The 122,659-nt window shown below is 46.7% G+C and overlaps 1 protein-coding gene across 3 annotated transcripts; it reads right to left on the reverse strand.

The window, feature by feature from the left end:
- Positions 1 to 32,286: 32,286 nt before the first annotated feature.
- CCDC12 (coiled-coil domain containing 12) lies at positions 32,287 to 121,203 on the reverse strand. Of its 3 annotated transcripts, none has more exons than XM_043509777.1 (8): positions 120,984 to 121,182; positions 69,059 to 69,129; positions 47,123 to 47,202; positions 40,452 to 40,513; positions 40,294 to 40,328; positions 38,671 to 38,747; positions 36,866 to 36,949; positions 32,287 to 36,132 (listed from the first exon to the last, which is right to left on the reverse strand). In XM_043509777.1, exons 1-7 carry the CDS (start codon positions 121,134 to 121,136, stop codon positions 36,870 to 36,872), a joined length of 558 nt encoding a protein of 185 aa, XP_043365712.1. In that variant the 5' UTR covers positions 121,137 to 121,182; the 3' UTR covers positions 32,287 to 36,132; positions 36,866 to 36,869. The 3 variants fall into 3 exon arrangements, with proteins under 3 accessions (XP_043365712.1, XP_043365713.1, XP_038247821.1); XM_043509778.1 differs by having other exon boundaries at positions 32,287 to 36,137; positions 120,984 to 121,181; XM_038391893.2 differs by having other exon boundaries at positions 32,287 to 36,949; positions 120,984 to 121,203.
- Between the last annotated feature and the right edge of the window lie 1,456 nt (positions 121,204 to 122,659).

The following is a 122,659-nucleotide window of genomic DNA, read 5'->3' on the forward strand; positions in this document are numbered from 1 at the left end:
CTTTAGCCTGGTGAAGGGACATAGGTAAAGTCAACTTATGTACTGTATGTTGTGTGCAGGTCAGGGAACAATTGGGTTGTAATGGGATCCCCGATACAGTTGTATTTGACAGACCATAAGGCAGAGATTGTGCTACGAATGACCAAGACATGTCATGACATAAATCAGTGCATCATGATCACACTATGTCACTGCATGCCTTAAGGACAATATTGTGTTAGACCAAAAGATATTTTGGGATTGTTTTAATGCTGTTATAAGCCCTACAGAATTGTCATTCCCTGTTTACTCTGTCCATCCACTTCTGCCCCAATGCCAGTTTGTTAACCACACAGCTACAATGAAAGTTGGATCTGCTATGTGATACCTAAGAAATCCAACATGACAGAATCAAGTTTAAAAACGTTGTAAAAAGCTCCTGTTATCAGAAATAGAAAAGCAGTACTTGTGGCACCTTAGAGACTAACAAATTTATTAGAGCATAAGCTTTCATGAGCTACAGCTCACTTCATCGGATGCATCCGATGAAGTGAGCTGTAGCTCATGAAAGCTTATGCTCTAATAAATTTGTTAGTCTCTAAGGTGCCACAAGTTCTGCTTTTCTTTTTGCGAATACAGACTAACACGGCTGCTACTCTGAAACCTGTTATCAGAAATGTATTTCAATGAGTATTTTCTGCTCTAAATACAAAGGAGACTGGGACAACCATGCCGACTGGATACTTTGAAAGCCAGCTCTGCTTGGCTAGAAGGACCCAGTTGGAAAGTGCTAAAGATCCTGAGTAAGTAAAACTTGTGTGAGTAAAAGGAGAATAAGCCTTGGGGGTAAACCAGTGAAATGTGTCATCGGCTCAGCAAGAGGAAAGGAAATAAACAGAGCACGTATCTGCTGCAATATGACAAGTGGAACTGGAGAAAGAGGGTGAGGAGGGGGGACCTAGTTTGGTGTGAAACCATGAGGATCAGGCATGCCAGCTGGGGCCAGGCTGCTACCAGACAAACACAGGCTTTTCAGCGTGTAGCACCAGCCCTGTGCGTATTCAATGAGGAGAGATGTAGGAAAGAGATCTTTGTTGCCACATCTCCTATTGCTGATGAAACACCTACAGGCTGGGAGAGAAAACGATGCAGCCAGCAACCACTGATTGCAAAATGGCCTCCATAGACCTCCAGCTGCCTGGCTCTAGAAAATATAAAGACCAGCATCAGAAAGGCATGCTGGGGAAAAACAGGTTATAAGAAGACAGCCCTACACAGGGCAGAATGAGTAGGGACCAGAAGTCACTACGGGTACATAGATACTGGAGCTGGAAGGGGTACACTGGAGCTGCAGCAGTGTAGCCTCCATGCTGCGAGTGCCAGGAGAAGCCAGCAGCTCTATGATTTCATCCAAGACCTTAGGTACTTACTCAAGCAGCTAGCCCCTGGCACTGTTGTGGCTACATGTTATTTTTAATGCATTAGCTTGCTCAGGGTATGTCTACTTGTGCTAGAAGTTATTCCTTCCAGTTCCAGGGGAGAGATACCCAATGTTAGATGCTCATGGGGAAGGTGCTGAAACTCTCACTGAAATGTACGACTTGGAATAGAGAAAAAAATCTAGCAACGACATACACCTTGATTTGGATAAGCCTCAAACTCTGAAGAATGACCTACAAGTGTCTCAAGCACAATCCTTCAAAAATGTTATTAGCTGCAAGTCTTAAAAGAAACTCAGCAGCCACTTCATTAAATCCCTCTTTCTTCAAGGCTTGTCACTTTATTTTTCTTTAAAAATAGAGGGTACTAAAATATGAAGCTCTGATTGAGAGAGCGATTGCAAGCAAGGTGGGCTGTGTTGCTGGGTCTTATATTTCAGCTTCCAGACCTGGGATGTGAGAAAACATTTTTTCACAACTCCTCTAGCTCAGGAGTTTAATTTTCTTCTTTTCTACTTGCAGCCAGAATTTATGTAGCGATTTATGCTCAGCTCAGACACCAATTTGGGAATAGAAAAAAACGGAGGTGACGATGGGAGATCTGAGTAATAAAGGAACACTCCTTAAATGTGTGAACAGCACTTTTGTAAAGTGAATTTAGTGCTGGTGAAACCATGGCTGGTTTGGAAAGCCCTGCAAAATGAAGCCCTCTATTTATCCACAGAACAGATAGCAGAGGTGCAAGCTTCCCATTACTGCTCCATCAACGTGCGCTAACTCTGAGCTGCAGAGATTACCTCCGAGTTACATGGGCAGTCTCCATAGCCCATGTCACAGTACAGGGCAACCACACCTGTGTTTCTCCTCAGTGGTTCAACAAGGGCATCCACTCTCAGGCTTCCAGGACCCTCGCAGCTGCATTTCTTGGGTGGAGACCCCCATCTCGTCTCTCCCACTCCTGACTGGGATATTTCCAGCCGAAGAGTTCTCTGCCTACACTGTTATTCTAGCAAAAGACAGTCTGCCTAAACAGGCCAGTTTGCTTTCTCTTCAGAGAGTAACAACAGTGTGACAGCCACCGTTATAAGTTACCGCACAGCACTTCCTGTGCCAGCAGACTTATTCTTAAAGTAGAAAGTATTGCAGAGAAAACGTATTAAGAACAATACAAGAACCTACACACATGCTAATAAGCTCGCCAGAGATCACCACAACCTTAACTTTGGCTCTGGCAGAAGAAGTCCTTTAAAACCCTATCCAAGGCATTTGCTGGTGGTTTCAAATTCATCATAGCTTCACTTCAGAACCAGCCCACTGATGAAAAGTTTAGTCCATCCTTTATACAATTCAGGGGCCTTTGATCTGGTTGATTCCAGGAGCAGGTAATTAGACAATGGGTCAGTCCTCAGGGCACAGCTTCAAAGGGCCTCCTAGGAAACCCACTTCACTTATATTGTGTTGGACCCAGGCTATTAGAGGAAACAATGTGTGTGAGGTAATACCTTTTATTGGGCCTACTTCTGCTGCTGAAGGAGACCAGCTTTCGAGCTACACAGTGTGCTTCCTAATATTTACATTAGTCAAATTCCTAGAAAAGTTACATAAAATCCTACAATCATACATAAACAATTGCATTTTCAATACAAAGAACCCCAAAGGTATTAAAATGTAATTCAGTAAGGTTTAACTTAATTTAATACAATTTATCTTAATTCCATAAGGTTTGTCCAGGATACTGGCCATCCATCACAGCCCATTCATCCATTGACCTGAGACTGCCAACAGAGGTTGTGGTTCCTGTGGTGTGGACCCTCATCCATTGAGAACTTGATCAAGACTAGTAGGTAAGTCTCCAAACAACTCTAAAGATAGCAATGAAGACTCCTGGTCATCCAGTTTAACCCCTGTAGAAGGAGTCCAGCAATGAGGAAGGGGAGCCTTATAAATGTGTGCAACATAGCTGGCCAATAATTTTCAGCTTTTGAAAAATTTATTAAAGAAAGAAAATCAGGAAAAAGCTTTTTGCCAATTTTTGCCCTGTTTTTTGACCAGCTGTCAAGCCGATTGAAATTTAGAAATGCCAAATTTTGGCCCCACCCAAGGCCACACCCTCTCTTTTACAGCCTCCCTTAACCTGATGATGCCTCCCGCCATGACTGGCAGCTGTACACATACGTCGGTGTGTGGCCAGGATTCCTGGGCTGGTGGTTAGAAGTAGGTTATGAGCATCTCGTCACAGGGCGTTGTAGCAAGGACTTGAAATAGAATCCCATTTCCTCTTTACAGCTATCCAATGGAGTCACCATGTACAATCTTATTTATATTATAGCAGCATGTATGTTATCCCTGCAAATAACTGACTATCTTCGCCACTTCAATTTCTGATGTGACACCAGATCTGCGTGTCAATGGCTTAAGAAAAACAAAAAACCAAATGGACAAAATAAAAGAGCTAATATCTGCATGCTAAATTATTATCTTCCAGCATTATTATCAGCACTGCTGAAGTGTTAAGATGTCAGATATCTCCATTTTCAACTTGCAGCGAAGGGAAGGAAATAAATGAAAGCTTGTTTGCAGAAATTAACTGGACCAGTGACGCTGAATGTTAACCTGCAGGAGAGGGTGTATGTATTGCAGTCAGAACTACTGAATGCCATGAAAAGGAAGGCAACTGACTGATCTGGGCCTGACCTGTCCTTCAGTGTTCCTTTTTGAGAGGGCTAGATCCAGTCACCTTTACTCAGGATCAGATCAATGGAACGGCTAGAGGAGTAAGCACTTAGGGCAGTATGAGTGACAGAATTAGGGCTACCGTAATTAAAGCTTATTGAATAATAGAAACCAACAATAATTCACAAAGAAATATGGTGAGTCTGTTCTGCTGTTATTCCTGGATTCATATCACTCATCATTCATGAGTGCTCGGGTCACCAGCTGTCTACAGTAGAACCTCAAAGATCCAAACACCAGAGTTACCGACTTACCAGTCAATCGGACACCCTGTGGAACCGGAAGTAATCAATCAGGCAGCAGCCGGAGACACCCCCCCCCCAAAAAAGCAAATACTGTATTGTCTCAGGGCTTCAGCCACAGGGCGGGGGGGTTGGGGCTGCACCGCAGGAGGAGGTGTCAGGGCTCTGGGCAGGGGCTTGAGGCTTCTGATTCTCTGGAGCGCTGGGGCTCAGGGCTTCAGCCCCGTGGCTCCGTTCCTGACTTTAGCCTCGCGGGGGTCACCTGGGCTCATAGCTTCAGCTATGAGGGGATCGCTGGTTTCAGCCCCAGTGCTCCCCCCATAACTAAGGTCCTGAGCCCCAGTGTTCCCCACAAGGCAGAAACCGGGAGCAGAGCCGTGGGGCTAAGCCATAAGCCCAGGTGCTCCCCTCAGGTCTAAAACCCTGAGCCCTAGTGCTCCCTTGGGGTAGAAGCCCTGAGCCCTGATGCCCTGAGGATCAGAAGGCCCGACACACACACACACCCTCGCCCAGAGCCCTTCAAAGGTCTCATTATTCAGAATTACTGAACATTTCAGATACAAACAGTCTCCATTCCCAAGGTGTTCATAACTCTGAGGTTCTACTGTATTTGCAAAAGTATCGCGAATTTAGATAGACGATTGAAAACTTATATCAGAAAGTGAATTGTTTGCTGCTGTTGTTATATGTTAAAAGTTTCAGTCATCCAGTCAAGGAAAGGAAACAATACCATGTGACTTAGAAAACTAATCACATGCCACAAGACTGAATAATCCAGATGAGCTGTTTGCGAGACCCATCAGCTGTAATTTGTTTGCACCAAGTTTTCGCCAAATATGTATTGCTGGCATATATTTGTAGATATCAGGATCAACATGTCACCTATTTACTAAAGGAAGAAACAGCTGAATTTTGCAGTTATCTGCAGTGAGTAGTTCGCACAGCTCTTATTGCTGCAGTCACTTGGATTCCAACTATTTTGGGGAGTAATTTGATTGGCTCTCACAAGATACGCCTGTTTAGGACGCCTACACATTAAGGACAAGTGCTGCTGGAGATCGCAGCTTGGGAATCTTAGCTGATTTCAGCTGCCATGCTGTAACAAGGACCGAGGCAGTCTCTCACAGGTAGGCAAAATCCAAACCATTTAGGTTGTTAGAGGTTAAAGCCAACCCCTTGAATTGGGCCTGACAGTGAACTGGCAGCCAGTGTAGATCACGAGGGTAATGCATTCCCTGCAAGGATTACCACTAAGTAGGTAGGCAGGTATGTTCTGCACCAGCTGATGCTCCAGAGTGTTGTGCAGGTGAAGCCCTATGCCGAGTGCATTCCAGCAATCCAGCCTCAAAAGTGACAAAGGCATGGAGAGCTGTGTCAAGATTCAGATCCCAAAGGAGCCGTCGGAGCCTCTTCAGCAAATGCAGATGGGAAAAAAGCTATCTCCACTCTTGCGAGCTGGCATCCGGTATCAGCTATAGATCCAGTGAGCACGTAGATAAACAAAGGCTGGGAACATTCTCTAATTCAAAGAGGCGGACATAACCTCTCTGTTCTCCCCCTCACCTACCAGCAACACCTCAGGCTTATCCAGATGGAGCCTCAGCCAGTCCAGTCCTCAGCTAGGCAGCAGGGAACCGGACCCAATGAAACAGACACACAGAGCTGCGGTCTCAGTCCAGTCTCTAATGGACAAATGCCCAACTCACGCTTGCAACTGGCATCCTGTTTGGCAAAAAGACAAAGACCTGAATGGGCTGTGGCGTCTGTATTAGCCTTTCATCCCTACAAGCCATCCTTCCATGTGATGGTGGAGGAAGGTAGATAGGACCACATGAGGAAAAACTTGCCCAGCTAGTCTGTGCTACGCCTGTCCCGTGGCTTCAGTCTCTGGAACTGTCCATCTAGAACTAAAACTCACCGTGGAAAAATAACAATTTAAAGAATGACTTGTTTACAGTCTGCAGATCACCATGATTTACCCACTTCCCTCTTTCCAGCCTTTGGAGAAACAGCTTCATACTGTCTGTCGGATAGCACACCGTTAAATAAAAGCCCCGGTGAGAGGTTAATGGCAGGTGCCAAATGCTCACTGCAAACAGATGTGGAGTTTCAATGTGCATTCGCCTTAATTGCAAGCGAGAGAGCTGGACGCATTCCAGAGCCACCAGCACCAAGGGTGGTAATAGCAGCAGGTTGAAGACGGACTCTGTCTACAGAGACAATGAATCCTTGGGCCAGTGGAACCTGGCAGCTCCTGAGAGGGGGATGAAAAATAGCTATTTAAGCACACAAAAAACCAGCGGTTAAAAGCAACTGTTTTATGTTCCTAGCCGTGCTTCCCAGAGTTCTTTTCAAGCCTTTCTCTGGCATTTTTCTTTACCTGGTAACTGGAAGCCGCTCTTTTCTCTTCTTCTGGCTCCTAGGAAAGCGCTCTGAGAGGTTTCAAAGCAGCCCTGGGTTCATCTGGCATTTGGGATACTTTGCGATTGCACCTGCACTTAGTTTGCCCCCAATTCAACTCTTGTGTCATTCATGCAGTTCATCCCCCAGGCCCTGGCCTCTCTTAGGATCCGACCACATTCAAGCGGGATGTGTTTTTCCAGCTCAGGTAGATATATGCGCACTAGCGTCGAGCAAGCAAGCGCGCTAAAAACAGAAGCGTAGCTGTCGTGTCACGGGCAGTGGGACAGCCTAGTCTCCCCAAGTACAATCCCGCGCCAGAACCGAGGTACTTGGGCAGCTACCCCATCGCACCATCCACACCGCATGGCTACACTTCTATTTTTAGCACACTAGTTTGGTCAAAGCTACACACCTTTGTCTACCCACGCTGGACATTTCACCTCCAGCTCAAATGTAGACATATCCGTAGTAAGAATTTGCACCAGTGTCCATGGGCAAAATAACCCCATGCTCTGAGTATCCCTAAACACCTCTGGGACTCAATGTCAGGGGATGGATCACTCAGTAAATTGCTCTGTTCTGTTCATTCTTTCTGAAGCATCTGGCACCAGTCATTGTCAGAAGCCAGCATATTGGGCTAGATGGACCATTGGTCTGACCCGGGATGGCTGATCTTCTGCCCCCCTCCCCACCACACACACACTGCTGTGCTGTGTTCTTTATACCAACTCATAAACTCAGCTACATTTCACTAGTATTAGAGGTATAGAGGGCCTGACCCAATACTCATGCAGGTCAACTGATTTCCATGGATATCTGATTGTCAGAGGCTGGCTGGCCCTTTAAGAGGAACTGGGCTCAGCCACACCTGTGACATAGAATTTAACTCCCCCAGCTGATTCCAATCTGGACTCAAATACAATTAGTGATCCTCCCCAGGTCCCAGCTGACATTAAAGACCCCACACTTAGATGCTGCCACCAGTCGGCACAGCCCATACCTCCAACACACCTGGGATAGGTGAGGTCAGATGTTGCCTTCAAAAGTCTGCCCTGCCGCTTTTCTGGGGTCTCTTCCACACTCCAGGCCAAAGACTGAAGATTGGTGCCCAGTGGGAAAATGAAATCAAAGAGATGAGCGAGTGGGACTGAGTGGAAGAATGTGCTGGGTCTCTGACACACGTTGGGGCAGGGGTATCGCTGCTCATCGAATGGTCGAACCCCAAAGAGCAGAGCTGGTGACAGACAAGGCATGGCACCGACCTCACCTGTGGAAGGGAGGGGCAGAGCACGAGAAGACAGCAAGGAATGAACAGAAGAGGGAAAGGAAAAGCAGACACCTCACGTGTTTCCCTGTCATTTCAGGGACCTGAGGCACCGGTACACCTTGGTCCCTTTTGTCCTCTGCCGGCAGCATGTAATAGTCTAGTCTCCTGCAGGTCTCATTTGGGTCATTAGGTTTAGTATGCAGGTGCTGGGAACCCTTCTGCCCTTGAACTCTATGGGTCTGACATGGGTGGGGTGACCAAATGCATCCCTGTGTTTACAAGGTGTGTATGGTGTCATGATCTTTGTACCAAATATGTCTTGCAAAGTCTCATTTGAAAATGAATACCTCGCGGGTCAATAATATCATGGTGAAATGCATGTCACAACATTGGGAATAAAGATATGAAATCTCCTGTGTGTGATGTTAGAGGCAGATATTCAAACTCATGTAGCACCAATTAAGGCACAAGCAAGTCTTAAACAAAGGAATGTGTGGTTACCATAGTTTGCATAAGTTGTCAACTGAGTCCTCAGACAGTGAAAGAGAAAAGGAAGTTGTTTTAGACACAACAAATCCTGCATCTTGGCAGGGGGTGAGACTAGATGACCCTTGTGGTCCCTCCTAACCCTATGGTTCTAGGGTTCTAGAAAAGGATACCAAAACATCTGCAGCTCAGCATACACAGGTGAAAGAAAACAGCATGAAGCATCTTTCCCCACTAGACCAGGTCTCCTTCTGGTCAGCTGGATAGAACTTTATGAGGCAGGCTGAACTAAAAGTGAGGGACAAATACCCCAAGGCTTCTATCTCCCTCTTTGCACCTAAGATGACAAAAAGAAATAGCCGTTGGACTTTGCGGGAGGGGTCCTGACCTAAAGATGTTGGTAAGTAATACTGTCAGAAGGACGTGGTAAGGAATTTACCTTGAATCAAGTATAGTTTGTTAAGTGAGACACTCGCAAGCGTTTCGTCTTTATTTTTCTTATAACTATTTCTGACTTTTATGCCTCATTGCTTGTACTCACGCAAAATCTCTCTCTTTGCAGTTAAATGAACTTGTTATTCAAACTCATCCAGTGTGTTTAAGTTAAACTGTCTGGATAACTCCATTTAAGGTGGCAAGCTGTTGTGTATTGTTCCCTCAGAGGGATAACAGACATCGTATCTCTGGACTATCCAAGAGAGGGCTGGACAGTACAGAACCTACATTTGCCAGGAGGATGGAGGGGAAATCGGGTAATGGGAGTGTGCTGGGGTCACTCTGCTGTAGGAACCCAGGCTGGTGACAGACAGAACGTGCCTGGCAAGCATCAGTTACACACAGACACTTAGGGACACCTGCATGCTGGTGGCTGTTTGTGAGTGATCCAGATTGGGAGCCACAGCAGCCATTGCAGGGCCCCCCCAGGTTACAGGGAAGGTGGTGATTCAGCCACTCACTGATCTGGATAACGCCCTGGTATGTCACGGGGGGGGACCCCAATCTCCTCTGCAACATTTTGGGGTGTCTTTACAAGCCAGGCTCTGCCCCAGGAGGGAAGAGCAAGGGGAGTGCCCTCTTTCTGGGCCAGGCCTGGCAAAAGCAGGCTGAAGAGAACTGCAGAGAGCAGGTTTGGCTCCTGTGGGAAGCCTGCGGATATGGACTATAAGAAGCAGGAAGGTCCCTGGAAGAAGCTGCCAGAGTCCCAGGGGATGGGAGGCAGTGGGGAAACCTGCTAGGAAGAAGGGCCCTGGGAAGCCATGCTCAGCCTAAGGAACAATGAAGGAACTCTACCGGGCTCAGGAGTAGAACCAAAGAGCCAGGAGCTTCAGCGTAGCTGGAGAAGGACAGAAGCATGGTCAGTTTCACTGTTTTGGTGGGTTGTTTCATTTCATTACCCTGGAAGGGGACTGAACTGAAAAATGAGGTGGCCAGAGGGCTAGGCAACAGAAGAGGGAGATGGGCCATGGCAGAGCCAAAGAGGCGATTAAGCAGGGGGGGACGACGCTAGAGACGAAGACCCCTCTGACGCCAGGGGGTGCCACAGCAATGAGTGGAACCGCTTACACTGACCAAAGCCACAGACTGGGGAGGCTGAAGCGTAAGTATCTGTGGTAATTATATGGCCCCCATCACTGAGTGGCTCCCACTCTTCAATACTCACAACCCCCCTGTGAGGTAGGGCACTGCTATTTGTCAGCTTCACAATAACCGCATTTTTAACACCCCCTCTGTGGTCCACTCCAGGAATGCCCCTGAGGTCTCAGGCCTCCAGCCTGCAGCACTCTGTGGGCAGGGACCTGCGTCCCTCTTCAGAAGAGTTCTGCACAGCTGTCAATGTTACAGTCACAGGCCAGGGCCCGAGCTAATCGGGAACTTCTAGTAAAGGCAGAAGCAACTATGGGAGCATTTCAGGCAGCTCCCACCCCGGCAGCAAAGCTCTTCGTCTCCTCCAGAGCAGTCCCAGACTCACAGAGACGGGAGGCGGAAATACGCAGCAGTATTGTCAGCGCCAAGCATTCAAAATCTTGAATCAGCCCCCTCCCCCCCCGAATCTTGAGATTGGCTTAAAATCATGAGATTTTAAAAATAAATGTTGGGGTTCTTTTTATTTGTCTTCTGCATTCTAAGCCATTAAATATAATAGTAGTACTACCCTAGCTCTTATGTAGCTCTTGTCATCGTTTACCATTTTTGTTGTTCTCTGGACTCTCTCCAATTTGTCGACATCTTTCTTAAAGCATGGCACACAGAATTGGACACAGTTCTCCAGCGGGGGCCTCACCTGTGCTGAGCCGAGTGGGATGATCACCTCCCGTGTCTTACCTATAAAACTCCTGTTAATACACCTAAGAATATCAGTCTTTTTTGCAGCCGCATCACATTGTTGGCTCGTATTCAATTTGTGACCCGCTGTAACCCCCAGCTCCTTTTCTGCACAGCTCCTGCATGGGGCAATGCTTTAAAGCACCTGTCACGTTCCCTCCTGCTTGCACTGAACATGCTGCTCTGTCTAACGCTTTAGGAGTAAAGCCATCTGGTGCTGTAGCCTCTTCCAGGCGTGCACAACATTTACTGATGACAAAGGCCAACATTTTCAAACTCAAGTGCCTCAAGTGAGGCACCCAAATCCACATTTAGACATCTAAAATGGCCTCCGTTTAGGGGGACGAACATGCCTGGCTTTCACCGAAGGTCATGCGCTAGGGAGCAGTCGTGTACCATGGCCTTTACTAGGAGCAGAGCTCCTGTTTGTGCTGGGACCCAGCCCATCTGGCTCTGCCCAGCCGTCAGAGCTGAGCTCAGCACTGGCTTAAACCACAAAACCCAGGGTTGGCTTCTTCACTCTGGACACTCAAAACAGTGCTGTTTGCTTCTGAAGTTAGACCTTCGAGGTCTCAAGAGACACATGTGGCCTGGGGCCTGTAACAGGAGCCACTGGAATCTGCAGATAATGACCCCATTATTATTATTTTCATTCCCATAGCACCAAGAGGCTCCTGCCAAGACCAGGGCCCCACTGCGCTAGGTGCTGGAAATGTAGTGAGAGTTGGTTCCTGCCGCAAACAACTTACCTCCTCAATAGAAGAGAGAAAGGCAGTATTATTATCCCCACTTTACAGATGGAGAACTGAGACACTGAGAGGTTAAGTAATGTGCCCAAGGCCATACAAAAAGCCTGCTGCAAAACTGGGAATCCCGGGTTCTATTCCCAAGTCCCAGGCCAGAGACGTCACCATAATCATATTTCCTGCAGCCCCTTGGCAGCTAACCTTGATCCCTGTCATATGACTGCAACCAGGAAACAAAATTCACACTCTCACCAGCACTCACACCCTCATTCCAGCTCCCAGAGAGGCAGTTAGCAATGAGAGGTCAAGATTTGTGATCACCCCTGCAAGTGACACTCTAGCCCATTTTCAGAGCCACGTCGCACAGAGAGAGAAACAACCCTGCTCAACATGGAGGACGCTTAAGAAAAGCAATCAGACTGCACCTGACTTTTATAGCCTCATGCGCGCAGAACCCATCGTAAAACACTTTGCAAAATTAAAGTGCCCGAAGCAGCAGATCACCTGCGGAGTGAGTGGCTGGAAAAAGAACAAAGAGCCCCAGAGTGCTCTCTGAGTGGGCTGGTTTGGGTCTGAATATATGCTCAGTTACTGCCCCTGACAGCACCAGCTGGTGCTCTGAAATCCGGGAGCAGACAGCCTTCTGGCTGAGAGGCACTCGCTCTCAGATGGGAATGAAATGCAACCAAGCTTTTAGCAGCACTAGCAGAAGGTTTACAAACATTTCATCTTTTGGCCTGGCCCCGACAGTCTCCTCCCTCCAAACCCATCCCACCCCAGACCTCCCGGGCATCTTTTACAGCTGCTCAGATCCTGACGCCGAGCTGTGCTGTCTGCCACTCACAAACGGTCTGTGCAGGTAGAGAGAGACAATAGAGGCATCGATTATAAAGCCAGAAGGGACCAATGTGATCATCTAGTCTGATCTCCTGCATAACCCAGGCCATAGGAGTTCTCTAACTTCATTCCTCTTGCAGCGAGGGTTGCCAGGCGCCCGGTCAAAAAGGGCCCCTGGCCACGCTGGTCAGCCGTTAAGGTCCTGCCCGCTTTAGCTCCGTGCAGCTCCCAGAAGACGCCGGCATGTGCCTGCAGACCCTAGGCGCAGGGCTGATCAGGGAAGCTCCACACGCTGCCCCTGCCCCGAGCACCAGCCTTGCAGCATCCATCGGCCAGGGAACCACAGCCAATGGGAGCTGCGGGGGTGGTGCCTATGGGTGTGAGCAGTTCACAGAGCCTCCTGGCTGTGCCTCCCCCTAGGAGCCAGACATGCCGGCCGCTTCTGACAGTTGCACAGAGCCAGGGCATCCAGGGAGCCTGCCTTAGCCCCGCTGCACTACCGACCGGGAACTGCCTGAGGTGAGCACCGCACGGCAAGAGCCCGAACCCCCTCCCGCACCCCAACTCCCTGCCCCAACACTGAACCCCCCTCCTAAAGCCCACACTCCAACCCCTGCCCCAGCCCTGAGCCTGCTCCCGCACTCCAAACCCCTCAGCGCCAGCCCAGAGCCCCCGTCCTGCACCTCAAACCCCTCATCCCCGGCCCCACCCCAGAGCTTGCACCACCAGCCAAAGCCCTCACCCCCTCCTGCCCCCCAACCTCCTGCCAGAGCCATGAGTCTCCTCCCAGAGCCCGCACCCCCAACCTCATGCCCCAGCCTGGAGCCTCCTCCCACATACTGAATCTCTTATTTCTGGCCCCACCCCAGAGCCCTCAACCCCTCCCATACCCCAATGCCCTTCCCCAGCCCAGTGGAAGTAAGTAAGGGTGGGGAAGAGCTAGCGACGGACGGAGGGGGAGATGGAGTGAGTGGGGGTGGGGCCTCAGAGAAGGGGCAGGGCAGGGGCGGGGCAAGGATGTTCGGTTTTGTGCGATTAGAAAGTTGGCAACCCTAGTTGCAGCTAGAGCATAGCTTTTAGAAAACAATAAGGGGCAGGCTTTCAAAGGCACAAACAGCTATTAGGTGCCTAACTTTCAATGACGGTCAATGGGAGTAGGGTGCCTTCTTCTCCTTTGGGCCTTGAAGATCTCTTTTGCCAGCCTCATCTATGCTGCAGTTACATGCCAATCAAGTGTGGCTGGGGTGTCTTTTCCATTAGGCTGTGCCAAATTCCCATCCTTGTCGCCTTGTGATGGAGAAGCCTCGGGGAGTCATCCCCAGCCAGCTAGTGAGCATGGACAGAATCAGCCTCTTATTAAAGAGCCAGATAAGGAGTCACCCCCACGCCCCTGCTAACCCTGGCAGTATGACTGTAGGATGCACAGAAATACATTCCCCAGGCCTCGCTGATAGAAGAACTCTAAACCGATAAACAGTGCGAATGGCCCCGCTCCAGCCCAAGTCCCCAGCGAGGCCCCCATCGCACTGGCAAGGGGCTGATGCACCACCACCACCCCATGACCCTGGTTAACTAAGTGCCAGCTTTGGCCTTGGGATCTATGGATCTAGTCGTTGTGGGAAGCAGTTCTAGAGATACAGCTTCCCTCAGGCAGCTCAGCCACCCAGAAGTCAGGGAAAGGGGCAGACAGCGCAGGAGTTACTCCTCTCCTCTTTGCCCGCACTGGGCAGAGATCCTGGCAGGAGGCTGTGGGTGAGCTCAATCAATCAGTAGACTGTGGTGCATCCGTCTGTGGGCCCTGCTAATTCAGCAAAGGAGCTGGGTGGGGGAAGGTCTCTCTGAGCTTTGCCCCTCTTATCCTTTCCGTTCACTAGCATCTGACTGAGGAGCCAGCCAATTCAGCGGGGTGGCTGTGGAGAGCCGGTGTTTCCCCACCACCACCACCCCCCCATGCTGGCTAACTAAGTGCCAGTTCTGGCCAAGGCCGTAGGCAACTGACAGACTCACAGCTGGAAACCAAACCAGCTCCCCAGTATGTTAGTTTTGTTGGAAATAGGTATTCATATTATAAGGACGTATTTAGTTACTGCTTGCACTCATCTCACCTGTAGTGTCTGGATTCCACGCTATAAGGAAATATTTAAGTTTTGCCCCATAACGTTGACCATGTTTGCTCTGACCGTGTGAACCCAGGCACGGGAATCATCCCCTTGACTCCGTCCACCGCCTATCCTGGAGGACTATCAAAAATTAAGTGGGCCATTATCAGACACAACCTTTGTTAATTCCCCCCCATCCACCCATGGAGAAGTACAGGCAGAAGGCCTTATCCCATTGGCTTGAATGCTGGAAGAGGGATATACAAATAGTTGACATGAAGGTTTTTCATCCCTTTCCTGTCTGAACTCTCACAGGGCCAGCGACATTAAAGTAAAGCAGAGATCCCCATGAGTTACCCCGGGGTTCTCCCTGAAAGACATTTTGAATTGACAGATCACTACAACTCTGTGACTCTTAGGATTTAGATTGCAACTCATTTGTGTGCGTGTTTGCTGGCTTTAACCTGTAAAGGCGTCTATTACTTCTTTTTCCTCCTTAATAACCCTTTAAATAGGTTCTTACAGGCAGGGCTGAATTTGTAATGAAAAAATTGCCGGGGCTCAAGCAATATTTTTACTTTCATAACTGAGGAGGCAAACCCAGGTGGTTGCCAACTTTCTAATTGCAGAAAACCAAACACCCTTGCCCCTTCCCGAGGCCCCGTCACCCGCTCACTCCATCCCCCCTCCCTCTGTTGCTCTGGACAGTCCCGATAATATCAGGACATCTGATCAGCCCCTGCAGCCACGCTGATTCACACAAGCTGCAGATCTGGCCCGATGGTTTTACACTGATGTAAATCAGATCAGAATCTAAGCAAATGTCTGTAAAAAGTAGTTTGATTGGAAAGAACCGAACATTAAACTACCACTAATTGAGCCTCCCTCTCTCTAGACCTAGCCCCAAAACATCTTTTTTCTCTTAAGTATCCGCGAATTCGACCTATCTATACTCTCCTAGATTTTTCTAAAAGAACTCCTTCTAGGCATCAATTCTTCAGAAATCCTTCTGCCATTTGAACTGTCTGGGGCGCATTGTGCAGCTCTTTTTAATATGGTGCCGCCCTCCTTGGATCAGGTATTTGCTTGGCGATATCCTTTACTATAGGATAAATCATTCCAACAGCTCTGTGCATGGTGTTAATTCAAAACTACGGAATTCAGAAGGCAGTGGAGCTTTTGCTCAGGATGGGAACAAGGGAAGGACTGAGGTTTTGCCTATACAAGAAGATATACCAGTAGAAGGTAAGGTGTGACTTTATACCTGTCAAGGTTCCCTCCCCACTCTGAACTCTGGGGTACAGATGTGGGGACCTGCATGAAAGACCCCCTAATCTTATTTCTACCAGCTTAGGTTAAAAACTTCCCCAAGGCACAAATCCTTTCCTTGTCCTTGGATGGTATTGCTGCCACCACCAAGTGAGTTAGACAAAGATTCAGGAAAAGGAGCACTTGGAGTTCCTATTTCCCCAAAATATCCTCCCAAGCTCCTTTACCCTCTTTCCTGGGAAAGCTTGAGAATAATATACCAACCAATAGGTTAACCAAGTGAGCACAGACCAGACCCTTGGGTTTTTAGGACACTAAAAACCAATCAGGTTCTTAAAAGAAGAACTTTACTATAAAGAAAAAAGTAAAAGAAGTACCTCTGTAAAATCAGGATGGAAGGTAATTTTACAGGGTAATAAGATTTAAAACACAGAGGATTCCCCTCTAGGCTTAACTTCAAAGTTACAAAAAGCAGGAATAAACCTCCCTCTTAACATAGGGAAAATTCACAAGCTAAAACAAAAGATAATCTAACGCATTTCCTTGCTATTACTTACAATTTTTATAATCTTAGATGCTTATTTCAGGTAGGGTTTTAGGAGATGTTTTTATCCTGCCCTGGTCCCTCTCCGTTCGATAGAGAACAACAAAGAGAGTGCAAACAGAAACCTCCCCCCACAGATTTGAAAGGATCTTCTTCCCTTATTGGTCCTTTTGGTCAGGTGCCAACCAGGTTATTTGAGCTTCTTAACCCCTTACAGGTAAAGGAGGGATTTTATGCTACCCTTAGCTGTATGTTTATGACAATACCTCTATAGTTATAGGCATTCATTTTTAACAGAGCAATTAACCACTTGGCAACTTAGCAAGGATACTGGTAGATTCTCCATTCCTGACAATTTCTAAATCAAGATTAGATGTTTTCTAAAAGATCTGCTCTTGGAATTATTTGGGGGAAGTTCTCTGGCCTGGGTTACACATGAGGTCGATGAGAAGATCACAGTGGTCCCTTCTGACCTCGGAATCTCTGAATCAGACCAATATAACCCCAAGTGATCATTCTTGTTCTGGTATTAAACGGCCTTTTTCCAAGTTAGCTTATTTCACTATGAAAGTGGTTTAAACGAAGCCAAAAAAGGCCATGCTTATTCCAGAATAAGAGTATTCACATGGGGAGTTACACTGGTATAACTACACAGGCAAACTTCCCCTGCAGACAAGCCCTTAAAGAGGCAAAAGGTTCTTGAATGGCCACTGCGCATGAAAGCCTGACAGCGTAGAAACCTCAAGAGAAGCAGATGTAGAATAATCTGCTCCCCATATTATGTCTCCTCCTGGTTGTTGATAGTGAGAGCTGAAACACAAGGTTTAATAGCCCTTCCAAAATTTTTATCATCATTATTTATAATACCTTGGGCTATTCTTAAACTCATTGTAGAATCTTGCTACATTGTGGTCTCAATGACATAGCGTGGTCATGAGTGCCACACTCTAATCACATGTTGTATGAAAGGATATTTTCTTGTTCTGATTTTGCCACTTATTAATTTGATTGACTGTCCTTTGTTCTTAGGGAGGGAGAACAGAAACTCCAGATTTACCATCTCTTGACCATTATTTTATATATTCTTATCACATCTTACCTTTGTCATTTCTTTTCTAAAATAACAATCCTCAATCTCTTCACATGAGAGTTTTTCCATGCCCCTAATTGACAAGGTCTAGAACCTACACCTGCCAGTCCTTGAGTGACTCAGAATCATCACCAGTAATGAAGATTTTGCAGGGCAGATTAAACCTAGGTGACAATTGGGCAATGCAATTAAAGAGGATGAATTTTCAGCCAAGACAGACCCTGAATTCATAACTCAATTAACAAGTCTGCTGATGCTGTATGAGTCAGAGGAGAATCCAGCTCCTCCACTCAGCGCTCTATTAATTGAATAGGAGTAAGAAATTTAAAAAAACAACTTATTTTTGTCACTATGGTAATGCATTTATGACTGTAAATACATGGTGGGAGCAGATGTGCAGAATACAAAGGGGCTAGCTATTCAGACACTTTTTAGAGCAGATTGGAATTTCAGTATATTAATCTAACCTTTTCAAGTCAATGAACCATATTTGTCTCTCATTTAGACAATGGCAAACCCTTTGACCTCCATGGGGTTGCACCAGTGAAAGAGCAGTGAATTTAGCCTACTGCATGTGAATTTGGAATCTCAGGGCAGAGGTATGAATTTATTTATATTTTATAACACTTCCGTGCATTTAAAATCCTGAGGTTATCAGCTCGTGAAAGTGTCCGTCTTCCTCCTGAAGGTCAGCCCTAGACAGAAGAGGAAGCTGGTTTAACTGCACACCTAGAGTGAGTAAATAGATTTATTGGAGCATGTCAATATGGATAATGATATGACAGCCAGGGGAAAAGATTCCAAATTCTCCCCAGCTGCCTCTCTTCAGAATTCAATCTTCTGCATACAGAACTGGCGACATCTCCAGGATATTCTACTTAATCACACGTATAAGTTTAAAGTGAATACATGATAATGTTCCATACCCTCTTCTCAGCATTCGAAGATGCTAGTTAACATAAGAACAGCCATACTGGGTCAGACCAATGGAACATCTAGCCCAGTATCCTGTCTTCTGACAGTGACCAATGCTGGGTGCCCCAGAGAGAATGAACAGGCAATCGAGTGATCCATCTCCTGTTGCCCATTTCCAGCTTCTGGCAAACAGAAGCTAGGGACACTCAGAGCATGGGGTTGCATCCCTGCAAATCCTGGCTAATAGCTATTAATGGACCTCTCCTCCCTGAATTTATATAGTTGTTTTTTAAACCCGTCATAGTTTTGGCCTTCACAACATCCCCTGGCAACAATTCCACAGGTTGACTGTGCAGAGTATGACTTGTTTGTTTTAAACCTGAGACCTATTAATTTCATTGGGTGACCTCTAGTTTTTGTGTTATGTGAAGAAGTAAATAACACTTCCCTAATCACTTTCTCCACACCAGTCAAGATTTTATAGACCTCTGTCATATCCCCTCTTAGTTGTCTTTTTTAGACACTGAAAAGTCCCACTCTTTTTAATTTCTCTTCACACAGAAGCCGTTCCATACCCCTAATCATTTTTGTTGCCCTTTTCTGAACCTTTTCCAATTCCAATATATCTTTTTTGAGATGGGGTGACCACATCTGCACACAATCAGTATTCGAGCTGTGGGCGTACCATGGATTTATATAGAGACAACATGATATTTTATGTTTTATTATTGAGCCCTTTCTTAATGATTCCCAACATTCGGTTTGCTTTTTTGACGGCCGCTGCTCATTGAGTGGATGTTTTCAGAGAACTGCCCACAATGACGCCGAGATCTCTCTCTTGAGTGGTAACAGCTAATTTAGACCCCATCATTTTATATGTATAGTTGGGATTATGTTTTCCAATGTGCATGACTTTGCATTTCCCAACACTGAATTTCATCTGCCATTTTGTTTCCTTTTAGTCACCCAGTTTTGTGAGATCCCTTTGTCATTCTTCACAGTCAGCTTTGGACTTAACTATCTTGAGTAATTTTGTATCATCTGCAAATTTTGCATCCTCACAGTTTACCCCTTTTTCCAGACCATTCATGAATATGTTAAATAGGACTGACCCCCAGTACAGACCCCTGAGGGACACCACTATTTACCTCTCTCCGTTCTGAGAGCTGACCCATTATTCCTACCCTTTGTTTCCTGTCTTGTAACAAGGTACTGATCCATCAGAGGACCTTCCCTCTGAGCCCATGACGGTTTAGTTTGCTTCAGAGCCAGCATCCAGGCTGGATTATAAAATAGTGTATTAGTGACACCTAGTGGTTACTTCTGGATTTTTAAAAATTAGCATTTTTCTACACACCGAAGTGGTACTGCTTTAACTATACTGGTGCCATACAACCCTCCGGTGCTTTACACTGGTATAGCTACTGCCATACAAGAAGGAGAATAAGCAATTTCAGTGTAAGGCACCATTACAACTGTGTCCATGCTATAGATATACTGGTATAACTTGATTGGCTTAAAAAAAAAAAACACCACACAGCACACCTCAACCGACAGTTCTCCCGGTACAAAACCTATGTGTAGACCAGGCTTTATGTACTCAGAGCCTCAAAGAGACAAACAGCTGTCCCTCCAGTCTCTACGGTGAGGACGGGCGTGGTGCTCCGCACCTTGCAGAATCAGCTCCAAAATCACTTGGCTGCCATGGGTGTTGGGAAGTCATTAAAATAAGCATTACAGAATTCACACTCCTCATGGAGGCATATTGAGCACGGCAGCCAATGAAGCTATGCTGCTCTAGCCCACCCTACCAACTCCCTTGGTCTCCCGGGCCTGTCACCTCTTCTCTTTTAGGGTAGGTCTATGCTGCCATCGAAGGGTTGACTTCGGCACAGGCTGCCATGCCTGCACTGGCTTTACTTACACTAGCAAGGCTAAAATCAGCGGTGATGACACAGCAGCATAGGTCTCAGCCCTGGTTAGCAACATGAGTGCGAGGCCAGGGTCCCGGGCAGGTTTGTGCAGCCCACTGGTCACCACATCTTCCCTGCTTCTATCAGCCATGCTAGCTAGAAAAAAGCTAGCAACAACTACACCCAGGCCCGCCGACAGCAGTTCCGGGTCCCAGGGCAGAACAATCAATGGGCCTCATAGAGAGGGATGGCCACCACCACCGCCGGTGATACCACCCTGCACACACCTAGGAGCCCTACAGTTTAAAAGGGCCCAGGGTGATTTAAAGGGAGATTTAAATGGGCCCAGGGCTCCTGGCTGTGGCAGCAGCAGTGGCTGGGGGCCCCAGGCCCTTTTAAAATCAACCGGGCTCCTGGGCAATTTCCCGCCCCGTCAGCGGGCCTGTCTATGCCTGCCCATGTGGCAGTCACGTCTGCAGCTGCACTGTGGACATATCCATGGGTTGAAAGCTCTTTTGGACAGGAGCGGTCTCTTACTACGCGTACGCACCCAAACACGCCGGGCCCCTCTCCTGTCCCACACCTCCAGGCGCGGCTGCAATATAACCCACAGAGTATTCCTCTCCGACTCTAGTGCATGCGGACGCCGGGGGATAAATGCACAAGACACAGGCCACTATAGCTTTCACAGGGTGGTTTTATTCTGTTACAGAAAAAAGATGATCGTTTTTTCATGTCCCAGGCAGCACTGAGGCTAGTCCTGGCCTGAGCCCAGCAGCATCTAGGGGAACAGGTAACCTCATTCTCACGTAGCCAGCATAAAGCATGCCTTCCACTAAAACCTGGGGCAGCTGGAGTAGGAGGGGCTCTTCCCTGACTCCCTCTCATCACCCGCAAGAGCTTTCAAGACCAAGCGAACGTGGCTAGCAGGATGGCCACCTACTCCTTGGCCGAGATGCTGCCTCGTCCTCTCCAGCCTTTGGGTACGGCTGCTCCAAGAGCGATGAGAGAGCCTGCGTTCCACCTGCCCTTCTTTTTCCCCTTCCCAGATCTCCGCACTCTTCCTCCCTAAAATAGACAAACAGGAGATTTAGAGACAAGGGAAAGAAATGGATCAGTGAGAGCCTGGGTCTGAATTTGGGTTTGCTCCAGGCAGTTTTATTGCTATGCAGCAGGAGGGTCAAACTGAGCCATCTGCATTCACAGAGCAGTGGGTAGCTTTGTGCAATCTACAGCAGGGGTTCTCAACCTTTTTCTTTCTGAGCACCCCCCTCCCATGCTATAAAAACTCCACAGCCCACCTGTGCCACAACAACTGTTTTTCTGTATGTCCAGTAGATTATAAGCCAGGGCCAGTGTTAGGGGGTAGCAAGCAGGGCAGGGATCACGGGGGACCTAAGTTGCTCAAGCTTCGGCTTCAGTCTCGCATGGCGGGGCTCGGGCTTTGGCTTTCTGCCCTGGGATCCTGCAAGTCTAATGCTGGCTTTGCTCTCTGGTTTATTTTGGAGGCCGCCCTGAAACCTGCTCACAGCCAGACCCCTGGTTGAGAACCTCTGATCTACAGGGTTGGGTTTGGTTTTAATATAAAACTTAACAGATCTCCCACCTAAGTAGGAATAGGCTGGGTCAGAACATAGATGGGAGCCTTCAAAGCCAACCAGGAAGTGGTGTACCGTTGATGATTCAACATCAAGTATTCTTCCCTCTGGGTCAGCCCTGAACCAATGCCCCACTGTAGTTCTAGGGATAGTGGCTGTTAAAGGTGCCATGTTTCAGCAGAATAGAAGCGAGGGCCTGACCACTGGTGGTCATTAAATACCCCATGGCATAGCTCATCTGTTATCCCTGGTGTCCTGACCAAGTGACCAGAGAGGGGACCTGGGAAATATTTATATTTTGATGAATATCATAGGCCCTCAGTGGATCTATGTGATATGTCCCTGCCTGGATACGCATAGTTAGCTCAAAAGGAGTTGTTAAAGAAACTAGGAAGGAAAAGTAGAACAGTGTCCTAGGTAAGGAGCATCCCTTTGGGGATATAAACCTGGCCATGGTGTTTGAAGAGGGAATCCTCTGCCCCAAGCCTGGCACCAGGGCTGTTCGGCTGAGGAGAGATCAAAAGACAGTGACCGGTTAAAAGACCTGCCCTACAGAGCGAGAGTGGGGGCAGAATGGTCAACACACTTCTGAGACTGACAGACAGGCTGACTGGGGGAGTCAGGGTCTGTAGCAAGCAAGCCATAACTGGGGTCCCCCAGGAGAAAGGAGACACCAAGGCTAAGGGGCTCAAGGGGAATGCCAAGTGTGGCTAAGGCAACCTTTGTGTAGGTGGCTTTGTTATTTTACATTCACTTCACTAAGCCTTTGGGGCCAAGTAAGTCATCTTTTGTTCTGGTGATGCTGCCTGTGTGTCACTGCCTCCTGATATGGCCAGGCTCCCGAAGGCAGACGGGATGTGTGAAGGGGCTGGGGCGGGCAGAGGTAAACTGCTGATAGCCTGAGAGGTGTAACCCAGAGAGCCAGTCAGAAAGTGGCTGGATTGCAAGATTTTAATCCTAAAAAAGAAACAGAGGCAGGGGTGCACTCAGTGGACTGGAAAAGGGTCTCAGCGGGGGCAGCCTTGCCAGGGCCTGTCACAGTTATGCCTTCCAAAAGTCCTGCGTTCTTCAGATCCACCGTTCTTCACTTTCTGTCCTGAACTGCTGTAGAGAGGTGGTTCCCCTCCCCTTCTCTCCAGTGTCCCACACTCCCATCACCTGGGTGTTTTGAGGAGAGCAAAGGAGCAAGGAGAGGGGTCAGGTCTCTTGTAGACACACAGGGAGAGCCAGAGGTAGACGTGAGGGGGAGATATTGGAGCAAAGAATGACTAGACCCCATCTTCAGTTCCTCAGCACAATTGGCAGGAGATAAGGAACAAAAAGGTTAATTTGAGGAGAGACAATTATGCAAAACCAACCAGCTCTGAATTGTGTTTTTATGCGGGCAGGTTCCTTCATTTTCAAACTTCTTGTGGAGATTGTTAGTGTGTCGAATGGGGGTTATGGGAAGTAAAACCTGGGGTTGGTCGTGAGGCAGTGATGTAACATGTGAGGATCCTGCGGGGCCCTTTGATCGCTAGGAGCGTTCATTCAAATTCCAGCAGAGGGGCAAGGAGTGCTGGGAAGGAGAGCAGGGTTGTTCTGGGGCTGCTTGAAGGTACCAGGAAGGGACTCTAACTCACTTCTTTCAGGAGAGTTCTTGTAATTAACAGAGTGTTTGTTAAGTAGGTCAGGAGAGTGGCTGCCCTGCTTAATCAGCATCACTCCTGGGGACATGGTCCTTATCTCATGGGAGCAGAGCGAGGGATGCCACAAGGTACAGTTTTTAAGTCCAGACCTCAGCAATGGCAGCAGATTGCCTGAGCCCAGGGCACAGGAAATGCAGGGCTGTACAACTTCTCCTACTTCTACATCTCACAAGATTTTGTTTCCTCTCTCCGCCCTTGCCTCAGATGTGAAGAGGGAGAAAGGGAGGGTCCCGGTTCAATGTAATTGTCATCAAACTGCAGCAGGCCCCCCAGCATGACAGGCACACCGGCCTGGTTCCCCGCCCCGCCCTCATTCCCACGGTGAAACACATGGCAATTTTTCAAGCTCCTCACCCGTGATCCACCAGCACTCAGTCCCCAGTTCCTTTCCTCTGCTCAAACACAATCCAACCACTCAACCCCTTTTACCCTCCCAGCACTGGTTTTCTAGCGCTAGTTTGCTGACTAGCCCCTCTGCCTGGCCACCTAGCCAATTCATCTCTTTTCCCAGGATGGGCCTACACAGTTTTCCACTTTCTGTAGACTCTGTCTCTCCCCTGCCCCTTTCCTTAATCCTCCAGCCAGTGCTCTCAGGCAGTCCTGATTCACCAAGTCTCTTCCCCCTCACCTTCTCCTTCATGCTTTACAGCCTCAGGTGCTGACCTGCCCTCTTAATTGGCCAAACTGCGTGCACGTGTTCTGGCACAAGCCCACTGGACTTGCTTCATTGATGGGGCCAGCCAGCCTGCGACAATAATGAGGGCCCTGTTGTAACGTGATCTGTTCTACTTTAATCTTAACTAAATAAAAATCACTTCTACATCTTCAAAGCACTTGATAAACATGAAGGGCCTGATTCTGCCATCCTGATTCAGTGAAGTAGACCACTGAACTCACGTAAGAGAGGGCGGCAGGATTGGGACCTACATAATCAATGCTGATAGCACCCCTGAGGCAGGGATTGCTGCGCCCAAGAGACAGAGGTTAAAGCCCAAGTTTTCAAAACTGGTCTAAAATTGGGCATCCCAAATTGCAGACATCTATGGCTTGATGGTCGGCTGGGCTAATCGCCCACAGCTCTGGGGGAAGTCAGCTGGAGTTATGAGGGTATTCAGTGCTTCAGAAAATCAAGCTGCAGGGGCCAGATTTGTAAAGGTATTTAGGCACTGAACGATGCAGATAGACACCGAGTGGGAGTTAGGCCCTAGGTGCATCTTTAGGCCCCTAACTACCATTAAAAACTGGCCCCAGGTGTCTGAAAGACACACACAAATTTGGGCATCCTAAATTAGCAGGACCCAGAGGGAGCCAGTGAAAGAGGGTGGTATTAGAACTCAGGAGTTCCTGGCTCCTAGGCCATAGCTCAGGCCCCTCACCCAGGCCTCTCCCATCATCTGTTAGGCTTTTAGTAGATTTCTAATTTGTGGGCCAGCCCAGTATCATGGATTGAGCTCAACGCTGTGAGCCAGTTCTAAGCCCAGGACACAGATTTGTTCAGTGACCTTGGGCAAGTCACTTAAGTCCTCCGTGCCTCTGTTTCCCTATCTGTAAAACAGAGATGGCACTAACCTATTTCACAGGCTTAGTTAATATTTGTAAATCTCAGCATAGGATAAATTATGCTTGACATTAGAAATATAGTGCAAGCTGCTTGACCCTTAATAGATTAATGGGCTACCAGCTAAGAGTTAAATGTTTGCACTGGAGATAGACCAGAGCCAGCTGACTAGAGGGCTGAGATGTTCCCCTGTTTGCATCTTCAGCTTTACCTGGCTTTACCTGCCTCATTCTTTCCCCTACGTGGCTGGGCTGAACTGTAAAGGACACGTTCAGACAACCTCACCCACCCGCTCCTGTAATAGACCCCTAACTTTGGGTTGAGTTATCAAAGTCCTCAAATCATAGTTTAAAGACTTCAAGTTCCAGAGAATTCACCATTTACACTAGTTTAAACCTGCAAGTGACCTTTGCCCCATGCTGCAGAGGAAGGTGAAAACCCCCCAGGGACTCTCTGCCAATCTGACCTGGGGGAAAATTCCTTCCTGACTGCAAATATGGTGATCAGACGTGCAAGAAGACCAGGCTAAGGAAGGCATGAAGTTTGGCTGCCTAGCGTAAAGACATTGACCAAACCCAGGAGTCACCAGAGGGGAGAGCTCAGATATAGAGGGACTGCGTTCAGGGTTTTGTTGTTTGCCAAATATCTGTAACTTTTCAGTGTGCTTTGCTAAGAGTAAAGGGTCAGTATTAAGGAATTTCTTTGCTAAGCCTGTATTCCTTGCTGGTCCACCATGTCATCCCTGAAGGGGTTGATCTTAAAGCTCAGAGCCCCCACAGCAAGGTGGAACTCTGAGGGAAAGTATAGCAACAGGGGGCTTGGAAGAACTGGGTCACTGGTTTGGGGGTCTAAGATGGCTAGATTGCATGGTCCCATGCCCAGAAAGGGTGACAGACAGACAGAGGGTTTGCACCTGGGAGTGTGCCCAAGAGGTCCAGAGCTAGGAAAGGGGAACAGTCAGTGCCCGCGGGTTCAGAAACTTGTGAGTGGACCCAGCTGCTGGATCCCACAACAGACTGGTGTCTGTCCAGAGAGGGGTCGTGCCAGGTTGTGACAAATAGTGCTTGAAATGCATCCATATATCCACTGGTTGGTGTCTTCTCTGCTCCGTCACTGCATATGAAATTCTCCAAACACAATACATATTGTGACAAAGCCCCTTGCCATAGACAATGCAAACATATCCGCTTCCTCCCGAGGGTCTCTGCCATTCTGCATTTTACCATCTCCTTTTCTCAAGCACATCATCTGTGGATTTAAATCGAGTTTAAGATAGAAATACAACCTGGACCCTCCCCATTCAATAGGACGTTAAACTCTTCATGGTGAGAGTCTTAAGGAGTGTGATGGGTTCTCAAGGACTGTGAGTCGCCTTGTTCCCCCTACCGCCACCTTGAGCGAGAGGGACAATTGCTTGGGCTTAACTAGGTGTCAGCTCCTGGATACCTCCACTCTGTTAGCCACCCACTAAGCGCACAGTTGTACCACATCTGCTGTCCCCAACAGGACAGAGTACACCCCAGCTTGAATGACACAACCCAGAATCAGTTCTTCTATAGCACCACCACACGGAGTTCCATTTCATGTGACGGTACGCGCAAGTTCATGCCGCAGGGAAGACGCCTTCTTGCAGAGCGCCCTCATCGGTGAGAACTTGCATGCCGAGTGCATGTTAGTGCACTGGGCCCTTTATCTCACTAGGTAATGGCCTACATCTGTGAGGGTGAGAGCGGAGAGCCCTGGTCCCAGTGCTGCATATGTAAGTTTGGCGAGCAGCCACAGTGCAAGTGTAATGCTGACAGACCCCAGGCGGTGGTGGCTGGGAGCAAACCTGAGACCGTGGAACCTTAATGCATGAGCCTCTCTAGCTGGTCTAGCTGCCACTAGAGGGGGACAGCACGCCACACCGAGCAGACGGGTTACACGTACACACTGCATCAGATCCAAATACAATACCCAGGCTGCTCCCCTCTAAACCACACACACTCAGCTGCTAGGGACTTTGCTTTGGTCCGATGGTTTTACTCCCCCTCTTTGAATGTGTTCCCCGGCTACATTGCATCAAGCTCCAGCTTCTGCCACATTAACCATACCTGTTAACAATACCTGTTTTCCAAAGAGGGCCCACCAGGTCTCTCTCTGCCCCACGTTCACTGATTATTTTCACACCACCGTCCCCTGTGCACTTCGAGGAGATGATGGTCCCAGAAGATGAGTGACAGCTGACCCACTTGGCGAGACAAGGAGACTCTTTCTTTAGACTAGCTTGATTGAGACTCCAAAGGTAATCTCTTAAATTTCCAGCACTGGTCGCTGTGGCTTCTCCCTGCCCCTCGAGGTCCCACCCACCTCGCTCCTTTCTCCCCACCCCCTGCCCCCAACACCCAATTGCTCACTGGATCGTTTCAAGGAGCCTGCCTGTAGGTAGGAGGCGGCCCCAGCTGAGCTCCACAGTAACTGGGCTTTTAGTTCAGGTGCCATTTAGGGTCAGGTCCCCTTTTCTACTGGATTTTCCAGTTGAAAACCTGTCAACCCTAAATGACACCCAGATACAGAAGTCAAAAACAGGACTGTGCGGGTAAAACCGGGATGGGAGACGATCCTAATTCTCGCAGCCTTGCTGGGGGGTGATTTACAGACTGAGTGTGAGCAGGCCACCTTTATTGGCAAGAGGCTCAGCATTCATGCCCACTGGATCCCTGATTACTCTGAGCCCAGTCACAGAACTTTGTGCTGTGGTCCTGTCTCCGTTCACAAGCTAACCAGAGTTGGCTTGGCTGGCAAACCTCCATGGTTCCTCAGCAATCGGTTCTGGTTCAGTCGGTGGGGCTCCTTCTCTCGTCAGTTGTGGCAATGCCACACTTGGTGGTGAGAGGCTGGTGGAGGCGCTGCCTTTCCAATGAGGATTAAAACCAAGTTCTTGACCACTTGGGGCCATTAAAATACCCATGACACCGTACATAAGATGGGGCGCGTGAATCCAAAATCCTGGCTAACTTCCCAAACTGGTAACTACACTCTAGCTACCTACAGTCCCACTAGAATTTCAGTTGGTAGGATGGGATGAGGATATGATGGGATGAGCCTGGCTGGACCTGTTGTGTGGTGCTGCTCTGCACACCAGAGGGGACTGGTTCAGTACTGGGAGGTGACACCTACCTCGCAGATGGTTGATGTTTGTAAAACACCGAGACACTTCTCGGGGCCTTTGATCCAAGGATCTCAAAGTACTTTTGCCCCTTCTTCTAACACCTTAGCCGAGCAATAGCAGCTGTGTGGGGCTTTGTAGGTTGGCTTCCCAGTGATGGAGAAATCAGACAATCAAGGTATATTCTAAGTGTAACTTGCTTTATTTAATTTATTTATTTATATATTATATATATACACACACACACACACACACACACACACAAAATCCTGGAATGGAGATGGTCAGATAGCCACTCTATCTCCAGAATTGATTCTAATCAGAGTCCAAGGCAGAGAGCAAACTCTCCTGTGGCTCTCACAGTTCCCTTTTACACCAAAACCTAGCATAACACAAAACTCACACACAGTAAGTCTTCCCAAGGCTGAAAACTTGCTCACACACCAAGAAAGGAATCTTAGAAGACTATGTGACAGTGCCACTTGGTGACACCTGCTAAACAGAATTACCAACAGTGTCATTGGGATGTGGCCATTTGTTCTTGGGGAAACTCTACTGGGTCCCCAACTCAGTTCACTTAGGCTACCTCAGTTATCCATCCACTGGTAACTTCTGAGCTTGACCATACTTGGGCCTGTGGCGTGGATATAAACGGCCCGTGTTCCATTCTCAAGCTACATCTTAATGGTTGTCCCGGGTGTTTTTACTGCCCACTCTGATGCCTTTCAGTGGACAAAAAGATCTCAGTCAGAGAAGATCTCAGTCAGAGCAGAGGTGCTGGGTGGGTGTAGGGTCAGACACAGGCCAGTTGGAAAGGCAGGATCTAGTGTAACAGCATGTGAACGTTTCCTGTCCCGCTACCCTTCATTCCCCACTTGTGCCATATACAAAACCCCACCAAGGGCCATTCTAGGCACAGGCCAGGGTCAGTGCTGATAACTGACGATGGCTTCAGCTTCTGTGAGGTGAGGAAACCCAGAAGGGATTTCAGCATATGGCACCAAGGCCCTTCCTGTTTCCCTTGGGGAGGGAGGAGTTTCTGAGAAGAGACGAACTGATTAAAATCATCTCGCTCACACAAACCCCAGCCCCACACGAGGCCGAGGCCCCTCTCCCAGGGGAATTAGTGGCACAGCCTGACAGTCCCGCGAGGAGACACAGCCCGAGGGGACGATGAGGCGTCTGTGGCTGGCGCTGCTGGTTCTGGCGCTGGCCGGGGCTGCCCTGGCTGGGCCCGTCCTGCAGCAGCCGCTGGGCATGGAGGGTCCCGGCGCGGTGGCAGCGCGTGATGGGGCGTCAGCCCAGGTGGACGGAGCCCGAGAGCAGCCACTGGTGAGTCCTGCGCCCAGGGCCCTGAGCACGTCCCTGCGGGGAGGCTCTTTGCCTCGTTCCCCTTCCTGGGGATCCGCGGGAAGTGGGATCGGATCGGATACAGGGTCACTCTGGCAGGATGCTCCGTGTGGAGCCAGGGACCCTCCCTGCCCCCATCCCCACTGTGGGAATTACCTCTCCCCACCCAAGGGATCCACGGGCTCCCCAGAAATGACCCTGCCCCCTGGGAGATTCTCACTGACCCCTGCCCTGACCAGCTGAACTTCTATATGGGGCAGACCTGGCCCCTGCACCCTCCCACCCCATAGCTGGGGAGGGCTGAGCGGGTGGATCAGCCACCAGCTCCTCCTCAGCTCTGGGCATGGGGGCTCCCTTCGGAGCAGGAAATGTGAGGCGGGCCCCATGGCCAGGCACCGATTCAGGGCTGAGCGTTAGGGGGCAAAGGGATGACAGAGGGAGAACATGGGGAGAAGCCTGCCCGGAAAAGCCAGGGGGAGCGTGAGACGTCCCGGCTGCAGAGCGCCCCCTGCTGGACGTGCGGTGAGCGTCACCCCACCACAGGGGTAATTCGCTCTCGGCCCCTGTGGAGCATCTGCACCCAGCTCGCCTCCCCGCCTGCTCGGCCAATGAGAGTTTGCCGTGGTGATGTAATGAGCAGGAGCCGCCCCAGCTCCCTGCAGGGAGCATGACGGAGGCATGTCTCCCTTGCCCAGCCCTGGCTGGGAGTTTCCTGTTTTGCCCCCAACCTCCTAAATGCTGGGAGCCCAGACACTGCCCAGTGCCCAGGGCCCCTCACGCCTGCAGGGGACAGAGGCCAAGCAGGGCCCGTGGCTGAGATTCCCACTTTGGACCCCCCACTGCAATGGAGGGAGAGGACGGGCTCAGCTGGGACCAATGCAAAGGGGATTCTGGCCTGAGGCTGCTGACAGTCCCTGGGCTTCTCTCAGACTCGCTGCCTCCCAGCCTGGGCGGGCTGGGACCCACACCCAGGGTCTCCCCTGTGTGAGCCTGGAGGGGGCAGCCATGGAGTGGGCCGGTGCCTCCAGCTCCTAGCGCTGTGTCTTGCCCGTGTGTGTTTCAGTGAGACCGGGTGCAAGGCTGCAGAAGGACGTGCAAGCCAGGGTTGCCAGGCAGCACCAGACTCATAGGCTTCCTCAAGCCTTTCAGATGTGGAATCCAGAAAGGCTGAACAGACGCCATGGCTGGGGAGGGGACAGCATCTTCGCTCTGGCTGGGCCCAGCCGGCCTCCCCGCCCCCACCCGTTCCCTGGCACTGCTGAGCTGGTGACACGTCAGGAGTGAGCTTGCTGCTGGCTGCGGGGCACAGAAGCTCCCAGCCCCTGGTGAGCACTGCGGGCGGAGGCCACGGCTGGGCCCTGTCGGTCGTGGGAGGCTCGTTCCCTCCATGCCGGGCGATGAACCCGCTTTGCTGAGCCTGGAGTTTCCCGTGTGTTTTGCATTTATTCATTTGCACCAATAAAAGCAGGAACCTCTGAGCCTGGAGGAGCGGTAACTTGTCGCCCTCATTCCTAAGAGCCCTGGCTTGAAGGGGCACAGGGCAGGGTCCCATAGGCAGCCCAGAGCTCCCAGCCGCTGCAGTACCCCCATTCCCACTCCTCTCCAGTGGGGAGCAAGGCTGCATCCCCAGCACACCTGGCGTGAGGCCCATGGAGCCGGGCTCCTCCGGCCTGCCCATGGGTAGCACTAGGCCCTGCCCCAGCCTCCCCTCTGACAGCTGGGACCTAGCCCATGTCCTAACACCGAAGGGAGTGGCTGGTTCCCAGCCAGGCCACGAGGAGGTGCACTGCCAGGAGGGGGCTGTGCTCATGGGGATGTGAGGCTGGATGGAGGACTCCAGGGGATGGTATAGCCTGTACCCTGGACAGAGAACCCCCCCCTCCTCCCAGACGTGACTCTCAGCAGACTAATCTAATCGCCTTTTATGATGAGATTACTGGTTCTGTGGATGAAGGGAAAGCAGTGGATGTATTGTTTCTTGACTTTAGCAAAGCTTTTGACACGGTCTCCCACAGCATTCTTGTCAGCAAGTTAAGGAAGTATGGGCTGGATGAATGCACTATAAGGTGGGTAGAAAGCTGGCTAGATTGTCGGGCTCAACGGGTAGTGATCAATGGCTCCATGTCTAGTTGGCAGCCGGTGTCAAGTGGAGTGCCCCAGGGGTCGGTCCTGGGGCCCGTTTTGTTCAATATCTTCATAAATGATCTGAGATTCTATGACCCAGCCTCCCCTCCCACCCCACCTGTCCTTCCTTAGCCCCTGGGCCGGGGGAGGCAGCGAGCGGGAGGAGATGGCCTTTGTCATGCTGTCTGGAGCAGCTCATTACGGTGAGTGCCCGACTCAGGGATGACTGTCAAAAGCAGGGCAGGCAGGCAGGCAGACGCCCCCGGTGGCATGGTCTGAAATTAGATTTCACCAACCCCGTGCCAAATGTGAACTCCCAAAGTACTACAGTCGTCTTACCATGGAGTCACGGACAGTCCCCTCCAGCACTCCAGCCTGTCTTGCGACCCCGGCAAACTGGACTATGTGATAAATGGTCACGTACACCAAAAATCACAATATTCCAGGTTACTCCAAGGCCCAAGAGCCCAGTCCCTCACCCAGGTCGAGTTGCATCCTTGATCTCAGACCAAAGACAAAACTGGCAGCCAATTCTGTAATAATCTAACTAAAGGTTTATTAGCTTAAAAAAAAGAGAAAGTTTTTGAGAGATCAAAGCAGGTAAAATCTATGTACAGGTGAGTCACCATCTGTAATCCCAAAGGGGAGCAGAGAGGTAGTCATCTGCTATTTCCCCCAAAGTCTCTCAGGGCTGCGCACAGTAACTCTGGGGCTCTCTGTCTTCTCATTCAGTTATTCTGCCCTGATAGTCCAAACCATCCTGAGATAGTCCAAACCATCTGACCCATAACAGCACCTCAAAGCAGCACCCCCAGGCTCAACCCCCATCCCAAACAAGCCTCAGGCTCCCCCCTGCTCAGCCAGCCCCTAACCTCCAATCCCCACTGGCTTCTCCATGCTCCCAGTCACTGCAGCTCCCCAAGTGCCCGGCTCGGCCCAAACCCTGCCTGAGCCTTGAAAGGCATCCATGATCTGTGGAAAGACATTCCCATTTTCGGCAGGAAAACACAGCTCAGTTCCATTCCTGAGACGAAAGCACCAGTTCTCAGCAGTGTCGCCAGCTCTCATGCTTTTATTACGACTCCTGCGATATTTGGAGTTTTTCTTAAAGCACCAGCTCCTGGAGGCCTGTGATGAGGTGACAAGATTTTCTGGAGCCTGACTCATGATTTTTGAATGTTTGGGGTGGGCAAGTCGGTCTCAGTTTCTTGTCGGCATCTTCTTTTGTTCCCAGCCTCTGTCAGGCCTGAGGGTAAGAGAACTTAGGGGTCTCCACCCCCACCTTGGAGAGCCTCTTTCTGGGGCTTTTGGCTACAAAAATAGAGGCCACTAGGGAATCAGTGCCCCTGGAGATGCCAGCTTGAAGCTGATGCTACTTAGTGTTTGAAGAAAAGATGTGTCAAGCACCCAAGAAGCTCCTGGGATCCCAGCATGGGAAACTAAAGTCCCAGTTTCCATCCCATGGTAGCTGCAGCCAGTGTCGATATTTTGGAGGTTTAGTGATTTATTCGTGTGGATAAATCTCTGATGGTGCAATCTGTCACACAGACACACAGTCAACAGGACCGTTGAGCAATTACCACCCCCACCCAGACACATGTGGCACTTGGGGGAGGGGGGGTGCGCACGTACCTCAGGGCAGGGAAGGAGGAATGAACAGGAAATTCTAGCTCTAGTCTATTTTAAGAAAAACCCCAAAATTAATTGTTTCTTTTTTTCTCCCCCTTTGTCAGTGGAAAAGTAAAAAGAGGAGAAAGTGGGGCAACAACGAAACCCCTAAAATGGAAACATTCTGATTGTCAAAAACTAAAAATTCAATTAGAAACTAAACAAAGTCAAAATTTCCTGTCAGAAAATACTACCATTACATCAAGGGATCTTTTCTCACCAATTTTGGGCCTAACCCCCTATTTCCACTGGGAAATGCTTTGACTGAAATATCTGGACCAGCTCTCGCTGAGTTTTGTATAACGCTGGTGTAACTCTTCCACCAAATGGAGCTGGCAGCGACCAGGGGCGGGTTCGATATCTAGGGTTCCTCTTAACAATACGACCCAGAACTGGCTGGAGCCCCCATCCAGTAATGTGGGAAAATTCACCACCACCTCTCAGAGGCCCTACTTCCTTCCCCACGCACAAGCACTGAGTCAGTGTCACAAAATAAAATGTTGATGAGAAGGGAAAAGGGGACCAAGCATGAATTTTGGAAAGCTCCACAAGCATGAGTTGAAAGCACATGCCCACACCACAGCGTGTTGGGCAGTGTCCTTTGCCTCAGTTTCCCACTTTGTGTCATGAAAGTCTGAGGAACCAACATCCCTTTAACATGCCACTTCCTGCTCCCTCTGCTGTGCCCCGCTCACGGCTGGCTGTCCCTGGTTAGTGAAGATCCAGAGTTCAGAGGTACGTTCACATGGGTCCACCCACCACCCCGCCGGGGTGGGGTGGGGGTGGGAAGATGGCATCGAGCAATGCCTCCACAGCTGCTGTCACTGGTCTATCTACTGCTGTCGTTGCTTGCCACTCGCTCCCACTGCCGTGTTCGGAGGTCCCCCGGCCCAGCTCTGAGGGATTTCACTGGGTAGTGTGGGACGGTTGGCCCCAGCCCCTGGGCCTGGTCATCTGTGATTTCAGCTCTAGGAATCGCTGAACAGAAACCACGACACTCAGTGGACCACGGGCAGCTCCGTCCCTCCTCCGCCTGGCTCTTCCCCCAAGGCACCCCCTGCTCCGCCTCTTCCCCCCCTCTGAGGACCCACTCCCCACTCACTCCTTTCTACTACCTCGCTCATCCTTAAGATGGGTAAAAAGTGATATGGCCATGGTGCCCTGCCATCAGATAAAAACACCTGTTCCCACCCCCTCTTATACCCCGTTTAGCGCAGTTGAGGGTGGCTCCCTGTGACATTACCCAGGGTACAATCTGGAGAGCTGTGTGCCCTCAGTTTGCCAAGCAGGGGGTGTCTTTTACACTGCTTTACTGTGAGATCAACCTCTCCTCCCCGCTGCAGGTCAGCACCGAGGCATGTCCATGGGACAGCCCGGAAGAAGCGTGAATCCCTGTGGCCCGTTCTGCACCTGAATTGTGGACAGAAGACTGATCTAGAGATGTTTAACCAAACACCTTTCCCCAGCTTTCAACAAGCTAACTAGCAGTATGTACTAGCAGGGACATTTATTTGTATCCTGTGTAAACTCTGCTCTAAAGATCCTTGTCAAATTCTTAACACCAGATGTTGCATCTCAGGAACTCCAATGCTTTTCAATGTATATAGGCTGTCCAGCATATCCCACGATGACATCACAGCATCTGGTCTGTTCTCTTGTGGCTGTATAGTCTGATCAGTGAATAGCAAGGTCACGAACTGATGTCACATAGGAAAGTGCAGGCTCCCACTGAGGAGTGGGCATGATACTTGGCCCTTTTTTCCATCTGTTTTTCATATCCATCTTCCTCAAAGTGTTTACAACCTTCATCACTAGCTGCTCTCTAGGACAGGTCTGTCCTTGACAACATCTTCAGAGTGATTCGCATTTATACCACACAAAGTGAGCTTTTAAATAAATCCCACACTTATGGGAATGCTGCTACCACAACAGTGATTCAACCAAGAGTTGGCAAGTCCAGATCCCAGAGCAAACGGGACCCCACTCTCACAAAGGGGACCTGGGAACGCACCCTGACGCGCTCCGTGAAGTTAGAGCCACTGAAAAGGATTCATTATTTAAAAAAAAAGAGTCAAAGGCCCAAGATCCTGCAGAGCTGTGAATATCGACACAGGTTTTAGAAAGTCATAGTAATAATCTGACACTGAATGGGGCGTGTTCACCACTGCTACTCCTCACCTGTGTGCTCCTGAGCTGATGCTGCCCGGGCACCACTCCCTCCCCCACAAAGCAGATGCAGCCGCCCCACAGACTAAACCCAATGTGAAATTAACTACCTCTGCAGCACATGCTCTTGCGGCCTCCCCGCTGAATTGGTGCGCCCAGCGCAGAAACGGGACATTTTGCACCGTTGCCGGATCATTTTATTATAAAAAAAAAAAATACTTGTTGCAGCCCAGTATTATCCATAACAAAACCCACTGATATGGCACATGCTCCACAAGCTCCTGTATGTGGGGGGGATCAGAAAGCAAAAGGGAACAATATGAATCTTACATGAATCTCTGCTAGAGCACAGGCGAGGCCGCTTTTAGTGACCACACAGAAAGCTCTCCAGCTGCAAGGCCATATCTGGATTCTTTTGTACAGTCATTCGTCTTTTCTTGCTCTCAGCAAAGTCTCCCATACAAGGAGAGGCTCCACCCCTCATCCGTTTAAGTGAGGACAGTTCACCAGCCCCTCTTGTATATTACCCAGTTATGCCATGTGCTCAGCTGTACTGCAGGAGAGATAAAAGGGGTCAGCAAAGGAGTTGGCTCTATATGCATGTGCGTGTGCGCGCGCGCGCACACACACACACACACACACACACACACAGCATAGAAACATGGTCACTGGCCAAAGAAAGCATTCGCACCTCTCCAGCTCACTGCTCTTAAACACGGCTTGGGCTAGAAAGATGCTCCATCATTCCCTGACCAGTGTAGGAAGGGGCCACAATTCTCATGTGAAGTTCCCAGGGATGATCGCTAAGCACAGAGCTTTGTGGTGTTCCGCACGCCACTCATGAGCCATTTGCTCCTTTAATTTGATCCAGTGATTTATCCGAGAACTTTTCCTTCATCAAAAGTCCAGAAAAGCTCCATTGGACACCCTCCCCCCAGCAATCTCAAACCACATACTGCAACGATCACCCCCTGCGAAGCTGAGCCAGAGAGCCAGGCACGCTCGCCGGGAAATGAGAACGCAGTACGCAGCATGCACATTGCATGGAGCATTCCCATGTGAAATGCTCACACACAGCAAGCCACATGCTTGTGGGTCTGGACAGGACTGCAGGGCTCCCCATACCTGCCCCTTTAGGAGCTGTGGCTAAAGCATTCAAGTCTCAGAGAGAGAGACTACCCTCTACCCAAGTCCAAGAGAGTTAAGGATTCTGTTAGCAAGAGTGACAAGACCAATCTGACAAATCCCAATGCATCTGTGCTCTGAGACAGCCAACCAGACCTCCTTAATCAGAATCACTTCCTTCCTGCTTTGCTGATCCAACAGCCGATGCCAGTTCTTCCTCTTGGCCTCTCAATCGCTCTCCTGTGCGGACAACAGAAAAGCCAATCAGCAATCATTGTGTAACCGGAGTTTAGAACGGCACGTGAAGGGGGTGATCTGAACTGTGCTACCCAAACTTCCAGGATGTCCACCAACCTTGCGAGCAAGTCTCCCTGCTCCATTGACTCTGGATTGGCTCAGGTCCCAGTTATTTCTGGAGTAGATGTGGGTGTCAACCAACTGGCTGGGCGAATCTGCATTCTACTGTACAACCTGTACCACTGTAGCCTTGGGGCACATCCCATAGACATGTCTATCTGCCCACGGTGGGCAGCAGTATTAGCCCTCCCCAAATCAGCCACCCGCCCATCAGGGAAGCAATCAAGGGGAACTAACAATGGTTTAGACATATCCGGTGAGGGTTTGGCTGGAAGCATGTTCTGAGGACCAACACAATCTGGCTGGCTGACTGCCAGAGGAAGGCAGCATTACTCTTCACTCAAGAGACCTCCTCAATGCCCCTAGAGAGAGGACACTTGGGGAGGCTCATTCCTGACACTATTCCACAGCCTTTCGTTTTAAAAAGTTCTGCCGAGCTCCACTGAGCTTGCACTGGAGATCGTTCTCAGCCATGAAATTGCTGGAAAAGTCAAGATTCAGAGCAGAACTGGAAATAAAGTTACAGCATCGGTGCTAAGCGTTGTCCAGAGAGCTCCAGCTCTTTACAAGGCCAACATGTTTAAAACACCCTCTCTGTTCATTTCCATTCATGTTGTAAAGTCCTTTCTGTTGCTTTCTAGACTGAGTGAGAAACTGGCTGTGACCCTACATACCTCTCTGTTCACACACTACACACAACTGTAATACTTTTTATACAAAACACACCTTGTGCAGAATGATTTGAAAACTAATAAGTCACTGATCATTAATAGGCGTGTATAGTGTGTAAAGAGTTCTGGGTACATGCTGGAATTATGACTAAAGTGTGTTTAAACCAGGCAGGGCCCAGGGAGTTGGTAAACTGGTCTGTCCTAAACAAAGGAATGAGCGTTTACCTCAATTGACATATAAGCAGTAAATGGGGCCATCAAACTAACAAGGGGCAGAGATCACAGGAAAGAGAACACTTTGCATTTTAGCAAACACCTGGGAGGGAAGAAAGAGCAGGGAACTTCCTTCTCCACCAGACTCAACGTTGCCTTCCTCACAGCTTGAAGGAACCGTACTTTGCGGGTAACCTTCAGAAGAATCCATTTCAAAGGTTCACTGGACTATAAAAGAAAGGGGCAGAAAACCCAAATATTCTCTCTCTCTCTCTCTCTCTCTCTCTCTCTCTCTCTCTCTCACCTAAAACAACAAAGGAACCAGCACTTTGGGTTCTGGAGGAGATCCAGGAAGGGAGCACAAGCAGCACTTTGGGACATTCAGGGTTGTAATATGAGTGGTGACTCAACCTCCCACTGGTCTGAATTGCACCCTGAAGTGTGTCACTGACAATCAACAATATTTACTGCCTGGAAATGAGGCCACGATTTTCAAAGATAAATTCGGAGGCACCTAAGTAAATAGCCTGCTTCTCAAAGGGCTGAGCTCCCCTGCAGATCCTTCTGAGCTCAGAAGCAACTGCTGGGAGCACTTATACAGATGCATACAGATCAATTAAAGAGCCCAATTTTTGTCTCCTGCCTTTGAAAAATCTTGACCCCAGTCCTTCCAAGTCTATAACCATTTCCAAGTTAGTTCAACAGCAGCAGTGCACTTACTTATCAATTCAGCAATCGCCCTTTGCGTTCTCTTCTCCAGTTTTTCCAGTTTCTTGGCTACGTCTCGCTTTAAATCCCTGGGGGAGAGGATTGTAATTTAGCAAAATAGCCCAACACACAAGCACACACAAAAACAAACCTAGCCCACCAGCTAGCCAAGCAGAAGGGATCCATGCATCTATTCAGAGCCAGTCTGGGGTCTCAAATGAAGAACAGCCACAGAAACACTGCATCTGCAATGTAAGCTCCTTGGGGCAGAGACTGTGTCTTACAGAGCAAGCTGCCAGCACTTTAATCATCATCAGAGCCAATGCAAGGGCCATGCAGACCAGTCGGATGGAATACCCCTGCCACTGGTGGTCCCTAAATACCACCACCAGAGCAGGGGATCAGCGGCATTCCCTTAAAACAGGAATTAGATGGAAAGGGTAAGAAAAAAGTGCCAGATTCGGGGGGGGGGGGCGGGGGAGTTTCACCTCACTGGGGGAAGAAGGGGAGTGAAGAAATCCTTGGCCTCTGTCCCTCCCCACAGGGCAATTCTTGACCTTCCTAGTGTGAGAAGACAAGCACCATTTACAAGACCGAGGATTCCATGAGATTCCTAGCGGCCACAAGTGTCTCTGAATTGCTGACACTATGCAAGACCCACAACTCACATTAGTCCCTCCTCAATGCCTGTGCCCAGCGATCCATGTGGCACAACAACAGTCAAAACTCAAAGAGAAGCCAACTCACCAGCTGAGCACAAAACGCCAACACTCAACCAATGAGGACCCCTTGGGGAGAAACGGCCCAACGCACCCACTGCTGAGCAGCAAAACAAATAAATCACAAAGGCCTGGGAGGTGGCCTATCGGGCTTCAGAACAGGAGGATGTGAAAACCCAGCTGAGAAGCACATTGGGCCAGGCCCTTCTGTGCCCCTCGTTTCCATCAGAAACTTGTCCCACACTCTTTGAACACAGATGCTCTTGGCTTCGGAGGCCCCTGTCAGTAACATATTCCTTAGCTTGTTATCCTGCACATGCTGTTCCAGCTGTGTGCGTGAAGCCTGGTGCCTGTCCACATGCTGAAATCATGGTGCTGTCATGCTGCGGGACCAGCATTCACGGTGTGTTTGTACAGAACCAAGCACACCAGGGCCTTGACCCCAATCGAGCCTCCACATGCAACCGCAGTGCAAAGAATACAAGCTTCACCAGATCCTTTCATCATTAGGCAAATAGAAACAAGACAAATTGTATCCATCCTAGAAACTCCCAAAAGGTGGAGATCACCACCACTTATCTGTCCCATCTAGCTAATCCCAAGAGCCAGAGCCTATTCATTCTCCACAGGACATTTACTAGGGTTTTCTGCAGTCTAGCTTTTGTGATGTCCAGGGATGTGGATTTTAGTTCTCTCCTTGGGAGACTGTTCTACACTCAGATCTCACTACTGGGAAGTTTCCCTTGATACTGAACATAAGTTTCCCAATTTTTTGTAGTCCCAGGTGGTACAACCGTAACACGGTTAAAGTTATGGAAATAGTTGGAGAGCGTCCCTGCGACCATGAACACACACGCGGATGTTTAGGACTAAAAGGACTGAATCTATGCAAGCTGATTCCTAAGATTGCGCTTACCAGTCTGGCTTTCTGGGGGCGAGGTTTGCCAAATCCTAGGGGAAAAGGAACAAAGGAATTCTCATTAAGAGCAACCAAACTCATGTAATGGAAAAGAGTAAGTTTACAAGTGTGCACAATTATATTTCAAAGCAGGTATTGAAGACCAAGACACATACCACTTCTTCAATAATAGGCTCTGGCTTCGCTGCTTCTAGTTGGTCTTTCACCTTATCTTCCACTAGAGGGAACAATAGAACAACAAATGTTAACAAATTTCAGGAGTAGCAGCTGTGTTAGTCTGTATCTGCAAAAAGAACAGGAAGACTTGTGGCACCTTAGAGACTAACAAATTTATTTGAGCATAAACTTTCGTGGGCTACAGCCCACTTCATCAGATGCATACAGTGGAAAATACAGTAGGACGATTTTATATACACAGAAAACAAGAAACAATGGGTATTACCATATATATTACAACGAGAGTGATCCATTAAGGTGAGCTATTACCAGCAGGAGAGATAAGAAACCTTTTGTAGTGATAATCAAGATGGGCCATTTCCAGCAGTTGACAAGAACGTGTGAGGAACAGTGGGGGGGGGGGGAGGGAGAATAAACATGGGGAAATAGTTTTACTTTGTGTAATGACCCATCCACTCCCAGTCTTTATTCAAGCCTAAGTTAACAGTATCCAGTTTGCAAATTAATTCCAATTCAGTAGTCTCTCACTGGAGTCTGTTTTTGAAGTGTTTTTATTTTATTGCCACTTTTAGGTCTGTAAGCGAGTGACCAGAGAGACTGAAGTATTGTCCGACTGGTTTTTGAATGTTATAATTCTTGACATCTGATTTGTGTCCATTTATTCTTTTACGTAGAGACTGTCCAATTTGGCCAATGTACATGGCAGAGGAGCATTGTTGGCACATGATGGCATATATCACATTGGTAGATGTGCAGGTGAACGAGCCTCTGATAGCATGGCTGATGTGATGTTAAAGTGACTTATAAGAAAGCCAGCATGAAGATGATGCTTCACTTTGGTATTTAAGAAGCTTTTACAAAATCTAACCCCAACAGGCATGCTTCTGTACAAAAACATTCCCCTGCAACTTTTGCAACCCAAACACTGCACTCCAGAAGCAAAATGGACCATAAACCATGTGAAACTGACGTCCATCGTCTGAACTGAGAGAAATGCGAGAAGTGAACAGCAGCAGCCCATAAGTCAATTGGACTCAAACCAGGTTTTAATATAACCTCTGCTGCTGTAACATTGGAAAGGAAATGGATTTGCTTATAACATATGACTTGAGTTGACTATGTCAATTTAAAGCAAGCAATGATGCACAGGACAGAGCCTTCCTGCAGGAGTAGCATTTTCTAGAGCCGTCCCTCTCAATAGGGACCGGCTTGCTGCCTTCCTAGACTGCGGTAGGGAGATCTCAGGGACCAGCACCGGTCCACAGACCGGTCGCTGAGAAACACTGTCCTAGTGGAAGAACAGAGCCCCATAATCTGAAGCATTGAAAAGATGATTGGCAAACTTTATTCCCAGCTATTACTGTATTTAGAGTAATCATGGGAGACTTCCCACTCCATAGCTCTGTGGCAAGTTACTTTTAAACTCCTTATTGTAATTCTTTACATTATCCATCCTAGAACTCAGATTTACACACAGCATATGATACCTCCTGTGATGGCCACATCCACCACAGAGAATGAAACACCCTGACCGGGAGAGCTCTGAACTCAGAAGTACCCAAACTAGATTAAAATCCCTTCTTCAAAACTAATGTAAAGCCCCAAGTGGAACAAGAGACAGGGAGAAACCAACGGCAGAATTCCGTCTTTCTTTCTGCCCAGACATTGCAAGAGGGAGAGGCCTGGACACTCCGAGCACAGCAATATTTACTGGTGGACACGACTCTGCACTTGCGAGTGCTATTTCTATCCCTTGCCCCCTCCCCCAGGTGTTAGAAATGCAGACTGCAGATGCCCATTGAGGAGTGGGAAACTTTAGCCTGTTGGTTTAATTTGTGTCTGTTTTGTGCTTCCATGGATGCTCCCGGCCAGAGAGGAAACAGCTTTGAATGATGGAAACAAAAACACAGAAACATGGAAAAGATGAAGTAGGATTAGTGAAGGGGGCTGTCGCAGAGCAGAACCTGCTCTACTCCCTTGGCAAACTCAGGCTAGGACTATCCCGACTCTGCTTAGAGCGTGGTTCAGTTCAGGCGACAGGAAGGAGCTCTCTCTATACCAGTGGTTCTCAACCTGTGGCCCCGGGGGCTGCTAGCAGCCCACTACAGCTGCAGCCCATGTGACATCCTCAGGGCCATACAGGAAGTACATATAGTGTGTGGATGCGGCCCACATAACACACAGAGAGCTGCACATGCAGCCCACAATGGTAAATAGGTCGAGAATCACTGCTCTATACTGTAAGATCAGGCTGTGACATGGGAGGACTTGCAGTAGAAAGATCCTCTCCATTTTGTTACCTGACCTCTACATCAAACTAATTTACTTATGTGGTTTTAAATGAATACATCCTGTTTTGATACACATCAGGATTCCTGACTTATCTCTGCCCCCCGCCCCCAATCACTGATTTTAAACAAGCCTAAACCCCAAATAATTACCATGCTTCAGCTACAGAGCAACTCCTCTCTCAAGACATACAGCACCACACGCTTTCAGAGGCAAGGCTCCTGAAGGCAGCGTTGGGCTATTACAAGCCGCTGGTGTTCTCTTTAAAGGAGTTCATAGCTCTGTCGAGGGGCTGATAAAGACGACTGATTCTCAGATATCCCTGGAAACAATCGAGGCAGCTATGCCCCCTTCCCACTATGACGACTGTGGGAAAATGCCATTATTGTTTCACAGGAGGGCAAACTATGAGATTCTGCCCACAGCTGAGATCCACAGAGGCCCAAGTATTTCTAATTATAGCCACCACTCCCACACTCACCACTCTGGAAAGGATGAAGAGGAATACCCCGAACTCATTCCTGCCACTCCCATTGTTTGGCACATATTTTAAAGAGCTCTCTTCTGTGAGGGTTTACCACAACCATGCTGGCAGCAAGAAAATCGGGATTTTTGTTTTACATTAATTAAGGATACGCGGATTTTCAAGCTGGAGAACGGTGCCAGATTGAAAGCCCTGAAGTTATGGCTAATAGTTTCAAACATCGTTGCTTAAAAAGCTAGGTACTTGAATAAAAGTGGCCTGGTTCTCGGAGGGTGATGAGCACCCACAGCTCTCACTGACTTCCAGGAGAGCCCTGCTCCTCTGAAAAATCAAATGACTACTTTACAGGCCTGAATTTGGCTTTCCATACCTAATTTTAGGCACCCACATTGGGAACCTTGGGCCCGATGCTGTGGGCCCACAGAAAAGCTTTGGCAAGGGCAGTCACAATACAATCTCCTCCACGCAGCCACACTGGTGTGCCTCAACCCCGACTTCAAGGGAACTACCACTGGAGAGCGCTCCTTCGATTCTTGGCACATCTGCCGAGCCGCTCAAGGGAGCCTGTTGGTGAGAGAGACAGGCTCCGGCGTAACAGAATTGGTTCTGAACCTCACAGACTCATTTCACCCAGGCCATCTCACACTGCCGAGAAGCAGGAAAGCCCTTTCCATCACTTCTAACCCGAGCTGGAGTCAAACCCATGAGCCAGAGAAGAAAGGATTAATTGCCCTGTTGAGAAGCCTCTGGCCCATTCTTTGGAGACACAAGCATAAATGACGTGGTAGTTACATCTGCTGGGAAGTGAAGCCACGCTGTTGTTCCTGCCTATGCAGTCCCAACTCCTGCTCATTTCCTGCTAGTAATCGCCACAGTCAGTGGGAGAGGTTTATATGAAATGTAAAAACCCAGACATGGGCACTGAACCACTCTAGTCTAGTCTATATAGGGCCAATCCACTGTCACACTCAGATGGCTTCTAGGATACAGGGTCTATTTCCTCAATTCTCAGATACTGCTGGGAACGATGATTTCATTCAGCCTTCGAGCCATTCGAGGTTCCCCAACTGGGCACTGAGTACCACACAGCTGAGTTGGACCAAGTTTGACACTAAGACTCACCGACCGTGGGAGGAGCAATAACAGTGTAAATACTGAAGAGAGACTCTGTTAGACTAATCTCGTCAGAGCAGGAAGGGCAGCTTGTACTAAATTCCCAGAGTGGCAGGCACGTGCCCAGCGCCATCTAGTTTATCATAATAAATCGGACTGAAAAAAAAAAAAGTTAGGCAGGTTTCCAATAGTTGGTTTGAATTGAAAAAGAAAGGACTGGTGATATGGAACCTTTCACCTCAAGGTCACAGGGTGAAAGGCAGCGAAGGTCAGGAGCTTAACGGATGGACAGCTGCTTGGCGGCCAGCATCAAATGAGTATAGTGGATCTCCTTCCAGTGACGAGTGGAAAGGATTTAGATGAAAACTATAACTGGGCCCTTGTTGGCAGCTAGAGCAGAGGCCAAGGATTGAAGCGTTCCTGCTACAGCACTAGCAGAGGTGGTCTCTCCAGATAGGGCAACATGGAGGAAATTGGGCCTGCTGCTGACCCTGTCCTATAGGCAGAGGACTTCACTCTCCAGGGTGATCAATCCAGCATCTTTCATGTCTTCCAAGTTTTGTTTTTTAAATCATAGAATCATAGAATATCAGGGTTGGAAGAGACCTCAGGAGGTCATCTAGTCCAACCCCCTGCTCAAAGCAAGACCAACACCAACTAAATCATCCCAGCCAGGGCTTTGTCAAGCCTGACCTTAAAAACTTCTAAGAAAGGAGATTCCACCACCTCTCTAGGTAACCCATTCCAGTGTTTCACCACCCTCCTTGTGAAAAAGTTTTTCCTAATATCCAACCTAAAACTCCCCCACTGCAACTTGAGACCATTACTCCTTGTTCTGTCATCTGCCACCACCGAGAACAGTCTAGATCCATCCTCCCTGGAACCCTCCCCTCCCCCCCAGATAGCCGAAAGCAGCCATCAAATCCCCCCTCATTCTTCTCTTCCGCAGACTAAACAATCCCAATTCCCTCAGCCTCTCCTCATGGGTCATGCGTTTCAGTCCCCTAATCATTTTTGTTGCCCTCCGCTGGACGCGTTCCAATCTTTCCACATCCTTCTTGTAGAGTGGGGCCCAAAACTGGACACAGTACTGCAGATGAGGTCTCACCAATATCTAATAGAGGGGAATGATCACGTCCCTCGATCTGCTGGCAATGCCCCTACTTATACAGCCCAAAATGCCATTGGCCTTCTTGGCAACAAGGACACACTGTTGACTCATATCCAACTTCTTGTCCTCTGTAACCCCTAGGTCCTTTTCTGCAGAACTGCTGCCAAGCCATTCGGTCCCTATTCTGTAATGGTGCATGGGATTCTTCCATCCTGAGTGCAGGACTCTGCACTTGTCCTTGTTGAATCTCATCAGATTTCTTTTGGCCCAATCCTCTAATTTTGTTTTGGTCCCTCTGTATCCTATCCCTACCCTCCAGCATATCTACCTCTCCTCCCAGTTTAGTGTCATCTGCAAACTTGCTGAGGGTGCAATCCACGCCATCCTCCAGATCATTAATGAAGATATTGAACAAAACCAGCCCTAGGACTGACCCTTGGGGCACTCCGCTTGATACCGGCTGCCAACTAGACATGGAGCCATTGATCGCTACCCATTGAGCCAGACGATCTAGCCAGCTTTCTATCCACCTTATAGTCCATTCATCCAGCCCATACTTCTTTAACTTGCTGGCAAGAATACTGTGGGAGACCGTGTCAAAAACTTTGCTAAAGTCCAGGAACAACACGTCCACTGCTTTCCCCTCATCCACAGAGCCAGTTATCTCGTCATAGAAGGCAATTAGATTAGTCAGGCATGACTTGCCCTTGGTGAATCCATTCTGACTGTTCCTGATCACTTTCCCCTCCTCTAAGTGCTTCAGAATTGATTCCTTGAGGACCTGCTCCATGATTTTTCCAGGGACTGAGGTGAGGCTGATTGGCCTGTAGTTCCCCGGATCATCCTTCTTTCCTTTTTTAAAAGATGGGCACTACATTAGCCTTTTTCCAGTCGTCCGGGACCTCCCCTGATCACCATGAGCTTTCAAAGATAATGGCCAATGGCTCTGCAATCAGATCCACCAACTCCTTTAGCACTCTCGGTTCAGCGCATCCGGCCCCATACACTTGTGCTCATCCAGCTTTTCTAATAGTCCCGAACCACTTCTTTTTCCACAGAGAGCTGGTCATCTCCTCTCCATGCTGTGCTGCCCAGTGCAGTAGTCTGGGAGCTGACCTTGTTCGCGAAGACAGAGGCAAAAAAAGCATTAAGTACATTAGCTTTTTCCACATCCTCTGTCACTAGCTTGCCTCCCTCATTCAGTAAGGGGCCCACACTTTCCTTGACTTTCTTCTTGTTGCTAACATACCTGGAGAAACCCTTCTTGTTACTCTTAACATCTCTTGCTAGCTGCAACTCCAAGTGTGATTTGGCCTTCCTGATTTCACTCCTGCATGCCCGAGCAATATTTTTATACTCTTCCCTGGTCATTTGTCCAATCTTCCACTTCTTGTAAGCTTCTTTTTTGTGTTTAAGATAAGCAAGGATTTCACTGTTAAGGCAAGCAGGTCGCTTGCCATATTTACTATTCTTTCTATACATTTGGATGATTTGTCCCTGTAACCTCAATAAGGATTCTTGAAAATACAGCCAGCTCTCCTGGACTCCTTTCCCCCTCACGTTATTCTCCCAGGGGATCCTGCCTGGGAGAATAGGGGGAGGCATCGTTACGACCTTCCCAAGCTCTCAAAAACTCCCTCTCCAGCACCTACCTGAGGCTGGCTTGGCCTGAGGCACCTTCCTTTTCTTGAGATCTTCATCCTCAGGAACATAATTTCGTAGCTTGAGCTCCCTAGAAAGGAAGGAGAGAAAGCAAGAGAAGCATAAATACATGCACATCCTCCTCAACAGGCTGCCACCATCTTAACTGACATGCACAAGAACAGAGATGCAGAAGCCAAAGTTCTCACTTTCTCTAATCATAGAATATTAGGGTTGGAAGAAGCCTCAGGAGGTCATCTAGTCCAACCCCCTGCTCAAAGCAGGACCAACACCAACTAAATCATCCCAGCCAGGGCTTTGTCAAGCCGGGCCTTAAAAACCTCCAAGGATGGAAATTCCACCATCTCCCTAGGTAACCCATTCCAGTGCTTCACCACCCTCCTAGTGAAATACTGTTTCCTAATATCCAATCTAGACCCTGCTCCACTGCAACTTGAGACCATTGCTTCTTGTTCGGTCATCTGCCACTATTGAGGACAGCCTAGCTCCATCCTCATAATCAATAAATAAGTAGAGAGACTTTGAACTAGATGGACACAATTAAGGCTGGTTGCTCCTTGAAGAGAGGAAAATTCAACAGACCAGCCACCTACTCAAGCATTTTCTCTGTGGCAAACAGTGCATCAATAGGGAAGTCCTGGCTGTGGAGGGGCCCATATTTCACTGCTTCAATACACATGGGATTACACTGAAACAAGCGGGTTTGATTCTCCCAGCAGGAAAGCCACAATGTAGTCCATTCACCTGTGGCGTAATGCCATTGCTGACGTGACTGAAGCCAACAGAGCTGGTATCAGGTCAAGGTGCAAGAAAGTAATGGCATATTTCAAGGTAAGAGATCATTTAAAGGTTAATTGGAATTGAAGAGCCCTTGTTTGCCTCACATCCAGGGTGTTTAGACCAGCTATTTATGGAAGGTGATCGCAAAGCAACATGCAAAGAGAACGCAGTGTGGATTTCTGTGCAGAGTTCTTTCACTCAGGCTGCGTGGGCAGGCAGAGGGAAACTATGCTCAGCATCGAGATGTGTGTTCATTAACCCTTCCAATTCTTTCCAGGCCCAGATGTGAAGAGTTCCAGAGATGCTGCCGAACCCCTCTCCTATTGGGTCCATTTTTTGGTTCTTTCCATAATCTTTTTCTGGTTTAAGTCTATTTTTTTAGGTGTTTCAATGCTAATGGAGGTCCTGACCCTGCACATATGTAACTTTATTCATGTATGTAACCTCATTACTTCAGTGGGATTACTTGTACATCATCTTGTAGGGGTCCATGACTGGGGCTCCCTGGTGCCACAGTCAGACAAATAATAATAATAAGCAAGCATCTGCATATGCTTTTGCAAGATCAGGGCCTTGGAAGGCAAGATCTCGGAGCAGGGACCTTGTCTCATGTGCTTGTGAACAATGCTAAGCAACAGCTGGTGCTATATAATAGTATTTTAGCCCATAAGGCAAATTAAGAGATTAAAACAATCCAACACTTTAGATTGGTTTATCTGTTCAAGATGCTCTAAAGCTTTCGATTGGTTTAAATTGTTAATGCTTCTTTAAGGCCTTCAGTTTAAACTGCAAAATGCATTAAAAATTGTGGGGGAGGGGAGATGGACAAGAGGCTTAGAGAAAAAGCTAAGGGGTGGGAGCCAATCACGCTGTTCTAAAAAACATTTCTTAAAATGATGCACCGGAGAGTAATTCATACCTAGAAATTCATACCTACCCTGCAAGACCTCAGGGGCTGCAGGCTCTTCTATTTGTAATGAACCTTGAAATTAACTCACTTCTTGGTTAGGCACTTGCATCAGTCAGAATGGTCCTGGAAGAGCATTTGACTGCTGCTGTGCAGTTTATTGGATGACAACACTTTTTCATCTAGATCCTGCATAAATACTGAATTGTTTTTTCCCCCTTTAAAAAGAAAAAAAAAAATCAGTGATGGAGCAATTTGGGATTTTTCAACTTTTAATGGCCAGTTTTAACACAGAGGCCATTTCCCACTGGATGCTAGGACCTCTGTCTTTAAAGGCAAGTTATATGTGAGGTATGCCACCATTGCCAGTTTTAATCTGAAATCATTCTGGTGACACAAAAAGGGGCAGCGTTTCACTTGCTACTGTATGAATTCCTCCACCCAGCCAGCAGGCAACAGTGTTGGTCTGCCAGTTCTGATACTGGGAACCAATTTCCCGTGTTTTTAGTAGAACCGAAACAGATCCCCTAAATCAGCTGCACTGCACAGATTCAAAGTACTGGTTTCTTTTGAAGTCTCACTTCTATTTTTGTTCATATTTTGGTAGCAGCAGGAGGCCCCAACCAACATCCAGGCCCCACTGCGTTAAGTGCTGTACATATGCATACTGAAAACCGGTCTCTGCCCCAAAGAGCTTACAGTCTCGTACACAAAGCAGGCAGAGGGCAAGAGAAAGGGAGAGAATCTACCCCCCTTCCCCCACAGCGACAGGAAATATAGTCCAGAGTTTTAGGTGCTAGCCTGGGACTTGTTTGCGCCACTTGGTCTTTCCAGGCCTCAGTTCCCCAACTATATGGGGATCACAGGACTTGCAAGGGGATTGGGGAGATAAATGAAAGTTTGCGGTGCTCAGATACTATGAGGAGGGGGGCCACAGAAATATCTAAAATAAGCAGGAGAGAGGGAACCAAGCCCCAGAGCGATTCAGTGACTTAGCCAAGACATTTGTGACCGAGCCTGGAACTGAGCCCAGATCTCAAGTCCCCCCCATCTCCCCCACAACATAACACCAAGAATCAGACCGACTTTCCCACCATTGGGCAGACGCTGGTAGAACAAGGATGATGAAAAGAAACAGATTCCAGCAGAGATTGGCATGGGCCTGAAATGCAAAGGGAAGCCAAACATTTTTACCTTTGTGTCAAATGCAAGTCAGATTTTATGGAATTCACCTTTAGACGTCTATAGGGTGCCGTTGGCGCTGGGAAAGCTGCTGGGGAGAAACCGTTCACTAAGCTGGTTTTATGAAGGAAAGACTTAACTGAGGGGGGATGGGAAGCGACTGATTAACTTTACGGGGCCAGGTGTGTTATGATGACAAGAACTACTCCCCTGGGCAGCATCTTGGGGACTCCCAAGGGCAGAGTCCCAGAGCCTGGAGTGATTAGTGGGTTTACTGAGATTTCTAAGGTTAAAATGAAGGCAGCATTGGCTGATTGCTCTGGTCCAGGAGGGTCAGGATACTCAACACTTACTGAAGTCAGCAGGAGTGGCCAGGTACCCCACGCCCCACAAAGAACTAGCCCTTTGTGCTGCAGAGCAGCAATCACTAAGAGCAGTGGCTTATCATGGTTGACTGATCACCTCCCAGAGGGCTTTCCAATCTTCAATTCCCCCTCCCTCCCCCACTCCCAAGGCCAGGGGAATTTTATCCCCATTACAATACACTGCTATTTATCCAAATAGCACAGGCAAGATGGATTCCATTTGGATAATGGAGAGAGCAGGACTTCACCCCAGTCCTCTCCCTCAGTCAGAAACAGCTGGACAGGGTACAGCCTTAGCTGTTGTCACTACCCATGTACAGTAACCACACAGCAGCAGACTCCCCGGCACCCAGGCTTGGTGTACGCGTGCCCCAGCATTGGCTCCTTCGGGCCGCCCAGGGAGCAGCACAGAGGCTGCGTCGAAGAGGGAGCTGGGCACCTTGGTTCTGCATAAGCTAGGGTGAGAGCTACAACACTGACCAGGTGAAGAGCAACTCCGTGGCGAAGGGGCGGGGAGGAGGGAAGAGATTAGTGAGTGGGGATGTGCATGCACAGGTGGCAGCAGGGTTCATGCCAGCAGCTGGGCAGGGGCTTTCACTAGGGGTTTAAATGCCAGCACTGGGCAGGGTATCACATGGGCAGTTGTTGGGGGGGGGGGGGAGGAAGAGAGGCAGGAAGGCAGACAAGGAACAGATTCAGATAACACAGAGGTTCAGATAAACGGGAGTATACTGTGTATAGGTAGGGAAAACCGAAGCAGAGAGGTGAAATGTATTACCCAAGGTCACAGGGGTGGTGTCAGACATCGGAATAAGGATCGAGAGCACCTAGCTTCCCATCTTATTCTCAGCCCACTGAACCCCATCTCTCTCCATTGCAATGTACCTTTTTGTGCTTGCGTGGGAAGAGGAATTTAATCAATAGAGGTTAATTTACTATCATCGAGTCCTACCAGGAGAGCCAATTCCTTTCAACAACTGCTAGCTGGCATGCTCCTTTCATTCCTTCTGGTCCCAAATAATTGATCAATTTTTTTTTATTTATTTTTTTTCAGAACAAGGCCCCAGTGCTCCTCACACAAACATCTCAGGTTTATTTATGTTTTTATTAACAGTCCCCACTAAGCAGAATTTTGTTGCCAGACTGGAGAAAACATCAATAACTAATTCATCCAGAAGGTAATTGGATGTCAGGCAGTGCTATTAGACACTTGGCCAACAGGCCCGATCTAGTATGCTATGCTGAAGGGGTTTCTCTCACTAACCCAGTAGAGTCAGACTCTGCAGAATGGAAGCATTCATTTAGAAGTTCTTAGTCACTTTAGTTCATGTCAAGAAGGTTTTCCTGTTAACTGAGTGTAAGCAACTGCAGACTTCCAGAGTTCAGCCACTCAAACAATAGCTCAGAGCAAACAAGTCAATAGGGTGGTACCATTAAGCCTAACTGTGGTACTGGCAAGCCAGATTTCCAAATAACCATGTAGAATTTTGTGCCTGGTTGCGTATGCAGGTGCCACAGCCAGGTGCTCAGACTGAGAAACTGCTTGGACAAGTGGCCAAACAAAGGGCAGAAAGCAGCAGTGGTCCTAAAAGCGCTCAGCATAGTATTTGCCCCCCGCACTTCACTTCCTAAGGCCCCCGTTCTGCAAGCTTCTCTAGGCAAGCGAAAGGGTCAGCCCACGCAGAGCAACTTGCAGAAGCTACATGAAGGCCATGTTCTATGATCCTTGTGCAAACCTCCTATTCGCTGCTAGATTTCAAGAGGCATCTGTGACCCTAATTTTGTAGGCCCCGCCTCCCACTTACCAGTGTTAAAACCCTCATTTGGCCCTCTCCAATGGAGGAGTTTGAGACCCTGAAGTAAGAGGGGGGATCCTGGAGAAAAACAGACCTTTTCCAACCGTGTCCAGGAGAACTTCAGCTGGGCCTCTGGCTGCCCCATGCCTTGTGAACACAGAGCGAGGGCCACGGTGATCAGCCTGTAGGGTTTTACTGCTGGTGAAGTTTACACAAACCATTTCTATTAATACCGATATCAACCCAGGGCCGCAGAGTTGTGTGTTAAGTGAACTGATCTGCGGACAAGGCAGTGCCAATTGGGCTCCTGGCAAGTTGCCCCTGCAGCCCTCGGTGTTGCATAGCTTTGGCAGCCTTAAACCCATTCTCCATCTGGGGATACACAGCACATGGACCAGGTAGGGAGGAGGCTCTAGCATAGTAAAGATAATAAGGTTTAAATCTGATTCCCCAACAGGCAGGAACGCAGTTTAGTAATAAAACAGCTTTTTGCCCATTGACACTAAACTGGATTCAAATCCCATGTCAGACTGCAAACAAAAACACGGTGGTTTTATCACCGTTAGCCTCCGATGGAGATTTATCCATGAGACAAAATAGCAAGTGCAGAATTTGTTCGGTGCTGCTCAAGACTGAGATAGCAGCAACGCCATGGGCCAGGACTGAGGTGCACCAGCAGAGCCACGTAAGGGGCCTGGGATAAGGGCAGCAATGATGCTGCAGGTGCAGAAAACTATTCAGTGCCTAGATGTACTACACCCAATTCCAGCCATGGCTTTTAGTCCCTCACTAAATTCACTCACGACTGTTTGAAACAAACAAAAAAGGATCCCTTTAATTGTTCAATGCAAGACAATGCCACGCATCTGCCTCTTGTAATTATCAGTGCCCACTGTTCCTGGCAGCTGCCTCCCAGAGGTGCTCATGGATTATGGAGTTAATACCCAAAGCTCCAGCGCTCATCAGGAAGAGACAGAGCTGGCTTATGTTAGTCTTTCCCACTCTCTGACTTCTTGCCCGCCCACCCTCACTCCGTGGCTCCTTGTTGATGATCTGTAATGTTTTATGGCAAAGAGGTAGCGTGATGCCAAATCAAAATCTAGGTTTCAGAGTAGCAGCCATGTTAGTCTGTATCCGCAAAAGGAACAGGAGGATTTGTGGCACTTTAGAGACTAACAAATTTATTTGAGCATAAAGCTTTCGTGGGCTAAAACCCACTTCATCGGAGCATCCCACGAAAGCTTATGCTCAAATAAATTTGTTAGTCTCTAAGGTACCACAAATCAAACCTAGTAATTTATTGTAGGAAATGAATAGACTAGGAGAGGGGGGATTTAATGGGCTACCTTGAAAAGCAAAGGCTTACAGAGGCTGGAGAGAGCAAAGTCAAGGTAACTGATTTCTCTAGCACTCTTTCATCCCCAAAAACAGATCACAAAGCACATGCATTCGATGAAGTGAGCTGTAGCTCACGAAAGCTTATGCTCAAATAAATTTGTTAGTCTCTAAGGTGCCACAAGTACTCCTTTTCTTTTTGCGAATACAGACTAACACGGCTGCTACTCTGAAACCTTCAGACTACGAGTTTGATCCAAATCTGGCTGAAGTCAACAGAAAGACGCCCATTGATGTCAGAGGGATTTGGATCACGCCCTATATTTAGGAGGCACTCCAATGAACTGCAGCCTCTTCTGGGGTAAAAGGCAACACCGGTTTAAGAGCATCCAGCAATGCTACATGGCCATTTAGATGCTAGAAAAAAAAGTTATCATTCATTCTGCCAGTTACTAAAAAAAAGAAAACCCTGTTAATGCAATATTAAGGCTGCAGTGGTAAGGAATCAAAAGTCAGACAATAAGGATGTTTAGACTGAATGAATCTCCTTATCTTTACTCCTTCCCGCATAGGCCCATGCACTGTGATACATTTAATAAATGTGATCACATATTTCTCAGATGCAACATAAGACACCTCAACATCAGAGTGGAGGCATATTGGCAAGACTGGCCCAGGTCCTCCATCACTCACACCAAACAAAGCGCAGCTGGGTAAGGCAAGCTCTTACCGAATTTACGGCATGACTGTCACTTAGGGTCTAATAGAATCCACAGTGAAGTATTGTCCTTTTAACTACATCTCTGTTTTTAACATTTTTTGTACAAATGGTTTTGTAGTTCAACAGAAATACAGCATTATCCAGAGAACACAGCTTCTTACCTCATGACTTCATAAACCCCACATTTGGGAATGCACAGGTGAGCAACTGCAGTAATTGAGCATCCAAATGGCCAGCACAGTAATTAATGGGGCAATAGCACATGGCATGGTACTTCTGAAAGCACAGGTCTAGATCACTTGGTTACAGGCAACAAATATGCCCATTACATTTATCTGCGCTACAGAGCAGAGTCATGGAATCGCAGTTAAGCCTCAAACCAACTTTCCACTACAAGTCCCCTTTTTGACTCTCATTGTACTACATCTAGCATTGGTTCTACTGGCACCTCCACTGGGGAAGGATTTCCTTAGGGGGTCACAACCTCATTTTGAGGCATCAATTGAGCATCACCCAGGTGTGATGCAGCTGGTACTTGGAACTGCTGCACGGTAAAAATGCAGTTGGCATTTGCAATCAATACAGAGTTTGAAGAGTAATTCCTATAAGATGTGAAGAACTAGCTCGATGCAAACAGAGGATACTTACAAAGTGCTTTCTCCAGTTTGTTTGCTTTTCACTAACAGCATTGAGTGTTTCGCGCAGTGAACATTGTCTCCCAATTAATAAATGGGCTTTCAAAGTCTTTTGGTGATGCTTTTGCATACCGTCTCCTCGTGCCCGTCAGAAGTGTGCTGTAATTTGCCAGGAAATCTTCTGAGAACAACTTCCTCAGGTGCAGAGCCCATCACATGCTCCAGCTGCTATCACAAAGCAGCCACTTGAACTCTTATTAACTAGAATGCTTCAAAATGAAATACATTCACATCTTGGTGAGGACAAGGTTAGGAGCGAGGAACAACTGTCTAGAACACTCAAGTGTATTCTTTTAGGTGAAGAGTAATTTTTGTTAGCATTTTGAAAAGGCAGGATGGGCAGAAGGTGCTGAAGCACTTTTTACTGGAGGGAAGGCAAGGGGAAGCTTGCAGTAGGAAGTAGCAGTTATATAGACCTTCTAAATATTGCAAGGGCTCTGCTCCTGCATAGTTTAGAAGCCATCCCCCACTGGCTTGTCTTTCTGCCAACCACCCCTCCTCCTCCAATTCTGAAAGCTCACAAAATTTTAGACATTTCTAGATTCTTTCCACACACTCATTCCCTCAAGTCTTACCGCTCTAGATGCCAGATGAAGACTACAAACAAGATGGTGTGTTGGCTCCCCCAAGCCACAGCCAAAGCTCAATGGTTCATAATGCCCAAGACGCCAGCTGGCTCCTATTTTGAAGCACAAGTGCCATGTTAGTGGCTTTCTGTTCTTGGGAAACAGTTGCTATGTTTAAGGAAGTCCTGCATGTCCTCTTAAGTATCTCAGCTGTTTCAGGTCATTTCCATCAGAAGCCTCAGAGAAATACCATCTGGTTTTGATTATTCACCGCACTTTAACTTCCCAAGCTACTCCATAGCTTCGTTTTATAGTCTTCAATTTCTGTTACAGCCACTCCAATTTGCTTTAAAAAAAAAAAGTGCCCTTGAAATGGAAAATCCTCATTGTCCTCTAAAGAAGAGATTGATATAAAAGAATACTCCTCTGCTACTTCAACCATTACTTACCCCTGGGTGATCTAGGCCTGTCGCTCTCAACCAGGGGTTCAGGCCCCCCCCCAGGGGCCCTCGAGCAGGTTTCAGGGGGACCTCCAAGCAGGGCCAGCATTAGACTCGCTGGAGCCCAGGGCAGAAAGCCGAAGCCCCACTGCATGGGGCGGAAGCCCAGGTCCCTGAGCCTCACCACCCATGGCTGAAGCTGAAGCCTGAGCAATGTAGCTTCGTGGGCGCCCCTGGGGCATGGGTCCCCAGGCCATTGCACTGCTTGCTACCCCCTAATGCCAGCCCTGGCTTTTATATGCAGAAAACCAGCTACTGTGGCACAGATGGGCCATGGAGTTTTTATAGCATGTTGGTGGGGGGAGGGTGAGCGAGGTCCTCAGAAAGAAAAAAAGGTCGAAAACCCCTGGTCTAGGTAGCCCACAGTCACACACACAGACTCTCTACTTCAACATGTAAAAAATTATGTAAGTTGCCTTGATCTCTTTACCTGGTTCTTCTGGAGTCTCTTTGCCACCCCCCCCCTTTTTTTTTTTTAAACACTTCTGATTTGAACCTTTACAGGCACAGTTGTTTAATACGTCTATGGCATTTGGACAAAGGTTTCTGTATTTCTGAAAGAAGAATTTATAGCTTTACAGTCTTGAACTTTTCTGCTTTTGTCTATTTCTACAGACAGTTCCATCACTAACCTGCTGTGTGACCTTGGGCAAGTCAATTTACCTCTCTCTGGTTCAGCTTACCCATGTATAAAATAGGAAAACTATGTTCCTATCTCTTGGGGTGCTGTTTGTAGGTCGTAGTATGGAAGGTGCCAAGATTTTCCTCCCTACCTGTTATTGAACTTTCCCATTCAGCCTGATTTTATAACCCATTTCCCATGTCATTTTCAAGATTACACTTTCATATCTACCATCACCTACTTCCTTTGGTATTTCTGGATCTAGCAGCCATCCATCCATCCTTGACCCTCATTCTCAGTGGACTGGCTTGGAATGAAGGGTTCTTACAATTTCAAGCTACTCTATTTATCATCCTTCATATTCGCATGCAGAGAATTTGCTGTATTTGCTCTGTTGACATAGCAACCAAGAATTTTTTTCTGAGAGTATATTACACCACCATTAAAAATAAAATAAAAGATCTCTCCTCTGGCTGAGATCACCTCTTGTCCAATCACAAAGAGAAGAGCTATACCACAGTACCACCTCCCTGGGCAGGAGGCTGATGCATCTCTAAAGGACCTGCCAACACAGAAGTCCAGAAACTATTGTCTGCTTAAAATGGTGCAGTTCTTTCCCATCATGCCTGGATTCCTTACCCAACGAAGGGCAGAAAAGGAACGAGAAGCGAAGAGAGGAAAAAGTAGCTCCCCACCGCCTCCTTCTCAAAGACAATTTAACTTCAGAATTAGTGTGTTGCCATGCATTGCAGGTTGCCTGCTTTCACTAAAATAACTGAGCGTGTTGAAGCACATTCTCTCTTCCCCAAGCCTCTGCCTAGGGCTCCTTTAGGCACCTGTGGAATGTCAAAAAAAAAACAAACACATCATTAGCCTGTCATACCCCAAAACAACACAGGCTGGAGAGGTGTCTGGTTTCTCAAGAGGGACTCCTCAGGACCATGTGAGCAAGGGGAGACGGCCATTTCTAGATGCTGCTGCACTCGGCTGAAGTAGAAGAGCTTCAAGCACATGCAGGTGCCACGTGCCCACTAAGTCCCACATGATGCCTGGCCAGATTATTGGGCACATTCCAACTGGATACAAATAATCTAACCACCAATTACAAAACAAATTTAGAACTACCCAAAGAATTGCAAAACTGGGGCCAGCCTGGCAGCTTCATGGCACAACAGAATGAGCTGCCCTGATAGACAAAATCCAAAACCTGACCCTAGCTAAGGCGTGCAATCAGCACTGCATCTAGGGGCCATATTCCCAAGTTATGAATCACCACAATTCTATCTGAAAAGGACCACATATCCTCCATCCCTTACAACAGCTTCCTTGCTTGGTTGTCTCAGACACACGCTACCAACCATTCTGCAGGCATGGAGGGAACCTCTGTGCAAAGAGACTGCCGCCGTGGAACTCGAGTAGCACCCCAGCAGTGACAAGACTAACAGATCATAAACTGTGCTGCTAGGGAATGCGACAGCCAAGAGTCTGCTGTCAAGAATTTGCAGCGCTGGCCGAGAATGCTTCCACGCTAGGGTCTTTCAGCGGCATTGTCCCTGCTGATCGCAGCTGTTATGGTGGATAGTGGGGAGAGGGTTCTAAGAAAGACTGCCTTGGCACAGCAAGGACAGGTTTGGAATTGCACAGGGAACTAATGCAGTGTGAAGCACCAGCGCAATGTGCAGTCAGTCTCTGTTTAGCAGGTGACGCAGTGTGTTGGACCAGCTAATACTTCTGTGGGGCCTTAGCCATAAAACCCAGGTAGAGCCTGTGGCGGTAATCTCTCCTGGACGGAGGCCTGTATCGCTATGACTCGGTGCTCAGCTGAAGGAAGGGGGCACATCCAGCTAGCCTCAAAAGTGAAGCAGCACTGCTGGTTACTGCTATTGGGGTATCAAGGAGTAGCACTGAATCCTGTAGGACATGACGGCCAAACCCCACCTTGACCATCAAAGGATAGGCATCCTCAGAGGGAGGGATCAAAACTCCTGACAGTTCCTGAAAATGTTTCTCCTCTCTACCAGCCTCACTTTGGTTTTACCCAGGTTGGGAAGAGTCAACTGCTTTTTATCCCCTTATCTAGCCACTCAGGCACTGGGACAATTGCGTAAGTGGAATTTAGACTGGAGTCTGTCCTCACTTCCAGGAATGGCAGCAGGTGGGAGCGCTGTGGAGGTGGCACATGCTCTGACCTTGGCAACAAAAGGACGAAGATAATGTCAAGATGTCAGTCAAGGACCCCACACTAGGCCACGTCAGGATAACAACAACAGGCTCAACTCTCACTACCAGGACAACAGGTCACTAACAATGTGTCCACAGGGATAACAAACACATACCATCATTAAGGGTCAGATGTTACCCCTGCATATAGCAACAGTGGTCTCCCCTGTAGAAAAGTAACTACAATAGCCAAGAAATAGGTACCACCTTCCAAAGCACAAAGGAACTGTATTTGCATAGAAGTTGTTCCTGATATTGCCTTGTTGTTCCTCCTTTCCAATCTATTGCTAGGCAGGTTTGCTATGTTATTTTTTGTGTATGGAATCTGAAGACTGGTTGTTTTGACCTGACCCATGACATCCTGCCATAAACCAGGGGAGAGTGCACTTCACAGCCCTGGCTTCCTGCAACTCCTCCCAGGAAATCAATTCTCTGCAAGCAGCACTGTGTGGAGTTGTAATTCTTAAGGATGACTAAGTGCTGAAATGCCAGCAGCGGATTAATTACAGCCTTGTGAAGTTTAATTGCTAGCATGTCTGGTTAAGTCACAGGTCACTCCTTTCACTCTCCACCCTCCCTGCCATGCATTCTTTGACATTCCTCAAGAGCCACAAGCCCAGTTTGCAGAACTTCAGTATAATTTCCAAGCTCAGAGCATTTCCTTCATGGGGTGGAGGTTTAAATCAACAGTGAATGATAGTTTATGGGAATCTGAGGTATTAGATCAATAGTCGCAAGAACTGCCCCTACCTTACGTAAGTAATCTGCTTTCTCCAAATCACAGAAAGTGATAGATAGGAAGGGTCAAAGTCCACCCACACCCATCCTTTGCAATTGCAGGACATCCGAGCATGTGAGTGACAGCACACAATTGATCCTAACTGTTGTTTCCTGATCAACAGTCTGGAGAAAGTGGGAAATAAAACACACACGCTCCTTTTGCCACTATGTTCAAGGTGAATCACCAGAGTCAAGTTTGGTAATTAAAGATGCATGGGCGCAAGAATTGCCATGGGTTTGACGTTTTTGTATAGAGGCCTATTCAGCACTCATTTTTGTGTTGGTATCTTGCAGCACAAAAGCTTGAGGAGAGAGGAGAAATAGAAAGTTTTAGGCCTTGGCTACCCTTGCGAGTTGGAGCGCATTAAATCAGCCCAGGGCACCCTAACTCCTGAGGTGTTCACACTGGCAAGGCTTGTAGAGCACCTGGACTCCGGGGCTGGAGCACCCCTGGAATCCACCTCCATGAGAAGCATAGAGCTTGCTGCACCCCAGCTGGAGTGCCGCGGTGCCAGTGTGGATGCCTTGGTCTATTAAAGTGTTCTGATTGGCCTCCAGGAAGTGTCTCTCAATGCCTATTCTAGCCACTCTGGCCATCACTTTGAGGTCTACTGCCCTGCCCTCAGGGGACCAACCGTCAGACCCGCCCTTTAAATTCTCCGGGAATTTTGAAAGTCCCCTTCTTGTTTGCTCAGCCAGGCGTGAAGTGCTCTCAGCGCATCTTTCCATGGGACCATGCCTCCACGCGCCAGGCGATCCCCAATATGGAGCAATGGCGAGGTGCTGGACCTCATCAGTGTTTGGAGGGAGGAAGCTGTCCAGTCCCAGCTGCGCTCCAGCTGTAGGAATTACGATACCTACGGGCAGATATCAAGGGCCATGATAGAAAGGGGCCATAACTAGGGTGCAGTGCAGGGTTAAAGCGAAGGAGCTGTAGAATGCATACCACAAAGTGCGGGAGGTAAACCGCCGCTCTGGTGCTGCCCCCACGACCTGCCGGTTCTACAAAGAGCTGGATGAGATAGTGGGGGCGACCCCACCTCCATGCCGAAGAGCACCATGGACACGTCAGAGGCTGTGGCAGCCCAGAGTGCAACAAGGCAGGAGGAGGAAAGCAGGAGCGAGGGTGCCGGGGGGGGGGGGGGGCAGAGCCAGAGGATGGCCAGGAGGCATGCAGCCAGGAGCGGTTTTCAAGCCAGGAGGAAGGTAGCCAGTCGCAGGGGACAGTGCTTGGGGAAGAACAAACAGCAGAGGAGGTGCCCAGTAAGCAGCTTTTAATTTTGGGAAGGGAGTTGTTGGGCGCGGACTGTTGGGGCGAGGAGGGTTGCAGAAAGAATGAAGGGTTAGGGCTGCGTGCATGCCTAGATGCAGAATAGGCCACTGACGTGCTCTCTCACATGGCAGTAATTGGTCTCAGTGATCTCATCGAAAGTCTCATGCAGAAGCTGGGCAATCCGCTTGCACAGGTTCCCTGGCAGAGCTATCATGCTCCTTGTCCCAGTAAGGGTAACATATGCTCGCCACCGTGCCATGGGGGTGGGGGGAGAGAGAGAGAAACCATTGCTGCACACAGGCAAGCTGCATAAGAGCCAGGGCGGAAGCCGCATTGTTGCAGAAGACCCTCCCTTGCTTCCCAGGTCACCCTGGCTGCTGAGCCAGATATCTTCCAGGACGAACCCAGCCTGTGGAAAATGTGGGGACAGTGAGTATAGGGGCCCCCTGCAGCTGTTGGCTCTCCCCAAGGCACAGAACCCCAGAGGACAATATGGCCCTGGAACAATCAGTCCCCCCTGCCCCTGTGGTTACTCACCATTTTGGGGCTCTTGTGGGTTATGAGCACTTGCCTTGGGACAGGCAGTCTGTGCTATTGTGTGCACTGTGCTTGTCTTTAAGATCGGCAGAATCGTTGCTCTGTCAAGTGTGAACAATGGTGCCTCTGTAAAATGTAGCATTTTGGCTTTACAGATGCAATCTTGAGATCCCAGCCGTCCTTGTTATCAATGGCCGAAAGGCTGCACAGAATCACGAAGTGGCCGTGAAGAAGCAAGGAAGACCTTCGGCAAGAAGTCATGCAGCAGCCCCTTACTGAACATCAAAAAGTACAGGAGTGGCAGGAGACCGAAAGGAGGGTCTGCCAGGAGAATGCGGATTGCCCGCAACAAACCACGGAGTGGCTCCTAAGCATTATGGAGCGCCAAGCGGACTTGATGCAGGCGCCCATAGAACTACCTATGGAGCAGATCCGCACCTGCCCCCCCTGCACCTTTTGTCCCAAAACTCTTTCCCTTGCGCCCCCATCACCACCAACCTACTTTCCCCTATACCTGGTTTTGTATCTTCACCAGCTGCCTCCAACACCTATAGCTTCACCACCCAGCCCTGCAAACTACGACCCTTACCCACTGCACTCAACCTCCACCACCATGCATTTTAGCCAGCCTGAAGTGCAGCACTCATTGCACGTTACTCGACAGACAGGCTGAACATGATAACAGGACATACGCAAATCCGTGATTGTTCCGTTCCCCCCCCATCACCTCCCCTATGTGTCATGCCATGTGTGTTTCTCCAGCAGTTATGTTTCTTTTCAATAAATGATTTTTTTGGTTTTGGAAACATTCTTTATTGAATTAAGTAAAAGATACTGTAGCCCAGGAAAGCAACAGGTACTGCTTGTCAGTGCATCATACATAGCAAACACAGATGCCTGCTAGCATTGGAACCACTGCACTTCACTCCCCTGCAGGTCACCAAACATTACTGGTGGCTTTCAGCATTGAATTGCTCCCTCAGGGCATCCCTAATCCTTAGGGCCCAGCGCTGGGCCCCTCTAATGGCCCTGTTCTCTGGCTGTTCAAATTCAACCTCCAGGCATCGAACCTCAGCGGTCCATGCCTGAGTGAAGCTTTCACCCTTCTCTTCACAAATGTTATGCAGGGTACAGCACACGGCTATAACCGTAGGGATGTTGTCATCGGCCAGGTCCAGCTTCTCATACAGACAGTGCGAGCGGGCCTTTAAATGGCCAAAAGCAAACAACAGTCATTCTGCACCGGCTCAGCCTGTTGTTGAACCTCTCCCTGCTGCTGTCAAGGCTCCCTATATATGGTAGCATAAGCCATGGCATTAAAGGATTCATAGATTCATAGATACTAAGGTCAGAAGGGACCATTCTGATCATCTAGTCCGACCTCCTGCACAGCGCAGGCCACAGAATCTCACCCTAGGCGGGGTCTCCAAGGATCACAATGGGCATTTCGACTTTCCCCACAATGATCTTCTGGTCCAGGAAGAAAGTCCCGGCTTGCAGCTTCCTGAACAGGCCAGTGTTCCGAAAGATGCATGTGTCATGCACCTTTCCAGACCAGCCTGTGTTAATGTCCGTGAAACGCCCACGGTGATTCACAAGCTCCTGGAGAACCATCAAGAAACATCCCTTCGGATTAACGTACTTGGTGGCTAAGTGGTCTGGTGCCAGAATTGGCATATGCATGCCATCTATCGCCCCTCTGCAGTTAGGAAAATCCATTTGTGCAAAGCCATCCACAATGTCACGCACGTTGCTCAGTCACAGTTCTTTTGAGTAGGATGCAATTAATGGCCCTGCACACTTCCGTCAACACGAGTCCAGCTGTCAACTTTCCCACTCCAAACTGTTTAGCCATCAATTGGTAGCTGTCTGTAGTAGCCAGCTTCCAGATTGCAATCGCCACGCGCTTCTCCACCAGCAGGGCAGCTCTCAATCTCGTGTCCTTGCACCGCAGGATGGGGGCGAGCTCCTCACACAGTCCCATGAAAGTGGCTTTTCTCATCCTAAAGTTCTGCAGCCACTGCTCGTCATCCCAGACTTGCATGACGATGTGATCCCACCACTAAATGCTTGTTTCCCAAGCCCGAAAGTGGCGTTCCATGGTGGTGAGCATGTCCATGAATGCCATAAGCAATTTCATGTTGTATGCGTTATGCGTGTCGACATCACCGTCGGACTCCTCACTGTCACTTTGTAGCTTAAGGAGTAACTTAACAACTCGTGACATGCTGGCAAGATCCATCAGCATATTCCTCAGCAGTTCGGGATCCATTCCCGCAGACCGAAAGGGAAGACAGAGCGCACAGTACAAAAACTGTTAAAGATGGTGCCAAATGTGGATGGAAGCACAGGGATTGCAGAGCTGCAAAGTGATGCATCAAGAGTCATTGGGACAGGACCCAGAATGCCCCACGCCCCCTCTCCCCCTTCCCACAAGCCTCAGTGCCAGAATGGGAAGAGGTGCTCTGTGGGATAGCTACCCATAATGCACTGCTCCAAATGCTGCTGCAAGTGCTGCAAATATGGCCATGCCACTGCGCTTGCAGCTGACAGTGTGAACACACGGTAGCGCTTTCCCTGCTGCTTTCTCCGAGGCTGGTTTAACTCCTGGTGCTCTACATCTGCAAGTGTAGACAAGGCCTTAGCCTAGAGTTTGTCAGGAAAATGGAAAAACACCCAATTGAATTGGCCACTGATAACTAGCAAATATCAGAACAGTGCATGTTGAGTGCTTTTCTGTCTATACTGTATGGTTTAAAATAAAGTTGCTGAAGCTTACGGTTAAGAACTCTTCAAAGCATAACTGTTTAAATAGACTTATCACAGCAGAAGGGGAATTGCTCCAATTACCAGGCTGGCTCAGAAATGTCAACCAGCATCATAGATTCTTGGAAATCAGAATTCTTGGAAATTCTCAAAATTATCAGAAATTTAGGGCAGCAGAAGCGCTTCAAGGACATACTGAAAGTACACCTTAAAAAGGGAGGCATCAACCCAACAAACTGGGAGGGCTCGGTGTGGAACAGAACACAGTGGCGTCACACCATACACCAAGCCACAGCCCACTTTGAGGAGAACAGACGTGCTCATGAGACAGAGAAGTGACAAAGGAGGAAAGAAAGGGCACAACATTCCAGCCAACAACTATGTCTCCTCTCAGATCTCAACTGAAAATCTACAGGGCACGAATTGGGCACCTCAGCCACCTAAATATCCGCCAATAAACTCCTTTGGCAGACATCATCCTCGCATTGAGGGATATACAAAGAAGAGATTCTTTGAAAGTAGCCCCACTAAAAAGGTAAGAAAACCCTGCAAGAATTTACCAGGGTTTGAAGCACTATATGTACGGCTTTAAAAAAAGTCTTCCGTGCTATTTAAACCACAGTGACAACTCCAGAATAGTCCCAGCCAGGAGGGTCAGTTTGGTGGGATTTGTAGACTAACACAGAAGTATCTTTTTCCTTTTGGTACTCATCTGACCCCAGTACCATCTGAGTGCCTCAGTATCTTTAATGTATTTATCCGCACAGCACTCATGTGGGTAGGGCAGTGCTGTCATCTCCAATTTTATAGATGGAGAACTGAGGCATAGAAACTAAATGACTTGCCCAAGGTCACAAGGAAGGAAGTCTATGGCAAAGGAGGGACTTGAACCTGGGTCACCCAAGTCCTAGGCGAATGCCTTGTAGCCCGGGAACCATCTTCTCAGTTCAGGTTCTCCAAGGTTTGTAGCACATGTGCAACAGTTATCCAATGGGCTAGAAAAATTCTCTTTAAAGCAACTTATCTAATGGTCACCTGGATTTTAAATAGAGTTATTCAACAAAAAGATGATTGCCACATTCTTTGCGGTATATAAAAACGACCATACTGTCAGACCAATGGTCCATCTATCCCAGTATCCTGTCTTCCGAAGATGGCCAATGACACATGCTTCAAAGGAAATTAACAGAATAGGTCAATTAACAAGTGATCCATCCCCTGTCATCAAGTCCCAGCTTCTGGCAGTCAGAGGCTTAGGGACACCCAGAGCACTGAGTTATATCCCTGACCATCTTGGCTAATAGCCATTGATGGACCTATCCTCCATGAACTTATCTAATTCTTTTTTGAACTCAGTTACAATGTTTGGCCTTCACAGCATCCCCTGGCAATGAGTTCCAGAAGTTGACTGTGTGTTGTGTGAAGGAGTACTGCCTTTTGTTTGTTTTAGACCTGCTTCCCAGTAATTTCATCAGATGATCCCTCGTTCTTGTGTTGTGTGAAGGGGTAAATAACATTTCCCTAGTCAATTTCTCGCCACCAGTCTTGGTTTTATAGAGCTCTCTCGCATCCCTTCTTAGTCATCTCTTTGCCAATCTGAACTGTCCCAGTCTTTTTAATCTCTCCATGTGGAAGCTGTTCAAGACCCCAAATCAGTTTTGCTGCTCTTCTCTGTATTTTTCCCAATTCTAAAATATCTTATTTCAGATGAGGCAACCAGAACTGCATGCAGTACTCAAGGTGTATGTATATCATGGATTTATATAGTGGAATGATGATATTTTCTGTTTTATTATGTAGCCCTTTCCTAACGGCTCCTAACACTGTTACCTTTTTTTTTTTTTTTTTTTAAACTGCTGCTGCTCATTGAGGCTATGTTTTCAGAGAATTATCCACTCTTTCTTGGAGTGTTTACAGCTAATTTAGACCCTATCATTTTGTGTGCATCGTTGGGATTATGCTGTCCAATATGCATTACTTTGCATTTATTAATTCAGCCATATAGCAACCTGGTAGCTACACTATTGGCAACATGTTATCCTCTCTCCCAACCACAAGTGCAGCCGGAGGTACACCTGGCCAAAGACAGCCTGAAGGAGCTTAGCAAAGCTGGTGAGGAAGCAGGTAACTAAATAATTTTATTCTGATGGTTTTCACAAGGAAACCAAAGCTGGCGGCTCGGTTCTCTTTTTTCAGACTCAGGTCAGTCACGTTGGTTAGACAATACATCCAGGGTATAAGTGTAGGTCACAAGATTTTTTAGTGGACAATTACAATTCACTTGCCTGGATCAAGATTTGGTTGTCTTCAACTCCAGACAACAGGGTTTTTCTTAGCCTGCTGCATTGCCTCTACAGTGCTACAGAAATGCTGCTACAACCTTAACTATGATACAGCTAGCAGCTGTCCCATAAGCGTTGATTTCTAGAGCCTACTGCTTCTCAAGTTCAGGATCAATCTGATCAGCCTACCTTTCGTGACGAGTCAGACTCACAAGCACTATGGCAGTACACACACTAGTCCCTGTTTCAAGGGGCTGGGGTAGTTCAGAGACACTATGCTTATGCTCAAATAAATTTGTTAGTCTCTAAGGTGCCACAAGTACTCCTTTTCTTTTTGCAAATACAGACTAAACACGGCTGCTACACTGAATACTGGAAGATGCAAATCTAGAATGAAAGCAAGGTATCAGTTTCCTGGAGTCGTAGGCCACCCCTATTTTTAAAAGAATATTTGTCTAGTAAAGGAGTGAGCCAATAGTGAAATTCTTAAGTACATCAAAGAAGTTTATTTGCAAAGCTAATATCTCTATCAGCTGAACACTTAAAACTGAATTTGAGATTCAAACATCCACTACAGAGAAGAGAATGTTCTAATTTGCCTTGCAAAAGTTACATTTGGATCCTGACAACAGAGAGAGTAGTTGGACAGACACACACAAGGATCTTGCAATCTATTGGATCATAATAGCTACAGAAAGCAAACTTTACTCTTTTTCCAACAAATTGTGCCTCCAAAAGCCAAAAACCCATGCGACTCCCACTGACCTAGTCCCGAGCATGCATCTGTGGGCAGAGTTAGGCCCATTGATACATAATGGACTTCTGACAGGGAGCAGCTGGTGTCACACTTAAAGCTTTCTTCTCTTGTACAGCTACTCTGAAGTTTCAAGGACACTGTACGCAAGTGGAAAACCCCTTTGGCCTTTATGGCACCAGCCAAAGGTCAGGAGACTATGGGAGTTTCCAATAGTCCCTGGAGGAGAAGGTGGTTTGCCAGCTCCAAAGTACACAGGCTGAACGTTTGGTATGAAACAATGTGACTTCTGGCACAGTTCGAGCACCTCATTGCGCTGCCTGACAAGACATCAACATTTAAAAGGGAGGAACTATAGGGCTGAAAGTCAAGAGAGGCTGTTTTTACATCACTGTTAGGGCTCTCCAAAGAGAACATTAATATCATTATAAACCAGGATGTGGATGTCAGAACGCATCACTGATGACACAATAATGCCATCTCGTATGGCAGAGATGCCAAAGATCTGACACATCTAGTCACAGCGCAATCCGCTGCATCATCTTGTTGCTCACTCAGTATATCACGTGACAGAGGGCTGCAATGTAATAGCAGCTCATTCATTATTCACCAAGCTCTATACCTTCAACTCTTAGCCTGTCAGCTCACTTACCTTCTGCAGGGCCCTTTTACCCTTTCAGGTACAAGAACAGTTTGATGCACAAGTATGCCTCTTCACCATGTTCCATCCCAAGAGCCACTCCCAGCACCAATGCAGAATGACACCCGGGCAGTCCTTGCACACAGCACTTCCGCAGCAGAATTGAAACAGACCAGGGACACAAGAGTGTCACTCTGCTCCTGTCAGCATCGTTGAGCAAGGATTCATGGGCAGAAGCAGCAGTTCAAATGCAGCTCTCCAGCAAGGGGATTTCTGCACTGCCAGATGGTGAGGAAGAACGTAACATTCCCTTGATCGCATTAAATTCAACCCCCCACCCCACCTGAGTCCTCTGTTGGGACCTGCAAATACTTACTGGGGGCAAAACAAACTATAGAGTCAGTGGATTTTCCCATCAAGAAAGGCCTGCAGTTGATCAACTTTGTCTTTACACCATGCAGTTACAAGGAAAGAACAGCAGCAAGCCACAATTAATGTAAGCCCCATTTGGTCTCTGGGCCTTCACTCATGGGTGCCAAAAATAACTCCATGTTTAAGGCGTGTCAGGAGGAGACAAAGATATAACCATGGAAGAAGGCTAAATTGTGTTCAGATTCTGATAATCCTCCCTCTGGGATGGCCGTCCCCTTGTGTGTCAGTCCCTAAGGGTATGTCTACACAGCAACTAGACACCCATGGTTGGCCCGTGCCAACTGACTCGGGCTTGCAGGGCTTGGGCTGCGGGGCTGTTTCACTGCTGTGCAGATGTCTGGACTCAGGCTGGCACCCAGGCTCTAGGACCCTGTGAAGTGGGAGGGTCCCAGAGCTCCAGCTGGAGCCCGGAAGTCTACACAGCGATGAAACAGTGCAGCACCCGAGCCAGCAGGCACTGGCCAGCCACGGCTTTTCCTTTGGTGTGTAGACATACCCACAAAGTTATTCCCAAACAGAAGGCCTGTTTGCATTTCCTAAAGTGTCTGAAATGGAAAATTTCTTACTGATAATTTCCTTTTTGCTAGGGCTACACTGTCTGTGTTTTTTTGCTGTGTTCCCTCAATGTCAGATAATCTTCACTGAGAGAGTAAATTCACACTAAGATATCTGGGCACTGGAAGCCAAGGAAGGATCCTAATTAGCAAACCATGGAAAGCAGCACAAAGACAACACATAGTCAGAGACATCAGTATGAAAAATAAACAAATTACTTGTGTTTGGTGGCATCCTCTTCATCATCTTCTCTAAACTGCTTATTCTCAGGTTCACCATTGTCCTTATTCTGCAAAAGGAAAAAGTTTGTCAAGCTTCTACTTTCCAGAATTATGCACAGTAACAAAAGAATGGAGTGGCACCAGAGCCACATTGAAGAGAGGACCCAGGACAGCTATGCATACCACGGTTCTCTACAATTTAAATCTGACTTGCTTTTAGGCAAAAATAGCTGCAATTTTCACTGTGTCTAGTTTGCACCAAAGACAAGGAAAATTCACTAATATTCTCCTTATTTCTGGATGTCCAAGCCAATTCAGTGAGCGAACAGCAAGCCATGGTAAATTCTAAGCTCAGAGACCTGGTCTGCAGTAGAATTATAACCTTGTTTCAAACGACAGAGTAATGTTGATTGTAGGGCATTGTAGGGCAAAGGACAATGCAGTAGACTGGTAACAGCTGTGTACGGCTTCACCAAGTCACAAGGTTGGGGAGGAGAACTGAGTTTGGATCCTGGGCTCTCCTGGCTAGGAGGGAAGGGTGAATTCTGTTCTGGCCAATAAGTGAAGTGATAGTGACTGGATCTGAAGGGAGCTACATGTAGATAGGAAGAGTCCTATTATGTTCATCTCCCTGTGAGTGCAGGATTATTCCCTAGCATACAACCAGGCTGTGTTTACACTAGCCTGCTTTCTGAAACATATCCCACGCTTGCTAGCAATGGGTCAGCTACACCAGTGAAAGCAACAATGGGAGCGCGCTGCTTTTAGACAGGGCTCCAAGCAGCTGCGGACTTCTTTATCATTTAAAATAACTATGTAGAAAGTTTCAGCAGGTTTCCAAATCATTACTACGTAAATCAGAAACAAAGCATTAATGATTACAACACTGAGCTTATCTTTTTTTAAGAGAAACATTACACAGTAATGGAATAATTAAATCTCTATTTAGTAGGATGTTACCATATTAGAGTGAAAAGAAAAGGAGGACTTGTGGCACCTTAGAGACTAACAAATTGATCTGAGCATAAGCTTTTGTGAGCTACAGCTCACTTCATCGGATGCATTCAGTGGAAAATACAGTGGGGAGATTTATATACATAGAGAACATGAAACAATGGATGTTACCATATACACTGTAACCAGAGTGATCACTTAAGGTGAGTTACTACAAGCAGGAGAGCGGGGGGGAGGGGGAGGCCTTTTGTAGTGATAATCAAGGTGGGCCATTTCCAGCAGTTGACAAGAACGTCTGAGGAACAGTGGGGGGCGGGACAAACATGGGGAAATAGTTTTACTTAGTGTAATGACCGATCCACTCCCAGTCCCTATTCATATTAGGGTGAGTCACCTTCCAAAGCCATGCTGTGTTTTCTGGTGATTGTAGTGAGTGCAACTACGGAATCTACTCATTTATCAAACCAGCCATGTCCATCAACCTTAATATTAAAAAAAATTGGATACATGCACTAATATTTATTTGCAGGGGAATGTACTTTGAATAATCAATAAATGGTAACCAAACATCTAAGTGTTTATTGGCTCTTCTGTTTTGTTGAGTATATTGATGCATTATTCTTTCCATAACAATGCCCCATATTTTTGGAGCCATTCCTTTAATGTGGGGCTTTCCCCCCTCCAATGAGGCGCTATGAGTGACCTAGCGGCTATTAGCAGACGTGAAATTAATTCTTTGAACCTGACCAATTCCGCCAGGAGGATTATCGAAGGATCATTTGGTAATCCTCCTGGGCTTTTTGGTAATCATTTGGTAATTGTGATGTTATCTAATTAAAATCATGCAAATCATTGCTGCTGCCACTGTTATATAATTGAAACAAATCTTATCCAAAGTGGGATGCCTGGCCAGAAAGGGTTAAGCAACTGGCAGGATAATTGACCCAGGTTCAACCTTTAGAAATATGTTAGAAAGGTATGTAAGTAGTAATTAGGGCCATTCCATGTTAGATAGGCTAGAACTTTGAAATGCAAACCTATATTGTTAGAAATTAAAGGTGATACTAAATTGTGTGTGTTTACTTATATCTTGTTTAATGATTAGCCATGTAAACAGACAGTTCCTGACTGTCACTATAGCTATTAATTCAGAGATCAAAGGGGAATATTAACATTTAGATGAACCTTGGGTGAAACAATGTCATTATCTATATGTCACTAAAAGTTTCTGATAGACTGCCTAATGAATAAATTGCCTTATGTAAATCCATGTAGCTAAATTACCGGTGACACTTGGGAAACAGGTCCACTTCAAAGTATCCCCGTGATTGCCTACTGTTTGCCTAAGGACTCCAAACTGTATAAAGATGCCTTGGGTTCCAATCCTTTTCATCTCAGACCAGCTTGATGCTTCATGCAGGGGAAGTTTAAGCCGTAAGGCTGAGATCCCAGTCCTTACTGGACCACCCTGAATATAAACATTTGGACTATAACCTATGAACTATTTCTGAAAGAACTCTTTCCAACTACGAAGCTCACTATCTCTGCTATGAATTCATTCTCAAGAATTGAACTCATGCCTGTATGTATATTGATCTTTTAACCAATACACTCTCTCTCTTCTGTTTTAATCAAATTTTAGTTTAGTTAAGAAGAATTGGCTGTAAACTTGTATTTGGGTAAAACCTGGAATATTCATTAAGCTGGGAGGTAATGTGTCCAATCTTTAGGGATTGGTAGAACTTTCTTTTATGATGAATAAGATTTTCATTAATCCTCATCATATTTGACTTGGGTGTCTGGGTGGAGGCCTAAGGCTGGGTTACTTTAAGGGAACTGTGTTGTTGGCTTCTTGGTAACCAGTGAGGTATTATAGAAGCTGTTTTGTGTTGGCTTGGGTAAATCTAAGTATTGGCATATCCATGAGTTTTGGGGATTATCTGCCCCATTCTTTGCAGCTCACCCTAATTGAGTGACCTCAGTTGGCTCCCCTGGGACTCCGGTCACAGTAATAAATATCCAACAATTTATAATATTTCATTATGCAGCACATCCCAAAATTCTCTAATAACCAGACAGGTGTACTATACCTCTTTCACCACAATTTCACCAACTTTTATCCCAATTCACACACTATATTTTTTTTAAACCTGACTGATGTGAGGTACCACTGAAATAGATATTAAGGAATTTTATTTTATTTTGCTACAGACTGAGGTTGCTGACTTTTTTCCCCCCACAGATCAAAGCCAATTCCTCTGGGGTAATTTATCTATCCAATTGTTTTTTCTTTGTGAATATGTGGACGTTTCTTTGTTAGGAAAGTCATCAGCAAGATTGACATAAATTAGTTATAATTTTTTATTTTCTAATCAACAAGAAGCCATCATTTCTACTAAAGTTGGCTTTTTGTGGAAAAGTTTTCTAGGAAATTGGGAAACAATGCCTAACTTGAAAGTACCGGGACTACAGGAGAGTAGGCCAGTTAAAGCAGGTTTTGATTTCTAAATGAGTCAGAAAAGGTTCTTTGGTGAACAGTTGGCCAAACACATGAATTTCATCGCTCTCCAAAAGTTTAAAACTCTGCTGTATGATTTGGATTATTTGCAATGAGTGTAATTAGCAAAGAAATGGAATGTCTTATCTCTGGTTCTATCCCAGACCCATACAGTAGTCTTTGCTAAAGATTTATATCAGGTGTGGCCAACCTGAACCTGAGAAGAAGCCAGAATTTATCAATGTACATTGCCAAAGAGCCACAGTAATACGTCAGCAGCCCCCGCATCAGCTCCCACCCTGTTCCCAGCGCCTCCCACCCACCCGCAGCCCTACCAATCAGTGCCTCCCCTTCCCTCCACATCAGCTGTTTCGTGGCGTGCAAGAGACTCTGGGGGAAAGGGGGAGGAGCGAGGGCACAGCAGGGGAGGGGGAGGGGGCAGGGCCTGGGGCAGAGCTAGGGGTTGAGCAGTGAGCACCCCCCAGCACATTGGAAAGTTGGCGCCTGTAGCTCCAGCCCCGGAGTTGGTGCCTAAACCGCATATTAAATTCTGAAGAACCACAGGTTGGCCACCCTTGATTTACACAGATTGCACAAAGACATATGCATAGGCGGATTTGGTTAGTTTTAATCTGTGCTATTTTAGCAATATTTAGATTGCCATAATTTTCCTGTTCAATAAAGACCCAGTATTTGCTTGAGCTGGCTGGCTTGATAGTACCATGTAAAGCTTGGAACAACTAGTTCACCCTATTTAATGGACCTGTAGAGTATCTGCACTCTCTCTCTTTTCTTATTCTATATGAATTCTAACATTCTTTGTATTCTTGCTAGAGCTTTCCCAGAAGATTTTGAAACAAGGAAGACATCCTTGACAAAATATTCAATTTGACTGTAGCTATTCTTCCTCACCAAGAAACTGTATTTCCCTCAGCATGCAACCTTTGTTCATTTGCTGAAGTAGAGGTTTGACATCTTCTTCTGCTATCCCTCAATGCAAGGATGACATCTGCCAAGGGGGTTCACTGGTGAGTATTTAAGTGGCTGAGGAGCCCAATTCGTGCCCTGCAGATTTTCCCACAGAAGTGACAGATGTAATCTTGGAGGAGACAGAGTTGTTGGCTGGAGTGTTATGCCCTTTCTTTCCTCCTTTGTTGCTTCTCTGTCTCATGATCACGTCTGTTCTCCTCAAAGTGAGCTGTGGCTTGGTGTATGGTGTGGCGCCGCTGTGTTCTTTTCTGCGCCAAGTCCTCCCAGTTTGTTGGGTTGATGTTTCCCTTTTTAAGTTGTACTTTCAGTACGTCTTTAAAACGCTTCTGCTGCCCCTCCGCAAGCCCTTCTTCCCTGACTTAACTGAGAGAAGAGCACTTGCTTTGGGAGGAGAGTGTCAGGCATATGTACACAGTGGCCAGACCAGCGGAGTTGGTATTTCACGACCTGAGCTTCTATACTGCTGATGTTGGCTGCAGAGAGAACCCTGATGTTATTGCGTCGATCTTCCCAGCTGATCCTGAGAATCCTCCTGAGGCAGTGCTACTGGAACCACTCCAGCCGCTTGAGACGTTCACTGAAGGTTACCCAGGTCTTACACCCACAGAGAAGGATGGGGATGACAACTTCCTTGTAAACCAAGATCTTGGTACCTGTCTGTAGATTCCTAACATTGAAGACTCATTGGAATAGTTTTCCAAAGGATGTACTGGCACAGCAGATCCTGTATTCAATTTCTGTGTCAATGCTGGCTGTTTGGGAGAGGTGGCTGCCAAGGTACGGAAAATGGTCTACATTTTCCAGGGGTTCTCCACTGATGGTGATTTATGGAGTACGAAGAGTAGTTTGCAAAAAGAAAAGGAGTACTTGTGGCACCTTAGAGACTAACAAATTTATTTGAGCACAAGCTTTCGTGAGCTACAGCTCACTTCAGTTTGTGCAAGTGAGGGCTGGTAGAGTACCTTGGTTTTCTTGATGTTGAGAGACACACCCAGGTTGTGATAGGCATCGGCAAAAAGATTTAGGGTGCTTTGCAGGTTGGCCTGTGTGTGTGTGTGTGTGTGCGTGCGCGTGCGCAAGAATGAGCGTCATTTTCATACTGAAGTCAGTGATGCCAATTCTCGTGATCTTAGATTTTGTTTGGAGACATCGAAGATTGAAGAGTTGACTATCCATACGATACTCAATCCCAATTCAGAAAAGCAGTCGCAAATGAGAATCAGGATCATGACAACGTAAATGGAGACGAGTGTTGGAGCAATGACAAAGCCCTGCTCGACACTGGGGCGAACGGTGAATGATTCGGTCTCTGAGCCGTTGCACAAAATGGTGGCAGTCATCCCATCATGGAGTAGTCCGATAGCGGAAATGAATTTCTGTGGACAGGCAAACCTACACAACACCTTTCATAGGGCATCACGGTTTATAGAGTCAAAGTTGCCCATCACTAGCATAGATACCTGTAAACTACATTCCCTTCCTTCTGATTATCTGCTTCTAATATGGCTGCACCAGACAGAACAAAAACAGAGGAGATCTGAAACCGGTATCTTAAAATTTAGGTCTCTCTCTCCCCCAAGAGAAATTAATGCTGGTTCCTTCTTTGCAACAATGGCTGTTCAACAAGATTTCAGGTTTCATTAGCAGGATCATTCAAACCAAGTGCTTATTTCTCCAGTTCCCAGAGTCAGCCTGCAAAGCCAGGAAATGCTGAGCAGCACAGCCTCTCTGAAACCAAACTAGGTAAGAAATAGTCATGGCTTTACAGGGAAGTGTTCTTTTGTCACTGAGTCTTTTACAGAAGGGCCTTTGTTCAGTCTGTTTTCTCATAGCCCCATGGCTGCTTAATCAATAGATCAACATGTGGATCATACTCCCTTTTGAGACTGCAAGGAGAAATCCTTGTATTTCCCTCAATTCCATTTCCAGTCACCGTGCAAATTATAAACTAGGGCTTTCAGTGTTGATCTTGAACAGTTTAGCAATACATGCTAGCTGAGAAAAGCAGAGTTATCAGTTAGTAGTGGGTTACGGAGGGGCGATGGGAGAAGGTTATGTGTTTCTAAAAAATATAAACTGTCTTCCAACATGTAGCTGATTCTTAGTGCTCCTAGTCAATTTCATACTGGAGCATGTCAGAAGGTTAGCCGCAAGAGGACTGCCTGTTGAGTAATGCCTAGGAAGCTGAGCTTTGAAGACTCTTTATATTTATTTCCCACCCACCTCCCACCCCCACAGGACTGGAGCTTCAGGACTCTGTTGCATAGGAAAGCAAAATATTGGATCAGTGCAACAGAAAAGGGCCCTAAAAATGCCTGTAGCGCCATAGAATAGTAGTGCACAAAGACAACAGCACAGAGGGGAAGGGTAAACAACCGCTCACAGCAGTGTGTGATGTAAATCAGCAGTTTGCCTCAGCTGTTTTTCCCCTCCGAGAAGGTAGGATGCACTGCATATTATGTCAATAACCATCATCTTTTCCTGCGGACAGCAACCTCTTGGCACACCATGGCTCTTTACACATACTCCCCAAAACAGAAAATCACTTCAGACACATAATGACAGGTTTCAGAGTAGCAGCCGTGTTAGTCTGTATTCGCAAAAAGAAAAGGAGTACTTGTGGCACCTTAGAGACTAACAAATTTATTAGAGCATAAGCTTTCGTGAGCTACTTGTGGCACCTTAGAGACTAACAAATTTATTAGAGCATAAGCTTTCGTGAGCTACAGCTCAAGTGAGCTGTAGCTCACGAAAGCTTATGCTCTAATAAATTTGTTAGTCTCTAAGGTGCCACAAGTACTCCTTTTTTTTTTTTCAGACACATAGTACAAGCTGGGACCTACCTAAACAACAGCTTAGGTCAGAAGGTGAAACACCAGCAGATTCTTGCAGGAAATCTAAGAGTCATTCACATTTCTCAGTAGCAGCCGTGTTAGTATGTATTCGCAAAAAGAAAAGGAGGACTTGTGGCACTGTAGAGACTAACAAATTGATTTCAGCATAAGCTTTTGTAAGCTACAGCTCACTTCATCGGATGCATTCAGTGGAAAATACAGTGGGGAGATTTAGATACACAGAGAACATGAAACAATGGGTATTACTATACACACTGTAACCAGAGTGGATACAAACTGGATACAATTAACTTAGGCTTGAATAGAGACTGGGAATGGATGAGTCATTACACAAAGTAAAACTATTTCCCCATGGTATTTCTCCCTCCCACCCCACCCCCCACTATTCCTCTGATATTCTTGTTAACTGCTGGAAATAGCCTACCTTGCTTGTTACCATGAAAGGTTTTCCTCCTTTCCCCCCCTGCTGCTGGTGATGGCTTATCTTAAGTGATCACTCTCCTTACAGTATTCAGAGTAGCAGCCGTGTTAGTCTGTATTCGCAAAAAGAAAAGGAGTACTTGTGGCACCTTAGAGACTAACAAATTTATTAGAGCATAAGCTTTCGTGAGCTACAGCTCACTTCAAGTGAGCTGTAGCTCACGAAAGCTTATGCTCTAATAAATTTGTTAGTCTCTAAGGTGCCACAAGTACTCCTTTTCTTTCTCCTTACAGTGTGTATGATAAACCCATTGTTTCATGTTCTCTGTGTGTGTATATCAATCTCCCCTCTGTTTTTTCCACCAAATGCATCCGATGAAGTGAGCTGTAGCTCACGAAAGCTTATGCTCTAATAAATTTGTTAGTCTCTAAGGTGCCACAAGTACTCCTTTTCTTTTTGCGAATACAGACTAACACGGCTGCTACTCTGAAACCTGTAACCAGAGTGATCACTTAAGGTGAGCTATTACCAGCAGGAGAGCTGGGGGGTGAGGGAGGGGAGAATCTTTTGTAGTGATAATCAAGGTGGGCCATTTCCAGCAGTTGACAAGAACGTATGAGGAACAGTGTGTGTGGGGGGGGGGGGGGGTAGGGGAGGATAAACATGGGGAAATAGTTTTACTTTGTGTAATGATCCATCCACTCTCAGTCTCTATTCAAGCCTAAGTTAATTGTATCCAGTTTCCAAATTAATTCCAATTCAGCAGTCTCTCATTGGAGTCTGTTTTTGAAGTTTTTTTGTTGAAGTATTGCCACTTTTAGGTCTGTAATTGGAGTGATCCCGAGATCAGGCCCAACAAAGAAAATAACAGAACGCCACTAGCCATCATCTTCAGCCCCCAACTAAAACCTCTCCAACGCATCATCAAGGATCTACAACCTATCCTGAAGGATGACCCATCACTCTCACAGATCTTGGGAGACAGGCCAGTCCTTGCTTACAGACAGCCCCCCAACCTGAAGCAAATACTCACCAGCAACCACACACCACACAATAGAACCACTAACCCAGGAACCTATCCTTGCAACGAAGCTCGTTGCCAACTCTGTCCACATATCTATTCAGGAGACACCATCATAGGGCCTAATCACATCAGCCACACTATCAGAGGCTCGTTCACCTGCACATCTACCAATGTGATACATGCCATCATGTGCCAGCAATGGCCCTCTGCCATGTACATTGGCCAAACTGGACAGTCTCTACGTAAAAGGATAAATGGACACAAATCAGACGTCACGAATTATAACATTCGAAAACCAGTTGGAGAACACTTCAATCTCTTTGGTCACTCGATTACAGACCTAAAAGTGGCAATTCTTCAACAAAAGAACTTCAAAAACAGACTCCAATGAGAGACTGCTGAATTGGAATCTGGATACAATTAACTTAGGCTTGAATAAAGACTGGGAGTGGATGGGTCATTACACAAAGTAAAACTATTTCCCCATGTTTATTTCCTCCCCACCCCCCGCTGTTCCTCAGACGTTCTTGTCAACTGCTGGAAATGGCCCACCTTGATTATCACTACAAAAGGTTCTCCCCTGACACCCTGCTCTGCCGCTCTCCTGCTGGTAATAGCTCACCTTACCTGATCACTCTCATTACAGTGTGTATGGTAACACCCATTGTTTCGTGTTCTCTGTGTATATAAATCTCCACACTGTATTTTCCACTGAATGCATCCGATGAAGTGAGCTGTAGCTCACGAAAGCTTATGCTCAAATCAATTTATTAGTCTCTAAGGTGCCACAAGTCCTCCTTTTCTTTTTGCGGATACAGACTAACATGGCTGCTACTCTGAAATTTGTTTCAGAGTAGCAGCCGTGTTAGTCTGTATTCGCAAAAAGAAAAGGAGGACTTGTGGCACCTTAGAGACTAAAGCTTATGCTCTAATAAATTTGTTAGTCTCTAAGGTGCCACAAGTACTCCTTTTCTTTCTGAAATTTGTCTGTCTGAGGTTCTCAAGTGTTGGAGTGGGTGGCAATAGCGCCACTCTACAGGTAAGGAAACTAGGGCACAGAGAGTCCAAGGCCATGCAGCAAGTTGGCATGAGAAGCAGAACACCTCTCTTCACTGCCAGTAGTGCAGTGCTGGATTCACCAGACAGCACTATCCAGATAATTTACTGATACTGGGAAAGAGGCCCTTCGTTGTGCCATTTTAGCCCAGCTTATGGTTCTGTTCTGTTTTTTGCAGCCACCTCTCTGTCTTTTCCAGCATACTCTTAAAGTTCTGCCAACCATCTGGGATTCCTAGCTGAACATGTGCATTTTCTAACACAGCGATCATACAATTAATACAGTATAATTCATTGGAGCCCTGTTGTCTGCTACTTCCCCCCTCTGCCTTCCCTTCAGCTTCTTCCTTGGCAAGCTGCCTTCCACCATCATCTTCTCCAGATGGTCTCCACTTCTGCTTAGTAGTCATGTAAATACTGTATCTTTCATTTTTCAAACTCCAGGAGAGGAAACATTTCTCTTCACAACAGTGCATTGCCCAGCTATTGGCTTCTATTTCCAGTAACAGCTCTACGTTTCAAATGCTTCAGTCATCTTCCCTCCTTGGAGATGGTCAATTTCCACAGGTCTGCAGAGCAATAAGTCAGTTCAAAGCACTAGCCAGATAGGCGTCAACTTTGTTTTCTTGTATTTAAACTGAAAGCAACAGGGGGACCCGAAAACAACCCTTGTATTGCTCTGCCCTGCTCTTATTTCTAGCACATCCTCTTTCTGATATGCCTTGTGATGAGACTCCAACAATGCTGGTTATTAGCAACAGCAAGTCACACCACTGGAGGTAGCTGTATAGCTAAGGCCTACAGAACTGTATGCTAGCTGCCTGCAAATGATAGTCTTTCCCGTATATCAGTCTGCTGGGCATAGACAGCCCTTGGATGAACTGCCAGGATAAAAAAATATATATATATATGCTGCTCATTTACAATCTGGTAGTTACTTAGTTCTCAAACATCGCAATCCTCATCCACTACTTTTGGCTTGAAGCCACCCATATGAAAATGACTTCTGGGTGGATAAGGTAGAGAGTTAATAAAGCAAAGAGGTTTAAGATAAAAAGGACTTTGTTTTACAAAAACGCTAAAGGGGACTTAGACTATTTCCTGATATAGACACAAAACCCCCTGGAAGGCTGACACTGAATTATTCAAAGAGGACTAGCATCCTGATGCTAAACAATGCCAGTGGCAAAGATTCACAAAGAACAAACTGGTAATAACCCAACTTAACAGCATATATGTGGACACATAAGACTGCAGAATCTGGGCCCTGCAAGAACCTTTGATGCAAGTTAGGGTATAGTCAGTGTCCATGTGTTATCTTCTTATTCTCTTAGCAAGTGCCAGATGGTGATAAAGATACATTTGGCCGCAGTACAGTAAGCAAATGCCAGATGGCGACACTGCAGAAAAATACATCTGGTGAGTGTAGCCAACTGTCAGCAAGAAACCATCCCCTGCTTTTCTTCCAGCCATTGCTGTCCCAGCACTCACCATGTACACCCAAAGAGCTGCCTTTCCATGCTCAGGATTATTGGTAGCATCTAAAGGACTTTGCTCAGATCACAAGGTCTGTACGCTCCATTGCGGCATCAATGCCCCCAAATACCTGCAGCATTTCTGGGGAAACCACCAGGTTATGTACTATAGCAGCTTCCTGAACTCAATCATGAACAGTATGGGAGAGTACGCCCTGTTGGTCAGCAGGAGGGAACATTGTCACAGAAGGCATTTCAACCTTCTCGTTTTCCCCTTTATACAGTTTAGTATTACATCCGAGATCGTGCGCCATGCAACACAGGTATCTTTCTTCTCAGCTGATCAGAAGACTGAGCCCGATCCTGTCAGATGCAGCAGTGAACTGTGAGTTTATCACCTCTCAGATGGATTACTGTAAGGTTCTAAAACTAGGGGACGGTGAAGGCTGCAAAGCACCTCCATTTAGTTCAGCATGCAGCCGTGCACCTTCCAACTAGAGCAGAGTAACAGGAGCACATCACCCCAGGGCTCCACGTTTCTCTCGGCCACTATGCAGTACCAAGGTACTTCAGTGTCCTGGTCCCAATCTACCAAGGCCTCAGTGCAGCAGGCCTCGACTACCTGAGGATATTGTGCTTGTCATCGTGAGTACAGACCGGCACGGTCATGAGAAATACAAAATGAATGGAGCTAAGGCAAGGCTATAAGGCTTTTTCAACAGCAGGACCTAATCAATTAATTACACAATCCTATCCCCTTAAGAACTAGAGAAGAGCCATCTCTTTGCATTTTCATTTATAGATAAATACAATAAAGCCAAGAGGAACTTAAGTCATCTAGCCTGACCACCCCTGTCAGTCACAGGACACAGAATTTCATCCAGACACCTCTGTATTAAGCCCAATAACTTGTGTATGACTAAAGCAGATCTTCCAGAAAGACATCTAGTCTTGACATGAAGACATAAGGAAATGAAGAATCCACCACTTTTCTTTGTTCCAGTGGTTAATCACCCTCTCTGTTAAAAATTCGTGCCTAATTTTTAAACTGAATTTGTCTGGTTTAAACTTCCAGCCATCACTTCTTGATATGCCTTTCTCGGTTAGTTTAAAGAGCCCTTTAGTGCCCAGTACTTTCTCCCCACGAAGGTACTCATGAGCTGCTGTCAAGTCACCTCTCAATCTTCCTTCTGATAAACGAGGCTGAAACAGCTCTAAGTCTCTCACTGTGAAGCTTTTTCTCCAGTCTTCGAATCATTTTTGTGGTGCTCTTTTCTGCACCCTATCCAATTTTTCAACTTCCATTTTAAAAAGTGGCCACCAGAACCAGATGGAGTACTGCATTACTGATCTCACCAATGCCATACCCAGAGGAAAACTCACCTCTCGCCTCTTTCTCACTCCTCCCAGATTATACATCAAAGGATCAAACTGGCCCTTTTTGCCAATGCAAGGTAACGTTGTCTACTACATTCTTGTCTATTACAACCCCTAAATCCTTTGAGTCCCTGCTTTCCAGGATACATTCCAACATTCTGTAGGTATGGCCTGCCTCCCTTTTTCCCGGATGTGTAACTTTGCATTTGGTTGTATTAAATTAAAATACATTTTGTTTCAATGGCCCATTTTACCAAAAAGAAAAGGAGTACTTGGGGCATCTTAGAGACTAATAAATTTATTTGAGCATAAGCTTTCGTGAGCTACAGCTCACTTCTATGCTCAAACAAATTTGTTAGTCTCTAAGGTGCTACAAGTACTCCTTTTCTTTTTGCGAATACAGACTAACACTGCCGCTACTCTGAAACCATTTTATCAAGCAATCCAGATTACTCTGTATGACTGTCCTGCCCACTTCATTTACCACTCCACCGATCTGTGTCATTCAAAAAAATTTTAATATCAGCAGTGATTTTATAATTTACTTCCATATCACTGACAACAATACTGAATGGTGTCAGACCTAATACTGACTGTTGTAGAACCCCACTAGAAACATCCCCATTCGATAACTCCCCATTGACAACTACTTTGAGATCTGTCAGTTAGCCAGTTTTAATCCATTTAATGTACGCTTCTTTGATATGGTATTCTGCTAATTTTCTAATGAGAATGTTGTACAGTATTAAGTCAAATGCCTTACAAAAGTCTAAGTCTGTTCTATCTACAACAGTGGTGGGCAACCTGTGGCCCGTCAGGGTAATCTGCTGGCAGGCCGCGAGACAATTTTATTTACATTGACCATCCGCAGACAGACGCCCGCAGCTCCCAGTGGCCATGGTTCACCATTCCCAGCCAATGGGAGCTCGGGGAAGTACTGCCTGCCACTTCCCACAAGCAGTGGAGGGGGGGGGGGGGGGAAAGCAGAGCTATAGTACATGCGGATGCAGAAATTTCTTCCATTTTTTTTTTTAAACAAATGAAATTAAATACTCCAAAACTTCGTTAATACGGAGTTACGGTTGCCCAGTGGGTGCCTTGTGCTCTTCCCTAATGTGAAGTATGCCTAACTTTTAAGTCTCTAAAAATTAAGAGATAAAAAGTTAAAGGACAAGCCAGCTCCTCAGTGCAACCTTCCCCCACCCAGCCCCCCTGAGTTGGGAATGCTTCAGCAAGGGTGGTGCAAATATTAAACAGCCAAGAAAAGTGGCAGGTTCTCCATTTCTTGTCATCTTCAAATCAAGACTGGATGCCTTATTGGAAGATGCTTTAGTCAATCACAAGTTATTAGGCTCAATACAGGAGTAACTAGATAAAATTCTCTGGTCTGTGTTATACAAGAGATCAAACTACATGATCTAGTGGTCCCTTCTGGTATTAAATATATGAATCTATAGTAAGTAGCTATGAGGAAGGAATAAGAGAATGTGCCATTGTTGGTATTCCACAGATTTGAATTTCAGCACTTCTCTGCATGCCTTCCAGCTGCGTCCCCTGTGGTAGCTGGAGCTGTACTGAATAGTGGAGAGATTAGTTGCAACAGCTTGGCAGAGCTGTCTCTATGATATGAGAAGAGGGGCATGTGTACCTTGAGAGAGCAAGTATGCCTCATTTCAGGGCCGAATTTTGTAGGCTGTCTCACTAGAGGTACGTGAGGGGGTGTCGTCTTGCCCTAGGAATTGTCAGCATTCTGGTGGCACAGATGACAGAGGTCTGTGGGGCACAGTGAGGGGTAAGCGAAGGCAACGTCTCAGACGAAATCCTCTGGCCAAGGTTGAAGATTTGTTAACAATTAGCAGGACAGGGGTGGTTTGTATGGAGTAGGCCAGAGTTTGAGTGCAGGCCAGGTGAAGGTAGCTCCTGTTTGCTACACTCCAAGTTTTGCCTTAGCAAAGAGAAGGTGTCACAGTTAGACAGTGTCCTACAGTGCTTATATGCTCTGTTCCTGGAGTTTTCTGTAGCATCTGTGAGGGTAGAGTGCTAGTCTGTGTGTTATTGGCACGGTGGAGCTTCACTTAGAGAAGGCAGAGGTAAGGTTGTATTGAAGGAGGTGGCATGTACCCTAACTTTGTATTGCCTGGTTTTCAGAAACAGTCACTCTCCACATTTGGGAAGGGCATGAGGCACTACTAGGTAACCTTAATTCTGTGTTAACACAAGTTTTGGGACATTTAATTCTCTTAGTACCACGAATGGAAAACGCGAGAGTATCATTAAGTGCCATCCACTTTACAACATCATTGGGTAGCTGAGTTTCCATTACCGACCAGTAAATGTTTTTACACAAATTCCAAAAGATCAAGCAGTTTTAATTCCCTGACTGGGTAATTAATATGAATAAAAGCAAGCAGTAAAAAAGCTTCATTTTAACATTTACACGAGGAGAGCCAGGAAAATATACAAATTCATAAATATATATTCAGATCTTAAAGATCCATTGATACTTTGTGACAAACCACTATGTAGAAAATTTTCTTATAGCCACCCTATTTATTAGAATATGAAAATGTGATTGTTTTTAAGAACCTCTGTGTTCCTGGTGCTTATTTCTTACTGAAGTCATAAACCCTGTTCAATCACAGTTGGTTGCTATGGAAATGATTAAATCACAGACAAAACATTGTGACTTCACATAAGGAACAGTCAGAAGGAACGGAACAGACTCTGAAAACTAAATATCCTGTTTTCACATCAATGCCTCAAAATCCTACGCAAATAACTACAGGCACCAATTCTTACATGTCCTACCTAATCAGCATGAACATGCTTATGATTCACGTATAAAGAAATACATTTTTTCATCACAACCTTAAATTCATGAAATAGCAGGTTTGCTATTTTAAATATACATGTATTATCCAAAATGTCAGTGCCTGAGTATTTTCTTTCAACAACTACTGGTAATGTGAACTATCAGTGGATATATTTTGCAACTGACAGTACAGTTGCTATCACTACTGAAATTAACAGCACAGAAATTCCACGGAAACCAAAGCTATACACAGAGCTTGATAGTTTTATTTACTAGCTATAACTGCAGAAACCAGGGTGCAGTCACATGAGCTTTCAATGAGAGTTAACTACATGAAACATGTGAAGGGGCAGAAACAAGCCACTTTTGAGCCAGAGGGAGATAAACAAAAATGAAGATTTAAAATCAGGATTTTTATTGTTTTTAAATAGATTAGTGAACTTTCCACCAATGCTCCAGAAACATTACCCTTTACCATCCAAGAAAGTGTGGCATTATCTAGGCCAAACCAAAGTTATAAGGGGGTGGAAGGTGTAAAAATAGCACATTACAATGGTTCAACCTTAACTATGCAGAGGCTATAATCCCTCCGTAATAGTCCAAGACTTTGGTACAATGGGTTAGCCAAGAACCAATCCACGATTTTAATTCCAAACTTGCGCTGTCTTCTTAAGTAAAGTCCTTAATGATCCCCTTGATAGGTTGTTATTGTTTTATTTTAAGTACTTAAAAAAATTTCAAAATGTTTTTCCAAATGCCAAGCTTCCAGATCCAGTCATTACGGAACCACTAGGGTTCCTGAGTGTGTGGGACACTACTTTAACACAGTTCCCTTTCCCAGCAAGTGATTTGTATAGATTTCACTTGTATTGATCAATGCTACTGTATTATTCTGTGGCATTAGAAGCTGGCACTTCCTTCAAATGTGTTGAGAGGGGACTTCCATTAACAGAATCTCTTTTGCAAGTGTTTTTATTATTCTCTTTTCTTATTACTGCAAGAAGTGTTCCCATGAGGTTTTTCCACCCAACATCTTCGCAATCATGATCCCATAATGAAACAGCTTTGTTTAGATCGACCCAGAATGCTGCTGAGAAATGTGATGCACCCTTCACAGCAGGAGCCAGCAGGGAGCTTTGTCTTTGCTGTTAGGAAAATGCTCTCACATGAACATGGACACAGCTGCCAATTTGCAAGAACATCAAAAAACAAATGTGTAATATGTCAGAGGTAAACTAGTGTTTTCTTGCATCTGATTCTGGATACTTTCCCTGAGGAAATCCCCTCTCTCATGGCTTATGCCTTAAATGAAACAAGCACCCATAAGGGACTACCTAATGCTCTTGACATCTGCAGACAGCAGAAAACCGTCCCACATCCCATGATATAACCTGAACGAATAGTAGAACCTGGCACATACAAACAATCATCTCACAATGATTTATGCAATTAAGAACATGCATCAGCTCTCTTAAAACGTAAATCAGTATCGGTTCCTGAAATACACTCATTCTAGCATAGAATATATTCTCTACAGGGTACAGCCACTAAATAGAAATGTGTTCCCACATTTGAGTGGGCCTGACCTTCCATCCAATGGGGGCAATGGTGCATAGACACAGTAGGAGGACAAAACTGAAGTAACTTGTTAAATAGACAGTGAAGACTTATCTTCGGAGTTTGACAAACTAATAGCTTGCAAGATGCATTCCTTCCAATATATGCAAAAAGAAAAGGAGTACTTGTGGCACCTTAGAGACTAACAAATGTATTTGAGCATAAGCTTTCGTGAGCTACAGCTCACTTCATCGGATGCATTTCAAATAAATTTGTTAGTCTCTAAGGTGCCACAAGTCCTCCTTTTCTTTTTGCGAATACAGACTAACACGACTGCTACTCTGAAACCTTCCAATGTATGGTAACCAATTTACAGTACATCATGCTCTACGACAATCTCTGCATCGTTCAACAAAATTTATAAAACCAAGAAATAATCCTCAGTGCTGCATTTTAAAGAACTTGGAAACAATTTGCTTGCTGTGGTCCCAGATCACTACCACCCAGACTGCACACTTCCTTTCCATCACCCAGAATAGAAACTCTCCCTCCCGTTTCACACTGAGCAAACATGAAAAGCAAGCAACAAGAAACTGTTAGTTGCCAAAATCCCCAGGGCAAATTTTACTAAACCCAGGACAGTTTTTAAATGATCTTGGATGATGAGAACGGTTCTCTTTCCGAGGGTTGGGGGGAAGAATAGGTGGCTTGTTCAGTTTTTAGAAACATTTCAGCTAGACTGGTACCTTTGCTGTCTTAGGACAAAAACAAAAATAAAAGCCACACATGGCCGGTTTCACTTCTCCATCAGAAAAAAAACAGGGAGGTTTGTTTTTACATGCAAGGACCTGTTGAGATAAACATTTTAGCTAAACCAAGCAGAAACTTCTCTCGGCAGATGAACTTTCCCCTCCCCCCCAATATTTACAAAACAGGTTAGTCTTAAACCATACAGGGAGAATTTCACAGCTTTGCACACACTAATTAAGCATTGCCACTTGGGTGCAAGACAGATCTAATTCTGCATTTTTGGAGCTGATGATTAACCTATTTTCTGGAGGGTTTTTTTTCCCTTCATAAATTAAACAAAAAAGCCTGTTGAAAGGCAGCGCCAGTCAGCCATGCAAGAACATGAGCCTACTTCCCCAGCTACACAGACATGGGTTTTTCTTTGCCTTAACACACTTGTATGCATTCAACCTTGTTCTTCCAGGCAGAACATTTCTGGAGAAACCTGTTTGTTCACAAAAAGAGAGTTAAGATCTTCTCATCTGGTCATGATCTACACATGACTGTGAGCTCTGAAGCAATACAGGAACTAAACTTAAATCTGAAAGCCTAACCTACAGTGAGAATCATCTAGCAGTTATCTAGCTAAATGGATCTCAAATCACTTTACCAATTGAATGCTTAGGCTTTGTCTACACTAGCACTTTTATTGGACAGGGCTGTGGAAGGAAGAAAAATAAAAAAAACACACATCCCTGACTGATGTTTCACCAACAGAAGTGCTGGTGTGGACAGCGCTATGCCGACAGGAGAGCTCTCTCCTACAGGCAAAGAGCAGCTACACAGGAGACCTTCCAGCGACACAGCTGTAGCGGTACAGCTGTGCCACTGTATGGTCTGCAGTGTAGATATAGCCTTAGTGAATGGATAGGAAATAGGGAAATATTGTCATATAAATCATCATCCCATTATACAAATCAATGGGAGAAACTCATCTTGGGCCCAGAGGTCTGCAACCATAACTCATCTTTGTACATGGGGATCTGTTCATCTGGCACTCCTACGACAGTAGTAATAGGATTGCTCAGTGTCCCGTATGTGAAATAGGGATAGTACATATCTATCTAACAGAAATGCTTGGATCCTAAATGAGCACCATGCCTGAAAAGCAAGTCAAGTGCTTGGATAGAAGGCCTGACATTTATCCAATGTGTTTAAAAAGATTAAATCGTTTTAGTAACTGGATGTTACTGAAGAACAATGTTTTAATTATACAGCCTCTCTGTACATCTCTTGAGTGTTAAGTGACTTGCCCAAAGCCACTGTGCAAGTCAACAATAGGGTAGGAAATACAGCTGTTTGGAAAATGGGGTTCCCCGTCCCAGCAGAAAATTTCTACTTTTCTGGAAAAAATGAAAAACCAAAATAGTTAAATTCAGAAATACCGCCGCAGTGCCTCATGATCCCATTCTCCTTTATAGGACAGTGCGCCGTGGGAGCGGAACTGAGCTAACTGAGGAGAATGGGGAAATGAGGGAACTGAATAACACCTCCCATGAGGCCAATCTAAATCAAAAATATTTAGAATTTTGGTTGAAAACTTCACTTTGCAGGGTTCAATTTTTCAGTGAAAAAAAAAAAAGACTTTCATAAAAAGCATCTGGTTTCTGTGGAACATTTCATTTAGTCAAAAGCCCAACTTTCCGTCAAAAAAAAAAAATAGCATTGATGGAAGATCTTCTGTCAACCCCAGCAGCGAATAAAACTTGAGGTCAGCATAGTGTAACGGGGAGGGCAAAGGAGTCCGGAGACCTGGGTTCCATTCCTCGCTCTGTGACTTTGGACAAGTTGCTTTCTGTGTTGCAGTTTACACATCTATAAAACACAAGGATAACACTTACTCACCTTTGCAAAGTACTCTGAGATTTATTGATGAAAGCTGTTACATAACCACAATGAAATAGTATTAAATGAAAGCCAACTAGGGGGAGCGCTTTTCTTGACCTGCTGCTCACAAACCGGGTAGAATTAGTGGGGGAAGCAAAAGTGGATGGGAATCTGGGAGGCAGTGACCATGAGTTGGTTGAGTTCAGGATCCTGACGCAGGGAAGAAAGGTAAGCAGCAGGATACGGACCCTGGACTTCAGGAAAGCAGACTTTGACTCCCTCAGGGAACAGATGGCCAGGATCCCCTGGGGGACTAACATGAAAGGGAAGAGAGTACAGGAGAGCTGGCTGTATTTCAAGGAATCCCTGTTGAGGTTACAGGGACAAACCATCCCGATGACTCGAAAGAATAGTAAATATGGCAGGCGACCAGCTTGGCTTAATGGTGAAATCTTAGCGGATCTTAAACATAAAAAAGAAGCTTACAAGAAGTGGAAGGTTGGACATATGACCAGGGAAGAGTATAAAAATATTGCTCGGGCATGTAGGAAAGATATCAGGAGGGCCAAATCGCACCTGGAGCTGCAGCTAGCAAGAGATGTCAAGAGTAACAAGAAGGGTTTCTTCAGGTATGTTGGCAACAAGAAGAAAGCCAAGGAAAGTGTGGGCCCCTTACTGAATGAGGGAGGCAAGCTAGTGACAGAGGATGTGGAAAAAGCTAATGTACTCAATGCTTTTTTTGCCTCTGTTTTCACTAACAAGGTCAGCTCCCAGACTGCTGTGCTGGGCATCACAAAATGGGGAAGAGATGGCCAGCCCTCTGTAGAGATAGAGGTGGTTAGGGACTATTTAGAAAAGCTGGACGTGCACAAGTCCATGGGGCCGGACGAATTGCATCCGAGAGTGCTGAAGGAATTGGCGGCTGTGATTGCAGAGCCCTTGGCCATTATCTTTGAAAACTCGTGGCGAACAGGGGAAGTCCCGGATGACTGGAAAAAGGCTAATGTAGTGCCCATCTTTAAAAAAGGGAAGAAGGAGGATCCTGGGAACGACAGGCCGGTCAGCCTCACCTCAGTCCCTGGAAAAATCATGGAGCAGGTCCTCAAAGAATCAATCCTGAAGCACTTAGAGGAGAGGAAAGTGATCAGGAACAGTCAGCATGGATTCACCAAGGGAAGGTCATGCCTGACTAATCTAATCGCCTTTTATGATGAGATTACTGGTTCTGTGGATGAAGGGAAAGCAGTGGATGTATTGTTTCTTGACTTTAGCAAAGCTTTTGACACGGTCTCCCACAGCATTCTTGTCAGCAAGTTAAGGAAGTATGGGCTGGATGAATGCACTATAAGGTGGGTAGAAAGCTGGCTAGATTGTCGGGCTCAACGGGTAGTGATCAATGGCTCCATGTCTAGTTGGCAGCCGGTGTCAAGTGGAGTGCCCCAGGGGTCGGTCCTGGGGCCCATTTTGTTCAATATCTTCATAAATGATCTGGAGGATGGTGTGGATTGCACTCTCAGCAAATTTGCGGATGATACTAAACTGGGAGGAGTGGTAGATACGCTGGAGGGGAGGATAGGATACAGAAGGACCTAGACAAATTGGAAGATTGGGCCAAAAGAAATCTAATGAGGTTCAATAAGGATAAGTGCAGGGTCCTGCACTTAGGATGGAAGAATCCAATGCACCGCTACAGACTAGGGACCGAATGGCTCGGCAGCAGTTCTGCAGAAAAGGACCTAGGGGTGACAGTGGATGAGAAGCTGGATATGAGTCAGCAGTGTGCCCTTGTTGCCAAGAAGGCCAATGGCATTTTGGGATGTATAAGTAGGGGCATAGCGAGCAGATCGAGGGACGTGATCGTTCCCCTCTATTCGACACTGGTGAGGCCTCATCTGGAGTACTGTGTCCAGTTTTGGGCCCCACACTACAAGAAGGATGTGGATAAATTGGAAAGAGTACAGCGAAGGGCAACAAAAATGATTAGGGGTCTAGAGCACATGACTTACGAGGAGAGGCTGAGGGAGCTGGGATTGTTTAGTCTGCAGAAGAGAAGAATGAGGGGGGATTTGATAGCTGCTTTCAACTACCTGAAAGGGGGTTTCAAAGAGGATGGCTCTAGACTGTTCTCAATGGTAGCAGATGACAGAACGAGGAGTAATGGTCTCAAGTTGCAATGGGGGAGGTTTAGATTGGATATTAGGAAAAACTTTTTCACTAAGAGGGTGGTGAAACACTGGAATGCGTTACCTAGGGAGGTGGTAGAATCTCCTTCCTTAGAGGTTTTTAAGGTCAGGCTTGACAAAGCCCTGGCTAGGATGATTTAACTGGGACTTGGTCCTGCTTTGAGCAGGGGGTTGGACTAGATGACCTTCTGGGGTCCCTTCCAACCCTGATATTCTATGATTCTATGAAAGGAGCTATATATAAATACAAAATTGCACAATTTGGGCTGAAGAGTAGTTCAAAGTTCAGAGTTACAAAGCTACTTGTTTGTAAAAAAAAAAAAAAAAAAAAAAAAAAAGCTGCTCAAAATGAGAACTCTCCTAAATTTGGATGTGATTTTCTAAAGAGCTTTCAGATTAGCAGCCGTGTTAGTCTGTATTCGCAAAAAAGAAAAGGAGGACTTGTGGCACCTTAGAGACTAACAAATTTATTTGAGTATAAGCTTTCGTGAGCTACAGCTCACTTCATCGGAATGCATCGGAAAGCTTATGCTCAAATAAATTTGTTAGTCTCTAAGGTGCCACAAGTACTCATTTTCTTTTTTCTAAAGAGCTTAACATCCTTAACAGATGATCAAATAAATATTCAAACATCACATGATAGCATTACTTTGCCAGCTACATTTCGGTAGTGACCTGGTGGCAACAGCACACAAGTTTAAGGACAAAAATGAATAATGCATTGAACAAATGCACGGCATTAAGGAGGCAGAGCATAATTATACAACACAGAATTTGTCCCACATACTGAAATTAGCACTCCTCGTCTTGTAAAGAGAGAGTCATGAGATCTGCAAAGACCACAAGAGGTCAGCAAGAACATTAGGCTTTTCATCTCATCAGAAAGACCAGCCCCCAGGAATACAGCACTACCTGACATGCTGGGGCACTGCTATGATACTTCTAGGGGAAGTGGGTCCTCTGTGAATCCCCAACACCACTGCTTACAGCATTTGGGTTTTTTCTAGGTCTCCTGATCAAGTACAGTTCAATGCTAATTTATCTTATGAAGCTGGATGAGATCACCCTGTGAAGGGCTCTGACTGCAGAAACCAAGGTTTGGGCGAAGGCTCTGCAGTTCTGACCTTACTGAGCATATTTCCTCAGAACAGGGGACAATTTCCACATGTTGTAAGTCTTGAGGAGGGAAGGTGTGAACGTAGCTTTGTTCTGAATGCAGATGAAGTAGTGCATGTTCCATTTGAAAAGAAATAATTGGGTAATAAGACAGGGCTAATCCAGAAAAAAAAAAATCCTTAGTCAAAACTCTTGGACCAGCCACAGAAATAGAGTTACAATAGGAAGGAATGTAGAAAGCATTTATAGCTGTATTTTTACAAATGTTAAAGCAGATGGGAAAGGAATCTAAATGTGAATTTTAGGGGAAAGAACTGGTAAACAGTATGTGTGTATTCTCAAAAGGAAGTGGCAGTAGATTTGACTGATATTTCTCTATAAGGCACCCATTGCAACTGTTATGCAGATTTAAAAAAAGTTTTTAAAAAAGACCACTATTTTACAGTATCTGACATATTAACCAAGAATCCAGCTTCCATCCAGAGTAAGACTATCACTAGTTATTTTAAATTATGGAATATTTAAGTTTTGCATAAGAGAACAATTATGCCATCCGCTTACTGCTGTTTTTTGGAGAGGCCAGAACATCTGGTTAAAGATTCAATTACTTTTGTGCAAATCTTGTTAGTTGGTAGCTAGGTACAGAATTACCTGATTCAGAATTGCCTGATTCCCTCTGTTGTACATGGCAGAGGGGCATTGCTGGTACAGGAAGCAATCCCTGCAACAAATCGCATTGCCAACTCTGTCCGCATATCTATTCAAGGGACACCATCATAGGACCTAACCACTTCAGCCACACCATCAGAGGCTAGTTCACCTGCACATCTACCAATATGATCTATACCATCATGTGCCAGCAATGCCCCTCTGCCATGTACATTGGACAAACCAGATAGTCTCTACGCAAAAGAATAAATGGACACAAATCAGACATCAAGAACTGTAACATTCAAAAACCAGTAGGAGAGCACTTCAATCTCCCTGGACACTCAATAACAGATTTAAAAGTGGACATTCTTCAACAAAAAAATTTCAAAAACAGACTTTAAAGAGAAACTGCCAACTGGAATTAATTTGCAAACTTAACACCATCAAATTAGGCCTGAATAAAGAATGGGAGTGGCTGGGTCACTACAAAAAATTATTTTCCCTCTGTTGATACTCACACCTTCTTATCAATTGTTGGAAATGGGCCACATCCACCCTAATTGAACTCGTTAGCACTGACCCCCGACTCGGTAAGGCAACTCCCATCTTTTCATGTGCCGTGTATTTATACCCGCCTCCTGTATTTTCCACTCCATGAATCTGATGAAGTGGGTTTAGCCCACAAAAGCTTATGCCCAAATAAATTTGTTAGTCTCTGAGGTGCCACAAGGACTCCTCGTTGTTTTTGCTGATACAGACTAACACAGCTACCACTCAGAAACCTCTCTCCAAGTAGTGCACTTCTATTCATTTGGCTCCATTTCATAGAATTTGCCCTGCATGGCTATGCAGCCATCACTACTGGAGTGTGGTCTAGTGCAGTGGTTCTCAACCAGGGGTCATACACCTGGGGGCACACAGAAGTCTTCCAGGGGGTACATCAACTCATCAAAATATTTGCCTAGTTTTACTACTGGCTAGATAAAAAGCACTAGCGAAGTCAGTACAAACTAAATTTTCATACAATGACTTGTTTATACTGCTCTGTATACTATACACTGAACTGTAAGTACAATATTTATATTCCAATTGATTTATTTTATAATTATATGGTAAAAATGAGAAAGTAAACAAGTTTTCATTAATCGTGTGCTGGGACACTTTTTGCTTACAAAATCAGACATAAAAATACAATAGTTTTTAAGTGATGTGAAATTTGGGAGTACGCAAGACGAACAAGACTCCTGAAAGGAGTACAGTAGTCGGGAAAGGTTGAGAGTCACTGGTCTAGCGGTTACTCCAAGGGACTTGGAGTTAGGAGTCCTAGGTTCTACCTCCAATTCTGCCACTGATATAGCGTGATCTGAGAGAGACCAAAGAACTTGCCTATGCCTCAGTTTACCAGTCTATAAATGAGACTGCTACTTACTTACATCACAGGGAAATCATGAAATTTAATTTACATTAAATTTACAAAGCACTTTGAAAGCCTTAGGTCAAAGGTGCTACAGATATGCAAAATATGATTTACTTAGAATAGACCTTTTTACTTTTTATGTTAGCTCTTTTGCCAGGTTGTGTTTGTTGTGTTTGAATTTTTGGAATATGGACATTTGCTTAACTGTCAAATAAATGCTTTGGCAGACATGCCCAGTCTTGAAAGGATTAGCTACTATAAATACTCCGCCTGCAAATGGCACCATCTAAATTGACTAGTGAGATAGAACAGCTAAGTAACATTTCTTCATGGATTAGATGACTAACAATTTTTCATTGCGAATTGTCTTGTACATTGCTGGGGAAATAATTTTGTCTGCAGGTTTCCACATCTAAACACTTGGGCTTTGCAGTGATAGCATATTATTTTCTTGATAAGCCCTAAATAGAAAGAGCCTTGGCTAGCCCTGAAGCGTACATTTTTGTCTCCATGTAATGTAACTTTACTATGCTGTGTTGTTACCACAGCAACTATGTTCTCAGCCACTTTGTTCTCTGCTTTCAAGAACACAAGCTGCTGCTACACTCTTTCTTCTAAAATAAAATTAAGGGAAAAAACACATTTGAAGAAGGCATGCTGCCAGTCACCATGCTATGCATCTCTCTTCAATGTGGAGAGATCCCCTGGTTAGAGCTTATGTTGGTTTAGATAGTTTTCAACTACTGCAGATTTCCTGTCTGTTTAGAACCGCAGTGAAAGTGCGATGCAGCAAATAAAGTGGCTAGAGAAAGAGAACTCAGCTGGGAACCTGTCACAGCACATGGACAGCTCCTAGTTCTTTGCCGGTTGATATTTTCTAGACAAAAACAAGCTAGCATCATGTTCCTACCATGTGTGCTCTTTGCATTCTTCCGTTACTAGCACTCAGTGCTGGGAATTTGGTTCTGTTCTACTCAGGTTGTAACAGCATGCCCATCGCCATGGTACGAGTAGCGGTTAAAGAGCATACACTTTCTGCTAGTCTCTCCCCACCTAGATATCACAACCTCTGTCTGTGATACTGGTGGCAGCTGCTTTTGGACTGGAGCTGGGAGACTTCCCCACCCAGCAAAGCAGTTCCTTCTCCCCTGAACAGGTTCAGAGCATGGGATTTATTTACTGTACACAATATGGAAAAAGTCCCACTCTAGTATTCAGCTGGCTCTGTAACTGCAGTTTAACATTGCTCCCAGAGGGTTGGATGGGAGCAATGCTGGTGCACAAATAAGAAAAAAACTACATTTGGAATATCCCTGCACAAGAAGCGTCTATCTATAATACACTATCCTGTTGTGTCAGTAATACGTAGTATTCACACAGCATTTTCCATACAACTATACCCTCAATAACTATGAAAAAAGCATCCTCAACTCCATTTTACAGGTGGGGAAATTGGAGCTGGGCAGTTTGCTTTAAGGCCATGGAGCAAGCTAGAGCTGGAATTTGAACCCACAAATTCCCAGCTCACATGCATAGTTCACTAGATCATGTCTCTTAAGACTTACAATATTATGCTTATATATGCACATTTTATATACTCTCACTCACATTAACTCAGAAACTGAATCAGATGCTGGAGATGGAAGGGATCTAATAAGTTATGTGGTCCTTTGTGCTGCCAGAGCAGAATTGTTCCCTTTTGCACTATATGCTACTGTCACGGTACGTTTAAAACTAGACTGGATGAATAATGGGGCTTCCATCATTTTCTTGGAAGAGTATTCCACAACCAGTGGAGATGTGATTAGATACCAAAGCAATGAGTCTCTTATAAATACTTAAAATAGTGCATTGTACGGAAAAAAATTTCCCTGATATTAAGCCCCCCTTTCCCTTAGTTGTCTGTACCTCGTCACCTTACTTCCTTAAACTCCACTCTAGTCTGTGGTCACTGAGTACATCCTCTGTGCATGTGGAAGAGGACCATGAAAGTGACGCATTACTAGAGAGGAATCCTTAGTCTGTGCCCTTTGACAGAGAATCCCTAAAGGGCTGGGGCCAAACAACCTTATTTCCCTATCTTTTCTTAGCTTTGACAGTTGTTTCATCTCAGACAGCAACTATGAAATTCCCAAATAAACTCTGAGTGGTTTGGGGCTAATAAGACAAGATTTATTTAATAAGAGAAAATCTTATAAGAAGAAGGAAGGTCTGGTGGCTAAGGCACTGATTGGGACTCAGAAGGTCCAAGTTTTATTACCAGCTCTGTCATAGACTTCTTCTGTGACTTTCCTCTGTGCCTCAATTCCCGCTCTATACAATAGGGTAATGCCTCACAGAGGAGTTGCAAGAATAAATCCAGTAGTGCCCATGATGCACAAAGAAATGACAGCAATGGTAGATTAAACAAAAGAACCAGTAAACACATCTCATTTTAACTGCTGCAAAAGATGATCTAGACAGGTACCATGTGTGTTACAGTCAGTGATGAGCTGCCAGAATCTTAACCGGTTCCCTATAAAAATTTCTGATTTAAGGGATGTGCCCCAGTATGGATTTTTTGTACCAACAGGGTTACCATACATCCATATTTTCCCAGGAGGAATTTTTAAAATTTAAAAATTCCTCCCGGACGGCGATTTAAGAACCAAAAAGCCTGACCTGTCCAGGAAAATACGGATGTATGTTAACCCTGCCTAAAGTTCTTTTTTAAAAAGATGGGCCTGAACTAGAAATGAGCTCTGTTTCACATGTGGGTCCCCGCCACTCCCTGGGGATGTGCTAGAGTGACCAGATGTCCTGATTTTATAGGGACAGTCCTGATTTTGGGGTCTTTTTCTTATATAGGCTCCTATTACCCCCCACCCCCGTCCCGATTTTTCACACTTGCTGTCTGGTCACCCTAGGGTGTGCACATGTGTGGGTCCCAGCTGCTCCCTGCCTCACTCATTGAAGCAGGTGTGCAGGGTTACTGCCCTGGGAACTGCAGGGTGGCAGTGGATGTGGGGCCAGCTGCAGACAGGGGTGTGGGGCAGGGCTAGCTGGAGTCAGGGGGTACAGGGCTGGCTGCGGGCAGGGCAGGGGGTGCGGAGCTGGCTGGAGACAGGAGGGTGCAGGGTTGGCTGGAGGCAAGGGGGTGTGGGGCTGGCTGAAGACAGGGCAGGGGTTGGCTGGAGGTAGGGGCTGGCTGCAGGCAGGGCAGGGGGGTGCAGGGCTGGCTGGAGATGGGCTGGCTGCAGGCAGGGCAGGGGGTGGCTGGAGACGGGGGCTGGCTGCAAGCAGGGGGTGCGGGGGTGGCTGGAGACGGGGGCTGGCTGCGGGAAGTACAGGGGGTGTGGGGGTGGCTGGAGCCGGGGGCTGGCTGCAGGCAGGGCAGGGGGTGCGGGGGTGGCTGGAGGCAGGGCGGGGTTGCTGGAGACGGGGGCTGGCTGCAGGCAGGGGGTTTGGGGGTGGCTGAGGCAAGGCAGGGGGTGCAGCAGGGGCTGGCTGTGGGCAGGGGGTGCGGGGGTGGCTGGAGACGGGGGCTGGCTGCAGGCAGGGCAAGGGGTGCGGGGGTGGCTGGAGACAGGGCGGGGTTGCTGGAGACAGGGGCTGGCTGCAGGCAGGGGGTGTGGGGGTGGCTGAGGCAGGGCAGGGGGTGCGGCAGGGGCTGGCTGCGGGCAGGGCAGGGGGTGCAGGGGTGGCTGGAGGCAGGGAGTGCGGGGGTGGCTGGAGGCAGGGGCTGGCTGCGGGGTGGTGGGTGCTCACGGGGAGAGCAGCAGGATGCAGCCAAGGCCCAGCAGAGCAGCCGGGGACCCACCAGGCAGCATTGGGAGCCCCAGAGCCGGGGAGCAGCAGCAGCAGGGCTCGTGCCCAGGACCAGGCGGCAGCCCACAGGGCTCCTGCAGCGCAGCGCCCCCAGTGGCCGGAGGAGGAATTACATCACTTCCCGGCCAGAGCCCATCAACACCTCAGCGCCCCCTGCCAGGAAGCGGGTTAAACAGTTCTAAAACTGCTTCAAAATTTAACAACCGGTTCGTGCGAACCAGCTCCAGCTCACCACTGGTTACAGGGAATATACAAAATCTTATACTTCTAGAGAATGGGACCTCCTATTCCATCCAGTTTGTCCCTTCCGCTATGACCCTTTACAAAGCGGTACATCTCAGACCCAGCCTGTCACGTCAGGCATCTCATGTCATGCTCATGGAGTCTCTCTATGGTCACTCCATTGCACCTCTTCATTATATGGCTTTGCCCGCCCATGACATCCCTCATATCGCCCTATCCAAGCAGGGTAATTCCTCTATGGAACACCCACTGTAAGTTTCCTAAATCCATTCGGATGGTATTCACCGCTTAGGATAATCAGTTTTGGTTCCCAATTTTCAGTACCACTTTCAAACTGAAGGAGGCTTTTGAAAGTACACCCACACCTTCCAGCCACTGAATATCCGTGTTTACAGCCATAGAAAAATAATCTGAAATACATCATCTTTGAAACATTCATGCTGTGTGCGAGACATTTCGAATAGCAGAATGATATGCGTTGGCTATATTTAGGGAACTAAGATTTTAAAGAAAACAAATTTCAAGCCCCATTAAAAAAAAAAAAGATAGTGGGTTGTCAAATGGAACCCAACCAAATCTGAAGGCAAACACATTTTCAAGTTTCAAAGAAGGAGTTAGAAAAAGAGAGTCAAACAAGTGTGTGGGCGGGAGGGGCTCAGATCGAGTTCTAGCCACATTATTCTCCAACAGATAGCAAGCTATTCAATACAAGTGAGTCAGCTTCGGGCCATTAAAAGCAAGAGCTCAAGACCACGTTGATGCTGCCCCCAAATTAATTGCTCACTTCCTTCAAAAACAATAGATGGTACCTCAAATTCCAGTGGAAAAATGGTGCCCTGATTCTCCCATTGTGGGCTATTTTAACAATCTGAACAACAATTTCTGATGGACCGGAAGAAGGTGACATCGGAAGTTTCATTTGAAGCAAAGGGGTAGAGGATGTGTATCATTGGGGAGCTGTCACACTCTCTCCCCCCCCCCATGTGTAGTATTAGTATCATAACTTGTCTGCCTTTGCACTACCGTCTGGAGCTTGTATCCATTCACTGCGTGCATACAACCAGCTACAGATGAAAAGATGCCTCATGTCAGTCATCTATTTCCATGGAGCCCACTCAAAAGCTCCAGCAGAAAGAACAGTCAGACTGCACAGCTGGGACCACTGAGCGGCAGATTAAAGGAGCCACGGGTTTAGCGCAGCACAGTTTGTGTCGAAAAGGAGCAGTTACTCTTTTTTTATGGGTACAAATGGAAAAAAGGAAAAACTCTATAAAAAAAAACCTCTCCCCCCATTACCATGGCAATGCAAAAATATGTCAAGATAATGAGCATCATAAAAATGAGATCCCATAAACTTATTGCCAGTTTCTCGTGTGAAAATTAATCCTCATTTACAAGATAAATATGGGATCTCATCAGGTTTTATCATATTACAATGTTTTTATACTGGGGAAAGGGAAGATGTCCAAGTGAGTTTGCAACAGTTTTCAAAGGTTTGCCTCTAAATGTCAGTGTGTTAGATTGCTTTGCTGCTTTTATGCAAAAATGGAAAGCAGCATCTTACAGAAATTGCAAAAAGCAACAACACAGAAAAAGTGCTAGTCATGTTTAGTTTGCAATTAGCATCTATTTGTACCAGCCTAGTTCTGTTAAATACTCATCTCAACCAACAACAAAGCTGCTTTAAAAATTAAAAAGAAAAGAGCGTGAAAACACCTAGATAGCAAGAAATAGGAACTAAATGTGGTCACGTGCTGCCATACATAAGGAAGGAGACAGCCACCTTGGAGAGGTGTGGACGTGCAGTCTAAACGTAGAACTAGGAGCCAGGGACTTCTGAGTTTGACATTCACTTGTCATGTGACCACAGGCAGGTGACAACCTCTCAGCTTCAGTGTGCCCATCAGTAGAAAATGAGGATGTGAACCCGCCTCTCTTTGGTTTTCCTATGCTCTACACCAATGGTTCTCAACCAGGGGTATGCGTACCTCTGGGGTTATGCAGAGGTCTTCCAGGGAGTACATCAACTCATCTAGATATTTACCTAGTTTACAACACGTTACATAAAAAAGCACTAGCAAAGTCAGCACAAGCTAAAATTTCATACAATGACTTGTTTATACCGCTCTATATACTATACACTGAAATGTAAATACAATATTTATATTCCAATTGATTTATTTTATAATTACATTGTGAAAATATGCAATTTTTCAGTAACAGTGTGCTGTGACACTTTTGTATTTTTATGTCTGATTGTGTTAGCAAGTAGTTTTTAAGTGAGGTGAAACTTGGGGGTACGCAAGACAAACCAGACTCCTGAAAGGGGTGCAGTAGTCTGGAAAGGTTGAGAACCACTGCTCTACACCGCATCTGTCTCTAAAAGGAAATGATGGAAGCCCTACTGTTCCTCAGTCTAGTCTGACTAGGTCTTCCTATGCGGAAAACACAACATACAAGCTAGATATGATTCAAAGACGAAGAAACAAGTACATAAAGATCAAAAACAACTACTTCTGCCTGAAATTTTACCTACTTTTGTTAACGTAACACCCCAGACTATTGTAAATTGACAGACCACTGGAAAATATCCCCCATTTATTTACTTTGTGCATTTAGGAGCATCATGTCTAGTCATTTCCACCATTTCCCCTGTATAGTCTTGTTCCCCGTTTGTGTGGGTCTTTCATACAGCAATGGCAGAGAGTAACTCATTTTAGAAAATGGAAGAAAAAAATTAAAAACCATAAAGACTGGCAGGGGAAACAGGACAAATATAGAACCTAAGACTGATTTTAACTTTGTTATAAACTGATCTTACAAGTTAACAGCACCCTTCAAAACAGATTACTATTTTTGTGTTCATCATTTGTGCTGCACTGCACATACCTTGTATCTGTATATTCGTATGGAGAGTTTGATCTCTGCACTCAAAACTTTTTCTCTCTATTCCAACCTTCCTGTCCTCCAAATCTTTTAGAAGGAGCCAACAAACCTAGTAAGCAGATGCAAATACTCAGTAATTCAACACACAGTGAGGCCTCACAATTTTCACACTTGATTTTCATGCTCAAATTTTGTTGTTAAATAAACATCCTCCCGCTCTCACGTACTCTGAATTAACAATACAGTAGCAGCCTCCTCCCCTAGCAAGAGCAAGCCACAGACTTTAGCACACCAGCAATGGCCAATGAACATTTCCTCCCCCGTTTCAAAATCTAAAGGTTACACACACACACACAATTATTTCCACATTAGAGATTAAGAAGCAAACCCCAGGTGACAAAGCAGTGTTTAAGACAACTGCACTGTTCGAAAATATATTGCTAACAACATTACTAAGTAACTAGTTGTGTGAAGAGGGCTCAGCTTGCAAGAAAAGCAAAACAGCTCAGTTGATTCTTTTATATGGATAATTCACAGACCCACAGCTTCACTACAGCACTAGCAGTGAGGAAAGAGCTAAAGAATACTTTGCTATGTATTGTAATTAAAATCAAAATGCCTCCTGTCATAAAAATAAAAGGGAAGGGTAACCACCTGTCTGTATACAGAGCTATAAAATCCCTCTGGGCCAGAGGCAGAACCCTTTCACCTGTAAAGGGTTAAGAAGCTAAGATAACCCCGCTGGCACCTGACCAAAATGACCAATGAGGAGACAAGATACTTTCAAATCGCCAGGGGGCGGGGGGGAGAAAGGGTTCATCGGTCTGTGTGATGCTTTTGCCAGGAACAGATCAGGAATGCAGTCTCAGAACTTCTGTTAGTTAGTAAGTAATCTAGCTAGAAATGCGTTAGATTTCCATCTGTTTAATGGCTGGTAAAATAAGCTGTGCTGAATGGAATGTATATTCCTGCTCTTGTGTCTTTTTGTAACTTAAGGTTTTGCCTAGAGGGATTCTCTATGTTTTGAATCTGATTACCCTGTAAGGTATTTACCATCCTGATTTTACAGAGCTGATTCTTTTACCTTTTCTTTAATTAAGAACAATGAAAGATCAATCAGGTTCTTAAAAGAAAAATTTTAAGATCCAAGGGTTTGGGTCTGTGTCCACCTGTACAAATTGGTGAGGACTGTTATCAAGCGTTCCCCAGGAAAGGGGGTGTAGGGCTTGGGGGGATATTTTGGGGGAAGACGTCTCCAAGTGGGCTCTTTCCCTGTTCTTTGTTTAACACGCTTGATGGTGACAGCATAGGGTTCAAGGACAAGGCAAAGTTTGTACTTTGGGGAAGTTTTAACCTAAGCTGGTAAAAATAAGCTTATGGGGTCTTTCATGCAGGTCCCCACATCTGTACCCTAGAGTTCAGAGTGGGGAAGGAAACTTGACACCTCCCTACAGTGAAACTAACTATTTGGGCCACACATTGACACATCTGTGGTATCCAACAGCAACTAAGAAAAACTAGGTTTTCCCCATTTTACATGCTCTGTTTTCAAAACAGTCCATGGTAGATGGATTCCAAAATCTCTGCTTAAAATACATTGAGGCATCAACAATTCTAATGAATGCATGCTCCAGTTTACATGGTGTTTTCATCTACTCACAGATGTACCCTAGTACATGCCCACAAAGTAGCCCTTTGAAGAATCCGTATCACATGACTTTTTTCTGGTTTTGAAACACTATACATTTCATAAAGAGAAAGCACTCAAATACTCCAGTGATCGGCAGAAGGTCAAAATCCTAAAGCAGACAAATGCATATGTACAAATAAGGTGGTTTCTCAAGAGCAAATCTCTTAGACACCATCCTTGCGACCATGGATTTCACCTCCCTATACACCAACATCCCTCACAATGACATCAGCATTGCCTGCCTCAGATATTTACAAGATAATGGGCAACCCTCAGCTATACTCCCCAAACACATCAAACTCATCCATTTCATCCTCACGCACAACAATTTTACATTCAACAAACACTTGGTCCAAACCATGGCAATAGATATGGGTACTACAATGGCTCCCTAGTATGCCAACCTCTTCATGGGTCACCTTGAAGAAGAATTTCTGGATAAATACACCACAAAACCCATGAAATACCTGAGATACATCGATGATATTTTTATGCTCTGGATAGATGACCTAAACTCCCTCAGATTTCCACGCAACTTCAAAAACCATCACTCATCCATTAAACTCGCTCTAGAACACTCCCACACTAGCATCAACTTCCTGGACACCACAATCAGCTTTAACAATGGAACCCTACAGACAACAAACAAGAAACGCACAGACCAACACACCTACCAGGACAGATCCAATAACCACCCAAAACACATCAAGACATTTGTTATCTACAGCCAGGCACTCAGATACCACAAACCATGCTCGGAGTAAAAAGTCTAGGATATATACACCTTAAAACACTTAAAACTGCCTTTACCAAACAAGGACACTTCACCAGAGAAGTAGACTGCATCACGGAACAAGCCACCCAAACACCCTGAGAGAACCTGCTTCAATACAGAAATAAAACCACCTCCGAACGCACACCCCTAGTTGTCACCTACCGCCCCACTCTGGAATCTATACGGAGTATCATTAAATAACTGCAATCCATACTTAATGAGGACCATGTCCTGAAAGAAATCTTTCCCGAACCCCCCTTCTGGCCTTCAAACAACCCCCAACCTCTCCAAGCTCATTGTCAGAAGCAAACTCCACACAGATCAGGACATACCAACTCAAAACAGCACCAGACTCTGCCAGAACAACAGATGCAAAACCTGTAGCCATATCTCCACTGCTACAATGACCAACATCCTGCACAACACACCTTTCAATATCCATGGGCCCTACATATGCCTATCACAACATGTGATGTACCTCACTCACCTTCTTCACTCACCACCTGAAGAGAGAGGCATCCACGGGATTGGCTTTGCCATCAAAAATAAGATCGCTAGTCAGCTTTTGGAGCTTCCTGTAGGGATCAAGGAGCGTCTCATGACACTTCGGCTCAAGCTCAGCAACAACCAATATGCCACAGTCATCAGTGCATACGTCCCAACACTTGATGATGAGGAAGACAACAAGGAGCAGTTTTATAGTGCTCTTGATGCAGTCTTCACAGCCACACCTAACGCAGACAAATTCATCCTCCTGCGAGATTTCAAGGCCAGAATCAGATGGGACTCCCAACTCTGGAGCAGCACAATAGGTAAAGAAGGAGTGGGAAATGTAAGCCCCAATGGTATTCTCCACCTCAGCAAATGTGTGGAGCATGACCTGCTCATCACAAATACCATCGTTAGGCAGAGTAACAAATTTAAGACCACCTAGAAACAGCCTCGGTCCAAACACTGGCGCCTCCTTGGCTACGATATAGTCAGAGCCTGAGATTTGACTCCGTATAAGACAAGCCATGAGAGGTACAGATCACTGTTGGACAGACCATCGATTAGTAAGATCACTCATGTACCTGCAGCTCGCTCCACCACACCACAAACACCCAAAGACTAAGCAAAAGCAGAAGAACGTCAAAGCACTTCGAGACCAAGCTACCTGCGAGACGTTCCAGCAACAGCTATCTGAGATTTCAGAGTAGCAGCCGTGTTAGTCTGTATTTGCAAAAAGAAAAGGAGTACCCGTGGCACCTTAGAGATTAACAAATTTATTAGAGCATAAGCTTTCGTGAGTTACAGCTCACTTCATCGGATGCATTCCGATGAAGTGAGCTGTAGCTCACGAAAGCTTATGCTCTAATAAATTTGTTAATCTCTAAGGTGCCACGGGTACTCCTTTTCTTTTTACTGTAAGGAGAGTGATCACTTAAAATAAGCCATCACCAACAGCAGGGGGGGGAAAAGGAGGAAAACCTTTCATAGTGACAAGCAGGTAGGCTAATTCCAGCAGTTAACAATAATATCAGAGGAACAGTGGGGGGTGGGGTGGGAGGGAGAAATACCATGGGGAAATAGTTTTACTTTGTGTAATGACTCATCCATTCCCAGTCTCTATTCAAGCCTAAATTAATTGTATCCAGTTTGCAAATTAATTCCAATTCAGCAGTCTCTCGTTGGAGTCTGTGTTTGAAGCTTTTTTGTTGAAGTATAGCCACTCTTAGGTCTGTGATCGAGTGACCAGAGAGATTGAAGTGTTCTCCAACTGGTTTTTGAATGTTATAATTCTTGACGTCTGATTTGTGTCCATTCATTCTTTTACGTAGAGACTGTCCAGTTTGGCCAATGTACATGGCAGAGGGGCATTGCTGGCACATGACCAAACTCAGGATAGCCTTCTAGGGGCACAAAGCTCTAAAGATGTAGAGCAGGTTGCACAGAGGAGCCAAGAGGCCAGTGAAGAAGCTTGGCAACATGTGACCTCCAGAAGAGGTAAGCGGAATGTCCGGGTTCCAGTAACACAGACACAGGTAACTAACCGCTTTCATGTTCTCTCCACAGGTACCAATGCGGAGAGTGGACCAGATGATATGTCTGGGGGGAGAAAGCGGAAGGAGACTCCACTGGTTGGGAGGCATGAGATGCGATGTCCTGAGGTTGGGGGTTCCACGACCACCACTCCCAAGAGGAGAAGGCGGGTGGTGGTGGTCGGGGACTCTCTCCTCCGGGGGACTGAGTCATCTATCTGCCGCCCTGACCGGGAAAACCGAGAAGTCTGCTGCTTGCCAGGGGCTAAGATTCGTGATGTGACGGAGAGACTGCCGAGACTCATCAAGCCCTCGGATCGCTACCCCTTCCTGCTTCTCCACGTGGGCACCAATGATACTGCCAAGAATGACCTTGAGCGGATCACTGCGGACTACGTGGCTCTGGGAAGAAGGATAAAGGAGTTGGAGGCGCAAGTGGTGTTCTCGTCCATCCTCCCCGTGGAAGGAAAAGGCCTGGGTAGGGACCGTCGAATCGTGGAGGTCAACGAATGGCTACGCAGGTGGTGTCGGAGAGAAGGCTTTGGATTCTTTGACCATGGGATGGTGTTCCATGAAGGAGGAGTGCTGGGCAGAGACGGGCTCCATCTTACGAAGAGAGGGAAGAACATCTTTGCCAGCAGGCTGGCTAACCTAGTGAGGAGGGCTTTAAACTAGGTTCACCGGGGGAAGGAGACCAAAGCCCTGAGGTAAGTGGGAAAGCGGGATACCGGGAGGAAGCACAGGCAGGAAGGTCTGTGAGGGGAGGGCTCCTGCCTCATACTGGGAATGAGGGGCGATCAACAGGTTATCTCAAGTGCTTATATACAAATGCACAAAGCCTTGGAAACAAGCAGGGAGAACTGGAGGTCCTGGTGATGTCAAGGAATTATGACGTGATTGGAATAACAGAGACTTGGTGGGATAACTCACATGACTGGAGTACAGTCATGGATGGTTATAAACTGTTCAGGAAGGACAGGCAGGGCAGAAAAGGTGGGGGAGTAGCACTGTATGTAAGGGAGCAGTATGACTGCTCAGAACTCCGGTACGAAACTGTGGAAAAACCTGAGTGTCTCTGGATAAAGTTTAGAAGTGTGTGCAACAAGAGTGATGTCATGGTGGGAGTCTGCTATAGACCACCGGACCAGGGGGATGAGGTGGATGAGGCTTTCTTCCGGCAACTCACGGAAGCTACTAGATCGCATGCCCTGATTCTCATGGGTGACTTTAATTTTCCTGATATCTGCTGGGAGAGCAATACAGCGGTGCATAGACAATCCAGGAAGTTTTTGGAAAGCGTAGGGGACAATTTCCTGGTGCAAGTGCTAGGGGAGCCAACTAGGGGGAGCGCTTTTCTTGACCTGCTGCTCACAAACCGGGTAGAATTAGTGGGGGAAGCAAAAGTGGATGGGAATCTGGGAGGCAGTGACCATGAGTTGGTGGAGTTCAGGATCCTGACGCAGGGAAGAAAGGTAAGCAGCAGGATACGGACCCTGGACTTCAGGAAAGCAGACTTTGACCCCCTCAGGGAACAGATGGCCAGGATCCCCTGGGGGACTAACATGAAAGGGAAGGGAGTCCAGGAGAGCTGGCTGTATTTCAAGGAATCCCTGTTGAGGTTACAGGGACAAACCATCCCGATGAGTCGAAAGAATAGTAAATATGGCAGGCGACCAGCTTGGCTTAATGGTGAAATCCTAGCGGATCTTAAACATAAAAAAGAAGCTTACAAGAAGTGGAAGGTTGGACATATGACCAGGGAAGAGTATAAAAATATTGCTCGGGCATGTAGGAAAGATATCAGGAGGGCCAAATCGCACCTGGAGCTGCAGCTAGCAAGAGATGTCAAGAGTAACAAGAAGGGTTTCTTCAGGTATGTTGGCAACAAGAAGAAAGCCAAGGAAAGTGTGGGCCCCTTACTGAATGAGGGAGGCAAGCTAGTGACAGAGGATGTGGAAAAAGCTAATGTACTCAATGCTTTTTTTGCCTCTGTTTTCACTAACAAGGTCAGCTCCCAGACTGCTGTGCTGGGCAACACAAAATGGGGAAGAGATGGCCAGCCCTCTGTAGAGATAGAGGTGGTTAGGGACTATTTAGAAAAGCTGGACGTGCACAAGTCCATGGGGCCGGACGAATTGCATCCGAGAGTGCTGAAGGAATTGGCGGCTGTGATTGCAGAGCCCTTGGCCATTATCTTTGAAAACTCGTGGCGAAGGGGGGAAGTCCCGGATGACTGGAAAAAGGCTAATGTAGTGCCCATCTTTAAAAAAGGGAAGAAGGAGGATCCTGGGAACTACAGGCCGGTCAGCCTCACCTCAGTCCCTGGAAAAATCATGGAGCAGGTCCTCAAAGAATCAATCCTGAAGCACTTAGAGGAGAGGAAAGTGATCAGGAACAGTCAGCATGGATTCACCAAGGGAAGGTCATGCCTGACTAATCTAATCGCCTTTTATGATGAGATTACTGGTTCTGTGGATGAAGGGAAAGCAGTGGATGTATTGTTTCTTGACTTTAGCAAAGCTTTTGACACGGTCTCCCACAGCATTCTTGTCAGCAAGTTAAGGAAGTATGGGCTGGATGAATGCACTATAAGGTGGGTAGAAAGCTGGCTAGATTGTCGGGCTCAACGGGTAGTGATCAATGGCTCCATGTCTAGTTGGCAGCCGGTGTCAAGTGGAGTGCCCCAGGGGTCGGTCCTGGGGCCCGTTTTGTTCAATATCTTCATAAATGATCTGGAGGATGGTGTGGATTGCACTCTCAGCAAATTTGCGGATGATACTAAACTGGGAGGAGTGGTAGATACGCTGGAGGGGAGGGATAGGATACAGAAGGACCTAGACAAATTGGAGGATTGGGCCAAAAGAAATCTAATGAGGTTCAATAAGGATAAATGCAGGGTCCTGCACTTAGGATGGAAGAATCCAATGCACCGCTACAGACTAGGGACCGAATGGCTCGGCAGCAGTTCTGCGGAAAAGGACCTAGGGGTGACAGTGGACCAGAAGCTGGATATGAGTCAGCAGTGTGCCCTTGTTGCCAAGAAGGCCAATGGCATTTTGGGTTGTATAAGTAGGGGCATAGCGAGCAGATCGAGGGACGTGATCGTTCCCCTCTATTCGACACTGGTGAGGCCTCATCTGGAGTACTGTGTCCAGTTTTGGGCCCCACACTACAGGAAGGATGTGGATAAATTGGAAAGAGTACAACGAAGGGCAACAAAAATGATTAGGGGTCTAGAGCACATGACTTATGAGGAGAGGCTGAGGGAGCTGGGATTGTTTAGTCTGCAGAAGAGAAGAATGAGGGGGGATTTGATAGCTGCTTTCAACTACCTGAAAGGGGGTTTCAAAGAGGATGGCTCTAGACTGTTCTCAATGGTAGCAGATGACAGAACGAGGAGTAATGGTCTCAAGTTGCAATGGGGGAGGTTTAGATTGGATATTAGGAAAAACTTTTTCACTAAGAGGGTGGTGAAACACTGGAATGCGTTACCTAGGGAGGTGGTAGAATCTCCTTCCTTAGAGGTTTTTAAGGTCAGGCTTGACAAAGCCCTGGCTGGGATGATTTAACTGGGACTTGGTCCTGCTTTGAGCAGGGGGTTGGACTAGATGACCTTCTGGGGTCCCTTCCAACCCTGATATTCTATGATTCTATGATTCTATGATGGCATATATCACATTGGTAGATGCGCAGGTGAACGAGCCTCTGATAGTGTGGCTGATGTGATTAGGCCCTATGATGGTATCCCCCGAATAGATATGTGGACAGAGTTGGCAACGGGCTTTGTTGCAAGGATAGGTTCCTGGGTTAGTGGTTCTGTTGTGTGGTGTGTGGTTGCTGGTGAGTATTTGCTTCAGATTGGGGGGCTGTCTGTAAGCAAGGACTGGTCTGTCTCCCAAGATCTGAGAGAGCGATGGCTCGTCCTTCAGGATAGGTTGTAGATCCTTGATGATGCGTTGGAGAGGTTTTAGTTGGGGGCTGAAGGTGATGGCTAGTGGCGTTCTGTTGTTTTCTTTGTTGGGCCTGTCCTGTAGTAGGTGACTTCTGGGTACTCTTCTGGCTCTGTCAATCTGTTTCTTCACTTCAGCAGGTGGGTATTGTAGTTGTAGGAATGCATGATAGAGATCTTGTAGGTGTTTGTCTCTGTCTGAGGGGTTGGAGCAAATGCGGTTATATCGTAGCGCTTGGCTGTAGACAATGGATCGAGTGGTATGATCTGGATGAAAGCTAGAGGCATGTAGGTAGGAATAGCGGTCAGTAGGTTTCCGATATAGGGTGGTGTTTATGTGACCATCGCTTATTAGCACCGTAGTGTCCAGGAAGTGGATCTCTTGTGTGGACTGGTCCAGGCTGAGGTTGATGGTGGGATGGAAATTGTTGAAATCATGGTGGAATTCCTCAAGAGCTTCTTTTCCATGGGTCCAGATGATGAAGATGTCATCAATGTAGCGCAAGTAGAGTAGGGGCATTAGGGGACGAGAGCTATCCTTGCAACAAAGCCCGTTGCCAACTCTGTCCACATATCTATTCAGGGGATACCATCATAGGGCCTAATCACATCAGCCACACTATCAGAGGCTCGTTCACCTGCGCATCTACCAGTGTGATATATGCCATCATGTGCCAGCAATGCCCCTCTGCCATGTACATTGGCCAAACTGGACAGTCTCTACGTAAAAGAATGAATGGACACAAATCAGACGTCAAGAATTATAACATTCAAAAACCAGTTGGAGAACACTTCAATCTCTCTGGTCACTCGATCACAGACCTAAGAGTGGCTATACTTCAACAAAAAACCTTCAAAAACAGACTCCAACGAGAGACTGCTGAATTGGAATTAATTTGCAAACTGGATACAATTAATTTAGGCTTGAATAGAGACTGGGAATGGATGAGTCATTACACAAAGTAAAACTATTTCCCCATGGTATTTCTCCCTCCCACCCCACTCCCCACTGTTCCTCTGATATTCTTAAAAAGAAAAGGAGTACTTGTGGCACCTTAGAGACTAACAAATTTATTAGAGCATAAGCTTTCGTGAGCTACAGCTCACTTCATCGGATGCATTTGGTGGAAAAAACAGAGGAGAGATTTATATACACACACACAGAGAACATGAAACAATGGGTTTATCATACACACTGTAAGGAGAAAGAAAAGGAGTACTTGTGGCACCTTAGAGACTAACAAATTTATTAGAGCATAAGCTTTCGTGAGCTACAGCTCACTTCATCGATGAAGTGAGCTGTAGCTCACGAAAGCTTATGCTCTAATAAATTTGTTAGTCTCTAAGGTGCCACAAGTACTCCTTTTCTTTTTGCGAATACAGACTAACAGGGCTGCTACTCTGAAACTGTAAGGAGAGTGATCACTTAAGATAAGCCATCACCAACAGCAGGGGGGGGGGGAGGAGGAAAACCTTTCATGGTGACAAGCAGGTAGGCTAATTCCAGCAGTTAACAAGAACACCATACAAAGCAAAGCTGCAGCGATTAGCAAAAGATCTTCTAAAGCAGTTCCAAGTAAAGAATATCAGAGGAACAGTGGGGGGTGGGGTGGGAGGGAGAAATACCATGGGGAAATAGTTTTACTTTGTGTATTGTATGGTGTTCTTGTTAACTGCTGGAATTAGCCTACCTGCTTGTCACCATGAAAGGTTTTCCTCCTTCCCCCCCCTGCTGTTGGTGATGGCTTATCTTAAGTGATCACTCTCCTTACAGTGTGTATGATAAACCCATTGTTTCATGTTCTCTGTGTGTGTATATAAATCTCTCCTCTGTTTTTTCCACCAAATGCATCCGATGAAGTGAGCTGTAGCTCACGAAAGCTTATGCTCTAATAAATTTGTTAGTCTCTAAGGTGCCACAAGTACTCCTTTTCTTTTAGCTATCTGAGAAACTCTAACTTGGCTGATAACATCAGTGACATTCAAGAGCTTAAAAAATACCATTCACAGTGCATGTGCTGAAACTATAGAATATTCCACTTAGCAGCACCACGATTGGTTTGATGAAAACAACAAGGAAATCCTAGTATTAATTCAACAGAAAAGAACTGCATTCTGTAACTGGCAAAATGATTCCTCTAACAAACGATAACATGAGGCCTACCACTTGCTCAAAGTCAAAGTCCAAAGGAGGTTATGTGACATCAAAAATAAGTGGTGGCAAGAGAAGGCCTCTGAGATCCAGGGTTTCGTAGATCAGGATGACAAGAGAAGCTTCTTTCAAGCAACAAAAGCTACGTATGGGCCAAGCTCCAAAGGCCCAACCCCCTTAAGTTCCCAGGATGGCTCCACCCTCCTCAAGAACAATGTGGCCACTAAACAACGCTGGAAGGAGCGCTTTGAGAGGCTACTAAACCGTGAATCCACGGTCTCTAAAGACACCATCAAGACTATTCCACAAGGCTCAGCAATGGAACACCTTGCTGAGCCCCCCATCTTCTAAGGAAGTCTGTGTGCTATCACCCAGACAAAAAAAACCCCACAAGACCTCAGGCCCAGATAACATCCCAACTGAGGTTTTTAAAGCTGGTGCAACAATCTCCAGCACAAACTTTGCCAACTCCTTGACAAAATCTTGACCTGTGAAGAAATTCCACCTGACTTTAAGAAGGCCAACATTGTTACAATATTTAAGAAAAGGGACAAATCTTTGTGCGGGAACTACAGAGGTATTGCCCTACTTTCCATCACAGGGAAGATCCTTGCCCGGATCCTACTAAACTGCCTCCTCCCCCTTGCCGAGGAACTCCTCCCTGAATCACATTGTGGATTCAGGCCATCCTGAGGCACAACTGACATGATCTTCGTGGCACAACAGATTCAGGAGAAGTGCAGAGAGCAACACCAGGAACTGTTCATAGCATTCATTGATCTAACCAAAGCCTTTGACTCTATCAATCGTGATGCCCTATGGAAGGTGTTGTGTAGGTTTGGCTGGCCACAGATATTCATTTCCATCATCAGACTACTCCATGATGGGATTACTGCCACCATTCTGTGCAACAGCTCAGAGACCGAACCATTCATCATTCACACTGGTGTCAAGCAGAGCTGTGTCATTGCTCCAACACTCTTCTCCGCTTACCTTGCTGTGATCCTAACTCTCATCCATGACCACATTCCTGATGGAATCAGGATTGAGTATCGTATGGATGATCAACTCCTCAATCTTCGACGTCTCCAAACAAAATCTAAGATCACAAGAATTGACATCACTGACTTCAGTATGAAGATGACTGCGTCATTCTCTCACACACACACACACACACACACACACACACACAGGCCAACATGCAAAGTACCCTAAACCTTTTTGCAGATGCCTATCACAGCCTGGGTCACTCTCTCAACATCAGGAAAAGCAAGGTATTCTATCAGCCCTCACCTGCACAAACTATTCTTCATACTTTACAAATCACCATCAGTGGAGAAACCCTGGAAAATGTGGACCATTTTCCTTACCTTGGCAGCCACGTCCCCTAAACAGTCAGCATTAACACAGAAATTGAATATAGGAGCCGCTGTGCCAGCACATCCTTTGGAAGACTACTCAAACAAATCTTCAATGACAGGGGTCTGCAAACTGGCACCAAGATCTTGGTTTACAAGAGAGTTGTCATCCCCACCTTTCTCTATGAGTGAGAGACCTGGGTAACCTAACGACAACATCTCAAGCGGCTGGAGTTGTTCCAGTAGTGCTGCCTCAAGAGGATTCTCAGGATCAGCTGGAAAGACTGACGTAGTAACATAAGGGTTCTCTCTGCAGCCAACATCAGCAGTACAGAAGCGCAGGCCATGAAACACCACCAACTCCACCGAGCTGGCCACTTTGTACGTATGCCTGACGCTCACCTCCGGAAGCAAGTACTCGTCTCTCAGTTAAAATCAGGGAAGAAGGGCAGCGGAAGCATTTCAAAGACATACTGAAAGTACATCTTAAAAAGGGAGACATCAACCCAACAAACTGGGAGAACACGGTGGCGTCACACCATACACCAAGCCACAGCTCACTTTGAGGAGAACAGATTGCTCATGAGACAGAGAACATAAGAATGGTCATACTGGGTCAGACCAAAGGTCCATCAAGCCCAGTATCCTGTCCTCTGACAGTGGCCAATGCCAGGTGCCTCAAAGGAAATGAGCAGACAGGTTATCATCAAGTGATCCAGCCCGTCACCCAATCCCAGCTTCCAGCAAACAGAGGCTAGGGACAAAGGAGGAAAGAAAGGACACAACAGGAGGAAAGAAAGGACACAAAAGTCCAGCCAGCAACTCTGTCTCCTCCAAGATTATATCTGTCACTTCTGTGGGAAAATTTGCAGGGCACAAATTGGGCTTCTCAACCACTTAAAAAGCCACCAATGAACCCCCTTGGCAGACATCATCCTTGCATCAAGGGATAGCCAAAGATGAGATCTCACCCAGTGCACTAAATGCCCCAGTAACAACTATGTCAATGAAACTAGACAATCACTACACCCTCAAATAAACTCTCACAGAAAAATCATAAAAGACAAAACCACCCAGTCACCTGTGGGTGAACACTTTTCACAAAACGATCACTCTATAGCTGACCGCTCAGTTCTCCTTCTCCAAGGAACCCTGCACAATGCCTTTAAAACACGAGCCTAGGAGCTTAAATTCATAACTCAGCTAGACATTAAAAATCATGGACTAATAGAGTGAGACACTGGATTTATATCTTATTACAACAATCTGTAACCCACTAATGCACACCCCCCAAACTGCCTTCCCCCCACCCTTCCTTTCCCCCTATGATTGGAGGGGAGTTAACAGGCCACTTCACCTTGAATGGTCTCTTGAAATATGTGTTAACTACTTGCGCTAAACAATCTGTTCCACCTTGTATTTAGCTCCGATATATTCCATTTCCCAGGCCTCAAGAAGAGCTTTGTGTTGGTCTCTCTCATCAATAGAATTTGGACCATTTAAAGATATTACCTCACCCACCTTGACTCTCTAATATCCCGGGACCAAAATGGTTATCACTACATACAAACTCTTAAACAAACATTTGCAACAGAAAAAGAGATAAAGCTAACTGTTTGTAATGTCAACTAGCTTAATGGAAAATTGTGGTAAGTGGGAATAAGATTCTCTATGTATTAAGGGTGGAATTTTTAAGTGCTTACATGATTTAGATTTACAAGTCCCATTGACATTCAACAGAGCTTGTGCTCTTAAGTCACTTAGGAAGTCCAACCCTAAATGTTTGAATGTTGATTCCATGCAAGTGTGCCCATTTAATACCAGTGGCCAATTTCTGATTTGGGGTTAATTGTAAAAGAGTTTTCCCTGCTCCAAACAGCTCTTTGGACCCAATCCTGCATTTCTTATGTAGGCAAAGCTCCCCAGTAATTTCAATTAGGAAGTGCAGTGCTGGGATCCAAGAGTCAACTGAGGCCTGTAGTACAAGTGGGTTTTCAATTTTCCACGAGGAATGATACAACTACCCTCCATCTTATTTTCATTTACTGTAAATGAATGATGTTGAGGCTTATGCTTTATGGCCCCAATCCTGCAAACACTTACATGAGAATAGTCCCATTGACAATGAGACTGCTGAAGTAAATGAAGTTAGGCATGTGTTTAAATGTTGGAAGGACCAGAGCCCAAGCAAGCTAGGAGTTACGAGAAGTCAGGTAATCACGTGTCTAAAAGCTTTAAATAAATCTAAGAGACCATATTCTCTTACTGTGTTCCAAGATTTATAATCAGATAGTGATGCTGCACTCAGTAGCTAAGTGATGGGCACTAAAAACAACCAGGCATGTAGTATTAAGCTTTAAAACGAGCCTAACTTAATTCTTTAGCAATAATAACCTTTAGCAATGGGTGAAAAGCAGCATTCTGTTTAATTATTTGATTTTCAGCTATTTAATGCAAAAAAAGATAGGTCATGTGAAAGAAAGACAATAAGTAGGCTGGACTACATGGTACTATAAGAAAAATGACAGGTTTCAGAGTAGCAGCCGTGTTAGTCTGTATTCGCAAAAAGAAAAGGAGGACTTGTAGCACCTTGGAGACTAAAATTTATTAGAGCATAAGCTTTCGTGAGCTACAGCTCACTTCATCGGATGCATCCGATGAAATGAGCTGTAGCTCACGAAAGCTTATGCTCAAATAAATTTGTTCGTTTCTAAGGTGCCACAAATACTCCTCTTCTTTATAAGAAGAGCATTACTATATTAATTAGAATTAACATAAGAAGATTTAAGTAAGTTGAGAAAATTATGATGCAACTACAGAACAAATGCAGCTGCTGCTTCTAGTACTTATTATGAGGTTTTACACTTTTGTATAAAACACATGCAGTGTCAGATTCTTCCGCCCCACTGTTGTGCCAAATGAGTAAGTGATAAACTTCTCCTCAAGCGTTCTCTCTTATGCTCACCATTTGGGAGAGGCTTGCTCTTATAGATATAATATGCCGCACACTCAGTTACTTAGACCAACAACCCCCGTTTTTCCCCCAAAAGCTGGAAGCACTTCTCACTCTCTGTTTCAAAATTAAAATTTTTAAAAGTTAAAAAGGCTGATCGACATCATTATGTGAGTGTTACCAAGGCTGGCATCAGAAAACCCGATGCTGCTTTCCTCTTAATTGGATGTGGCACCAAAAATATCAGCTAAGTGCCAATTATATAACCAACCTCTATCAAAGATATTTAAATATTCTAAGCCTGCAGAAAAATGTGCAAAAGCCTTATTAAACATCACAACACTGCCTTGCACATTTCCTCTTCTACAAAGAAACAAAAAGAGGGGAAGTTTATTCTTCAGAAAGCATTGCTCCCATGTTGTCCCTTCATATGGATTTCTGTTGGATACTAGATAAAAGGCTATTTGAACTTTTGTCAGTTTTACACCTTCCCCAGTTACTCGCAAATACATCAGCTTTTAGAAAAATGGTGTGGTACAATCAAGTGCTGGTCCATGACCGGGGCTCCCTTAGGCACCATCACAACACAAATAATCATACAGGGTTAAAAGCACCTTCCATGCACGCTAGTCATTTAGCTTGAAGTGATCTCCCAACCCAGCTGGGGAAACCCCCTTTGCCTAGAAGCCCAAGGCAAGAAGTAGCACCATCTGAGTAATAAAAGGGTCAGGTTTCCTGCCCATTGGATGAGAACAGGGGAGGATGGGTGCAGGATCTGAGCAACAGCAAACTGAGCTGTCAGTTAGAGGGGAGGGTGACCAGGAGGGCTGAGTGGTAGTGAACCAAAGAATTTAATGGTAAGGGGAGTAGGGGCTGAGCAGAGCATAACTACTGAGCTGCCAGTCAGAGGGGCCACGAATGGGCCTCGTTGGTGCAAACTATACACAATGCTTTGGGAGAAGGTGATAGCATCCTGGAAAGAACCTCTGCTGGGCCTCAGTTTGAATATGTTTTTTAGTGCACTGATCAGGGGTTTATGGTGAGTGGAGAACCAAGAGATGTGGTTTAGGCTTTTCAGTTACACTCAGGTAGTTCAAACGCAAGCAAATGTTTAATATTTCAGCCAAGTTGAAATAGGCTACATAGCAACTTCTAGAGCCATGCAAGTTTAGCAGCAGAAGCATTGGCCAGGCAGTCTTTGATTTGATTTTAAGAGGGAGAATAAAGTTTGCACGCTAAAGGTCACCGTCAGAAAGTGGCTATCATTTTCATGTCAGAAAATAAAAATCTTGTGTACTTTGCAGAAAGCATGAAAAGCTTGGTCATCAGGACACTCTGCTTGTAAGTGGGTGTAAGACCATTAGAATTAGCTTCCTAAACATACACAACCACTCTGCTGCTCATGTGAAATGTATGGAAGCAGGAAACGCATCACTTTGTCCCCAAGAAGCTCCCATTACCGATTGCTCCATAAAATGCTCCATGAGAAGATCTTAAACTTGCCTAGCTTGTTGAACACCGGTTATGGAGCTGTTAAACATGACTTCAGTTTGAGATTTTGAAATACATTGCAACTTGCAAGCCAAAGATGGCCTTACTCTTGGTGCAAACTATATTTAACATCCACAGGGAAATGCTTTACAAAGTCAAATACAGAGTCTTAGAAAAGTTTCTCAAAATACAATCAGAAAGCTAGGTTTTATTACCGTACTTGCTGTTGGATCCACTCACAGGTCTGTAGCTGAACCAAGAGTCTGCATACATCAGTTTTGTGTAGGATGGAAATCTTGTACTATCTTTGTCATATAGTACACTTGGAATCTGGGACAGCTGATGGTATCACACCGGAATAACATCAGCTTTAGCAGTAGCACAAATTGAGTAAGAAGAGCTCAAACCAAAATTCAGATTACATAGCAACGACTATGGTCTTTTCAAATGTTGTACAGGCCAAGTTTAGATAAGGTAATCATGCTGTGCATTGCACCAATCACATCTCTATAGTGTATCTCAACAAATGTTATCCCTTTCTTTAAGAGGGAGTTTGTTTTGGAATATGAACAAGAGTACTTGTGGCACCTTAGAGACTAACAAATTTATTTGAGCATAAGCTTTCGTGGGCCACAGCCCACTTCATCGGATGCATAGAATGGAACATATGGTAAGAAGACAGATATATACACATACAAAGAATGTGAATATGTTTTCCAATTTTGCTATTTAAAGTGGCAAATAATAATAAGTGTTTCAAGCTCTGGCTGATGACTTTGATGCTCCTATGAGCTACTTCAGAAACATCCACCATTTACACTCAGTTGGTCAAGCCCCAATAATGAAGACAGTGATAAATCATCATTTGGTTCACACCTATTATAAACATACTGCAGAAACTAAGTCAAGGCACTGATACAACCCAACTTACAGGAATTCTTAAGGACCCAAGTCATGGCAAATTTAAGAGCATACCTTTTTTGATCTTTTGTTGAGGTGTAGCACTATGATTAAGTGGGATCCAACAGGAACTCAAAAAAATTATCTGCCACACATTGCTTATTTACTTAATTTGAAAACTACCCAAATGAAGAAACAAGTAAGCCACACATTACACTTACCCAGCATGAAACAACTGTTTCCTACCCAGAAAGAGGTCAACACATTATTTTTGCAGGTTCCTGAGCAGCACAAACAATGGAAGCTTTCATTCTTTAGTTGCTTGAGAAAAGGATTTAATCATGAAGTGTAATGCCAGCAACTGAATGAACAAGTGGGCCACGTCATGCCTGGTATACAACATCAAAGGCACTACAGATGTGTAGTGTAATACAGGTTTTCCAAGAAAAGCCCAAAATTCTTAACTGCATGGATTTCTTCTGAATTTCCAAAGACTCTAACCAGCCGGAAGTGACTCAATACCCCTGAGGAAACAGAGTGGAAGTCTCAGAATTAGCCTCTTTCTCACTAGGTGGACACTACAGTTGTAGCTGACAACTCCTAGAGCAGGGGTGGCCAACCTGTGGCTTCGCCACATGCGGTTCCTTCAGAGGTTAATATGCAGCTCCTTACCGAGGCACTGATTCCGGGGCTGGAGCAATAGATGCTAACTTTCCAATTTCTGGGGGGTGCTCCCTGCTCACCCCCCTGCTCTGCCCCTCCCCAGACCCGTGCCCCTTCCCCTAAGCCTTGCATGCCCTTGCTCCTCCCCTCTCTCCCCCATAGCCTCCTGCGCAGGTGAAACAGCTGATTGTGGTGGGCCGGGGAAGGATGGAGTAGGCCACTGATTGGAGGGGGGCTGCTGGCAGGCGGAGGCATTGGGGAGCAAATGGGGGGGCCTGTAGACATATTACTGTGGCTCTTTGGCAATGTACATTTCAAATTCTGGTTCCTTCTCAGGCTCAGGTTGGCCACCCCTGTCCTAGAGACATGACAAGACTCCCATAGTATAAGCAATGTCTCCCACTAACAAAGGAATGCCTGAGTCTCATCTGTCTTCCTAAAGCAAAGAGACAAAAGAACAGGGCAACACATGGTACCATGTACAGGAAGGGGATTTAATAGAGGGAAGGAAAATATACATCAACGTTTTTGAAAGTACCTAGAAAAAGTACAAAGGCTCTGTGCTACCTGGTTCCTTATCTTATGTGCCAGTCCATATAGGACACAAACTAGAGTCTTATGTTCTGCAACCTCCATTAAAGACCAAGGATAATAAAAGAAGTGGAACTAATAGTTTTCAAGAAGCTGCAGCTAAACAAACTCTGTATGTGTCTCCAAAACGACTATAAAACTGTCCTGATGAGACTAACAATTGCAACCCTCCTTCCAACAATCTTCCAGTTCCACCTTTGAGGAAGAAAAACGAATGCCCTGACCAAAACTGACTTAAGTCATTTTGTAAGGTCTTCCTGAATTTACCTGCCAAGCCACTTATACAAACTCCACCACCTTAGTACCTAAACATCATTCCAGAGTGATTCAGCAAGCAGTGATTGCAAAGCCACTTTTAACTATCCCAGAAATAATTTCAGGTTAGAAAAACACCACATTATTATTAATACAGTAATATAGGCCTAGCAGGTGCAGTCATGGACCAGAACCCCATTGTGCTAGGTACTATACAAAGAGGCAGTTCCTATTCCAAAGGGCACACAATCTAAGCTTCCAGCTATATTGACTATATACTATTTTCTGTTGTGTTTTGCACTGCCCTGTAATGTTCCTGCTACTGATTTTAGGCTGATTTTTGTAGCTGAGACCCGTTATCCATTTGGTACAGAACACCTACAGCAATAAGTACACTTACAGCGCTGTACATTCGCATCACAATGAAACTCACAATGTGACAATATCATATCTCAGCATCATGAAGTAAATGTTTTTTCCCTGAAGGACAAAATCCACAGAGTGGTAACTCCCCCGCCCTCACAGGTCCCCCCCCCCGAGCTTCTCCAGCCCTCCCCCCATCCCCCTCCCTCACTGGTGTCCCCCCCGAGCTTCTCCAGCCCTCCCCCCCATCCCCCTCCCTCACGGGACCCCCCCCGAGCTTCTCCAGCCCTCCCCCCATCCCCCGCCCTCACGGGACCCCCCCCGAGCTTCTCCAGCCCTCCCCCCATCCCCCTCCCTCACTGGTGTCCCCCCCGAGCTTCTCCAGCCCTCCCCCCATCCCCCTCCCTCACTGGTGTCCCCCCCGAGCTTCTCCAGCCCTCCCCCCATCCCCTTCCTCACGGGACCCCCCCCCGAGCTTCTCCAGCCCTCCCCCATCCCCCTCCCTCAGGCCCCCCCGAGCTTCTCCAGCCCTCCCCCCATCCCCCTCCCTCACGGCCCCCCCCGAGCTTCTCCAGCCCTCCCCCCATCCCCCTCCCTCACGGGACCCCCCCCGAGCTTCTCCAGCCCTCCCCCCATCCCCCTCCCTCACGGGACCCCCCCCGAGCTTCTCCAGCCCTCCCCCCATCCCCCTCCCTCACGGGACCCCCCCTGACCTTCTCCAGCCCTCCCCCCCATCCCCCTCCCTCACGGGACCCCCCCCCCCGAGCTTCTCCAGCCCCCCCCCACCCCCTCCCTCACGGGACCCCGCGGTCCGGCCGGGTCACCTTGTGAGCCGCTGTCCGGCTCCGCAAGGCCTTGAGCCGCTCCCTCCGCCGCAGCGCCGCCTCCTGCAGCCGCCCCACGCCGGAGCCGGCAGCGGGAGCCGAGCCGGTGCCGGGATCGGGGCTGGGACCTGAGTTGGCAACGGGGGCCGCCATTTTCCCCAACGCCTGGCAGACCCCGCGCGGGGAGGGGAAAGGCCCGGCCAATCGAGCGGCCTCCGCGGGGCCAGGGGGAGCCCCGAGCGCATCGATCGGAGCCTGAGCGCTTCGGGAGGGAGGGATGGGCAGGAGGAGGGAGCAGGTGGGGGAGGGGAGCAGAGGGATGGGCAGGAGGAGGGAGCAGGTGGGGGAGGGGGAGCAGAGGGATGGGGCAGGAGGAGGAGCAGGTGGGGGAGGGGAGCAGAAGGGATGGGGCAGGAGGAGGGAGCAGGTGGGGGAGGGGAGGAAGGGATGGGGCAGGAGGAGGAGCAGGTGGGGGAGGGGAGCAGAGGGATGGGGCAGGAGGAAGGAGCAGGTGGGGGAGGGGAGCAGAGGGATGGGGCAGGAGGAGGGAGCAGGTGGGGGAGGGGAGCAGAGGGATGGGGAGGAGGAGGGAGCAGGGGGGGGAGGGGAGCAGAAGGGATGGGGCAGGAGGAGGGAGCAGGTGGGGGAGGGGAGCAGAGGGATGGGGCAGGAGGAGGAGCAGGTGGGGGAGGGGAGCAGAAGGGATGGGGCAGGAGGAGGGAGCAGGTGGGGAACAGGAGCAGAGGGATGGGGCAGGAGGAGGGAGCAGGTGGGGGAGGGGAGCAGAGGGATGGGGCAGGAGGAGGGAGCAGGTGGGGGAGGGAGCAGAGGGATGGGGGAGGATGGGAGCAGGTGGGGGAGGGGAGCAGAAGGGATGGGGCAGGAGGGGGAGCAGGTGGGGAGGGAGCAGACAAGGGATGGGGCAGGAGGAGGGAGCGGGGGGAGGGGAGCAGAGGGATGGGGCAGGAGGAGGGAGCAGGTGGGGGAGGGGAGCAGAGGGGGGGCAGGAGGAGGGAGCAGGTGGGGGAGGGGAGCAGAGGGATGGGGCAGGAGGAGGGAGCAGGTGGGGGAGGGAGCAGAAGGGGAGGGCAGGAGGAGGGAGCAGGTGGGGGAGGGGAGCAGAGGAGGGTGGGGCAGGAGGAAGGACGCAGGTGGGGGAGGGGAGCAGAAGGGATGGGGCAGGAGGAGGGGAGCAGGTGGGGAACAGGGAGCAGAGGGATGGGGCAGGAGGAGGGAGCAGGTGGGGGAGGGGGAGCAGAGGGATGGGGCAGGAGGAGGGAGCAGGTGGGGGAGGGGCGCAGAGGGATGGGGCAGGAGGAGGGAGCAGGTGGGGGAGGGGAGAGAAGGGATGGGGCAGGAGGAGGGAGCAGGTGGGGGAGGGGAGCAGAAGGGATGGGGCAGGAGGATGGGAGCAGGTGGGGGGAGGGGAGCAGAGGGATGGGGCCGGAGGAAGGAGCAGGTGGGGGAGGGGAGCAGAGGGATGGGCAGGAGGATGGGAGCAGGTGAGGGGAGGGGAGCAGTGAGGGGTAGCAGAGGGAGCAGCGGGAATGGGGCAGGAGGAGGGAGCAGGGGGGGGAGGGGAGCAGAAGGGATGGGGCAGGAGGAGGGAGCAGGTGGGGGGGATGGGGCAGGAGGAAGGAGCGCGTGGGGGAGGGAGCAGAAGGGATGGGGCAGGA

The sequence above is a fragment of the Dermochelys coriacea genome, chromosome 2 (assembly GCF_009764565.3).
Source record: "Dermochelys coriacea isolate rDerCor1 chromosome 2, rDerCor1.pri.v4, whole genome shotgun sequence".
NCBI classification, from domain to species: domain Eukaryota; kingdom Metazoa; phylum Chordata; order Testudines; family Dermochelyidae; genus Dermochelys; species Dermochelys coriacea.

Excerpts from the sequence above, each read along its gene's own strand:
- CCDC12 (XM_038391893.2), bottom strand. The coding sequence starts at position 121,136 with ATGGCGGCCCCCGTTGCCAACTCAGGTCCCAGCCCCGATCCCGGCACC. Across the intron at positions 69,130-120,983 it reads GCCGGACAGCGGCTCACAAG|AATAAGGACAATGGTGAACC; the intron begins GTGACCCGGCCG and ends TTCCTTTTGCAG. Across the intron at positions 36,950-38,670 it reads GGCGATTGCTGAATTGATAA|GAGAGCGATTGAGAGGCCAA; the intron begins GTAAGTGCACTG and ends TTGTCCGCACAG.